Consider the following 144,179-nt stretch of genomic DNA (forward strand, 5'->3'; position numbering starts at 1 on the left):
AAACTCAAAATGATTAAAGATCTAAATATAAGGCCAGAAACTATAAAACTCCTAGAGGAAAACATAGGCAAAACACTCTCCGACATAAACCACAACAAGATCCTCTATGACCCACCTCACAGAATATTGGAAATAAAAGCAAAAATAAACAAATGGGACCTAATTAAAATTAAAAACTTCTGTACAACAAAGGAAACTATAAGCAAGGTGAAAAGACAGCCTTCAGAATGGGAGAAAAATAATAGCAAACGAAGCAACGGACAATTAATCTCAAAAATATACAAGCAACTCCTGCAGTTCAATTCCAGAAAAATGAACGACCCAGTCAAAAAGTGGGCCAAAGAACTAAACAGACATTTCTCCAAAGAAGACATACAACAAACACGTGAAAAGATGCTCAACATCACTCATTATCAGAGAAATGCAAATCAAAACCATAATGAGGTACCATTTCACGCCAGTCAGAATGGCTGCTATCCAAAAGTCTACAAGCCACAAATGCTGGAGAGGGTGTGGAGAAAAGAGAACTCTATTAACTGTTGGTGGGAATGCAAACTAGTACAGCCACTATGGAGAACAGTGTGGAGATTCCTCAAAAAACTGGAAATAGAACTGCCATATGACCCAGCAATCCCACTGCTGGGCATACACACCGAGGAAACCAGAATTGAAATAAACATGTGTACCCCAATGTTCATCGCAGTACTGTTTATAATAGCCAGGACATGGAAGCAGCCTAGATGCCCATCAGCAGACGAATGGATAAGGAAGCTGTGGTACATATACACAATGGAATATTACTCAGCCATTAAAAAGAATACATTCAAATCAGTTCTATTGAGATGGATGAAATTGGAGCCCATTATACAGAGTGAAGTAAGCTAGAAAGAAAAACACCAATACAGTATACTAATGTATATATATGGAATTTAGAAAGTTGTTAAAGATAACCCTGTATGGGAGACAGCAAAAGAGACACAGATGTATTGAACAGTCTTTTGGACTCTATGGGAGAGGGCGAGGATGGGATGATATGGAAGAATGGCACTGAAGCATGTAAATTATCATATGTGAAATGAATCATCAGTCCAGGTTCGATGCATGATACAGGGTGCTCGGGGCTTGTGCACTGGGATGACCCAGAGGGATGGGATGGGGAGTGAGATGGGAGGGGGGTTCTGGAAGGGAAACACATGTACACCCATGGCATATTCATGTCAATGTATGGCAAAACCAATACAATATTTTAAAGTAAAAAAAAGTCTAGTAGTTCGTATATTTGCTTTTTACCACCATTTTTAATATTTTCTTAGATATTTAGTTAATTCCCAAGTTTGCATAAAAGTTATTGGTTTCTTATTTTCTAATGTATTGTCTTACAATTTTTCTAATGTATTGTCTTACAATTTAGATTGCACACAAGTATGGATGATGTGGAAGTTATTTATTGAATGTCTTCTATCTTTAGTCTAAGATGCATATTTTTTTTTTTTTCAAATTGCACTTTTTCTCTCAAAAATGTTGCAGCTAGGGTTTAGTTATAAAAAAAAAACATTAATGTATGCACTGTTGATTTTTGGCAGAATTCAATAGTGGGAAAGTGTTGTCTTCTTTTTCCTGTAACCTGTTTTTTTCTCCATCTTCTAGCCATCATGGATGAGAAATGGAAGGAGAAAAAGTATATATTTCTTCCTAGGGAGATTAACATGGAGTGGCAAGCCTCATGTCTCCCATCTTATTGGCCAGAACTTAGCAAAGTTATTTTAACAAGTTTTCCAGGAAAAAGCTGTGTAGAGATTGTCACATACCAAATAGATCCTAGGGTTGGTATTATTACAGGTTTCAACAGATATTTGAGAACTATTAGCAGATGCATTAGCAGCAGAGTTTTCCACATAATCCTGTAATACAAGAAACACGCATATTAGAACACATTCCAGTAGTGGTTCTGTTCATTTTTTCTGTGAACCTTAGTTTTCAGCCCAGAATTGACAGTGGTGCAAAGTGTAGGTTCTAGTGTTTTGTGGAATGGCCATAGTTAACACCAGATCAGGTCTGCTTTTTGGCTAGGGCATGCTTCCAGGTTGCTTTGCCTCAAGTCTTCTTTCCCAGCTCTCTCTGTGAAAACACACAATGTTGCTTTATATATAAATAAATTTATTTTCTAATTGGAGGAAAATTGCTTTACAGTTTTGTGTTTCTGCCGTCCAACAACACGAATCAGCCACAATCATACATATATCCCTTTCCTTTTATTTTTTATTTTTTTATTTTAAATTAGTTTATTTATCTATTTTTTAACTTTACAATATTGTATTTGTTTTGCCATACATTGACATGAATCCACCATGGGTGTACATGGGTGTTCCCCTTCCAGAACTCCCCTTCCACCTCCCTCCATATCCCATCCCTCCGGGTCATCCCAGTCCCACCCCTCACTCCATCCCACTCCTCTAGGTTATCACAGAGAACCACCCTGGGCTCCCTGAATTATATAGCAACTTCCCTCCAGCTATGTATTAATAAGTTACACATAACAGTGTATATGCATCACTACTACCTTTTCCATTCATCCCACCCTCTTCTTCCACTCGCCCCATCCTCACATTCCCCCACTGTGTCCACAGAACCCTTTTCTATATCTGCTCTCCATTTCTCTCCTGCAAATAGATTCATCAGGACCATTTTTCTATTAACATATTCCATATATATGTATTAATATATGATATTTGTTTTTCTCTTTCTGACTTACTTCACTTTATGTAACAGGCTCTAGGTTCATCCATCTCATTACAACTGATTCAAATTTGTTCTTTTTTATGACTGAGTAATATTCCATTGCATGTATATATCATATCTTCTTTATCCATTCATATGTTGATGGACATCTAGGTTGCTTACTTGTTCTGGCTATTGTAAATAGTGCTGCAATGAACCTTGGGGTACATCTGTCTTTTGGAACTGTGGTTTTCTCAGGGTATATGCTGGTATTGGAATTGTTGGATCATATGGTAGATTTATTCGTTTTTTTAAAAGATATCTATGCACCATTCTCCATGATAACTGTATCAGTTTATACCCCCACCAACAGTGCAGGAAAGTCCCCTTTCCTCCACATCCTCTCCAGCATTTATTCTTGGTAGATTTTTTGATGATGGCTATTCTGACTGGTGTGAGGTAATACCAAATAATAGTTTTGTTTGCCTTTCTTTAATAATTAGTGATGTTGAGCATTCTTTCACATGTTTATTGACCATCTGTATGTCTTCTTTGGAGAACTTTCTGCTTATGTCTTATGATCATTTTTTGATTGGGCTGTTTGTTTTTATGATATTGAGCTAAATGAGTTGTTTATATACTTAGAGACTAATTTTTCTCATTGCTTCATTTGCAATTATTTTCTCCCATTCTAAGAGTTGCCTTTTTAATCTTGTTTGTTGTTTCCATTTGATTCCTGGGTTGGGAAGATTCCCTGGAGAAGGAAATGGCTAACCACTCTAGTATTCTGGCCTGGAGAATTCCATGGACTGTATTGTCCATGGGTTCACATAGAATGGGCTTCCCTGGTGGCTCCTGAAATGCGGGAGACCTGGTTTTGCCCCTTGGTCAGTAGGATCCCCTGGAGAAGGAAATGGCAACCCACTCCAGTATTCTTGCCTGTAAAATCCCATTGACAGAGGAGCCTGGTGGGCTACAGTCCATGGAGTTGCAAAGAGTTGAATGTGACTGAGTGACTAACACACACATTGTTTCCTTTGCTGTGTACAAAGCTTTTAAGTTTAATTAGGTCGCATTCATTTATTTTTATTTCCATTACTCTAGGAGGTGGGTCAAAGAGGATCTTGTGATGATTTATGTCAAAGAGTGTACTACTGCCTGTGTTTCCTCTAAGAGCTTTATAGTTTCTGGCTTTACATCTAAGCCTTTAATCCATTTTGAATTTTATTTTTGTGTTTGGTGTTAGGAAATGTTCTAGTTTCATTCTTTTACATATAGCTGTCCAGTTTTCCTGGCACCACTTAATGAAGAGGCTGTCTTTTCTCCATTGTATATTCTTACCTCCTTTTTCAAAGGTATGTGGGTTTATCTCAGGGATTTCTGTCTTATTCCACTGGTCTATATTTCTGTTTTTGTGCCAATAGCATACTGTCTTGCTGACTATAGCTTCAGATGGCATGATACTATACATAGAAAACCCTAAATATGCCACCAGAAAATTACGAGAGCTAATCAATGAATATAGTAGTGTTGCAGAATATAAAAGTTATACACAGAAATCCCTTGCATTCCTATACACTAATAATGAAAAATCAGAAAGGGAAATTAAGGAAACAATCCCATTCTCCATTGCAACAAAAAGAATAAAATACCTTAGGATATATTTACCTAAAGAGACAAAAGACTTCTATGTAGAAAACTATAGGACAATGATGAAAGAAATCAAAGATGACACAAACAGATAGATATGCCATGTTCTTGGACTGGAAGAATCAATATTGTAAAAATAACTACTATCCTATATAATCTACAGATCCAAAGCAATCTCTATCCAAGTACCAATGGTATTTTTCACAGAAGTAGAACAAAAAATTCACAATTTGTATGGGAACAATAAAGATCCTGAATAGCCAAAGCAATCTTAAGAAAGAAAAATGGAGCTGGAGAAATCAACCTTCCTGACTTCAAGCTACACAATGTCCTTTTAATGAACTTACTGTCTGCTTGGGGTTTCCTAGTGGTGAAGAATTCAGTGGTAAAGAATTCTCAGTGGTAAAGAATCCACCTGCAATGCAGCAGATGCACATTCAATCCTTGGGTCAGGAAGATGCTCTGAAAAAGGAAATGACAACCATTCCAGTATTCTTGACAGGGAAATTCCATGGACAGAGGAGGCTGGTGGGCTATATTCCATAGGGTTGTAAAGATTTGGACACAATTGAGCAACCTAGTGTGTGCGCGCGCGCGCACACACACACACACACACACACACACACACACACTCTGTCTGCTTAAAGCAGCTGCATCCAGCCCATCTTGTGACTAGGAATTCTGTCACAACAGTTTTGCAGACAGATGGCAAGAAATCTAGTAACAGAAGCCAGAGGAATACATGTTTTTTTTTTTTTCCTAAGAAAAATTAGGAACTAGGGATAGATATCCATGTGAACTAACGTGAGCTAATAGTTTTAAAAACATAGAATGTAAGACTCCAACTTTAGAAAGATCAATTGGAGGAGTTTTTGGACTCTCCTATAACAATTTGCAGGTACACGCCACACATCTTCCTTTATGCTAAGTGGTTTAGATGATCAGTGTCCAATTTCCAAGTTTCTTGCAGAAAAACCTGTATTTCCCACTTGCAACAAGTCTGAGAAAAATAGTCTTTGTCAGATGGCTCTCATTGTTGGCTTTTCTCCAAGTAATAAGCTCAATGATTTATGTTTCTTCCATTTTACATCTAGATTAACATAACATCATTAATTTCCATTTATTTAGAGCAGGATAGAGAGAGTAGGAAAGATCATGATCAATATCACTTTTCCCTACAGTCCTTTGACTAGAACTCAGTCACAAGAACTCATATGGGTGGAAGAAAGGCTAAGAAATATATCTATATTCAAAGAAAAATATAAGTCATTTTATGGACATACATCACTCTCTCTGCCACATTGTGAAATGATTGAAATTAAGTGGGTTCAGGTTCTCTGAGAAAGGCAAATAAATAATATCTTACAAAGCACTTAAATATGATTACTACGAATGAACATGTTTAGAAATGGAATGTATTCACAAAATTCAGGAAAGAAGATATTTGTTAAGGTTATTCTTTGCTTTTTTAAGCATAAATAACCTTTGTTTTTCATTTAAAAAATACTAAATACTGGAAAAGCAGTATTCTTTCCCCAGCACATATGAAAATAATGTGGCCCCAAAACTGGTCAATTAGGATTTATAGAAAATAAAAAGCTGGAAATAGAATTTGTTCTCCTTGGACACTACACAGAGAAGCTGGACATGAGAGAATGGCATATGAAAGATAAAGAAGAAAACTGCATGCAAACTGCAAAGAAAAACCCAATAAGACATTCTGAAAAATCTATAATAGTTTTTTTAAGTCTATTCATACATTCTTAATATGATAAAAAAAAGCAGAAAATTTAACAAATGTGTCCCATACTGAAAATTTTTTTTAATTTTATTGAAATATAATTTATATACAAGTTTGTGTTAGTTTCAGGTGTACAACAAAGGTTCAGATAAATATATATTATGTATATATATTCTTTTTTACATTCTCTTCTATTAAAGGTTATTACAAGACATTGAGTATATTTCCCTGTGTTATATCCTTGTTGGTTATATATTCTACATATAGCAGTGTACATATTTTAATCCCAAATCCTAATTTATTCCTCCCCTCACTTCTCCTTGGCAATAACAAGTATATTTTCTATGTCTGTGAGTCTAAGAAATATAAAAAGACCACAATGATCAAAGATAAAAGAAATTAGAACTAAAGAGACATTGAAGATAACTTTAGTTTTGTTGGAGAATCACTTTGGTAAAAATGAATCAATACAGCAGACAAGCAAATTGCTAGTATGGATAATTGGTTTAAAATATTCACTCAGAATGAATAGTTGACAAGAAAAAGATAAAATTGCATAGAATAAAAGAGAAGTATGAGGCATACAGAGTGAGGTTTACTTTACATCTCTAAAATAAATATTTAAAATAAATTAAATATGCTTTGTCTGCTTAATATATAAACATGTTAAAATGTTAAACATATAAAACCTGACCTTAAACCTATAAATCCGATGCATATTAAATAATTTTCATTCAGCCTTTATTTCTCAAAATATTTTTGTGTTTATCAATATTAATTTGGATAGAGAGGGAGAAATAAACATCAACCATACATTAATACAGTGAATGATGAGAATTATAGTGCTATCATTTAGAAAAGCGGAAAAGCATGTTGTTGATTATTTTGTGGTCTAGGTCTATTTTAGGGAAAATAGACTTCAATTAGAGATTTTATTGCTTACAGTTTATAAATTAAAAAACAAAACTACGTTCAATATAGTTTAAGGAATAAAATATGTCAGATATCAAAATCTGGCTTAAAGTCTTTCCAATCACCTTTATTCATTGCAGATTTTAAAAGTAAATTTCTCAGACCTCTTTCTCACTGAGGTACTGACCTTTCACCCAGAATCACCTAATCAGGTGTACGGAGAAGACTTGAAAATTAAGAGTAAATATGAAGACATAGAGATGCAATTTGGCTTTGCAGACTATTTTTTTAGTATTCTAGAATTCATTCTCTGCATAGCTGTTGCTCAGAAGCAGGTTGAAGCACCATCAATGTTTCCATGAAAAAACTTCATGATATCATTTTCCTGCCTTTCCCAGAGGAAGGACATTAGTTTTCATAATACCCAAGGGGTTCTGTGAACTCTCTTACACACTTATATTCATCCTTTTCTGCTTAACTTAGCTGGACTGGTTCCTCTTACCTGTTTCTATAATTATTGACTTATATAGGATAAAAGTTTTAAGAAAGTATATCTTAATGTATATCTATTGAGATAATACTATCTTTTAAAGAGCAGCTGCAACTTTTACTTTCAATGTAGTTCAATTCTTCAATGTTATCTTCTGTATTTGTGCTACGTGCTTTTAAAGAAATCCTTGCCTCTCCCAAAGTTGTGAATATATTCTTGCATGTGTTATTCTAGCAAAATTCTGTAGCATTTAATTTGGGCCTATAGCACACCTCAATTTGACATTTTTCCTCTATGGTGTGAGACTAGGGTTAAGTTTCTTCTTTTTTCAGTGTAGATAATAAGCTGTTTCAGTTTTATTTTATTTATTTTCCCATGAAAATGCTTAGTGCTCTCAACAAAAACCATTTGGCTTGTTCAACCCATTAAGAGCCTGGAAGTCACCACCCAAACCATACAAAAAAAGAAAAAAACAAAGCTGACACACTGAAAAATAAACAATTTTTAGATCCATTAGAGGATTGAGATCACAGTGAAAATTGTGGCACTGAAAAGCTTACGAAACACGAGCAGGTATAGAAAATTTCAGCTTATCAGGAGCAGAAGCATAGACTCAAACAATTATAACTAGAGCCAGTATCCAAACGAACATTTTAAACTGTAACTGATGAAATGCTGGAGGCTAAGTGTAGACTAACTTGAGAGGTAAATACTCTACGGGACTCAGTCTCAGGAGAGCAGCATATTGTAATGAGCCCTACCAGATTCTTCTGGTGAAGATAGCAGAAAAATGCTATCTTATGCAGAATGAGGGGGAAAGAAGCCATGCTTCTTTGTAGTTTTATTGAGAAATAATTGACATGTGTATGGATGCCAAGTTGCTTCAGTTATGTCTGATTCCTTGTGACCTACGGATGGTGGCTCAACAGGCTCCTCCGTCCATAGGGATTCTCCAGACAAGAATACCAGAGTAGATTGTCATGTCCTCCTCCAGGGGATCTTCCCAGCCCAGGGATCAAACCCATGTCTCTAATGTCTCCTGAATTGATAGGGAGGTTCTTTACCACTAGCACCACCTGGGAAGCCACTGACATACACCACTGTATGTAAGATTAAAGCATAGAGCATAGTGGTTTTATTTACATATATTGTGAAATGATTACCCCAATATTTTCACCGAACATTCATCTTCTTATACAGATACCTTAAAAAGAAAACGGAAAAAAAATCTTGCAACAATAATTCTTAGAATTTACTCTTAACAATTTTCTGATATATCATGCAGCAGTATCAGCAAAAATCATCATGTTGTATATGACATCCCTAGTACCTATCTTGTAACGGGAAATTTGTACCTTTTGACCACATTACGTAGCTTCCCTCTTCTCTCCCCTTCCCCTGGTAACCACAAACTTGATCTCTCCTTTTTCTATGAGATTCTGTTTGCTTTCTTTAAGATTCCCTATATGTAAGTGAAGTTATTCAATACTTGTCTTTTTCTGTCTGATTTTTTTCACTTAGCATAATGCCTTCCAGGTCCATCCATGTTGTCTCAAATGATTTCTCTCATTTTTGACTGAATGATATTACAGTGTTTCTGTATCATAGCTTCCCTTTCCTTTTGTCCATTGGTGGACACTTGGGTTGTTTTCATCTTCACGACTGTAAATAAGGCTTCTAAAAACATCACGGTACAGATATTGTTTTGAGTTCAGTTCAGTTCAGTTCAGTCGCTCAGTCGTGCTCGACTCTCTGCGACCCCATGAATTGCAGCACGCCAGGCCTCTCTGTCCATCACCAACTCCCGGAGTCTACCCAAACCCATGTTCATCGAGTCAGTGATGCCATCCAACCATCTCATCCTCTGTCGGCCCCTTCTCCTCCCGCCCCCAATCCTACCCAGCATTAGGGTCTTCTCCAATGAGTCAACCCTTCGCATGAGGTGGCCAAAGTATTGGAGTTTCAGCTTCAACATCAGACCTTCCAATGAACACCCAGGATTGATCTCTTTTAGGATGGATTGATTGGATCTCCTTGCAGTCCAAGGGACTCTCAAGAGTCTTCTCCAACACCACAGTTCAAAAGCATCAATTCTGCGGCGCTCAGCTTTCTTCACCTTCCAACTCTCACATCCATACATGACCACTGGAAAAACCATAGCCTTGACTAGATGGACTTTTGTTGGCAAAGTAATGTCTCTGCTTTTAAACATGCTATCTAGGTTGGCCATAACCTTCCTTCCAAGGAGTAAGCGTCTTTTAATTTCATGGCTACAGTCACCATCAGCAGTGATTTTGGAGCCCAAAAAAGTAAAGTCTGACACTGTTTCCACTGTTTCCCCATCTATTTCCCATGGAGTGATGGGACCAGATGCCATGATCTTAGTTTTCTGAACGTTGAGCTTTAAGCCAACTTTTTCACTCTCCTCCTTCACCTTCATCAAGAGGCTCTTTAGTTCTTCTTCACTTTCTGCCATAAGGGTGGTGTCATCCGCATATCTGAGGTTATTGATATTTCTCCCAGCAATCTTGATTCCAGCTTGTGTTTCTTCCAGCCCAGCATTTCTCATGATGTACTCTGCATAGAAGTTAAATAAGCAAGGTGACAATATACAGCCTTGACGTACTCCTTTTCCTATTTGGAACCAGTCTGTTGTTCCATGTCCAGTTCTAACTGTTGCTTCCTGACCTGCATACAGATTTCTCAAGAGACAAGTCAGATGGTCTGTTATTCCCATCTCTTTCAGAATTTTCCACAGTTTATTGTGATCCACACAGTCAAACGCTGTGGCATAGTCAATAAAGCAGAAATAGATGTTTTTCTGGAACTCTCTTGCTTTTTCGATGATCCAGCGGATATTGGCAATTTGATCTCTGGTTCCTCTGCCTTTTGTAAAACCTGCTTGAACATCTGGAAGTTCACGGTTCAGGTATTGCTGAAGCCTGGCTTGGAGAATTTTAGAGTTAGTGGTTTCATTACTTTGGATATATTCCCAGAAGTAAAATTGCTGGATGGCATGGTGGTTCTATTTTTAATTTTTAGAGGATCCTCCATACTGTTTTCCATAGTGGCTGTACCAGTTTACAAACTCACCAGCAGTTCACAGGTTTTTCTTTTCTCCACATCCACACCCGCATTTGTTATCTTTTTGATGCCTTTTTGATTATAATCATTCTAACAGGTGTGGAAGATAACTCGTTTGCATTTCCTTTAAGACTCATGATGTTGAGCATATTTTCATGTACCTGTTGGTCTTTTCTATACTTTCTTTTGGGGAAAGTTTATTCAGGTTCTTTGCTCATTTTTAATTAGGTTATTTCTTATTTATTGAGTTGTAACTTATTTATTTTTCGTATCAATCCTTTACCAGGTAAATGATTTGCAAATATTCTTTTTGTATCAGGATAATGCTCACATTGTAAAATGAGTTTGGAAGTGTTATCTTCAGTTTTTTGGAAGAATTTGAGAAATATTGATGCTAATTCTTCTTTAAATGTTTGGCAATCATTTTGTAGGTTTCCTTTTCATTTTATTGATGATTTCTTTTACTCTGTAGAAGCTTTTTAATTTGAGGTAGTCCATCTGTTCATTTTGTTTCTTTTCCTTTCATTGTCATAGCAAAAAATCATTACAAGACCTGTGTCAAGAAGTTTTATTCATATGTTTCTTCGAGGAGTATTTTTTGTGATTTTGGGTCTTACGTTTAAATACATTTTGAGTTAATTTTTATGAGTAATGTAAGATATGATTCCAGTTTCTTTTACATGTGAATAACCAATTATCCAAGCATAATTTATTAGAGAGATGTCTATTCTACATCATGTATTCTTGGGTGTCTTGTCAAATATCAGTTGACCATATATGCTCAGGCTTATTTCTATACTTTTGATTCATCCCATTGGTCTATTTGTCTGTTTTTATGCCAATACTATACCTTTTTTTTTTTTCTATTTACAGCTTTATAGTGTAACTTGAACTAGGAAGTGTGATGCTTCCTGTTTTATTCTTTTTTCTCAGGATTTTTATTTATTTATTTATTTTGGTTATTTGGGCATATTTAGTTTCTAGATAAATTTTAGTTTTTTCTACTTATGTAAGAATCTCATGGGAATCTTGATGGAGATTGCATTGAATTTATAGATGATTATTTGGGCAACACTGACATTTTAACATTAGTTCTTCTAATACATGAGTGTAAAACTCCTTTCCATTTATTCAATTTATTTCATCAGTGTCTCATGGTTTTCAGAGTTAAGAACTTTTACCTCTTTAGTTCAACTGATCCTAAACAATTATTGTTTTTGATGTTATTATAAATGGAATAAACAACTTCATTTCTTTTCTAAAACATTCATTTTTCAGGTATAGAAATGTTACTGATTATTGTGTTAATTTTAATCTTGCAAGTTTACCAAATTTTCATTGACTGGATCCAATGATTTTTTGGTGACCTTTAAGATTCTCTTTCTATAAAATCATGTTACCTACAGAGACAATTTTACTTTTCTCGTCCCAATTTTCATACGTGCCTGCATATGTTTGTTTATTTGTTTAGGTTACCTGATTGCTCTAGCCAGGACTTCTGGTATTATGTTAAGCAAGAGTGGTGAGAACAGAAATTCTTGTCTTATTCCTGATATTAGAAGAAAAACTTTCAACTTTTCATGACTGATGATAATGTTAGCTGTGGACTTGTCATATACAAGCTTTATTATGCTGAGATATGTTTCTTCTATACCTAATTTGTTCAGAGGTTTTATCATGAATGGATGTTGAATTCTTTTGAATGCTTTTTTTTTTTTTGCATTTTTGAGATGATCCTATGATTTTCTTTCATTTTATTAATTTGATATATAACACTGATTTATTTATATATGTTGGACCATTCCTGGATTTTTGCTTTCTGACATTCCAAAGATAAATCCCAATTGATAAAGGTAAATTTTTTAGTGAGTTGATGAATTCAGTTTACTAGTATTTTGAGAAAATGTTCATCTATATTCATCAGGGATACCATCCTGTAATTTTCTTTTCTAGTAGTATCCTTTTCCGATTTTTGTATCTGTGTAATGCTCACATTGTAAAATGAGTTTGGAAGTGTTTTGTTCTCTTCAATTTTTTGGAAGAGTTTGAGAAATATTAATGTTAATTCTTCCTTAAATGTTTGATAAAATTTACCAGTGAATTCATCAGGTCTTAGGCTTTTCTTCATTGTAGACAACATTTTTTTCTTATGATGAGAGATTTTAAACTTTTTACTAGAGTTATGAGTGATTTATGTGCCACTATTGCCATATCCTCAGAATCTAACTGTTACTATATATTTACCATTACCAGTGAGATTTACACTGCCTTGTTATCTTTTTATAATGTTAATTAGTAAAATTCTGCTTCCACTCAAACAATACTCTTTAGTGTTTCTTGTAAGGCAGATCTGGTGGTAATGAGCTCCTTCAGTCTTTGTTTACTTGGGAGAAGCCAAAGACAACAAGAGAGACAGAAACCACGACACTGGAGGACATTTTAGCCTCTAACACCATAGTTGAAGCTCATAGTAAATGTGGCCTGTCAAGTCACACTAAAGGTCTGTCTGAGTTCTTTTTATCTGATACATCAGGTTCAACATTCAAACAGAACTATCAGAAGACAACCTACAAAGGCAAACAACACTGCTTAGTGAATCAAAGAGAATAATAAAGCTAAAGTCAGATATTTCAGAGGCTTTTTTATTTTCAAATAAAATTTTTTAAATAACATGAATAATATGTTAAGAGGTCAAATGGTAAAAGTGGAAGCCATGCAAGAACACATGACTAAAGTAAGCAGAGCGATGCAAAGTCAAAAAACTCAAAAACTCAAAAAAAGAATATAAAGGAAATGCTAGAAATGAAAAACACTAACAGAAATAAATAATACCTTTGATGGCTCATCAGTAGACTAGTCGTGGAGAGGAAAGAATTCATGAACTTGAGGATATACCAGTAGAAACTTTCAAAATTTAAATGCAAAGAGAAAAAAAGAATCAAAATTTTGAATAAAATATTTAAGAACTATGGGGAAATCACAAAAAGTGTAATGTATGTCATGAGAATACAAGAAGACATGAAAGAGAGAAATGGATAGAAGTATTTGAAGTAATAAAGGCTAAAATTCTTCCAAAATTAATAACAGACAACTCATTCAGGAAGCTCAGAGAAAACAAGCAAGATAAATATCATCAGATTCAGAACTGAATCAACAGATTAGGTTCAAACTGCTTAAAATCCAAAGACAAAAAGAAAAACTTATACAATGCTAGAGGGGAAAACAAAAACAAAAAATCTTACATACAGAAGAAGAATAAGAATTACATTGGATTTCTATTCAATGAAATGCTACTCTTGTGTATGGCATACACATCTTATTTATCCAATCAGCTAGCTGTTAATGTACATTTAGGCTGTATCCATATCTTGACAACTGTAAATAGTGCTGTTGTGAATGTTGGATTGTATATATTTTGAATTAGCATTTTCCTTTGAATTGTTAGATCATATGGTAGTTCTATATTTAGCTTTGGGGAGCATCCTTATTATTTTCCACACTGGCTTCACCAACTTACATTTCCACCAACTATGTACATGTGTTCCCTTTTGCCCACATTCTTGACAACATTTGTTATTTGTGCTCTTTTGGATGATAACCATTCTGACAGGTGTGAGGAAATATCTTATGGTTAAGACTTGAATTTCACTGATTGTGAGTAATGTTGAGCATTTCTTCATGTGTCTTTTGACCGTCTTCATTTTCTCACTTGAAAAACATCTGTTCAATTATTCTGTTCATTTTTTGGTAGAGTTGTATTTTTTTGGATGTTGAGTTGTAGAAGTTATTTATGGGGAAATTACAATTATGTGGTATTGTTGTTGTTTAGTAACTCAGTCATGTCTGACTCTGTGACCCCATGAACTGCAGCACACCATATATATGGTATATTAATCCCTTATTGGGACTGATGATACTCATATCATTTGCAAATGTTTTCTCCAATTCAGTAGGTTGTGCTTTTGTTTTGTCAATAGTTTACTTTGCTGTGCAAACTCTTTTCAGTTAAATTAGGTCCCATTTACTTTCGCTTTCATGTCCTTTCCTTTAGAAGATGGATCAAAAAAAAAATATTGTGGCAATATACTTGAACGAGGGTTCTGCTACTTTTTTTGTGTTCTGATAATTTTATGATATCTGTTCTTTATTTAGGTATTTAATCCATTATGACCTTATTTTTATATATAGTGTTAGAGAATATTCTATTTCTTTAATTTTTAGTGAAGTGTAGTTGATCTACAATGTTGTGTTAATTTTGCTTTACAGAAAAGTGATTCAGATATACACACACACACACACACACACACATTATTTTAATATTCTTTTCATTATGATTTATCTCAGGATACTGAATATAGTTTCATGTGCTATACAGTAGAATCTTGTTTATATATAATAGTTTGGATCTGCTAACCCCAAACTTCAAGTCCATCCCTCCCCCACCCTCTCTTCTTGGCAACCACAACTTTGTTCTCCATGTCTGTGAGTTTGTTTCTGTTTAATAGATAGGTTCATTTGTATCATATTTTAGATTCCAAATATAAGTGATATCATTTGGTGTTTGTATTTCTCTTTCTGACTTACTTCACTTAGTATAATAATCTCTAGATCCATGCATGTTGCTGCAAATGGCATTATTTCATTCCTTTTTATGGCTGAGTAATATTCCATTGTAAATATGTACCACATCTTTATCCACTCATCTGTTGATGGACATTTAGGTTGTTTCTATATTTTGACTATTGTGAATATAGTGCTGCTATGAATATAGGGGTACATGTATTTTGAAGATTGTAATTTTGTCTAAATATATGGCCAGAAGTGGGATTTCCAGATCACATAGCAATTCTATATTTAATTTTTGAGAAATCTGTACCAACTTACATTCCCACCCATGGTGTCTGAGATTTACTTTGCTCCACACCCTCTCCAGAATTTGTTATTCCTAGAATTTTTAATGAGGGTCATTCTGACAGGTGTGAGGTGGCACTTCGCTGTAGTTTTGATTTTCATTTCTCTAATAATTAGTGATGCTAAACATCTTTTCATGTGCATATTGGTCATCTGTATGTCTTCTTTGGAGAAATGTCTAGGTTTTCTGTTCATTTTTTGTTTGGGTTGTTTTTGTTGCTGTTAAGTTGTATGAGCTGACTTCATATTTTGAAATTAAGTTCTTGTCAATCTCATTATTTATAAATATTTTCTCCCAGTTTGTAGGTTGTCTTTTTGTTTTGTTTATGGTTTCTTTTGCTGTGCAAATAAATGCTTGTAAGTAGGTCCCATTCATTTGTTTTTGCTTTTATTTCTATTGCATTGGAAGGCTGCCATAAGAAAACAGTGGTTTGATTTATGTCAATGAATGTTTTGCCTATTATCTCTTCTAGGAGTTTTATGGTGCTGTGTCTTATGTTTAAGTCTTTAAGGCATTTTGAGTTTATTTTTGCCTATGATGTGAGCACATGCTTTAATTTCACTGATTTCCATGCAGCTGTCCAACTTTCTCAGCAAGACTTGCTGAAGAGGTTGTCTGTTTCCCATTTTGTAGTCTTGCCTCCTCTGTCAAAGATTAATTGATCATAAGTGTCTGGGGTTATTTCTGTTCTCTCTATCATGTTGCACTGATCTGTTTATGTCAGTACCATACAGTTTAATTGCCCTGGTTTTACAGTGCAGTCTGAATATACATTCAATATTCTCCATGGCTTATTTATTCTCCATTTGCCCTTTATTCTTAAATCTCAAGACTTCTATCTTGATGTTATTGCACTTTTGTGTCATTAGCTCTATTCTGACCAAAAATGTCATGTCTTACAAAAGAAAAAGAAATTATGTCTTCTCATTTCAGTATGCTACTCATTCTGCAAAGTCAAAAAGAAGGAGAAAATAATTTTTAACTAATAGAGAAAATAAAGCAAAAATATAAATAAAAATTACCAACTCAGATTCAAATTATGAATAAGGCAAGAAATAATTTTGTAGATAAATTGTAGTTTTTTTAAAGTCTATACACACATACTGATATATTTTTAATATCTATACTAATCAAAACGTTTTGAAAAATGGATTTTTTAAACTTTCATAAATAACAGAAAATTTTTGTTGAAAGTATCTGCAATAGATATATATGACAACAATAATTGATTACTTTAGCAACAATTTATAGCTACCAGGATTTTGAACATACAAGATGGGCTATATCACACAAAATGTGGGAAAAGGGGAATATTAACATACTGCTAGTGGAAATATAAATTATTATAGTATTTAGTATAAGTTCTAAGTAAGTAATCAGTAATTTCTATCTTGGAAAATATTTCATAGTACATAAAAATCACAAGTATATAAGTGTGGCTGATACTATTTATTTTGTCCAGATTCCTTCTACACTATTTCTAACATGCAAAGGTTTGCCTCCTTTGATACTTGGGATAAAGTTAATATTTTAAGGTCTGTAAGCTCCTGCAATGCAGGAGACACAGATTCATTCCCTGGGTTGGGAAGATATCCTGGAGAAGAGAATAGCTATTCACTCCAGTGTTCTTGGGGCTTCCCTGGTGGCTCAGAAGGTAAAGAATCTGCCTGCAAAGCAGATGCCACTGAGCAACTAAGACTTTCACTTTCAAGTTGGATGAATTTGTGCAGGCTTTTATTTGCACCTGAAGCATTCAGAGAGGAGAACATTAAAAAAGACACCAATTTTGCTCATATTAATTTTGGAAAAAATCAGCATAGTTCTGATATCAAAAGTTTTAAGGAAAGTTTCCTGATTTAAGGTTCTACATGGCAGCAGTGGCAGTAGCTTACTGGATAGCATATTCTTTTTTTCATTTGTTTTTTTCACGTGGTGTTCTTCCTGGAGACTTGGATTAGTGATATTTTAATGCTCTCACTGATTCTGGAAGATTATATTAATAAATGTTTATTATATATATGTTTATATGTATATCTTCAAATACACACATATTCCATTCATTAAATCCCTTTATATGTATTAAGAGTGATATATGTTATCTGTAATTAAGAATATTTATTAATATAGAAATTAAGATAATAAACATTTAAGGGATAGGGATTTGTATTGGTTTCCAATCAGTTAGTTTTGCTGGAAATGAGGATCCAGTTTCAGTAAAGAGACTTGATAAATGCTGGCATTCAGTGATCAATCAGTGGCATACTTATACAGTCAAATGTGATCATCTAGAATAATGTGTGTATTGAAGCAAAGCTTTGAAAGACTGAGAGACTGAAAACAGTAGACTAGCATGAGGTTCAGTTCACTTAACTCATTTGTGTCTGACTCTTAGCAACCCCATAGCCTGCAGCATGCCTGGCTTCCGTGTCCATCACCAACTCCCGGAGTTGCTCAAACTCGTGCCCATCAAGTCAGTGATGCCAACCAAACATCTCATCCTCTGTCATCACTTTCTCCTCCTGCTTTCAATTTTTCCCAGCACCAGGATCTTTTCCAATGAGTCAGTTCTTTGAATCAGGTGGCCAAAGTACTGGAGCTTCAGCTTAAGTATCAGTTCTTCCAGTGAATATTCAGGACTGATTTCCTTATTAACTAGTTTGATCTCTTTACTGTCCAAGTGACCCTCAAGAATCTTCTGTAACACCATAGTTCAAAAGCATCAATTCTCTGGCACTCAGCTTTCTTTATGGTCCAACTGTCACATCTATAAATGACTACTGGAAAAGCCATAGCTTTGACTAGACAGACCTCTGTTGGCAAAGTAATTTTCTGCTTTTTGCTGACTAGGTTGGTCATAACTTTTCTTCCAAGGAGCAAGTGAGTTTTAATTCCATGTCTGCAGTCACCATCTGCAGTGATTTTGGAGCCCAAGAAAATAAAGTCTATCACTGTTTCTATTGTTTCCCCAACTATTTGTCATGAAGTGATAGAACCAGATGCCATTATCCTCATTTTTTGAAAGTTGAATTTTAAGTCAGCTTTTTCACTCTTCTTTTAACTTTCATAAAGAGGCTCTTTAATGTAAATTGGTATAACCAATATGGAAGACAGTATGGAGATTCCTTTAAAGAGCTAGGAATAAAACCACTGCATGACCCAGCAATCCCACTACTAGGCATATACCCTGAGGAAACCAAAATTGAAAAAGACACATGTACCCAAATGTTTATTGCAGCACTATTTACAATAGCCACAATATGGAACAACCTAGATGTCTGTTGACAGATGAATGAATAAAGAAGTTGTGGTACATATGCATAATGGAATATTACTCAGACATAAAAAGAACACATTTGTGTCACTTCTAATGAAGTGGATGAACCTCCAGCTTATTATACAGAGTGAAATGTCAGAGAAATCTAGAAAGATAATCTAGAAAAAGAGTTTTGTAGTAAAGAACCCACCTGCCAATGCAGGAGACACAGGTTTGATCCTTGGTTGGGGAAGAAACCCTGGAGGAGGAAATGGCAACCCACTCCAGTACTCTTGCCTGGAAAATCCCATGGATGGAGGAGCCTGGTAGGCTACCGTCCATGGGGTTGCAAAGAATTGGACATGACTGAGCGTCTTCACTTAACTTCTCTCTACACCATTGGAGAGAAGTTCTGTGAGATTAACAGTTATAAGATTTTAAATAGTTTTAGATTGTTTATCTCTGCTTATCTGCTTTTCTCTTAATAGTGGTCTCGACCACAGCACCCCCATGCAAAAAAAAAAAAAAGTAAATATAAAATAAACACCTCATGTGACAAGCTAACTAGAGCATGTAAACCATGATTACAAAAGTCAGCTGGTTTTACAAAAGTCAGTACTGGCACAAAGATAGAAATATAGATCAATGGAACAAAATAGAAAGCCCAGAGATAAACCCACGCACATATGGACACCTTATCTTCGACAAAGGAGGCAAGAATATACAATGGAGAAAAGACAATCTCTTTAACAAGTGGTGCTGGGAAAACTGGCCAACCACTTGTAAAAGAATGAAACTAGAACACTTCCTAACACCATACACAAAAATAAACTCAAAATGGATTAAAGATCTAAACGTAAGACCAGAAACTATAAAACTCCTAGAGGAAAACATAGGCAAAACACTCTCCGACATAAATCACAGCAGGATCCTCCATGACCCACCTCCCAGAATATTGGAAATAAAAGCAAAAATAAACAAATGGGAACTAATTAAAATTAAAAGCTTTTGCACAACAAAGGAAACTATAAGCAAGGTGAAAAGACAGCCTTCAGAATGGGAGAAAATAATAGCAAACGAAGCAACAGACAAACAATTAATCTCAAAAATATACAAGCAACTTCTGCAGCTGAATTCCAGAAAAATAAACGACCCGATCAAAAAAATGGGCCAAAGAACTAAACAGACATTTCTCCAAAGAAGAAACAGATGGCTAACAAACACATGAAAAGATGCTCAACATCACTCATTATTAGAGAAATGCAAATCAAAACCACAATGAGGTATCATTTCACACCAGTCAGAATGGCTGCTATCCAAAAGTCTACAAGCAATAAATGCTGGAGAGGGTGTGGAGAAAAGGGAACCCTCTTACACTGTTGGTGGGAATGCAAACTAGTATAGCCACTATGGAGAACAGTGTGGAGATTCCTTAAAAAACTGGGAATAGAACTGCCATATGACCCAGCAATCCCACTGCTGGGCATACACACCGAGGAAACCAGAATTGAAAGAGACGCGTGTACCCCAATGTTCATCGCAGCACTGTTTACAATAGCCAGGACATGGAAGCAACCTAGATGTCCATCAGCAGACGAATGGATAAGGAAGCTGTGGTACATATACACAATGGAATATTACTCAGCCATTAAAAAAAATACATTTGAATCGGTTCTACTGAGATGGATGAAACTGGAGCCCATTATACAGAGTGAAGTAAGCCAGAAAGAAAAACAACAATACAGTATACTAATGCATATATATGGAATTTGAAAGATGGTAACGCTAACCCTATATGTGAGACAGAATAAGAGACACAGATGCATAGAACAATTTTATGGACTCTGAGGGAGAAGGTGAGGGTGGGACGTTCTGGGAGAATAGCATTGAAACATGTATATTATCATATGTGAAACAGAACACCATTCCATGTTCGATGCATGAGACAAGGGCTCAGAGCCGGGGCAATGGGATGACCCAGAGGGATGGGATGGGGAGGGAGGTGGGTGGGGGGTCCAGGAAGGGGAACTCATGTAAACCCATGGCTGATTCATGTCAATGTATGGCAGAAACTATTACAATATTTTTAAGTAATTAGCCCCCAACTAAAATAAATAAATTTATTAAATAAAAAAAAAAACTTGCACACAAAAAAAAGTCAGCTGGAAGCTCAAAGGTAAAAACAAGTGAAATCCACTAATAAAATAATCTCTTATATACAGGATGACCACTGTACATGTGGGACATTGGCACATAGTACAAATAAGTACCCTTACTATGGGAAAAGGAAGAAGGATATCTTCTGAGTCAAGTATTTCAACCCTCTGAGTGCAGTGGACTGATGCTAATTCCACAGAAACATAAGGGAGAAACTTTAAACAAAAAACAATTAAACATTATGCTGTAAAATTTTCAAGGCTAATCAGAATTCACTTGTACTGTTACATTTTTATCCACCTTTAGGCATAATTACCATTGGCTCTTATTAAATTCATTTATTTAAAAGTCCATATATTCATGCATTTTATAAATTCATACTTTAACTGATTTAATTTTTTTCTCCATCACTAAATAAACTCAAAAGTTAAAAAAATTGCAAAGTAAATTTCTATAAACAAAATAGGCAAAGGTACATGAGGAAATATTTTAACAATAAATATATCTTACACTGTAAATGATTATATTTTTAGTTCAAGTGAATATTGCAGGAAAGCTTGCCTTTGTATCTATTTAAAAATCAATTTGTGTTTTTTAATGATAATATATTAAATATTGGTACTATATATTTCAAACACTATGCAAAACTATCTTAGGAAATAGGTTATATGCCATGTCTTATAAAATAATGCGGATGTTACTTGGAATCAAAAGTACTACTAAGAAAGAGACATATTGAAATGGAAATTAAAAAATGATGTTCTACTTTAATTTGGGTTCGTTTTACTTTTTAATATTTATTTTATATCGGAATATAGTTGATTTACAATGTGGTGTTAGTTTCTGGTATACAACAAAGTGATTGAGTTTTATATACATGTATATATATTTGTATATATGTATGTATATATATATATTGAGTATAGTTCCTTGTGCTGTACAGTAGGTACTTGTTGGTTATCTATTTTAAATATAATAGTGTGTACATGTCAATCACAAACTCCCAATCCATCCCTAAACTCCCACCTTTCCCCTTTGGTAACTGGAAGTTTGTATTTTGAGCCTGTGAATCTGTTTCTGTTTTGTAAATAAGTACAATTGCATCAACTCTTTTAGATTACACTCATAAGCAATATTGTATGATATTTGTCTTTCTCTGTCTGACTTATTTTGCTTAGTATAAAAATCTCCAGGTCCATCCATGTAGCTGCAATGACATTGTTTTTTTTTTATGCCTGAGTAATCCTCTATTATATATGTGTATCTTCTTTATTCGTTCATCTGTTAATGAGCATTTAGCTTGCTTCTGTTTCTTGACTAAACAGTGCTGCAATGAATATTAAGGTTCATGTATTATTTTGAACCATGTTTTTCTCTAGATATATGCTGAAGAATGAGTTTCCTGGGTCACATGGTAACTCTATTTTTTAGTTTTTTAAGGAAACTCCATACTGTTCTCCACAGTGGATGTACCAGTTTGCATTCCCACCTACAGCTAGAGGGTTCCCTTTTCCCTGTCCAGCATTTATTGTTTGTAGATATTTTGATGATAGTCATTCTGACCCTGTGAAGTGATAGTCTCATTGTAGTTTTGATTTACTTTCTTTAATAATTAGTGATGTTGAGCATCTTTTCACATGTCTCCTGGCATTTGCATGTATTCTTCGGAGAAAAGTCTCTGTAGGTTTTCTGCCATGTTTTGATTGGTTTGCTTTTTTTTTTTGATATTGACCTGCATGAGTTACTTGTATTTGAAGATTAATTCCTTGCTGGTTACATTGTTTGCAAAATTTTCTCTATTTGTGGGTTGTGTTTTCCTTTTGTTTATGGTTTCCTTTATTGTGCAAAATCTTTTGAATTTAACTAGATACCACTTGTTTTTGTTTTTATTTCCATTGCTCTCTAGGAGACAGATCAAAAAAGGGATTATTTGATATATGTCAAATTTCATGTTTTATATCAAAGCTTCCTTTGTTTTCCTCGAAGTTTTATGATATTCCATCTTAAATTTAGATCTTTAATCCATTTTGAGTTTATGTGTATTGTGTTAAAGAAGGTTATACTTTCATTGCTTTACATGTAGCTGTCCCATTTTCCCAGTAACATTTACTAGAGTGACTGTCTTTTTCTCCATTGTATAGTCTTGCCTCCTTTGTCATAGATTAATTAACCATATGTGCATGGCTTTATTTCTGGGCTTTCTATCCTGTTTCGTTGATCTTTATTTCCCTTTTTTGTGCCAGTATCATACTGTTTTGATGACTGTAGTATAGTCTGAAGTCAGGGAGCCTGATGTCTCACCTGTTTTCCTTTCCTAAGGTTGCTTTGGTTACTTGGAGTCTTTCGTGTCTCTACAGAAATTTTACAATTTATCATACTACTTCTATGAAAGAAGCCATTGATAATTTGGTAAAGATTACATTAAATCTCTAGATTGTGTTAGGTAGTATAGTCACTTTTAGAGTATTGATTTTTACAGTCCAAAAACATAGCATATCTTTTTATCGTTTTTTATATTTTATGTGGAAAAAATATCTTCTAGGATATAAATAAGTTAAAAAAGTTGCACACTTTGGGAATTGCCTTAATATTTTCACTGCATCTTCAAACATACCAAGCTGTTAGAAACTGTAGTGCAGAAACATACTATTGCTCTCAATATTTTTCAAAGTTTATCTTGGGTAGGATAGTACTCTAATATATACAAAATTTTACTAATTAGTATGAAATTAATTTGACAAATGACAAATATGACATTTATCATGATAAAAATCTTTTATCTAGATGCATTTTTATATCTTTATTAATTTAAATAGTATTCCCCCAACATTATTCATGTTCATGAAAGTGAAATTTGCTCAGTTGTGTCTGACTTTTTGCAACCCCATGGACTATTCAGTCCATGGAATTCTCCAGTCCAGAACACTAGAATGGGTAGCCTTTCCCTTCTCCAGGGGATCCTCCCAACCCAGGGATCGAACCCAGATGTGCCATATTGCAGGCAGATTCTTTACCAGCTGAGTCACAAGAGAAGCCCAAGGATACTGGAGTGGGTAGTCTATCCCTTCTGCAACAGATAGTCCCTTACCAGGAATCAAAGCGGGGTCTCCTGCATTGCAGGTGAATTCTTTACCAAATGATCTATCAGGGAAGCCTTAATCATGTTTGCAAGCATCTCTAATTCTTAGTAATAAAAACATAATACATTTATGCAATTTACCTTGTTAACTTATTTAATGTTTCTCATGTTTAATATAATTGGGTTATTTCTTATTTCTTAAAAAATTTTTGAATTGCTTATTTCTTTACTTTGGTTTTTTGATAGTTTTATCTTGCTAACGAAGTTCCAATATATTTGAATTTTCTAATACTAAAATAATTAACTTTATGAATTAATGCTTGCTATATTTTTCAATTCTTAATAATTTTATTCTTCAATTCTTAAAATTTTATTCCAATTTTCAGTTCAGTTCAGTCACGCAGTCGTGTCCGACTCTCTGCGACCCCATGGACTGCAGCATGTAGGCTTCACTGTCCATCACCAACTCCTGGAGCTTGCTAAACTCATGTCCAGTGAGTCAGTGATGCCACCCTACCATCTCATCCTCTGCTGTCCCCTTCTCCTCCTGCATCAGGGTCTTTCCAGTGAGTCAGTTCTTCCCATCAGGTGGCCAAAGTATTGGAGTTTCACATTCAGCATCAGTCCTTCCAATGAATATTCAGGACTGATTTCCTTTAGGATGGACTGGTTGGATTTCCTTGCAGTCCAAGGGACTCTCAAGAGTCTTCTCCAACACCACAGTTCAAAAGCTCAGCTTTCTTTATGATCCAACTAGTTCTCACATCCATATATGACTAGTGGGAAAACCATAGCTTTGACTAGACAAACCTTTGTCAGCATTAAACGTCTCTGCTTCTTAATAAGCTGTCTAGATTGGTCATAACTTTCCTTCCAAGGAGTAAGCATCTTTTAATTTCATGGCTGCAGTCACCATCTGCAGTGATTTTGGAGCCCAGAAATATAAAGTCTGCCACTGTTTCCACTGTTTCCGCATCTATCTGCCATGAAGTGATGGGACTGGATGCCATGATTTTAGTTTTCTGAAAGCTGAGCTTTAAGCCAACTTTTTCACTCTCTTATTTCAATTTCATCAAGAGGCTCTTTAGTTCTTCTTCACTTTCTGCCATAAGTGTCGTATCTTCTGCATATCGGAGGTTATTGATATTTCTCCCAGCAATCTTGATTCCAGCTTGTGCTTCCTCCAGCCTAGCGTTTCTCATGATGTACTCTGCATATAAGTTAAATAAACAGGGTGACAATATATAGCCTTGACGTACTCCTTTTCCTAGTTGGAACCAGTCTGTTGTTACATGTCCAGTTCTAGCTGTTGCTTCCTGACCTTCATACAGGTTTCTCAGGAGGCAGGTCAGGTGGTCTGGTGTTCCCATCTCTTTCAGAATTTTCCACAGTTTATTGTGATCCACACAGTCAAAGGCTTTGGCATAGTTAATAAAGGAGAAGTAGATTTTTTTTGGAACTCTCTTGCTTCTTTGATGATCCAACAGATGTTGGCAATTTGGTCTCTGGTTCCTCTGCCTTTTCTAAAACCAGCTTGAACATCTGTACCTTCACGTTCACATATTGCTGAAGCCTGGCTTGGAGAATCTTAAGCTTTACTTTACTAGCGTGTGAGATGAGTGCAATTGTGCGGTAGTTTGAGCATTGCCTTTCTTTGGGACTGGAATGAAAACTGAACGTTTCATGGCCTGTGGCCACTGCTGAGTTTTCCGAAATTGCTGGTATATTGAGTGCAGCACTTTCACCGCATTGTCTTTCAGGATTTGAAATAGCTCAACTGGAATTCCATCACCTCCACTAGCTTTGTTCATAGTGATGGTTCCTAAGGCCCACTTGACTTCACATTCCAGGAGGTTTGGCTCTAGGTGAGTGATCACACCATCGTGATTATCTAGGTCGTGAAGATCTTTTTTGTACAGATCTTCTGTGTATTCTTGCCAACTCTTCTTAATATCGTCTGCTTCTGTTAGGTCCATACCATTTCTGTCCTTTATTGAGCCCATCTTTGCATGAAATATTCCCTTGGTATCTCTAATTTTCTTGAAGATATCTCTAGTCTTTCCCATTCTATTGTTTTCTTCAATTTCTTTGAGTTGATCACTGAGGAAGGCTTTCATATCTCTCCTTGCTATTCTTTGGAACTCTGCATTCAAATGGGCATATCTTTCCTTTTCTCCTTTGCTTTTTGCTTCCCTTCTTTTCACAGCTATTTGTAAGGCCTCCTCAGAAAGCCATTTTGCTTTTTTTGCATTTCTTTTTCCTGGGGATGGTCTTGATTCCTATCTCCTGTACAATGTCATGAACCTCTCTCCATAGTTCATCAGGCACTCTGTCTATCAGATCAGTCCTTTAAATCTATTTCTGACTTTTGCTGTATAGTGATAAGAGATTTGATTTAGGTCATACCTGAATGCTCTAGTGGTTTTCTCAACTTTCTTTAATTTCAGTCTGAATTTGGCAATAAGGAGTTCAAGGTCTGAGCCACAGTCAGCTCCTGGTCTTGTTTTTGCTGAATGTATAGAGCTTCTCCATCTTTGGCTGCATAGAATAAAATCAATCTGATTTCAGTGTCGACCATCTGGTGATGTCCATGTGTAGAGTCTTCTACTGTATTGTTGGAAGAGAGTGTTTGCTATGACCAGTGTGTTCTCTTGGCAGAACTCCATTAGCCTTTGCCCTGCTTCTTTCTGTACTCCAAGGCCAAATTTGCCTGTTACTCCAGGTGTTTCTCGACTTCCTACTTTTGCATTCCCGTCCCCTATAATGAAAAGGACATGTTTGTGGGGTGTTCATTCTAGAATGTCTTGTACGTCTTCATAGAACTGTTAAACTTCAGCTTCTTCAGCATTACTGGTTGGGGTATAGACTTGGATTACCATGATATTAAATGGTTTGCCTTAGAAATGAACAGAGATCATTCTTTCGTTTTTGAGATTGCATGCAAGTACTGCATTTTGGACTCTTTTGTTGACCATGATGGCTACTCCATTTCTTCTAAAGGATTCTTGCCCACAGTAGTAGATATAATGGTCATCTGAGTTAAATTCACCCATTCCAGTCCATCTTAGTTTGCTGATTCCTAGAATGTCGACGTTCACTCTTCTCATCTCCTGTTTGACCACTTTCAATTTGCCTTGATTCATGGACCTAACATTCCAGGTTCCTATGCAATATTGCTCTTTACAGCATCTAACCTTGCTCCTATTACCATTCCCATTCACAACTGGGTGTTGTTTTTGCTTTGGCTCCATCCCTTCATTCTGTCTGGATTTATTTCTCCACTGATCTCCAGTAGCATATTGGGCACCTAGCTACCTGGGGAGTTCAACCTTTATTGTCCTATCTTTTTGCCTTTTCATACTGTTCATGGGGTTCTCAAGGCAAGAATACTGAATGGTTTGCCATTCCCTTCTCGAGTGGACCACATTTTGTCAGACCTCTCCACCATGATCTGTCCATCTTGGGTGGCCCCACATGGCATGGCTTAATTTCAATGAGTTAAACAAGGCTGTGATCCATGTAATCAGATTGGCTAGTTGTCTGTGATTGTGGTTTCAGTCTATCTGCCATCTGATGCACTCTCTCAGTGCCTACAGTCTTACTTGGGTTTCTCTTTGGACTTTAGCTCCTCTTGGCTGCACTTCTGCGCCGTCTGACAGCCAAAAGACCCAACCACTCCATGCTAAAGGAGTTCAGTCCTGGGTGTTCATTGGTAGGACTGATGTTGAAGCTGAAACTCCAATACTCTGGCCACCTCATGCAAAGAACTGACTCATTTGAAAAGACCCTGATGCTGGGAAGGATTGAGGGCAGGAGGAGAAGGGGACGATAGATAAATGGTTGGATGGCATCATCGACTCAATGGACATGGGTTTGGGTGAACTCTGGGAGTTGGTGATGGACAGGGAGGCTTGGCGTGCTGCGGTTCACGGGGTCGCAAAGAGTCAGACACGACTGAGTGACTGAACTGAACTTCCTTATGCCCACCTGGCTTCGCATTCCAGAATGTTTAGCTCTAGTTGAGTGATCACTCCATCGTGGTTATCTGATTCATGTAGATCTTTTTTGTATAGTTCTTCTGTGTTTTCTTGCCACCTCTTCTTTATATCTTTTGCTTTTGTTCAGTCCATATCTTTTCTGTCCTTTATTGTGCAAATCTTTGCATGAAATATTTCCTTGGTATCTCTAATTTTCTTGAAGAGATCTCTAGTGTTTCCCATTCTATTGCTTTCCTCTATTTTTTTGCATTGATCACTTAGGAAGGCTTTCTTATCTCTCCTTATTCTTTGGAACTCTGCATTCAAATGTCTATATCTTTGCTTTTCTCCTTTGCTTTTAGCTTCCAATTTTATTGATATATAATTGACATATAGCATTGTATTAGTTTATGATATACAGATACTGATTTTTATATGTATATATTGCAAATGATTACTCCAATAATTTTGGTTAACATGTAACACCTCACATAGTTAAACATTTTTTGTGTCATATAAATTTTAAATTTTACTCTTTTAGAATTTCAGATGTAAAATACAACTTTATTAACTGTGGTCATCTACTGTGTATTATATTGCTAGAATTAATTTTCCTCTTGCTGTAAGTTAGTACCTTTTGTGTACCTTGTTCTATTTCCCCTGCCCCTAGGTCCCTCCTCTGGCAATCACCAATCTGTTTTCTGTTTATTTGAATTTGCTCATTTGCTTGTACTTTTCTTATTTGTTTTCTTCAGTTCAGTTCAGTAACTCAGTCATGTCTGACTCTGTGACCCCATGGACTGCAGCATGCCAGGCTTCCCTATCCATCACCAACTCCCAGAGCTTGCTCAAACTCATGTCCATTGAGTGAATGATGCCATCCATCCATCTCATCCTCTGTCGTCCCCTTCTCCTCCTGCCTTCAATCTTTCCCAGCATCAGGGTCTGTTTTCTTAGATTTCACGTATAAGTGTGATCACACAGTATTTGCTATTTTTTGTTTGTTTGTTTCACTTATTCACTTAACATCATGCCCTCATGTCCATTCATATTTGTTTCAGAAAGGAAGAACTCCTTAAAAAATTTTCAAATGGGGTTGATTTACAATGGTGCATTAGTTTCTACTGTACCACAAGGGGAATCAGTTATCATGTACATATATTATATATCATGTACATATAATAATATACATTATATGTACATATACAGTATATCATGTACATATATACTTTTTTTTTTAGATCTTTTTCCCATATAGGTCATTACATAGTATTGAGAAGATTTCCCTATGCTATCCAGAAGGTCCTTATTAGTTATCTAGCTTATATATATATATATATATGTTTATATATATATATATATATATATATAGTAGTGTATATACATCAATTTCAATCTCCCAATTTATCCCTCTCCCCTTTCCCCCCATGGAAATCATAAGTTTGTTTTCTACATCTGTGACTCTATTTCTGTTTTGCAAATACATTTATTGTACTCTACTTCCATTTTATAAATAAGTTTACTGTTCAGTTTAGTTCAGTCGCTCAGTCATGACCAACTCTTTGCCACCCTATGGACTGCAGCACGCCAGGCCTCCTTGTTCATCACCAGTTCCTGGGATCTAACTCAAAGAAACTATGAGCCATGCTGTGTAGGGCCACCCAAGATGAATGGGTCATGGTGGAGAGTTTCTGACAGAACGTGGTCCACTGGAGAAGGGAATGGCAAACCACTTCAGTATTTTTGACTTGAGAAGCTCTTGAACAGTCTGGAAAGTTTACTGTACCATTTTGTAAATTCCACATGTAAGTAAGGTCATATGATATTTGTCTTTCTGTGTCTGAAGTAAGCTTCACTCAGTGTGACAATCTCTAGGTCTATCCATGTTGCTGCAAATGACATTATTTTTTCATTTTTATGACTAATATCCCATTGCTTATATGTACCCCATCTTCTTTATCCATTTCTCTTTTGATGAAATAGAATTTCCTTTTTAAATTGGCACAATATTCCATTGTGTGTGCATGTGTATGTGTATACACATGTATGTCTCTCTGTATGTATATACATATGTATATGTATATTGCTGTATATGCAATCTATATGCATATTGCTGTAAGTACCACAGTGTTAGAGAAGACTCTTGAGAGTCCCTTGGACTGCAAGGAGATCAAATCAGTCAATCCTAAAGAAATCAGTCCTGAATATTCATTGGAAGGACCGAAGGCTGAAGGTGAAGCTCCAATATTTTGGCCACCTGATGAGAAGAACTGACTCATTGGAAAAGATCCTGATGCTGGGAAAGACTGAAGGCAGGAGGAGAAGGGGATGACAGTGGATGAGATGGTTGGATAACATCACCGACTTGGTGGATATAAGTTTGAGCAAGCTCTGGGTGTTGGTGATGGACAGAGAAGCCTGGTGTGCTGCAGTCCATGGGGTTGCAGAGTCAGACACAACTGAGTAACTGAAGTGAACTGAACTGTATGCATTTTATTTACAAATTATAGTGGATGTTAATGACTGAGTGATTGAACTGAACTGATATATGCATGAGTGCGTGCTAAGTCACTTTGGTGGAGTCTTACACTTTGTGATCCTATGGACTGTAGCCCACCAGGCTCCTCTGTCCATGGGATTCTCCAGGCAAGAATACTGGCATGGGTTGCCATGCCATCTTCCAGGGGATCTTCCTGACTGAGGAATTGAACCTGTGTCTCCTGCATTGCAGGCAGATTCTTTACAACTGAGCTGCCAGTGAATATATATATATATATATATATATATATATATATATATATATATATATATATATCTCCAATGACACTTGTTTCTATGTGTTGGGTATTGTAAGTAATGTTACAATAAACATGGGGGGGTGGAGATATCTCTTTGAGAATGTGATTTCTTTCCTTCAGACATACACCCATAAAAAGAATTTCTAGATCATATGGTATTTCTATTTTTAATTTTTTAATTTACTGAAGCACCTCCACACTGTTTTCTACAGTTGCTACATCAATTTGCATTCCCACTAAGTTCAAAAAGGTCTCAGCCTGTTCATCACATTTGTTATATCTTGTTTTGGATAATACTAATTCTAACAGGTATGAGACAATATCCATTGTGGTTTTTATGTGCTTTACCCTGATTATTAGTGATGTGAGCACATCTTCATGTACCAGTCTTCCATCTGTATGTCCTCTTTGAAAAAATGTTTTTTTAATTCCTCTGCCCATTGATACTTAGACTTTTTGCTATTTTTTGCTACTAAGCTATATGTATTTTTTTGTATATATTGGATATTAACCCCTATGGGATATGGGTTTGCAAATATTTTCTCACCTTACATAGGTTTCCTTTTCATTTTGTAGATGATTTCCTTTGCTATGCAGAAGCATTTTAGTTTGATGTAGCCCTACATATTTCTTTTGATTTTGTTGCCTTTGCTTCTGATGTGAAATTTTAAAAAGTTATTGCTAAGACTGGTGTCAAGGGACACCTAGATTTTCTTCTAGTTTAGATTTTCTTCTAGTTTTACACTTGCAAATTTTATGTTCAGGTCTTTAATCTATGTTCTATTGATTTCTGTTATTAGGGATGTTGCTGTCTAATTTCTCTAAACCATTAATTGATAGATTTATTCTTTCCCTATTATATATTTTGGGTTATTTTGCTGTGAATTATAATAACCATATATGTGTGGGTTTATCCCTGGGCTTTTTATTCTGATCCACTGTTAAGGAGGTAGCTTCACTTGTAGCTCAGTCAGTAAAGAATCTGCCTGCAATGCAGGAGACCTAGTTTCAATTTCTAGGTTGGGAAGATCCCCTGGAGAAGAAAATGACAATCCACTCCAGTATTCTTGCTGGGGGAGTCCCTGGGATATAGGAGCCTGGCAGGCCACAGTCCATGGGGTTGCAAGAGTCGGACATGACTTTGCCACTAAACCAACACCACCACCATTGTTAGGAAATTAAATAGTCTTGTTTAGACTTCAGAGGCAAAGCAGAGTAGGTCTCTGGCCTTGCTTCTAACCTCCCTGGACTCTGCCCTGACTGTGAGTGACTGCTAGCTGTGAATGCAAGACTTGCAACACCATAGTAAAGATAAGGGATGAATCTTGAGATTGTTGAGTCCCTAGAGAAGGGCTGGACAACCAAGCCCTGGGCTTAGCAACATTCCAAGTTTTACACATTAACATGAAATCAGAGCTGCTGTTTGTTACAGGTTAATGATGATATAAGTTTGCATCCTGGGATTATAAGCAGGAACCCAAACTAGGATCTTTGACATCTCACCCATGGAGCAGACACCTTGCTTGGGACCTTTCCCCAGTTGGGACTCGAGATGTGATGTGTCACAGGACTTCCCAGCACTATTTGATTCTGGATGTTGGTCAAAACCCAATTTTGTGATGTATGCTCTGCTGTTTCTATTTTTCTTTTCTTTTAATGTTAGTATATTGAAAGTAAGCTAGATAATTCTCTAATAAATATTTTTAGTATTTCTTTGTATTTAATGAGTGGCTTATTTTGTTAGCAAATCCTTTGAACCTGAGATGAAAGTGAAAGCTTTCAACAAAACATCTGTTTATCTATGTGTCTGTCTTTATGCCAGTGCCATATTCTTTTGATGACTAGACTTATATTTTGAAATTAGAAAGCAGGATGCCTCCAACTTTGTTGATCTACTGAGGATTACTTTGGGTATTTGGAATCTTTTGGAGTTCCATGTCACAACTGCCAGTACTATGTTGACTAAGAGTGGCAAGAGTGGTCCCCCTTGGTTAGTTCCTGATCTTAGATAAAAAGCTTTCAACCTTTCACCATTAAATATGGTGTTGCTTGTGGACTTGTTTTACATGCCCTTTATTTTGCCAAGGTAGTTTGTCTGTATACCCGGTTTGAGAACTTTTATGAATGGGTGTTGAATTTTATCAGAAGCTTTTTCTGCATCTTTGAGATGATAGTGTGATTTTTAACTTTTGTTAGTGTGATTTATCATAATGATTAATTTTCAGATGTTGAGCCATTCTAACATCTCTGAAATAAATCCCACTTGATTGTGGTGTATAATCTTTTTAATACATTGTTGTATTTGGTTTGCTAATATTTTGTTGACGATTTTTATATCCATTTATTCAGTGGTATTGGTCTGCAGTTTTTCTTATCAAGGTAATACTGGGCTTCTAAAATAGCTTGGAAATATATCTTCTTCATCCAAATTTTAATAATTTCTGAAGAATTGGCATTAATTATTCACATGTTTCATCAGTTCAGTTCAGTCGCTCAGTCATGTCCGACTCTCTGCGACCCCATGAATTGCAGCACGCCAGGCCGCTCTGTCCATCACCAACTCCCGGAGTCCACCCAAGCCCATGTCCATCGAGTCGGTGGTGCCATCCAACCATCTCATCCTCTGTCGTCCCCTTCTCCTTCCGCCCCCAATCCTACCCAGCATTAGGATCTTTTCCAATAAGTCAACTCTTCGCATGAGGTGTCCAAAGTATTGGAGTTTCAGCTTCAACATCAGACCCTCCAATGAACACCCAGGATTGATTTCTTTTAGGATGAATTGATTGGATCTCCTTGCAGTCCAAGGGACTCTCAAGAGTCTTCTCCAACACCACAGTTCAAAGCATCAATTCTTCGGCGCTCAGCTTTCTTCACCATCCAAATCTCACATCCATACATGACCACTGGAAAAACCATAGCCTTGACTAGACGGACTTTTGTTGGCAAAGTAATGTCTCTGCTTTTAAATATGCTATCGAGGTTGGCCATAACCTTCCTTAAAAGGAGTAAGCATCTTTTAATTTCATGGCTGCAATCACCATATGCAGTGACTCTGGAGCCCACAAAAATAAAGTCTGACACTGTTTCCACTGTTTCCCCATCTATTTCCCATGAAGTGATGGGACCAGATGCCATGATCTTAGTTTTCTGAACGTTGAGCTTTAAGCCAACTTTTTCACCCTCCTCTATCACCTTTATCAAGAGGCTCTTTAGTTCTTCTTCACTTTCTGCCGTAAGGGTGGTGTCATCCGCATATCTGAGGTTATTGATATTTCTCCTGGCCATCTTGATTCCAGCTTGTGTTTCTTCCAGCCCAGCGTTTCTCATGATGTACTCTGCATATAAGTTAAATAAACAGGGTGACAATATACAGCCTTCAAGTACTCCTTTTCCTATTTGGAACCAGTCTGTTGTTCCATGTCCAGTTCTAACTGTTGCTTCCTGACCTGCATACAGGTTTCTCAAGAGACAGGTCACATGGTCTGTTATTCCCATCTCTTTCAGAATTTTCCACAGTTTATTGTGATCCACACAGTCAAATGCTTTGGCATAGTCAATAAAGCAGAAATAGATGTTTTTCTGGAACTCGCTTGCTTTTTCGATGATGCAGTGGATATTGGCAATTTGAACTCTGATTCCTCTGCCTTTTCAAAAACCAACTTTAACATCTGGAAGTTCACGGTTCACGTATTACTGAAGCCTGGCTTGGAGAATTTTGAGCATTACTTTACTAGCATGTGAGATGAGTGCTATTGTGCGGTAGTTTGAGCATTCTTTGGCATTGCCTTTCTTTGGGATTGGAATGAAGACTGACCTCTTCCAGTCTTGTGGCCACTGCTGAGTTCTCCAAATTTGCTGGCATATTGAGTGCAGCACTTTCACAGCAACACCTTTGAGGATTTGAAATAGCTCAACTGGAATTCCATCACCTCCACTACCTTTTTTCGTAGTGATGCTTTCTAAGGCCCCCTTGACTTCACATTCTAGGATGTCTGGATCTAGGTGAGTGATCACACCATCGTGATTATCCGGGTCATGAACATCTTTTTTGTACCGTTGTTCTGTGTATTCTTGCCACCTCTTCTTAATATCTTCTGCTTCTGTTAGGTCCATACCGTTTCTGTCCTTTATCGAGCCCATCTTTGCATGAAATGTTCCTTTGGTATCTCTAATTTTCTTGAAGAGAGCTCTAGTCTTTCCCATTCTGTTGTTTTCCTCTATTTCTTTGCACTGATGGCTGAGGAAGGCTTTCTTATCTCTCCTTGCTATTCTTTGGAACTCTGCATTCAGATGGGAACATCTTTCCTTTTCTCCTTTGCTTTTCACTTCTCTTCTCTTCCCAGCTATCTGTAAGGCCTCCTCAGACAGCCATTTTGCTTTTTTGCATTTCTTTTCCATGGGGATTTTCTTGATCCTTGTCTCCTGTACAATGTCACGAACCTCTGTCCATAGTTCATCAGGCACTCTGTCTATCAGGTCTAGTCCCTTAAATCTATTTGTCACCTCCACTGTATACTCATAAGGGATTTGATCTAGGTCATATCTGAATGGTCTAGTGGTTTTCCCTACTTTCTTCAATTTCAGTCTGAATTTGGCAATAAGCATTTCATGATCTGAGCCACAGTCTGCTCCTGGTCTTGTTTTTGCTGACTGTATAGAGCTTCTCCATCTTTGGCTGCAAAGAATATAATCAATCTGATTTTGGTGTTGACCATCTGGTGATGTCCACGTGTAGAGTCTTCTCTTGTGTTGTTGGAATAGGGTGTTTGTTATTACCAGTGCATTCTTGTGGCAAACTCTATTAGCTTTTGCCCTGCTTCATTCTATACTCCAAAGCCAAACTTGCCTGTTACGCCAGGTGTTTCTTGACTTCCTACTTTTGCATTCCAGTCCCCTATAATGAAAAGGACATCTTTTTTGGGTGTTCGTTCTAGAAGGTCTTGTAGGTCTTCATAGAATCGTTCAACTTCAGCTTCTTCAGCATTACTGGTCGGGGCATAGACTTGGATTACCGTGATATTGAATGGTTTGCCTTGGAAACGAACAGAGATCATTCTACCATTTTTGAGATTGCATCCAAGTACTGCATTTTGGACTCTTTTGTTGACCATGATGGCTACTCCATTTCTTCTAAGGGATTCTTCCCCACAGTAGTAGATATAACGGTCATCTGAGTTAAATTCACCCATTCCTAAAACACATCAATTAAACCATCTGGTCAAGTTTTTGTTTGTTTGTTTGTTTGTTTTGGAGGATTTTGATTATTAATCTCATTTGTAGCAATTGGTTTAAATTTTTATTTTTTTAAAAAACAGCATCAGTAGGTAGTACGGTTTAAGTGTTTCTTCAAGTCTATTAGTTTTTTGGCCAATATTTGCTCATGATAGTCTCTGATGATCCTTTATATTATGTTGTTTCATTTGTGATGTCTCCCTTTCTTTTCTGATTTTATTTGAATTCTTTATCTTTATTTCCTGGTAAGTCTAGCTAAAAGTTTCTCTACTTTATCTTTTAAAATATCTACTTCTTACTTTCTCTGATTTTTTTCTATTGTATGTTTAGTCTCCATTTATTTATTTCTCTGTTACATTTTATATTTCCTCCCTCCTATTAACTTTGGCCTTAGTTTCTTCTACTAACTTTGACCTATACTTTCTTGAGGTATAAAGTTGGCTTGTTTGAGATCTTTAAAGTGAAAGTGAAAATGAGGTCACTCAGTCATGTTCGACTCTGCAGCCCCGTGGACTGTAGACTACCAGGCTTCTCAGTCCATGAGATTTTCCAGGCAAGAGTATCAGAGTGGGTTGCCATTTCCTTCTCCAGGGGATCTTCCTGACCCAGGGATCGAACCCGGGTCTCCTGCATTGTAGGAAGATGCTTTACCCTCTGAGCCACCATTTGAACCTGCTTACTTCTTTCTTAATGTAGGCTTTTATGACTATGATGTCCCTCTCTAAAATGTTTCTGCTACACACAGCAAATTTTGATGTGTTATATTGATATTTATTTGTCTCAGTATATTTTTGTAAAATTTCTCTTTTGACTTCTTTTTTGATCCAATGTCTGTTTATTCTCCACATTTTATTGGATTTTCCAGTTTTCTTTTTATAATTGATTTCTAGTTTTATACATTTATGGTAAGAACACGTGCTTAATCTGATTTCAATCTTCTTTCATTTATCAAGACTTATTTTGTGGTCCAATCTGTGATCTGGAGAATATCCAGGTGTTAGTGAGAAGAATGTGTATTCTCCAGATGTTGGATGGCATTTTCTGTACACATCTGTTAAGTATTTCAGGTATAATGTATTCTTTAAGTCCAATGTTTCTTTACTGATATTTCTATCTGGATGTCTTTCCATTGCTGAAAGTGATTTATTCAGGTGAGGTATTATTGTATTGCTATTGGAAAAGAGGGAGGTATTAAATTTTGTTTTTTAAAAAATGTTTTTTCAAGTCTTTTCCTGAAGTAGTACTGTCTTCATTATTCTTCTGACTTTATGCTAGTGATTAATGGTAGTTTCAGGATGGACACTTGACAACGACATGGTTGGTCTTTTCAGCATAGCGTCGGGCTTCTGGACCTGACATGGAGAGAAAATGAAGTAGATCTGCTTTCTAGACCTTCCTAGATTTACCTGATGTGTCCATTCACTTGGCTGGTCATATTTGTACCCCTTAAAATAAAACAATAATAGTAAGTATAGCACTTTTCTGAGTTCTGTCATTGTACTGAAGTATCAAACCTGAGGACAGATGCAACTTCTGAATTTATATTCAGTTCCTGAGAAGTGCCTATGGCCTGGAGACCCCCAAAATTGTGGTTTTCATCTATAGTAAGGATGGTCTTACTGAAAACCATACCCTTAAACCTTGGATTGTGTACTAAATCTGGGTGGTTAGCATAAGAATTCTTTGAGAAAATTAAATAAAAGTATAGATAAGTATAGATATTTTACATATGTTAAATAATCCCTAATATTTTCTTGATATTATCAGTGATGCAATTTTAAAATCCCATGTTCTTTTTTATTTATTGGTAATACTGATAAATTCACTGTGATATGTAAAATAATCCAACGTTCCAAATTTGACTTTTACTGACTTATTTTGTAACTCAATATATGGTCTTTTGGGGTAAAAAGTGTATATAAAAATGTTTGTTCTTAGTTATAACATTCCCCTTTTTGCAATAGCATAGTAATTTAAAAAAATTTTAATTAATCATTTCTATTCCATTTAATGCAACATTTAGATTATTTTTTTAACAAGGCCTTATCTAAATGCTTAGACTTTAGTGATATTGTTTCGTACATTCAAATTATTGCTAGCTTTTCCCACTTGTATTTCAAGAATATACATTTATTTTTAAAGTTTTATTATAAATTCAGATAGTTTATACATATCCACTGATATTTATATGCATGCTATATCAATATGCTACATGTATATTGATATAAATATATACCATATTTACTTAATTATAAATAGTAAATATTCATTGTACTCTTTAGTTTTTCTTTTATCACTTCTTTCCATAAGCAAAGCTTAGAAAAGTATGAATAGGTTTTGAAATTCATTATTCTACTTGATTTCTACTTTGAGATTTATGTTCTGCTTGAATTTTTTCATTGAATTCTTTTCTTATTTTCTTTAGGTGAGGTAAATAGATATTTTGTTTTCTGAAATTTTTTAATATCTGAAATGTATCTTTCTTAAAAATGTTATGTGAGTGAATGATATCTTGGATAAGCAAAGAGTTTGGGGCTGTGGTCTTTGCTCTCAGAGGCTTGCAGAGGCTATTCCCCACTGTTTCAGCACCTACTGAGGAGACAAGGACACTGACAGAATAACTTTTCATCATTTGTGAGTCATATGTTCTCACTCTGTCTGGAAATTTTATAGAATTATTTAAGCTAAAGAAATTTTATGATGCTAAGACTCATATTAATAGCCTTCCTATCATTTCTGCCTGTAATTCAATAGTGAAATTCATTCAATCTGAGGGATAAAGTTTTCTATATCTCTTTTAATTTTACTTGAAATATTAGTTTATGTACAGACTAGACAGAAAAATTTAACTTGCAATTATTAACACAGAGTGCAACTTTGTCAGATCGCATCATTTCGTCAGGTTTGCTCCAAATATTATTTTGTTGTCATTTTAAGCAAAAATAACTCACATGTAAGAAAGATTTTTTGTATCTCTCCACAACCTATTCACTTTCTTCATTCTCCAGCGGTAAAACCTATAATGAATTTAGAAATTCTTAAATAATAGAGAGATTTAAAAAAAAAAGTTTTTCTTGTAACAAAATTTTAAGTAAATGATATCTACTTTTGCAAATTTTTTTAACATAATTTTTCAGTTTTACCACTCTTGATGAATAAAGTATCTGTTTATAGATTTGAACTACTATACTATTTCCAGATGGCTCAGTGGTAAAGAACCCACCTTCCATTTCAGGAGACACGAGTTCAATCCCTGGGTTGGGAAGATCCCCCAGAGGAGAAATGACAACCCACTCCAGTATTCTTGCTTGGAGAATCCCATGCACAGAGGTGCCTGCCAGGCTACAGTACATGAGGTCACAAAGAGCTGGACACAACTGAGCATGCATGCATATATACACATAATTATTCTATTTTTATATAAATTTTGTCATGTTTTGAAATTTAGATAAGTATATATGTATGTTTATATACATTCATATTAAATTCATATTATATTCATATTAAATTATGCATATATCTTTGGTATTTATTTTCATTTTAATGATCATTTTAGATGTCTCAAATATGGCTATAATAATCCCATTCGAAATATATTTATATTCTTGATATATATGCACATACCTTTCTAGAATATTTCCTTATGAGAGAATTGCTAAATCTTGAACAATATGTCACAGAAAGTTCAAAATGTGTTCTGAAGGGCTTGTATTTATGTATTTTATTACAAATATCTTATTATATCAGCTCTATATATTTTCATGTTTCATATAATCAAATAACAGGCATGTGTTTCAGCATTGTTATTTGAGATATATATTCAGTATTAAAATAAGTAAAGGATGAATAAGGAATAATTTATGGTAAGTTTATTATCTGGAATCCATATATGTGCATGATATTAGTTCAGTTCAGTTCAGTTCAGTCGCTCAGTAGTGTCCGACTCTTTGCGATCCCATAAACTGCAGCATGCCAGGCCTCCCTGTCCATCACCAACTCCCAGAGTTTATCCAAACTCATGTCTATCGAGTCGGTGATGCCATCCAACCATCTCATCCTCTGTCGTCCCCTTCTCCTCCTGCCCCCAGTCCTTCCCAGCATTAGGGTCTTTTCCAATGAGTCAACCCTTCACATGAGGTGGCCAAAGTATTGGAGTTTCAGCTTCAACATCAGTCCTTCCAATGAACACCCAGGACTGATCTCCTTTAGGATGGATTGATTGGATCTCCCTACAGTCCAAGGAATTCCCAAGAGTCTTCTCCAACACCACAGTTCAAAGCATCAATTCTTCGGCACTCACCTTTCTTCACAGTCCAACTCTCACATCCATACGTGACCACTGGAAAAACCATAGCCTTGACTAGACGGACTTTTCTTGGCAAAGTAATGTCTCTGCTTTTAAATATGCTATCTAGGTTGGCCGTAACCTTACTTCCAAGGAGTAAGCGTCTTTTAATTTCATGGCTGCAATCACCATATGCAGTGATTTTGGAGCCCAAAAAAATAAAGTCTGACACTGTTTCCACTGTTTCCCCATCTATTTCCCATGAAGTGATGGGACCAGATGCCATGATCTTAGTTTTCTGAATGTTGAGCTTTAAGCCAACTTTTTCACCCTCCTCTTTCACTTTCATCAAGAGGCTCTTTAGTTCTTCTTCACTTTCTGTGACAAGAGTGGTGTCATCCGCATATCTGAGGTTATTGATATTTCTGCTGACAATCTTGATTCCAGCTTGTGTTTCTTCCAGCCCAGCTTTTCTCATGATTTCTGCATAGAAGTTAAATAAGCAGGGTGACAATATACAGCCTTGACGTACTCCTTTTCCTATTTGGAACCAGCCTGTTGTTCCATGTCCAGTTCTAACTGTTGCTTCTTGACTTGCACACAGGTTTCTCAAGAGACAGGTCAGATGGTCTGGTATTCCCACCTCGTTCAGAATTTTCCACAGTTTATTGTGATCCACACAGTCAAACGCTTTGGCATAGTCAATAAAGCAGAAATAGATGTTTTTCTGGAACTCGCTTGCTTTTTCGATGATCCAGCGGATATTGGCAATTTGATCTCTGATTCCTCTGCCTTTTCTAAAACTAGCTTGAACATCTGGAAGTTCACGGTTCACATATTGCTGAAGTCTGGCTTGGAGAATTTTGAGCATTACTTTACTAACATATGAGATGAGTGCAATTGTGCGGTAGTTTGAACATTCTTTGGCATTGCCTTTCTTTGGGATTGGAATGAAAACTGACCTCTTCCAGTCCTGTGGCCACTGCTGAGTTTTCCATATTTGCTGATATTAGTTAGATTACTCTATTTCAAAGCACCATTTATTTAATATGTATTGTTGTCCAATGACTATCATGTGCCAAGTTGGTACCAGGAACACTGAGCCTTTTGGTCGTGAATTAGAGTGACAGTGGCTCTGTCCCTGGGAGACTCCATAGGTTCTAGAGACCTGTGTACATCTGGAACATAGTCAATGGCACTGACACCAATATTAAAATAGCTGATGCAACTTGACAATGTCACAGATATTTCTGTGCCAGAAACTAGACCAAGGAACATATGCTCCTAAAATCTTACATTAGAATGAAACTTCTGTTAAGATAGTGAAAGGAGGCATTCTGCTGAGCCCAGAGGCAGTCCTGTTGCTCTTGTAAAAATCAACAGCAAAAATATAAATTAACTAATAATCAAAGTAAGACTGCTACAATGAGATTTTCAACAAGTTCTATATATTCTTGAAACATATTTGGTTGTGTGTCTGTATTGGATTTTGAATATGTCTGTTAGATCTGTGTGTGTTCAGTCATGTCTGACTTTTTGCAACCCCATGGACTGTAGCCCACCAGGCTCCACTGTCTATTGGATTTTACAGGCAAGAATATTGGCGTAGGTTGGTATTCCCTTCTCCAGAGAATCTTCCTCACCCAGGGATTGAGCCTACATCTCTTGCATCTCCTGCATTGGCAAGCAGATTCTGTACCACTAGTGCCACCATAAGGCCTATTAATTGCAACCCTTTCTAATGCTTTGCTGGTCATGATCTCTCTCAACTGCCAAAACAGTGAATTACTGAATAGTTTTCTTATAGTGACTGTGGATATATAAAAATTGACTTATTTTTCTCTCTATATTTGAGAGTATGTGTGTGTGTGTGTGTGTGTATATATATATATATATATGAGTATATAATTATATCCATCTATCAAAAAGTTGATTATTATGTCCTCCTGATTTTTAAAAAAAGATTATGATTATGTAGTATCTCTGAATCATCATTCATTATTTTTAATCTTAAGATCTCTTTTTATGATATGAATTTATTGTGCCTATTTTCTTTATGTTTATACCTACCCAGAATTGAATAGATATTTTCTCAAAAGGAGATGATGATGGTCAACAGAAATGATGCTCAACATCGGTAATAATCAAGGATATTAAAATCAAAACCACAGTAAGATATTACCTGACACTTGTCAGAATGGTTATCATCAAAAAGAATACAAATAACAAATGTTGGGGAGGGTGGGGAGAAAGTATATGAGAAGAAACGCTCATATAATTTTGGTGGGACTGCAGATTGGTGAAGTCACTGTGGAAAACAATATGGAGATTTCTCCAAAAAATTAAAAATAGAACTACCATGTGGTCCACTAATTAAACTCCTGGGTGTATATCCAAAAGAAACAAAAACACTAATTTGGAATGACACACACACCCCAATGTCCATTGTTTACAATTGCCAAGATGTGAAAGCAACCTATGTGTCCATCAGCAGTCAAATGGACAAAAAAGTTGTGATATTCACACACACACACACACACAGAAATACTACTTAGCCATAAAAAAGGGATGAAAAATTTTCCATTTTCAATAACAAGGATGGACTTGAAGTTCATTATGCTAAGTGAAATAATCCAAAGACAAATACTGTATGATATCACTTATACGTGTAATCCAAAAAAGTTCAAGAAACCCATGAATAAAACAAAAGAAGCAGACTCACAGATATAGCAAACAAGCTAGTTGTTACTACTGGGGAGTTGGAAGGGGTAGTATAGAGGTAGGGGGCAAAAAGAGGCTATTATGGAGTTATGAAATTGTGTGTGTAAAACTTTTGAAAATTGTAACACTACAGAATTTTAAAATGTTTTATTCCACTGAAAAAAGAGAAATATTTCTACTTCCAGAAAATATCAAACAGAAAAACGAAAGAACTGACAATCATTTAAGGTGACTTATATTTATCCTTTTAAAGCATAAGATTAGCTCTAAAGCCTATGTCAGAAAAGAAAGAGTTTATTTACCATGCTGCTATGTAAAATATTGTAAAGGGAAAGTTATACTAAATAATTACAGAAACATTTTATGTAGAGTTACGTTAAAATAGCAAAGCAGTTATTTTCAAAAGGGACCCTACTAATCATTATTGTAGAAAGCATACCTCCACTAAGTAAGAGATTCATGAGAAGATAAGTTTTAACTCAGCCGAGTGGAAATTTTATGACCCAATGAATAATTTCAGATCGTCCATTCCAATCAATTAAAATATAATTATGCACTGATGAATGCATGCATTCTGATGCATTTGCTTAATTTAAAAATGAAATTCCATAAAGATCATGGGCTAGATAAAATATCATTGTTGTCATGGAAAGAACTGACATATATACCATTTAACAGAACCTAACAACAACAAAAATATACAAGATTCTAAATCTGACAGAAGCATAAAACCTCTCTAGCTGTTCAGGAACTCCTTACAGATCCATCCCTACTCCTCTCTCCATCTGGATGGAAGTGCATTTTGAGAGAGTATTTAACCAAGTGGAATCTCATCAGGAAGTACTTCAAAGAAGTGCTTTTTAATGTTCAAATATAAATGTACTTTGATAATCTTCCTTTTATCCAACCCACTACAAAAATGCTTTTCTAATACTGCCTTCCCCCAAAGCCCAAACTGGTTAATCATAGGATCTCTTTGAAAAACCTTTGATCCTACCAGGTGATTAAAGGCAAATTTGAAAAGAATACACAAGACATTGATGCAAGTTTAACCTTGGCAAAATTGTAAAATTTTGAACTAAGTAAGTATTGTCTTCAAATACTGCCTCATCTAATTGACACACAGGTCTTTAAGATAAACTATACACAAATTCTTACTTCACTGGATCCTTATTGGGTTACCTGGAGCTAGTCCCTTTTGTGAACTTCAATTTACTTATGTATAAAGTTGGAAAACAATCTGATGCCACATAACATTTAGTTGGAATCACCTAATACTGCATATTGATTTTTCCTTTATAAAAAATATGCTATACAGATTGAAATAAAGGTGGAGGAGTCATAGGATGCAGAATTCACCTCTTCCCACAAATACATCAAAAATACCTCTACTGTTGTAACCACACGTTCTGGGAAACAAGCTCACTCAGAAGGACGATGCAGATAGTGAAGTGCAGTTTATTACACTGGCGGGCCCAAGGCAGAGTCTCCTCTTAGCCAAGGACCCCGAACAGCATTTGTGAAAATATTTTATACCCCATGTGTACATGTTTGAACCCACCACCCCAAATTCCTTGAGACTTACATAAACAAAGGAAAGGTAAATACAATCACAAGAACCCCATCATTCATGTGTTATGTGTTCAAACAGTCAATAATCAATAAGCCAGAGGTTACATTCCAAACAGTTAACAATCAATAAGCCCGAGGTTACATTTCGAACAGTTAATAATCAATAAGCCCGAGGTTACATTCCGATAGATACAGAAAAATTTATGACCTGTCCGGAGGTAGGGGGATCAGTGTATGTTTTCTCTTAGGCGATGAGTAACCTAGATATAATCTTCAAGATTCCCCTGTCCAGAGGGGGTCTTATCCCTCTATTGTCATTTCCATAGGCACTAAGCACAGAGTTCAGAGTCCATTGGAGAGGTGGCTGAGCATGATCAGCATGAACAGGCCTAAGATGGAGTCCAGGCCCTATGAATTCCTTCTTCACTACTAATGGAACAATTCTCACAGATCACCTACTGAGCACTAGCTGAATACCTCCTCAAGACCTTACAACGCCTGAAAGGACAAAGTTCTCCACGTATCTAGGCAGGATGAAAAGAACAAAAAAGAGGAAAGATGCACCCTATGAGGGCCAGTGGGGATATCAGGACAGAAGCTCCAGAGTCTCAGAGGAGAGCATAGCCAGCTAGTGGCATGCAAAACAGAGAGAAAGCTACACAGATGGCCCATGTCCCCACCCTGCACAACCCAGCCTGAGAGTGTGCCTGCTGGTATGAGCAGGGGCTGGTCCTAGAACTCAGAGTTTTGAGGACAGACCCAGGAGAGAACTGCCATTGGCTGTGTGGAGACAGCCTGAGGGGTGGAAGTGTGGAGAGCAGCAACCAGAGTGTTCCCAGAAGAAACCCGGGACACAAAAACCTAAGTGTTATTGTGAAGTGACCCGTAAAGGGTGGGGTAGGACATCCACTGCAACCTCTGCCCCACCTGCAGGCTCCTGCCTCCACAGGCTCCAGGAGAGGCTCTGGCACAAGTAGAGCACTTTGCTTACTCCAGATGTTACCTCAGCAACCAGGGAGCAGATTCCAATTGTTTGCTAATACACAAGTTGGGGCTGAAATCACATCTGAGCCCCAGAGGCCATCCCACTCAGAGCTGAAATCCTTCCCCAGAGCTGTGTAAACTGCATGTTTACAGCACCACTGATGTAAATTCAGCACCTGGGGAACATGTGAATGGACAATTGGTGCTTCCAAGGCTGGGACAAGTCTGACCTGAATAGCTGTGGGCTTTGTGGGTGCACACATACGAGGGCTGGACTGGGCCACGGTCTGAGCTGCCTCCAGAACTTCACTACAGTCCTGGGGTCTGACATCAGTGAGGCTCCACAGATGGCCTTGTGAAACCAAAGCCTAAGTGAGAGGGAACAAGCCAGTTGCCAGCTTACACCCGTCAGAATGGCCAACGTTAAAAGCTATATAAATAGCAAATGCTGGAATGGGTGTGGAGAAAAGGGAAACCTCCTACACTGTTGGTGGGAATGTGAATTGGTATATAACCACTACAGAACTTCCTCAGAAAACTAAAAAGAGTTTCCATATGATCCAGCAATCTCATTCCTCGGCATATATCCAGACAAAGCTATAATTCAAAAAGACATATGTATGTATCCCTATGTTCATACCAGCTCATACCAAAGACACGGGAACAAGCTAAATTTATCAATATGAATGGATGAATGGATAAAGATTCTATATACAAAATGAAATATTACTCAGTCACTAAAAAGAATGAAATAATGCCACTTACAGCAACATGGATGGACTTAGAAATTAATTATTACACTAAGAAAAATATGTCAGAAAATGACAAATACCATATTATATCACTTATATGTGGAATCTGAAGTAAGACACAAGTCAGTGTGTGTGTGTGTGTGTGTGTGTGTGTGTGTGTGTATGTAACTGAGTCACTTTGCTGTACAGAAGAAATTAACACATAGTAAATCAACTATACTTCAATAACATTTAAAAAAAATAAATAGAATATGCTGTAAGTTCATGTATTAAATGTAATACCATGGCACTTTTTCACTGAAGCAACTATTGCTTCCTTTAAGTATTTTCTGCTTCGTTCTGTTTTATATTCTGTGAATAACCAGCCCAGCTTGGAAAATGTGTAGGCTAAGCTGACTTTAAAGTTTTTCACTTTATTTTAAATAGACCTACTGTTCATAAGAAGGACCAGGTAGGTGACATATTATAGGTAAAAATGATCGAACTTAGAGTTCAGTGTGTAATAACTAAGGCATTACTTTTATTATTAACATTTTAATGGATTTCCCTGATGGTTTAGCTGTTAAAGCATCCACCTGCAATACAGGAGACTGTCTGCAATGCAGGAGACCTGGGTTCCATCCCTAGGTCAGGAAGATCCCCTGGAGAAGGAAAAGGCGACACACTCCCATAGTCTCGCCTGGGAAATCTCACGGACAGAGAAGCCCGGTGGGCTACAGTCCATGGGGTCACAAGAGTCAGACATGGCTTAGTGACTAAGCCTTTCAGACATACAACATAATGATTTGATATTTCTACAAGTTATTCTATGTATAAAGTTATAAAATATTGGCAATATTCCCTGTGTCTTGCTTTTTATTTATTAGACAGTCTCAGTTTTGTTTCATTATCATTAATATACTTTATTGTAGGTGTTTGCCTAACCCTACATGTTATAGTGATATTTGTAGCAATATTGTTTGACTTTAAAAAAACATGTTTTTTAATATGAATAAATATGACAAATGCAAAAATGTTAAACATTGAACTATTTTTTTACATGAAAAATATGAATATATGGTATAGTTGAGCCAAAGGGAATAATCAGATGGAGCAGGGTAAAACTGAGTATGTCAGAAAAAATATAATCTCAAAGTTTACAAGACGTAAAGGAGCAGCCTATCAGTTAAGTTTCCTTTATTTCAGGAAATGAAACAACTAGATAATTTAAAGGGAAAATATTTACTGAAGGAGTAGTTTATAGAACTGAAATCCTTAACACTTTGGGCAAAGCTAATCCAGGAACCCAGGCATTAGACACTTGTCAAAGTCTTCTGGGTGCAACTTCAGAAATGACTTAGCTATATTCATTCTGTTATGTATGATAAATTTAAGTCTAGTTAGCAAGAATTCATTTCCTGTAAATATTAAAAGTATTTGATAGAAAACTTAATTATACATTAGTGAATCACAAGTATACATTTATGCATATTACTTTATCAACCATTTTGATCTCCTAAATATAGAACATTGTGGGTTTTTTTTATTTTTAACATTAAATTGGTTTTAGATTGAAATCTAGGTTTAAGTCTATTATTGTTTAAAATAATACATTTAAATATAATTGAATGTTAAGGCAAAACTCTAAAATTTCTAAAATTAGATAAAATATAATGCATCTTGGAACTATAATTTAAAGTCTTCATGCTCCTTATTTTCAGATGGTCCACTCAAATTTTATTTAAGCTTTTTCTGGAGATAGTTCATTTTATAGTGTACTTTGAAATGAGGTAGAGAACTTGATATATATCTCTAGGTTGTGAATCATTTTTATGGAGAAAATAGTTTATTTAGTATATTTTAGTAGAGGATTTTAGAAAAAAAATTGGCAATGGCTGCTTTGGGGGGAAGCTGTTTTCTTTGAGAAAGCAATGAAAAGGCCCCAGGCAAGTGTTTTAATTAACAACAATTCCATCTATCATGTGAGTTCCCCCAAACTCAATTATCCACTTGAATAGTTCCAAACTTCCAGAATAAACCTCTGAACAACACAGTGGAATTATCAAAAGTGAAAAAAGTAGATTCATGCCTTACACTCTTAAACATGGTCATTTATTTTGTTACCACAGCCTTTGTGCAAACAAATGCGTTTTTTCTTTTACACAGGAATATGATATTATGACTATAAACCAGAAATATATTTTGTTATATAGATTATTAACCTTGCATTTGTCTGGATGTTTTTAATCTTTGAATAAATCTTATTTAGGGTAATTCTTAAGAACTATTTGTTAGACAAGAATGAAATTAATCATGTTACTATGATTTTCAAATGCTGATTTTATCAATTTTGCCATAATATATTGAGTATAGTGATAATAAATTACTCATAAAATAATAATTTATATTTGTTAAGAGAATCTTAGATGTTAGAGCTTCATTTTGGTCCTATTTCTAATATCTTTGAAATGGACACTTTACTTAAATCAGCTAATTTGGTTTCCTCACTTTACAAAAGGTGATTGAAATGGTTGAATGGTGTTAGGTTCATAGAAGGCTTAGTACATGTTCTCAAATATAGGAAATTTATGAATTTGCAAATATATTGGTAAACTACAAATAATAAAATAATTTCTAACTATCTGGATATGCAAAATTGATTAAAGGCATTGTTTTTCATTTTATCAACATGAAAGTATTTTTTTTTAAGTCCTTGATCATGGAACACACATTTTTGTTTTACATATTAGAGTTGAGTGCAAAGAGCTTTTTTCACTTTATATTCACTTAAATGTTTGAATGGCAAAATATAATATAAATATTCTATAAATAAATTTTGTAATTCTGAACATAAGATGGAGAGTGATGAACCCCCATCTTTGATAAGTTTGGGTTCTCACATTGTGGATTATTTTATATGAATGTTATTATGTAAAACAACACAAATCTATTCTAAGTTCATAAGATAGCCAAATATGAAAGAGAGTTTATTGTTGTTTGGTATCCTTAGAAACTTTAAAGACAAATGTTTGTTCTTACTTACTCCAGAAAATTGAGGAGAGAACAGGAAGAATGTATTTATTTGGTTTATTTCAGTTATTAGTCCTTCATTTATGCCCCCCTTTCTCTTTTCTTCTCTCTCTTCCCACCTGCCAACTTTTATTAACATAATAGAATATTTCAGGAGTAATTCATCCTTTATAAGTTTCCCCTGTCCAAAATTCAGGGTCAGTTAAAAGAAAAACAACAACAAAAAGTAACCCAACAGCAGATATACAAAAATTAAAATGCAACCCAATCAGAAAGCACGATATTAAAAACAGATGCTGCATAAAATTTAGAATTACAGACCTTTGAATTCTGAAAGTTGAACAATTGCAGAGACAAAGTAACAATTTTCTATTATAAGTGGGTCATTCCTAACCAATCAATAATTGAACAAATGGTGAAATATTAACTAGCAGCAGACATCAACCAGCAATACTACATAGGAAAAGATAGGTAGACAGCAGAGTACCAGGATATCAAAGAGAAAAAAAGAAAGAACCAACACCAGTGTCCAAATCTGTCACATGGTTCCATCAAATATCTAGAGAGAAGGGGACAGATTGGGATGCAATTTATAAATTATTTGTATTATGTTATGATTAAGAGTGGAAATGCTTATTGCCACCTCAACATGCATCCACTATGTTTTTGGAAATAGTATGTCAAATGGCTTCCAAATAACTGTTCACTTTCTCATTATCTGTACAATTGGGTTAATTGGCTTCATCCCAGAGTTCAGAAATAATCAACCCAACTCAGGGTAGTCAAAGTAAAGAATCGCATCCTTCTGGTGATGAGGATAGATAGGGAATCTTATTTCCAAGGAAAGGGAATATTTTTATTTGTTTAGAAGGAGACACATAGACACCTTCTGTGTTTTCTGCTGGGTACCAACAATATCGGGTTGATGTGAAACTATGAAACTTGGAGAGAAAGCAGTAGAAAACAGATCCTAGAGATGGAAAGAAAGCCAAGCCACAGAGTATTGTTTAAGGCTTGGAAGTAAACTATACTTAATACAAGACCTCCACTAACTTTTAATTTAATTAAGTCAATATATTCCCTTATACTTCAAAAAGCTTGTCTATTCAAATCCCAAATGTCCTAAATGGCACATAAATACGCCATTGTAAACACACATCCGCATGTGAAGAATGCACACGCGCGCACACACACACACAGAAGAAATCTGAGGATATTTTTCAATTGTAACAATTTTTTATTTATCCATAAACATTAAATTGATAATCTAATGTAAATTATTAAATTTAAAAAATTGTAAAAGCTATCAATTAAAAAAAACACAGCTTATAGAAATCTGTTGCATTTCTTTTCACTGACAAGGAAATGTCAGAAAGAGAACAAAAATCCCATTTAAAGTCATGTAAAAACAATACCTAGAAATAAACCTGACCAAAGAGGTGAAAGACTGAGAGCTATATACTGAAAACTGTAAACACTGATAAAGAAAATTGAAGATGATTCAGAGAAATGTAAAGATATCCCATGCTGTTGGACTGGAAGACTGAATATTGTTAAAATGGCTACACTACCCAAAGAAATCTACAGATTTAATGTGACCTGTATCAAATTACCCATGAAATTTTTAATAGAATTAGAAAAAATAAGCTTTATCTAGAACAATAAAAGACCCAGAATTGCCAAGGAAATCTGGAGGAAAAAGAACAAAGCTGGAGGCAAAATCCTCCCAGACTTCAGACAGTATTACAAAGCTACAGTAATCAAGACAGTATGGTATTGACACAAAAACATATATATATATAGATCAATGAAACAGAATACAGAGCATAGAAATAAATTCACACATACATACAATTAGTTAATCTTTGACAAAAGAGATTGGAGAAAAGACAGTCTCTTTAGCAAGTGGTGTTGGGAAAACTGGACAACCACATGAGAACTGATGAAGTTAGAACATACCTTCACACCATTTACAGAAATAAACTCAAAATGCCTTAAAGATTTAAATATAAGACAAGACACCATAAAACACCTATAAGAGTACATAGGCAAAACACTCTGACATAAATTAGAGCACTTTTTCTCAAGTCAGACTCCCAAGACAAAAGAAATGAAAGCAAAAATTAACATATGGGATCTAATCAAACTTAGAAGTCTTTGTATAGCAAGGGTGGGATGATTTGAGAGAATAGCATTGAAACGTGTACTTTATCATATGTGAAACAGATCATCAGTCCAGGTTCGATGCATGAGACAGGGTGCTCAGGGCAGGTGCACTGAGATGACCCTGAGGGATGGGATGGGGAGGGAGGTGGGAGGGAGGTTCAGGATGGGGAACACATGTACACCCATGGCTGATTCATGTGAATGTATGGCAGAAACCACCACAATATTGTAAAGTAATTAACTCCCAATTAAAATAAATTAATTTAAAAAAAGGAAACTATAAACAAACAAAGACAACTTATGGATTCAGAGAAAATATTTGCAAACAATGTGACTGACATTGGCTTGATTTCCAAAATATGCAAACAGCTCATACAGCTCAATATCAACACCCACACACACACACACACACACACACACACACACATAAGAAAAATAGAAAATTTAAGTAGACATTTCTCAAAAAAAAAAAAAAAGACACATGGCTAGCAGGCACATGAAAAGATGCTCCACATCACTAATTATTAGAGAAACACAAATCAAAGCTCAAATGAGGTGACACCTCATATTGGTCAGAATGTCCATTATCAAAAATTTACAAATAAATTCTGGACAGGCAATGGAGAAAAGGGAACTCTCCTAAACTGCTGGTGGGAATGTAAATTGGTATAGCCACTATGAAAACCAGTAAGAAAAGTTCCTTAAAAAACTAAAAATAAGAGTTATCATATGACCCAGCAATCCCACTCCTAGACATACAACCAGAAAAGACAACAACTCCAATTTGAAAAGATATATGCACTGCAATGTTCAAAGCAACATCTATGATAGCCAAGACATGGAAGCAACCTAAAAGTATATTGACAGATGAATGCAAAAAGATGTGGGATGTGTGTATAACAGAATATTACTCAGCCATAAAAATAAAAGTATTGCCATTTGCAGCAACATGGATAGTGTTAGAGATTATCATACTAAGTAAATCAGGCAAAGACAAATATTAGATGTAGAATCTAAAAAGCTGATACAAATGAACTTATGCACCAAACAGAAACAGACTCACACATACATGAAAGGATAGGTAGACAGCAAAGTACCAGGATATCAAAGAAGAGGAAAAAGAAAGGACAGGTATCGGATTCCAAAAACCTGTCAAATAGTTTCATCAAATATCTGGAGAGAAGGAGTCTCCCAAAGGGGAAGAAGGGAGGGATAAATTAGGACTTTGCGATCACTGATGCACACTACTATATATTAACAAGCACCTACTGTATAGCACAGGGAACTAATTATATTCAATATCTTGTAACAAACTATAATGGACAAGAATCTGAAAAAGTATATATATAACTTGTAACTGAATCATTTGACAGTACACCCGAAACTAATACATTATAAATTAATTGTACTTCAATTAAATAAAAAGTACAGTTCTCACGTAAAGCATGAGTTTCTTAAAGATCTCATATACCTATAAATACCCATGAAATATAAAAAATATTCTAAGAAATTTTATAATAATTCTGATCATTGCACACTACATTTCTGTAGCAATGTGTTGTGTTCATTATACCACTTGCTCAAGACACCATTTGTTTAGACTTAGATTTTCACCTTTGGTCTTTATAACTAGATCTAATTAAGTGATATAATCAGTTGTCCTACAGTTTTCATATGCTGGTGCAATGTTAATGGTCATAGTATCAGTTTATGTGAAACAGGTTAACTAAGTGAATATGAAATTTTGCCATTAAATTTAGCAGCAGGCATAAAAATTTCTCTATTGCAAAATGTAATATAAATGTATTGCTAATCCTTTTAAGTTCATTTTGTCTATCAAATACAACTTGACACAATGATCATGAAAGATACGTCATACCTGCACTATAACTGTGGGGGGAAAAATGAGTTATCTTGTTTTCTATTGATTGCTCTTTCATGAGTATCTCCTCAATCCTTCACTGTACTCTGTATGAAGCTGCTGCTGGAGATTACCATGTAAAAAAGTAGGGCAGTTAGGCTGTTTAACTTCATTTCAAAATTTATCTCATTAAAAGGGGTATTTTAAAATAGTTACCTTTATTTTTTAAAAACATAAAATATTACTTCCAACAAATTTAATAGGAACAATTTTACCAAACGTAATCTCATGTTTTATGCCACAATAAGATGCTATTATCATAAACTCTTGTAAAGCTATAGATATTTAGAAAATTATGTCCATATGGCAAGATGGTGGTGATTCATGGCACATAATATCACTCATTTTGCATGACTAAGCAGCTAGCCAAATGTGCAAATATAATTAGCCACACACCTCATCTGTGAAAGGGTATCTATAAAATGAATCCAGTTCATGGAGAATATAAGGTTCATTAACTCTTTGGGGCCATTAGAGTACCATTTAAAACGCATTTGTTCTCTCTGACATAATTTTCCGAATCATACTCTAGTGTCTGGCCTTGGATATTCATTTACTTGCAGACACCAGGAGAGAGACAAAAAAAAAAAAAAAAAACTAAAAAGAAAAGAAAAAGAGGAAGAGAGGGAAGGAGGGAGGAAAGTAGGGAAAAAGGAAGGAAGGGAGATATTTTAACATATGTAAGTCTCCGAACAATAAAAGTTTCTGTCTATTTCCAGTTTTCTCTAATAAATTTTTATTACTTTTTGTTTAGAAACAGCTACACATTGTTTGTAAATATGCTGATAAATAACCAAAATGTTTATGGACAGCTTTCTGAATTACCATAATAAAGATGAAAGAGTGTGTCTCTGACATACAGATTTTAGATTAATAATAAGCATAGTTTCCCAAATGTCTATTTATCTATCTCTTTGTCTGTCTATATCCATCCATCCCGGCTTTCCAAGTGGCACTAGTGGTAAAGAACCCTCCTGCCAATGCAGGTAGGCATAAGAGACATGGGTTCGATCCCTGGTGGGGAAGATTCCGTGGAGGAGGGTACAGCAACCCACTCCAATATTCTTGTCTGAAGAATCTCATGTACAGAGGAGCATGTTGAGCTATAGCCCATAGGGTTGCCCAGAGTTGGACACACCTGAAGCAGCTTAGCACACATCCATCCATCCGTCTGTCCATCATTATCTATTTACAAAAGAAATAAAACCAGCTCACTGGGATATTTGGGGTTTTTTAAATTAACTAAGACTCAGACTATAGCATATGCTCTATTTTGATATATTCTTTTTGCCGGACACCTCTGCATTCTTAACTGTTTAAAAGTTGAGTAAGGTCACTTAAAAATATTGTTTTCACTTGTCATTGATTCTGATTTTACTAAACATAGTAAGTGAAGTATAGCCAGGTCAAAAAATTTTTTAAAAATGTAAATTATATTTTAAAAATATTTTGTGTATTTTTCATATAGACAAATAAAAATTCAATTATTTTGATTTACTTATAAAATGGAAATCTTAATGTATATATCATGTATTTATCTGGAAAAGGAAATGGCAATCCACTCTAGCGTTCTTGCCTGGAGAATCCCATGGACAGAGGAGCCTGGTGGGCTACAGTCCATGAGGTTGCAAGAGTTGGATACAACTTAGTGACTAAACAACCACCACCATGTATTTATATATTTTTAAACTTTCTGAGTTTTTATTTCCATGATAATAAATCTGATATTTCAGCTAAAGTTATCACCATGCAGAAGACGTAGGACAGAGTGTTTAACATGTACTCTCTAAATATTGTATGGATTAATGTCTAGGCAGTAGAAATGAGACAGATACATCGTTAATTCACATTATTTATTTTAAAACTACTGAACTATTTTTAAATTAATTCTAAAATCTCCTTACATAATTTCCATTTTCATATAACTGTTTGAACCTATATAAAACAAATCTACCTTTGAATAACATATTTTGGAAAGAGTAATACCATCTTACTTTTTGATGATATAGATACATGTGGAATAAATGATGGTATACTGAATATTTAGTTATTTTAACAATGTTCCTGGAGGATATTTTGCCTCCTTTTTCTTTTTTTAATTTGAGATATAATTGACATAAAAATTGTGCAAGTTTCAGTTCATTTCAATTTAGTCGCTCATTCATGTCCAACTTTTTGTGATCCCATGGACTGCTGCAGCTTTCCAGGCTTCCCTGTCCATCAACAACAACCAGAGCTCGCTCAAACTCATGTCCATTGAATTGGTGATGCCATCCAACCATCTCATCCTCTGTTGTCCCCTTCTCCTCCCGCCTTCAATTTTTCCCAGCATCAGGGTCTTTTCTAAGGAGTCAGTTCTTCACATCAGGTAGCCAAAATATTGGAGTTTCAGCTTCAGCATCAGTCCTTCCAATGAATATTCAGAACTGATTTCCTTTAGGATTGACTGGTTTGGTCTCCTTGCTGTCCAACGGACTCTCAAGAGTCTTTTCTAACTCCACAGTTAAAAATACATCAATTCTTTGGCACTCAGCTTTCTATATGGTCCAACTTTCATATCCATACATGACTACTGGAAAAACCATAGCTTTGACTAGATGGACATTTGTTGGCAAAGTAATGTCTCTGCTTTTTAATATACTGTCTAGTTTGGTCATAGCTTTTCTTCTGAGGAGGAGGCAACTTTTAATTTCATGGCTGCAGTCAGCATCTGCTTGATTTTGGAGGTCAAGAAAATAAAGTCTGTCACTGTTTCCATTGTTTCCCCATCTATTTGCCATGAAGTGATGGGACCAGATGCCATGATCTTCGTTTTCTGAGTGTTGAGCTTCTAGCCAGCTTTTCGCTCTCCCTTTTCACTTTCATCAAGAGCCTCTAGATCTTCACTCTCTGGCATAAGGGTGGGCTCATCTGAGTATCTAAGGTTATTGATATTTCTCCCTGAGATCTTCATTCTATTTTGTGCTTCATTCAACCCAGCATTTTGCATGATGTACTTTGCATATAAGTTAAATAAGCAGCATGACAATATACAGCCTTGATGTACTCCTTTCCCAATTTGGAACCAGTCCATTGTTCCATGTCCAGTTCTTACTGTTGCTTCTTGACCTGCATACAGATTTCTCAGGAGGCAAGTAAGGTTGTCTGGTATTCTCACCTTTTTAAGAATTTTAAACAGTTTGTTGTGATCCACTCAGTCAAAGGCTTTAACACAGTCTTGGTGTTAGTACAATTTTAAGGTGTACATTTATTTATTTGGTATGTTTATATACTGCAATATGATTCACATCATAGCATTAGGTAACCCCTCTACTAATTTCATATAATTATTTATTTTTCATGGGGAGATTATTAATATCTTGTCTCTTAGAAATTGTGAAATATATAATATGGTATTGTTGACTATATGTACTGCACTGTACCTTAGATATCCAGAATTTACTCATCTTCTAATTGCAAGTTTTTTTGTTTTTTTCCCACCCCCTCCTCCTCAGCCCCTGATAATCACTATTCTACTTTGTTTCCATGATTTGGCTTTTTAGATTCTACATTAATGTTGTAACCAATGATGGATTTATTTTTCTCACATGGCTATATAATACTGAATATAAAATATCCTTTTTTGTCCATTCATTGATGAACACTTAGTTTTTTTTTCTACATCGTGGCTATTGTGAATAATAGCAATAAACATGGGAGTGCAGATATCTTTTCAATACCTTATTTTAATTTCCTTTGGATATATACCCAGAAGTGGGAATGATGGATCTTATGATAGTTCTATTTTTTTAAGAAACCTCCATAATGTTTCCCATAATGCCTACACAATTTTGCAGTCCCACCAAGAGGGAACAAGGTTACCTTTCTCTACATCTTTGTCAATACTGTCATCTCTGGTCCTCTTGATAACAGTTATTCTAACATATGTACAGTGGTATGTTATCATGGTTTTGATTTGTGTTTTAAATATGGCTAGAGATGTTGAGCAACTTTCATGTACCTGTGGCAATCTACATATGTTCTTTGGGAAAGTATCTACTCAGGTTCTCTGCACATTTTATACTCTGTTTTGTTTTGTGTTTTGTTTTTTGTTTTTTGCTATTGAGTTGTAAATGTTCTCTATATATTTCATATATTAATTCCTTATCAGACATATGGTTCAAAAATTTCCATCACTTCATGGTTGCTTTTTTATTGTATTGTTTCTTTTTATTGAAGTATACTTGACTTACAAGATTATATTACTTTCAGCAAGTAATAGAGATTTGATATTTTTATAGATTATAATCCATTTAAATGTATTAAAATAATGGTTATATTTCCTTGTGATGTACAATGTATCTTTGTTGTTCATTTGTATTACATATAATAGTTTGTCTCTTGGTCCCATAGCCCTATCTCACCTCTTCCTGCTTCTCTTTATTCACTGGTAACCACTTGTTTGTTCTCTATGTCTATGATCTGTTTCTGTTTTGTTATATATATTCATTTATTTTTTAGACTCAGCATATGTGATAATAGAGTATTTTTGTTTATTCGTATGACATGTTGTGAATCATAATACTCTCTATGGCCATCTACACTTCTTCCTTTTTTTTTTTTCTCGGCCATGCCACATGACTTGTGGGATCTTAGTTCCCCAACCGGAAAACAAACCTAGGCCTGTAGCAGTGAAAGTGCAGAGTCCTAACCAGTGGACCACCAGGGTATTCCCCACATTGTTGCAAATAATAGGATTTCATGTTTTTATGGCTGAGTAACATCCCATACATATACACACACATACACACACATGTGTGTGCATATTCAGTCGTGTCCAACTCTTTACGATCTCATGGACTCTACCTGCCAAGCTCCTCTATCCATGGAATTTCCCAGGCAAGAACACTGGAATAGGTTGCCATTTCCTATTCCAGAGGATCTTCCCGACCAAGGATCGAACTTGCATCTCCTGCATTGGCAGGCAGATGCATTACCACTCTGAGCCACCTAGAACCTATATGTGAATATGTATATTTCACATCTTCTTTTTACTTCCTTACATTCTTTTGAAAGCCACTAAGTTTGATTTCATACCTTGGCTTTTGTAGAAGATTTTGCTAAGAACTTGGGGTGCATTTATCTTTTTAAATTAGTGTTTTCATTTTCTCCACATATATAACCTAGCAATAGAATTACTTTTAGTTTTTAGATTAACCTCATACAGTTTTCCATAGTGGTTATAGCAATGTACATTCCCACGAAAAGGGTAGACGGGCTCCCTTTTCCCACATGATCACCAGCATTTGTTATTAGCAAACTTTAAGGATAGTCATTTTGATTTACATTTCTCTGATGATTAGCAGTGTTGAGCATTTTTTCATGTGCTTGTTTGCCATATGTGTATCTTCTTTAGGAAAATTACTATTTAGGTCTTTTGTGATTTTTTAAAAAATTGAGTTCATTGTGGTTTTGGTACTGAGTTGTATGAGCTATTTATAAGCTTTGAATATTGATCCCTTATTGATGATATTATTTGTAAACATTTTCTCCCATTTTGTAGGTTGCTTTTTTGTTTTGCCCATGGTTTTCTTTGCTGTGCAAAAAGTTTTACTTTAAGTCCTATTTGTTTATTTTTACTTTTATTTCTCTTGGTTTAGGAGACAGATCCAAAAATTAGAGCTACAATTTTTATTTAAGAATGTTCTATCTATATTCTTTTAGGAGGTTTCTGGTTTCAGGATTTACATTTAAATCTTTAATCCACTTTGAGTTTATTTTTCTCTATGCTATAAGGAAATGTTCTAATCTCATTATTTTATTTGTAGCTGTAAATTTTTCACAGAACTGCTTATTGATGAGACTGTCTCTGTTTCATCAAATACTCTTGCCTTCACTGTAAATTAATTGACCATAGTTTGGAGGGGTATTTTCAGGCTATTCTTTTACATTGATTTATATATCTGTTTTTGTCCCAGTACCATACTATAGGACACTCCACCTCAAAACAAGGGAATACCCTTTTTTAAAAAATATTAGTGAAACATTCTCCAGGATATATCTAGGAGGAGATCATATGAGGCCATAAAGAAGTTGAGAAATTTAAGACAATAGAAATTATGTCAAGTATTTCACAACTGCAATGGTATGAAACTAGAAATAATTACAGGTAAAAAATGGGAAAAGTACAAACATGAGATTAGACAATATGCTACTAAGGAAACACTGGGTCAATGAAGAAATCAAACAGGAAATCAGAAAATAACTCAAAACAAATGAAGATAGAAACACAATTTTACAGAATTTAAAAGATACAGTAAGAGCAGTTCTGAGAGCAAGTTTATGGTGATACAAGGCTACCTCAAAAAACAATTACAATCTCAAGTAAAGAATCTAATCTTCATTTTAAGGGGCTAGATAAAGAACTAAAAAGCCCAAAGTTACCAGAAGACATAAAAAGATTGATGTGAAGATAAATAAAAGAGCTCCCCCCCAAAAAAAAACTAAAGAAATCAATGAAACCAATAATTTATTCTTTGAAAAGATAAAATTAATTAACCTTCAATAGGACTAAAAAAGAATAAAAGAGAAGAATGGACTAAATAAAATAATGAAATAGAAATAAACAATATCTCAGAGATATAAAAAGAGAATAAGTGAATATTATGAACAATTAGATGCCAACAAGTTGAACAACCTAGAAGAAATGGACAATATTTAGGAAGAGATAGATTATCTGAATAGAGCAAACACTAGTACGGTAATCGAACTGGTAATGAAAAATACTCCCAGCAAACAAAAGTTCATAGGGGATGGCTTCACAGGGGAATTTTACCAAATATTTTAAAAGCTAATACATATGCTTTCCTAAAATCTGCAAAGAATTGAAGAACACGGAACATTACCAAATTCATTCTATGAGGCCACCATTACCTTGATACCAAAATCAAACAAACAACACTACAAAAAAAGCAAATTACAGTCAATATCTCTGTGAACATAGATGCAAAAATTCTCAAAAAAATATTAGCAAACTGAACCCAATAACATATAAAAAAGATCATACATCACAACCAAAATGAACTTATCCCAAGGTCAACATGTGCAAAGCAGTGTGATACACCACATCAAAAAAAAAATGACAAAACTATATGATCATCTCAATAGACACAGAAATGCATTTAATAAAATGATAAGAATCCTCAAAGCTGATATGGAAGGATCATAATACATAATAAAAGCCATTTATGACAAACACACAACTGACATCATACTCAAAGGTGAAAAGCTGAAAGCTTTTGGTCTAAAAGCAGGCAGAAGACAAGGAGGCCCACTCTTACCACTTTTATATAGTTTTGGAAGCCCTAGATGTAGAATCGGACAAGAAAAAGACATAACAGGTATCCAAATTGGAAGGGAAGAAGTAAAACTGTAGCTATATGCAGATGACATAAGGCTAAACTATCCACCAAATTAATCTATTAGAACTAAAAAATGAATTAAGTAAATTTTCAAGGTACAAGATTAATATTCATTAGTCTGTCACTTTTATATATATTCATAATGATCTATCACCATGAAAAGCAAAAAATATTCTATTTATAATCACATGAAAAGGAATAAAATACATAGAAATAGACATAACCAGGGAAGGGAAGACATATTCTGAAAACTCTAAAATAATGATGAGGGAGTTTGAAAATGATACAAAGAAATGATAAGATATTGTGTGTTTTAGGATTAGAAGAATTAATATTTTTTTAAATTTCCATACCACTCAATTTACAGGCATGATGCAATCCCTAGGAAAATACCTATGAGTTGTTTTTTTTTTTCACACAAGTAGAATAATCCTAAAATTTATACAGAATCACAAAAGAATCTGAATTTCCAAAGCAATCTTGAGAAAAAAAAAAAAAAAGCAAAGTTGGAGGTATCACGGTCCCTGACTTCAGATTAAAGCTCTAGCAATCAAAAGAGCATGATACTGATTCTTTGCTGTCCAAAACATTTTTAGATTGATATATTTCCACTTGTTGATTTTTGCTTTTGTTGTTTGTGCTTTTGGTGACATATCCAAAAAATCATTGTTGAAACTGCACTTTTTCCTCATAATCTCTTCTAGCATTTTTGATTACATTTCTAGAACTTTTATGATTACATTTATTGTGTAAGTCTTTAATCCATTTTAAAGTTAACTTTGATGAGTTGTGTGAGACAGAAGTCCAATTAAATTTTTCTCCTTATGGATATACACAGTTTTACAAACATCATTTATTGAAGAGACTATTCTTTTCTAGTTGAGTATTATTTACTGCTTTGTCAAGTACAGGTTGACCGTATATTATCTGGGTGTATTTCTCTGCTCTCTATTCTGTTCAATGGGCGTATGTGTCTATTTTCATGCTAGTAACATGCTGTTTTGATGACTACAGATGTTTTGAATATTATAGTAATATAGTTTGGAGTCAGAAAGTGTGATTCCTCCAGGTTTGTTCTTTATCAAAATGTCTCAGGCTCTTCAGGATCACTTCTGGCCCAATACAAATTATAGGATTGTTTTCTTTATTTCTGTGAAAATTATCATTGAACTGAAATTATACATGATTTTGACTAGTAGGGTATTTTAATATTATTTCATATGATTCATGTTTGTAGGATATTTTACCATTTGTTTGTTTCTCTGTCAATTTCTTTAACCAAAGTCTTGAAGTATCCATTGTACAAATCTTTTATTTCTTGGTTAAATTTATTCCTAAGCATTTTATTGTTTTTGATACTATTGTGAATGAGATTGTTCTACTTTTCAGATCTTTCATTATTAGTTTATAAAAACACAACTCTTGTATATTAATTTCCTATCCTGCAACTTTACTGAATGTGTTAGTTTTAACAGCTTTTTGGTGGAGGCTTTAGGGTCATCTATATATAATATTATGCCATCTACAAGTAAGACAGCAATAACTGCTCCATATTCTAACAATGCTGTCATAAAAATTTAACTTCTTCTGTCTCTTTTTTTTTTAATACATCCAATTTTCTCCAACTAATACTTACCTTGTATTAAATTTTCTATTTAAGAACATGTCCATGTTAATACACCACTAAATCACTCATTTTCACATATTCATTGAAGCTTTGTGGGATGGTATCTTTCAGTAGTGCAAATAATTGAAAACTGTAATGGATTATGTAATACAACCCATAAAAAGAAAGTGAATGTGTCTGGCCCCTTTTTATTAGAAAAGAAAATGAAGAAACTGTGCATATGACATCAATAAAGTTTTGTAGACTTTTGTATATATAATAAGGAAAGAAAGATCCAGCAATAAAAATAATTAGGACCATATCAAAAGTTCTACCAAAAAGAACTAATTTAGTTTTGAGTGAAACAAAATGATGACCTTATTTCACTCTGTTAAATTTTTCTTTAATATAGATTGATTTGTAAAACTAAATGATTATTTTTGAACTAATGAACACAGAGATAGGTAATGATAAGAAATCATAAAAAATAATTTATAAGAGTTTGAATTTTTTTACATGTGGGATAATAGAGAACACAAAATTGAAAATTTATGTTTGATAAACTCAGAATTTTAGTCTATAGAAAATTTAGACTGTGTCTAAGTTTCATTCTCCTCTCTCATGTCACTCAAAATTAAAATTTCTCCGAGATATTAAATAGTCTTCATTTTAATCCCAATTTGATACATCATATTCTACATTTTAAAGTATTACATAAAAAGATATGTGAACTCCTTAATGCAAAATTCAGACTTAAATTGAACAAAGTAGAGAAAAACCACTAGACCATTCAGGTATACCCTAAATAAAACCCCTTATGATTATATAGTAGCAGTGACAAATAGATTGAAGGAATTAGATCTGATACATAGATAGCCCAAAGAACTATGGATGGAGGTTCCCAACATTGTACAGGAGGCTGTGATCAAAACCATCCAAAAGAAAAAGAAATGGAAAAAGGCAAAATGGCTGTCTGAGGAGGTCTTATAAATAGCTGAGAAAAGGAGAAGAGAAAGGCAAAGGAGGAAAGGAAGGATATAACCATGTGAATGCTGAGTTCCAAAGATTAGCAAAGAAAGATAAGAAAGGCTTCCTTTCTTATCTCAGTGCAAAGAAATGGAGGAAAACAATAGAATTCAAAAGACTGGAGATCTCTTCAAGAAAATTAGAGTTACCAAGGGAACATTTCATACAAAGATGAGCACAATAAAGGACAGAGATAATATGGAAATAACAGAAGCAGATTTTAAGAAGAGGTGGCAAGAATACATAAAAGAACTACACAAAATGATATTAATTAACCAGATAACCATGATGGAGTGATCACTCATCTAGAGCCAAACATCCTGGAATGTGAAGTCACTGGGTCTTAGGAATCATCACTACAAACAAAGCTCATGGAGGTGATGGAAATAGAGCTGAGCTATTTCAAATCCTAAAATATGATGCTGCAAAAGTGCTGCACTCAATATGTCAGCAAATTTGGGAAACTCAGCAGTGGCTACAGGACTGGAAAAGTCAATTTTTATTCCAATTCCAAAGAAAGGCATTGACAAAAAAATGTTTGAACTACTGCACAATTGCACTCATCTCAGTTCAGTTCAGTTCAGTCACTCAGTCGTGTTCGACTCTTTGTGACCCCATAGACTGCAGCACACCAGGCTTCCATCATCAGTGATAGAGAGAGGACTCTTAAGGCTGCAAGAGAAAAACAGAGTCAGTTACAAGGGAACCTCCATGAGGCTATCAGCTGATTTCTTTATGGAAGCTTTGAATAAATCTGGATACTCCCTCTGGTCTACAAATGGAGAAAATTAAAAAAAATTCCTGAATTTAAAAAATAAAATAAAAATTAAATTAATTTAAAACATTTAAAAATTAAAAAAATTAAAATTAAAAATTTTAATTAAAAATTTTAAAAAAATTAAAAATTAAAAGAAAGTAAAAACAAACCTACAATCTAGAATATGCTATTTAAAAAAAACTATCATTTGAAATAGAAGAAGAGATAAAGAATTTTTCAGACAAGCAAAAACTAAAAGAATACAGCAAACTAAACTTATCCTAAAATAAACACTGAAAGGTCTTCTCTAAATGGAAAAGAAGCAAGAATCTATAGTAAAGGAAAAATCACAACAGGAAAGTTAAATGTATGCAAGGACTGAAGATCACTTAAATAAGACAGTACATAGATTAAAAAGCAATCCTATAAAAGTGATTATTGCTACTATGAACAGAAAAAAGGATAAATATGACTATAAAATAAAACATCAAAATCACAAAATGTGGGAGAATGGAGTAAGAAAATGTAAATCTTTTAGAATGTTTCTGAGTTTATATGACAAGTCTAATGCAAGTCAATATAGTTAGAGGTAACATAATTGAAAATCAGGATATCCACAAATCAAAAACATAGAGAGGACTCACAAAAATGTAAAAGAAAGGAAATCAAGCATAAAACAAAAGAAAACCATGGAAACACAAAAGGGAAAACATAAGGAAGAATAAAGTCTCAATAGAGAACTACAAAATTAACTGGAAAACAAAGTTTAAAATGGCAATAAACACATACTTATCAAGACTTGCTTTAAATGTCAATAAGCTATCTGCTCCAATCAAAAGACCTAGGGTCACAGAATGTTGGATAGTAAACCAAGTACCTAAAATATGCTGCCTACAAGAATCCATTTTAGGGTGAAAGACATATATATTAAACTGAGGGGATAGAAAGAGACATTTCATGCAAATGGAAATGACAAAAAAGTCAGAGTCAGCATTACTCATATCAGATAACATAGACTTTAATGCAAAGGTCATAAAGAAAGACACTATAAAGTGATGAAAGAATCAACACAGTAAGAGAATATCATACTTCCTAACATATATGCACCAAATATATGAATATCTAAATAGATAAAACAAATAGTAGCATACATACAGGGAAAAACTGATAGGAATACAATAATAGTGGGAGACTTTACCATTTCAGAAATGTCAATGGACAGTTCTTCCAGACAGAATTCAATAAGCTAAAAGATTTGAATGACACAATAGAATAGTTAGGTTAAATTGATAACTACAGGAAATTATATATAAAAACACAGAATAACATTCTTATCAAGTGCAAATGCAACATTCTCTAGGATAGATCATAAACCTGGACACAGAACAAGCCTCAATGAATTTAAGAGGATAGAAATTATTTCAAGTATTTTTTCTGACCACAATGGCATGAAACCAGACATCAACCACAGAAAGAGAAAAAAGAAAGAAAAAAAAAAGTGATTACGTGGAGACTAACCAACAGGATACCAAAAAACCAATGAATCAACATGAAATCAAAGAGGAAGTTAAAAAGAATACCTTGAGACAAATGACAATGAAAACACAATCACAAAAAAATCTATGGAATGCAGAAAAAGCAATTCTAAGACAGAAATTTATAGCAATGCAAGCGTTTCTCAAAAAAACAAGAAAAATCCCAAATAAGCAACCTAATCTACCACCTAAAAGGATTAGAGAAAGAACAGACAAAACTTAAAGTCAGAAGAAGGAAATAAATAATAAAGCTCAAAGATAAATAAAATAGAGATTAAAAAATGAAAATGTAACATAAGGAATGTGAGAAAATATTTGCAAACCCTGAGACAAACAAGGGGTTATTTTTCAAAATATATAAACTGCTAATACAACACACACACACACAAAAACTCTATCAAAAGATTGGCAGAAGACCTAAAGAGACATTTCTCTGAAGAACACATACAGATGAGCAATAGGCACATGAAAAAATGTTGAACATCACTAATTTATTAGAGAAATGCCAATCAAAATTATAATGAGGTATCACCTCACACCAGTCAGAATGGTCATCATCACATCTAAAAATAATAATTGCTGGAGAAAGCGTCATCTAAACCATGACCAAGCCAAGACTTGAATCCGGGAGTTTCTTTTCCCAGGGCCCACGACCTTTCCTCTGCCATCAACAGTGAAACGTTGATGGTGCTTTCAGGGAAGCAGTGACCCTCTTAATTTAGATTTTTCCTCCCTGGCCCCACAGTCATACATGTCAGTAGGTCACAGGCCAAATGCCAGTCCAAAAAAGGCAGGCATCCTTGGGATGGCTGTTTTATCTTACATCCTAGGGCAAAACTACAGGTCGTAGTAGCGCTAAATCTTTGGGGAAAACTGAGTTTAGGACCACTGCTTGATAAAATAAGACTTTGCTCAAGTTTTTTACTCTGAATTTATTTGCCGTTTGATGGATTTAACATTCTAGTCTCAGGATGAGACTTGCGGAGAGCTGGGCTGCTGCTCAAAGCACTTTTAATGCCCTGCGCTCCCAGGGCCTCGCTGGAGCCCTGCCAGGCTTCCAATAGGTGTGTTACGCGTCCTCCACAAAGCCTCTTCCTGTGATTGGTTTCTTAGGCCAAGTTCTTGGCCTTAAAACATTTCTGGGCCCACTGGGGATTTCCTCATCAATTAGAATGTAGGAAAACAAACTTGCCACATTAAAGAACCAATGCCAAATCTCCCCAACGTTTGGAAGGCCCTATACTTAGGCTGAGAGATGGGACAGTCTAGTGTTTATTCAGTTTGTACTGAGTGGGATGAAGAAGAAATGGCTCCTGCACTCAAATAGCTGGCAAGTCAACATCATCAAGAACAGGAACATCAGTGGCTTGGCTGAGCTCCCATCCTTTGTTTCCGAGCTTCGGGCTGCTCTCTGGGAGGTCTTGCCCTTCACTTTGGGTTGTGACATTGGACACAAAACAGCCTGAGTCATGTGTGGCAGTCTTGTCCCCTCCTTGATTGTCCAGGCCCATCCTTCAGGGCTTTTGCTGCAAACAGCCATATATACCATAAACCAAAGATGACCTGTTGTCAAACTGTGGGGCCTGAAAGAGCAGGAGACTGGCTAGTATTGAGGCCTGAGGGTGTGGAGAGCCCTCCCTTGACCTGGAGGAATTGCTCCTGACTTGGCTAAGGTTCTCACGTCTAGATGCGCCTCAGCCCGTGAAGATCACAAAGCTGTGGAGATGCAGAGTAAAACCAGTGGGCTCCAGTGTGGTCCAACCCCAGATTGTACCATCCAGCCCTGTGGGGGTAATGTCTGCTTTCTGGTGCTACCTTGCCAAGTTCTCAAGCCACCCATAGTGTGTCAGCATTTACCTTCTCTTCTGTTTTTATCTATCCTCTACTCCAAAGTCAGCCTTTTTGGCTCCAGTCAGGGACAAGGGACTCTACATCTGTTGTCCTTGAAGAGACTAAACCCAGTGCCACAGCCAGCATCCATCACTTCCAGGTCATCTATAAACATACAAAAGGAGGTGCCCCCGCGAGGCTTATTACAGCAATAAGCAATTCTAACACAACTAAAGTTGTCCACATTTTATCCCAGTGTGTGTCTGTCTATGCCATTGTGCCCAAGAAATTGTTAGTAGCCACACCCCCTTCATTCTCAGGGGTTGATGACAAACCAGTCACCTTGGCTACAACCCACATTTCCTGCTTCAGAAAGCCACCAAGTAATTAGGCTGTTTCTGGCATGCCTCCAGGGACGGTGGGCCCTGACAGTGCTGCCCACTGCCTGCTGTCTGCTCCCAGGATGATGCTGGAGGTCTCTGGGCATCTCAGCACTCCTCGTACCCATGGCAAGCTGACAAATTCTGGTGGCATTGCTTCCTTTTAACACACAAAAAAAATACGTGAGCATATATAATATGAGGGGGAGGGGTGATGAACAATGAGTTAGCTGTAGCATGTATAAACTATATACTTCACCATTAGCCTTTTTCTTTTCTTTCTTTTTTTTTAATAAAAAAGAGTGCTTGAAAAAAAATAATTGCTAGAGAAAACATGAAGAAAAGGGAACCTTTGTACATTGCTGGAGGGAATGCATTTTGGTGCAGCTACTCTGGACACCATTATGGAAGTATCCTTAAAAAATTAAAAATAGTTACTGTATAATTCAGAAATCTCACTCTGGGAATATATCTGGGAAAGACAAAACCTAATTTGAAAAGGTACCTGTGCCCCAATATTTTTAGCAGCATTATTTATGATAGCCAAGATATGAAAGCAGCCTGAGTTTATCAACAGATAAGAAGATGTGTGTATATATATACACACACACATGTATATACATAATGGAATATTAATCAGTTAAAGAAAAAGAATCAAATAATGCCATTTGCAACAGCATGGATGCACCTAAAGATTATCATACTAAGACAGTCAGACAGATAAAGAAAATTTTATATATCAGTTATATGTAAAAAATAAGATACAAATGAATTTATTTGCAAAATACAAAAATAAAACTCATGGACATAGAAAACAAACTTATGGGTACCAAAGGGGATATGGGAGGAAGGATAAATTAGAAATATGGAATTAACAGATACACACTACCAAATATAAAATAAGCAATAAGGATTTACTGCCGAGAACAAGGAAGTATATTCATTATCTTATAATAATCTATAATGGAAAAGAATCAAATACAAGAGTATTTGCATATATGAAGTACATATAACCAATTTGTTGTACACCTGAATCTAGCACAATATTGTAAATCAACTGTAGCTAATTTAAAAAAATGGATCAATGTAAGAGCTTAAGCTAAAAATTAGAAGGAACCCAAGGCATAAAATATAGTGAACATAATTTAAACAAAGGTTTCTTAGACACCTAAATCTCAAGCTGGAAAAGGTCAGTTTTCATTCCAATCCCTAAGAAAGGCAATGCCAAAGAATGCTCAAACTACCACACAATTGCACTCATCTCACACGCTAGCAAAGTAATGCTCAAAATTCTCCAAGCCAGGCTTCAGCAATATGTGAACTGTGAACTTCCAGATGTTCAAGCTGGTTTTAGAAAAGGCAGAGGAACCAGAGATCAAATTGCCAACATCTGCTGGATCATCAAAAAAAGCAAGTTGTTTCCAGAAAAAACATCTATTTCTGCTTTATTGACTATGCCAAAGCGTTTGACTGTGTGGATCCCAATAAACTGTGGAAAATTCTGAAAGAGATGGGAATACCAGACCACCTGACTTGCCTCTTGAGAAATCTGTTTTTCATGTCAGGAAGCAACAGTTAGAACTGGACATGGAACAACAGACTGGTTCCAAATAGGAAAAGGAGTACGTCAAAGCTGTATATTGTCACCCTGCTTATTTTTTTTTTTTAATAAATTTATTTATTTTAGTTGGGGACTAATTACTTTACAATATTGTAGAGTTTTTGCCATCCAAATAGGAAAAGGAGTACGTCAATGCTGTATATTGTCACCCTGCTTATTTAACTTCTATGCAGAGTACGTCATGAGAAATGCTGGGCTGGAAGAAGCCCATGCTGGAATCAAGATTGCCGTGAGAAATATCAATAACCTCAGATATGCAGATGACACCACCCTTAGAGCAGAAAGTGAAGAAGAACTTAAGGGCCTCTTGATGAAAGTGAAAGAGGAGAGTGAAAAAGTTAGCTTAAAGCTCAACATTCAGAAAACCATGATCATGGCATCCAGTCCCATCATTTCATGGCAAATAGATGCGCAAACAGTGGAAACAGTGCTGACTTTATTTTGGGGGGCTCCAAAATCACTGTAGATGGTGATTGCAGCCATGAAATTAAAAGACACTTGCTCCTTGGAAGAAAAGTTATGATCAACCTAGAGAGCATATTAAAAAGCAGAGACATTACTTTGCCAACAAAGGTCCATCTAGTCAAGGCTATGGTTTTTCCAGTAGTCATGTATGGATGTGAGAGTTGGACTGTAAAGAAAGCGGAGTGCTGAAGAATTGATGCTTTTGAACTGTGGTGTTTGAGGAGACTCTTCAGAGTCCCTTGGACTGCAAGGAGATCCAACCAGTCCATTCTAAAGGAGATCAGTCCTGAATATTCATTGGAAGGACTGATGCTGAAGCTGAAACTCCAATACTTTGGCCACTGCTGCGAAGAGCTGACTCATTTGAAAAGACCCTGATTGTGGGAAAGATTGAGGGCAGGAGAAGGGGAGGACAGAGGATGAGATGGTTGGATGGCATCACCAACTCAACGGACATGAGTTTGGGTAACTCCAGGAGTTGGTGATGGACAGGGAGGCCTGGCATGCTGCAGTCCATGGGGTCGCAAAGAGTCGGACATGACTGAGTGACTGAACTCAACTGAACTGAAATCTCAAGCTATCAAAAATATTAAATTGGAATTCAAAATAATTGTCATTGGAGGTTATTTGTGAAATTTTGTCTTTAAGCATTATGTCATGAATTCCAGTGCATTACCATGTCCAAGCGTAACAAAAAATGACTAAACTCAGATATCTAAAAATCTCCATAGCATTTCTGGTCCACCTATAACCCAACTATATATCTATACATTGTATGAAAAACCCTTTGCTTGCAGTCTTCTAAAACTTCATTTTGCCAGTGCAGTCACTGAGTCTGTTGAGCTTAAGTTCCAGTTTTTCTTTTACTTTGCCAGGAGATGCTTTGTATTCAGCAATGACCTAAGCCTTAGTAGTGAGTTGTAGATCTTGTAGAATTTAGTATCGTGAGCATCGTATTCCTAACAAAATAGGTGTTTATATGATGTCTTTAGTCTTTTGTCATTGTGAAATATAATTAGGCAAAAATGTTTGTATAAAATAATTAGACTTTTTTGTTTTAAGGTGTAAAAGGTGGTAAGTAACTTGACTTTGTTATTAGCATAAGGTAATCAGGCCCAAGTTTTGTATTTAATAAACTGATTTTTGGTTATAAGATGCAATATTTGGTAAATAGCTAGACTTTGGTTTTTATTTAAGGTCATTAGACTTTATTTGGGAAACATAAATCTAGTAAATATTTGACATTAATTTGCTTTTATTTTGCCATATAATTTGCTCTCACTTAACTATATATCACTGGTTATCAAATTTTACTATAAAAGGCTACATGATTAATATTTTAGTCTTTTTGGCTACTACACTATCTAGTGCACATTCCTCTCTGGTAATTTTTCTTAATACAAACATGTATAAATGATAAAAATTACCTTAGCTCTTGAGACATATGACTCATTAGGCTCATTGGCCATAGTTCAATGATTACTGTATGTATTAGCACATTTTTCATGTATTTTTCTTTTATATTTCATTGTCTAATTTCAGCTGAATTTAGGAGACAATGTTCCAGAGGAAAGAAGGGGGTATAGGCCAAAGAAGTCTCCAATCCAAATGGTTTCTGAGAGATAAATTCTTAGAAGTCTTGCTAGGCTGACAACAAGTTTGAAAACTACAATTAGCTAAATTATGCCTTATAACCCACAATGCTTTTAGAAGCACACTTCACATAGCATAAATTTGAAAATAAAAATAATCTTCATTAAAAGTAAATTACCACTTGTAGAAGCCAACTTTTAGCAAAGATCACTGGAACTACATTCATCTATATATCATACACATTTTAATATCATCAATTTGGCCATAGTTTTCTCTTTACTGATTTGTTTACATATTTTTCACTTCTTCAATCTTGTTCATGTCACCAGTAATAATAACTTGTCAAAGGCTAGGATTTTATATATAAAATCATCAAATTAAATATAAAACCAGCTCTCAATACTGTAAAAAGTGATATAAAACTATCATATACATTAATCTTGCCAATAGTACATTTTTGTAAACAGTGAATACATTAAGGAAAATTCTTCCACCAGAATTATCAAGATGTAAGAAAGTATCTGCCACAAAAACACCCGAAGAAAATATTCTTACAGCTCCAGCAAAATTGTTTCCAATTTTTGTGTGACTGTTAGATTCTTCTTTTGTAGGTATAAATTAGGCTTTTGATGTCAATCAAAGAGCAAAGCAAATTGTTTTGTGGGACTATTGGTTAGATGATTCTAGGAATATAGCTTCCTCAAATCCTCAGGGAAATATGTGCTCTTATGAAATTCCAAAGGGATAAAACTCTTTATAGTGAATAAATAGTTACAAGTAGAACAGATCACCAAAGATGTTCATTCTATAGGACTTGGAGAATTTGAGATACTCATCAAATATTTGTCACTCACTTTGGCTGATATATTAAGTAGTAATATTCAAACTCCAGGTGCACAATGATTCAACCAAGTATCCTTATTTCAAGTATAGTTTAAAAATAGGGTTATAATGGATGGGGAGGGGCAGTGGTTGTATATGAAATATCTAAAATATTTTATAATAGTTCAAGAAACACTGGGCCATGTCTACTGTTAGAGAAAATATATGCCACATGCATTATTTGCTATAATTTTAATCTTTTTCATAGTTATTTATTATTTGCATACCTGTTGTTTTTGTCAATACATGATATGAGTTTGAAATTGAAAATCATGTGTAATGGTATTTACTATAACTTCTTATCCAGATAGTGTATATTCACTCAGTAGTTTATATATGAGATAGAGTTTTACATGAGTTAATTTTGAAACTACTTTATCTAATGTTTGAGAAGAAGATGGTAACCCACTCCAGTATTCTTGCCTGGAGAATACTATGGACAGAAGAGCCTGAATGTTAGGAAAGGTTTGTGTGTATTGTTACCTATTTGCACATATAAGCCTGGCTTTAGTATTTGAAACTATAGACTATAAATAATTTTAAGTTTTTGCTGTTCTTTTTAATAGACGGTTTTGTTTTTCTATTTTAAATATAACACTATATAAAAAAATTCTAAGTCTAAATTTAAAACTGAAGTATTATGGTAATGATGACCCTATATGTGAGACAGCAAAAGAGCCACAAATGTAAAGAACAGACTTTTGGACTCTGTGGGAGAAGGCGAGGGTGGGATGATTTGAGAGAATAGCATTGAAACATGTATATTACCATATGCGAAATAGATAGCCAGTCCATGTTTGATGCATGAGACAGGACGCTCAGGGCCAGTGCACTGGGATGACCCTGAGGGATGGGATGGGGAGGGAGGTAGGAGGGGATCTAAGAGATAGGAGGGAGGTAGGATGGGGGACACATGTACACCCATGGCTGACTCATGTCAATGTATGGCAAAAACCACTACAATATTGTAAAGTAATTAGCCTCCAATTAAAATAAAAAATTAATTAAAAATAACTAAAGTATAATACATATGATCTTAGAATTTTTTGATATCACTTGAAGGTTTAAATTTATAACAGATATCATTATAAATTTATATAGACTTTGGAATTTTATTTTATCCATTTCATAATTATTTAGAACACTAAGTTTTTAGATTCTATATACTATGTTTTCATTGTTATGCTGAATGGCATTGTAATTTTTAGTGTTTAAAGATCATAATTAGATTATGTTAAATGATTGTAAATGGGAATTCATGCTTAAAGAATATTCCATTAAGTTTTTCACTGTAGAGTAAGTAAATGTATATGAGGCATGATACAGTTTTTCCTTTATAGGTTTTCATTTCAAGTAGAATTAATGGCATCCTAATATCAAGGAACTGAAGAGACTCTTGATGAGGGTGAAAGAGGTGAGTGAAAAAGTTGGCTTAAAGCTCAACAATAAAATATGTAAGATCATGGCATCTGGTCCCATCATGGCAAACAGGGAAAAAGTGGAAACAGTAACAGATTTTATTTTCTTGGACTCAAAATCACTGCAGATGGTGACTGTTGCCATGAAATTAAAAGACGCTTGCTCCTTGGAAGGAAAGCTATGACAAAGCTAGGCAGCATATTAAAAAGCGGAGACATCCCTTTGCTGACAAAGGTCTGTAGAGTCTAAGCTATGGTTTATCCAGTAGTCATGAATGGATGTGAGAGTTGGATCGTAAAGAAGGCTGAGCATCAAAGAATTAAAGCTTTTGAATAGTGGTGCTGGAGAAGACACTTGTTGAGTCCCTTGGACTGCAAGGAGGTCAAATCAGTGAATCCTAAATGAAATCAGTCCTGAATATTCATTGGAAGGACTGATGCTGAAGCTGAAGTCCAATACTTTGGCCACCTGATGCGAAGAGCTGGCTCATTGGAAAAACTCTGATGCTGGGAAAGATTGAGGGAAAAGGAGAAGAGGGTGACAGAGGATGAGATGGTTAGATGGCATCACTGACTAAATGGAAACAAATTTGAGCAAACTCCAGGAGATAGTGGAGGACAAAGGAGCCTGGCATGTGGCAGTCCATGGGATCATGAAGAAACAGATATGACTTAGCGACTGAACATCAACAATACCAAAGATCTTAAACTCACTCATATATATGCATGTAATTAAAGAAATAAATAACTTTATCAAAAAAAAGAAAGAAAGAAATAACTTTCTAAAGAATCATACTAGAAATGTTCATTGATATTTTCTGAAATATGCCTAATTTAATATCTTATAGGATTCTGCCTTTAAAAGTGGTTATGGGCAGAATGGTGATATGAGGGGCTCAATAGACCTCTCCACTAAAACAATAATTTACTTGATAATATTACATAACAAAAACACCAAATATTTTAAGCCTGTGGAAACTTCCTAAGGGGAAACAGTATATGGAGAACTGTTTATTCAAGAAAATCTATGAACCCTCAGTAAGGTTCTTGAGAGTTTGTAACATTTGAGCCATTGAACTGTTTCCCAACTTGATTCTTCCCACCTCAGTATGATGGAAGCTTTATTTTGGGTAGATATATTCATTAAGATGAAGTTCCCACTTACCCCAACACCCAATATAGGTCTATATTTGTATCCCTGGAGGAGTAGGATATTAGTATTCTTATCCCCTTGTTAGCTCTTGACTTTTAGAAGCTGAAATTCAGGCAGCTGTGGAAGAAAGGACAAAGCCTCCCTTTTATAAGACAAGTAGATACAGAAAATCTAATTAAACTTATACTAGTTAAAAATGCTGAATTAGTAATTTAAATATATAAAAAATCTCAGGTCCAGATGTAGTGAATTCTACAACTTAAAACATGATTAATGCCAATCTTTCACAAATCCTTCCAAAATACAGAATAAGGCCAAGCACTCCCCAATGCATTCTATGAGATCCATATTACCTCAGTACCAAAATCAGAAAAATGCGCACAAGAAGAGAAGTCTATTGACCAAAAACTCTCATGAATATGAGCACATTGACATCTTCAACAACATACTAGCAAATATAATCCATCAATATGTAGCAAAAAGTATACATCATGACAAAATGAGGTTTATACCAAGTATGCAAAGTTGTGTAAAAATCTGGAAAATAATTCATTTAATATGCTGTATTAACAGTATAGATCACAGGAAGCCCATGAGTGGTTATACATCTATAGATGTAGAAATAGCTTTTGATAAAATCTGAAAAGCTTTCATCAAAAGAAAAGAAATGGTCAAAACACTAGAAATATAGAAACATCATCAACAATTTAAAAGGCATCTAAGAAAATCTCTATCTAATATTAAAGGTGAAAGAATGTTTCTCTCTTAAGATTAGGAACAATCAATGGATGTCTACTCTCCACTTTCATTCAGCATTCACTGGAGGATCTATCCACAGCAATTAGACATAAAAAAATGAAACACTCAGAATAGAGAAGAAGAAAAAAATCTCTATTCACATAAGACATGATATTCTATACAGCAAATCCTAAGGAAAACACTAAAAAACTATCAGGACTTAGTTTAGAAGCTTGCAGAGTACTTTAGCAAATTTGTAGGATAAAAGTAAATAAAATCAATTGTGTTCATATAAACTAGCAATAAACACTTCATCAATGAAAAGTAAACAGTAACTTGCAAAGTATTACAAAGAATGAAGAATGAAATACTAGGAGAAAAATTAATAGATGGACTGCAAAATTTCTAATAACTATAAAACAATTGCTAAAAGAAAGCTAAGGAGATTCATTTCTCGGAAAAACAAGAAAGAAATGAATCAGAAGGCAATACATAGACCATGATTTTACTCTCCAAACTGATCTACATATTCAGCTCAGTCTTTACAACCTCAATTGGCTTTTATTTTTTTCAGAAATGCTCTTTATCAAGTGACTAGAAATTAAATTAAAAAAAAGAAACAATGAGGAATTAAGTCCTGATTACAAAACTGATTATGTAGCCACATAATTAAGATAGGGTAGTCCTGATGTAAGGATAGATCACTGGGGAAAAAAAAATGATAGTCCATAAATAGCAAGTATGTCTAAGGTCAATTAATTCTTAATAAGCGTGCTAAGACAATTCAATTGAGTAAACAAAAGTTGACCTCCCCCCCCAAAAAAAATGGTTGTGGTACAAGACCTCTACCTCAAATCATACATTAGAATTAAATCAAAATGAATTTGTAAGACCTAAAACTATTTACAAGAGGTAAAACTATAAAACTCCTAGAATAAAATCTAGGGTACATCTTTGTCACCTTGCATTTTGGGTTAGGTGATGTCTCCTTAGATATGACACCAATAGGGCAAGTAATAAAGAAAATAAAATACATAAACTGGGCTACACATTTAAAATTTTATGCTGCAAATTATGTCAATAGCATGAAAATGCATCCCAAGAATGGTAGAAAAAAAATGTGTGCAATTTGTATATCCAATAAGAGATTTATGTCTAGAATATATAAGGAACATTTACAACTCAATAAGACAAAGAGACATCACTTTGTCGACAAAGGTCTGTTTAGTATGGTTTTTCCAGTATTTACGTACAGATGTGAGGAGTTAGACCATAAAGAAGGCTGAGCGCCAAAGAATTGATGCTTTCTAACTGTGGTACTGGAGACGACTCTTGAGAGTCACTTGGACAGCAAGAAGATCAAACCAGTCAATCTTAAAGGAAATCAACCCTGAATATTCATTGGTAGGACTAATGCTGAAGCTGAAACTCCAATACTTTGGCCACCTGATGTGAAGAACCAACTCATTGGAAAAGACCCTGATGCTGGGAAAGATTGAAGACAGGAGAAGGGGACAACAGAAGATGAGATGGTCAGGTCGTATCACTCCCTCAATGGACATGAGTTTGAGCAAACTTTGGGAGATGACGAAAGACAGGGAGGTGTGGTCCACTGCAGCCCATGAGGTCACAAAGAGTCAAACATGACTTAGTAACTGAAACAACAGACAAAGACAAATTTTAAAATACAAAGTTGTCAAAATATATGAAGTTCATTTCTCCAAATAAGAAATATGTTGGGTGAAAAATGAAAATATACTCAACATCATTAGTGATTAGGAAAATAAAAATTAAAAAAAAGAGAGATACCATTCCACCCTCACTAGGATGTCTATAATCTAAAAGCCAGATAATAATATATATTGACTAGTATGTGGAGTGTTTGTCATCCTCATATATTACTAGAGGTAATGTATAATCGTGTGGTTATATGTAAAACAATTTGGCAGTTTTTTAAATAATTAAAAATAGATTTACTACATGACTCAGCAATTTAAAACCTAAACATAAAACTAAGGAAAATGAAGACAAATACTGAAATAAATTAACAAATGTTTGTAAAAGCATTACTTACATTATGACAAATGGAAACTCCAACTGTCTATCAAATGATGAATGGATAAATTTGGCATATCCATACAATGAAGCTTTATTAAGCATGGATAAACCTTGCAAACATTATGAAGGAAATTAGCCACAAAAGACACATTATAAATGACTCCATGTATACAAATTGTCTAAAATGGTGAATCTATAGAGACAGATGCAGATTAGTGGTTGACTAAGATGATGGACATAATAACGATGGGGAGAAAGATGGAAATTACTATTAATGGGTAGTGAGTTCCTTTCAGGAATGATATAATGTTCCAATACTAGATCACATTGATAGCTGTACAGGACTATGAATTAATTAAAAATCACTGCATGTAAATTTTTTAATGGATGGAGTATATGGTATGCAACTTTCATGTATGTATGTGTTTGCACTCATGCATGCTCAGTCACTTCAGTCTTGTCCGACTCTTTGAGACCCTATGGACCATAGTCTGCTGGTGGTGCTAGTGGTAAAGAACCCACCTGCCAATGTAGAAGGCACAGGTTCAATCCCTGGAATAGGAAGATCCCCTGGAGAAGGGAATAGCAACCCATTACAGCAGTCTTGCCTAGAAAATCCCATGGACAGAGGAGCTTGGCTGGCTACAGTCCAAAGGATCACAGAGAGTCAGATATGACTGAGCAACTGAGCACAATCTATATGAATTTGAATGAAAGAAATTGATTTTGTAGCATTTATTTCTTCACCTGGCAATTACAAAGCTTATACCAGATTATTTCCAACATCCATATGTCTTCTAATTTTTATATATATATATTTATTTTTGCTTCTTACAGTTAATCTTTACATATTTTCAATGCTTAGTAAGGGCTTCTCTGGTGGCACAGTGTTAAAGAATCTGCCTGCAATGTAGGACATGTGGGTTCCATCCCTGGGTCGAGAGGATTCCATGGAGAAGGAAATGGCAACCCACTCCAGTATTCTTGCCTGGTAAATCACATGGACAGTGGAGTCTTGTGGGCTACAGTCCATGGGTTGCAAAGAGTCAGACATGAGTGAGAGACTAAGTGTGTGCAATGCTTGGTAAAACCACACATAAACTTTATTATCATTAACAATGATAATCTATAATTTTACAGTCCAATATGCTTTTTAAGTAATTTTGAGTATAGGTTGAAAGCTTGCTAAATTCCTGTTTTCTTATTTAGTTAACTAAGGTTACAATTTGATCTAATTCATATAACTAATGAGCAATTTTTTATTTAAAGGACAATTCCCAGCTTTCTGAAAAATCTCATACACTTTAATAGTACTAAATCTTTTTATTTTTTATAAAATATTAAACAGCAGACTAATTTCATATTAAACATAACTATTGCTTCAATTTGAAACTCATTTCAATAGGTCTTTAGGTTTCTCTTTTCAATTCAATGACTGTTAGTATCCATATACAAGAAGCTCTTCCATTTTAAATGTCTTTGATAGAGTATTTCATAAACCTCATAGGTGAATGCAATGTCAGATTCCAGGACAGTTACTGACAATATCTATGACCTTTCCCAATTATCAATATTTTTGATACTTAAATTTGATTGCAGCATTCCAACAAGAACTGATTCAAACTAACAACATGATCTATGTGTCAAATATTTATATCTACATTTATATACCTATCCTATAAAATTATTATCCTATAAAAATTACCTATCCTATAAAAAATAATTTGGTTGAGGGGGGGTGGCTTTGGCTCAATGGTAAAGAATCTGCCTGCTAATGCAGGAGACATGGGTTCCATCCTTCTGTCAGGAAGTTCCCCTGAAGAAGGAAATGACAATCCACTTCATTATTCTTGCCTGAGAAATCCCATGAATTTTGAGGAACTTGATATACTTCAGTCCATGGGTTGGCAAAAGAGATGACATGACTTAGCAACTAAACAACAACAACAATATATATATTTAAAATTTTTGTGCTGGGTAGTATGATACTCCATTCAGAATACCTCTAAGGATTTCTGCTTTCTTTCTTTTATTTATGGTATTAGAAACCAAAATCTGGGCACTAGGTATAATAATGATTATTGGGGTGTCATTGCATTTAGGCTCTTTCAGTGGATTGAAATATATATAAATATATATATATATATGTATATATATATTTGTGAACATTATCCTTTATATGTACTAACATATACAATATCTAAAAATATTTCTATAGGAATGGTTTGCAGCTATGTTTAGCTAACCATGTGTTCCTACTATTGTTTCCAATCTTGTTCCATTACCACATGGATCATTTTAGCCTCCCCTAAGAGATGGGAATACCAGACCATCTGACCTGTCTCTTGAGAAACCTGTATGCAGATCAGGAAGCAACAGTTAGAACTGGACATGGAACAACAGAGTGGTTTCAAATAGGAAAAGGAGTACGTCAAGGCTGTATATTGTCACCCTGCTTATTTAACTTATATGCAGAGTACATCATGAGAAATGCTGGGCTGGAAGAAACACAAGCTGGAATCAAGATTGCCGGGAGAAATATCAACAACCTCAGAAATGCAGATGACACCACCCTTATGGCAGAAAGTGAGGAAGAACTAAAGAGCCTCTTGATGAAGGTGAAAGAGGAGAGTGAAAAAGTTGGCTTAAAGCTCAACGTTCAGAAAACTAAGATCATGGCATCTGTTCCCATCACTTCATGGGAAATAGATGAGGAAACAGTGGAAACAGTGTCAGACTTTATTTTTTTGGGCTCCAGAATCACTGCTGATGGTGAGTGCAGCCATGAAATTAAAAGACGCTTACTCCTTGGAAGGAAGGTTATGGCCAACCTAGATGGCATATTTAAAAGCAGAGACACTACTTTGCCAACAAAAGTCCGTCTAGTCAAGGCTATGGTTTTTCCAGTGGTCATGTATGGATGTGAGAGTTGGACTGTGAAGAAAGCTGAGCGCCGAAGAATTGATGCTTTTGAACTGTGGTGTTGGAGAAGACTCTTGAGAGTCCCTTGGACTGCAAGGAGATCCAATCAATCCATCCTAAAAAAGATCAATCCTGGGTGTTCATTGGAAGGTCTGATGTTGAAGCTGAAACTCCAATACTTTGGCCACCTCATGTGAAGGGTTGACTAACTGGAAAAGACCTAATGCTGGGTAGGACTGGGGGCGGGAGGAGAAGGGGACGACAGAGGATGAGATGGTTGGATGGCATCACTGACTCGATGGACATGGGTTTGGGTAGACTCCGGGAGTTTGTGATGGACAGAGAGGCCTGGCGTGCTGCAATTCATGGGGTCGCAAAGAGTCGGACACAACTGAGCGACTGAACTGAACTGAACTAGGGCTTATATGCAATCTTCTGCTTCAGGGATGAGACCTAGTCCCTATCATCCATCATACATTTACCTAATTCTAGAATATGTGTACTCTATAGTGGTTTCAGAATTGTTAGTCTGTATCCCTGTGGAAAAAATTTATCAACTAGAATATAATGCTTTATAATTCCTTTTCCCTTTGCTTTTTACAGGTTTCACTTATTTCCACAGTCAGATAGTTCAGCATCTTTCTCCTCCTTGCCTTCTGTGAGATTGTTTCATATATTTATAAACATGTTTAGATTGTTTTATCATTCTCTGCTCAATCTTGAACTTCCTTAACTTCCTAAATGATCTTTGGGGTGTGAGTATTTGCATAAATTAAGGCATACTTCTTTGTGCTGTAAATCCTATGGGTTTTGATGAATGTTTAATTTCTTGTACTCACCATAATGGTATCATACAAAACAGTTTTACCTCCATAAAAATATTCTCTATGATCCACTTAAGATTCACCTACCCAATCCTTCACATCTGCTCCCTGTAATCCCTGAAAACTACTGAATTTTTACCCACTTTGTAGACTTGTTTGCTTCCATTTTTTAATCATCTCTCATGCAGTAGAGAAAGTAAGTATTCTCTAATTTTTTGACACTTACTGGTAAATGTATCAGTAAGCCCTGAAAAGTTAATTTCATGGGTAATATAATACAACACATGATAATTGTATTTCTAATAATTTTAACAATTTATACCAACAACACAGTCCTTTATAAACAATATTCAAGCAAACACAAAAATAAAATATTCTCAGCAATGTCATATTTATTTTAAAAATTGAAGAAATATTTAAAATTGGGTTTTAAATACATACTTCAGGCTCAGAAGTCTTTATCTGAATCCTTCTAAATATGTGATTATCAGCAAGCTTTTTATCAAATCTTCAGAATACAATAAGAGGAAGTCATTTACAACTAACTTTAGGAAGTCAGTATCAAAATTGATATCAAAATTAAAAAAGGCATTTACAAGAATGGAAATTGACTGTATATTTCCTGAAAATTTAAGTCATTTAGGATTTATCCCTGTTATGCAGGAATAAATTTCCTTCAAAATATCAAACCAACTAATTCATGAAATTAACAACAAAAACAAAATGATATAATCATTGTATCAGAGGAATAGGGGCATGACAAAATTCAATGAGTATTCATGAAAATTAAAAAAAAACTTAAAAAGCAAATGTTTGACACTAACTTCCTTAATTTGATGAATAATGGGAAGTAATGATAAACCTAATAATTATGATAAGATGTTGAAGGTGTCTCATGAGATGGGGAATGAGACCAAGATTCCTCTTATGATTAACTATATTTAGCACTGCTTAGAATTCTTAGTTAATGAAAAGAGACAAGAAACATTAAGATAAAATAATTGGAGTGGAGAAAGTAGAATAATTATTATTTGCAGCCAAAATAATTAGTATATAAAAAATCTCCAACACTTGTTCAATATTAATAAATGAATTTAGGTAGGAGTCAAGGACAAAATGGCTGAATGAAAAAATGTCACCTCATTGTTTTGGTAAACAACTACTTACAAAAAAAAAAAATTCCTAGAACTGACCAAAAAAGATAATCTACATTCAAAGACAAAGAAGAAGCCACAGTGAGATGGTAGTAGGGACGCAGTCATGAGAAAATGAAATTCCATATCTGCTATGTAGGCAACCCACAGCTGGACAATAATTATATCACAGAAGTTCTACCACAGGAGTGCAAATTATGAGTCCCACATCAGTCTGCCCAGCCTGAGGGTCTGGCAATGGGAGGGAAAGCTCCCAGAGAATCTGGCTTTGAAAGCCAATGGGATTTGGTTGCATGAATTCTACAGATCTGGAGGAAAAAGAAAAAGAATGGAGGCACAGATTAAAAAGAGGCAAGAAATGTTTAACAAAGACATAGAGCTAAAGAACAAATAATAACTGAAATGAAAAATAAACTAGAAGGAATGAATAGCAGAATAAGTGAGCAGAAGAAAAGAGAAGTGACCTGGAAGACAGAATGGGAGAAATCTCTGCCATGGAAAAGAATAAAGAAAGATGAATGAAAACATCTAAAAGGCATTTGGGACACAACACACTAACATGCATATTATAGGGGTCTCAGAAGGAGAAAAGAGAGAAAGCATCTGAGAAATGACTGCTATAAACTTCCCTAAATTAGGAAAGGAAAAAGTCACCTATGTCCAGGAAGCACAGGGATTCTTAAGCAGGATAAATTATGGAGGAACATGCTGAGACACACAGTAATCAAACTGACAAAAGAAATAAAATATATTAAAATCAGCAAGAGAAAAGCAAAGAATGATATACAAGGGAGCACCCATAGGGGTATCAGCTGATTTCTTAGCAGAAACTCTGCAGGGCAGAAGGAAGTGGCACAATATATTTAAAGTGATGAAAGAGAAGAATACTACCTTGAATACTACCTTGAATACTCTACCAAACAAGTCTCTTGTTCATATTCAAAGGAGAAATCAAAAACTTTCTAAATAAGCAAAAGTTAAGAGAATTCAGCAGCACCAGGCCAGTCTGGAACAAATATTAAGGAATTTCTCTGGGTGGAAAAGAAAAGGCCACAAGTATAAATTATGAATGGAAAAGCTCTCTGGCAAAGGTAAACCTACATTAAAGATAGGTTTAAACCTACATAAACCCAACAATCATAAGAAGAGAAGTATACAAATGCAAGATATTGGAAATGCATGTGAAATAATAAGACCAGTAACTTTAAAAAACTCTTGTTTATACATAGACTGCTATATATAAACCTCATGGTAACTGCAAACCAACAATCTACAATAGATACACACATAAAAAAGAAAAAGGAATCCAAACACCACTCTACAGTTAATCACCAAATCATAAGAATACAAAATAGGAAAGGAAGAAAAAAGACCTGCAAAAACAAAACCAGAACAGTAAGCAAATGGCAATAAGAACACAAATATTGATAATTACCTCAAATGTAAATGTATTGAATGTTCCAACCAAAATACATTGATTCACTGAAAGAATACAAAAACAGAACCCATATACAAATTGTCTACAAGAAATCCACTTCAAATCTAGGGACATGTACAGACTTAAAGTCAAGGGATGGAAAAAGATATTCCATGCAATTGAAAATCAAAAAAAAAATTTGCAGGATACTCATATCAGACAAAATAGACTATAAAATATAGATTATTACAAGAAACAAAGAAGAACACTATATAATGATTAAGGGGTCAGTTCAAGAAGAAAATATAATAATTATAAATATATATGCACCCATCATAGGAGCATGTCAACATGTAAGGCAATACTAACAGGTGTAAAAGGAAAAATCCACAGTAATGCAATAATAGTGAGAACTTTAACATCCCACGTTCATCAATGGAGGGTCATCCAGACAGAAAATCAATATGCAAACACAGGCCTTAAATTACACACTAGATCATATGAACTTAATCGATATTTATAGAGCATTTCATCTAAAAGCAGTAGAATATGTATTCGTCTGAAGTGCACATGGAATATTCTTCAAGGTAGATCACATGCTGGGCCACAAACTGAGCCTCAGTAAATCTAGGAAAATTGAAGTCATATCAAACATCTTTTCTGAACATAATACTATGTGGGTAAAAGACAACTATAAGAAAAAAATGTATAAAGACAAAACACTTGGAGATTAAGCAATAGTCTTCTAAACAACCGATGGATATCTGAAGAAATAAAAGAGGACATTAAAAAAAAATACCTAGAGAGAAATGAAAATGAAAACACCATGAACCCAATCCTATGGAACGCAGCAGAAACATTTCTAAGAGAAAAGTGTATAGCAAGAAATTCTTACCTCAGGAAACAAGTAAATCTCAAACAGCCTAACCTTACATCTAAAGCAATTAGAGAAATAGAAATGAAACCTAATGATAGTAGAAGGAATGAAATCACAAAAATTATAGTGGAAATAAATGAAATAGAGACAAAGAAATTATAAAAAATGATAAATGAAACTAAAAACAGGTTCTTTGAAAACATAAACAAAATTGATAAGCCTGTAGACAGACACGACATGAAAAACAGGGAGAGGGCTCAAAAAAATAAAGTTACAAATGAACCGGGGGGATTACAATGGACACCATAGAAATACAAATGACAAGAGACTACCACAAGCACTGTATTTAGATAAAATGGACAACGTAGGGAAAAATGGATAAATTCTTAGAAATATGTTATAAGACTTGACTATAAAGAAATAGAAAATATGAACAGACCATTCACAAGTACTGAAATTGAAACTGTGATTTTAAAACCCCCAACAGAGACTTACCTGGCAGTCCAGTGGTTCAGACTCCATGCTCCCAATGCCAGAGGCATGGGTTTGATACCCAGTCAGCAAACTAAGATCCTACATGCCACATTGTGCAGCCAAAAAAACAAAAGAAAACAAGTCAAAACTCCCAACAAAGAAAAATCCATGACCAGAAGTCTTCACAGATGAACTGTATCAAACATTTAGAGAAAACTTAAAACTTGTCATTTTAAAACTATTCCAAAAAACTGCAGAGAAAACAATAATCCCAAATTCATTCTATGAGACCATCAGCACTGTGATAGCAAAATAAGACAAAGATATCACAGAAAAGAAAATTATAGGACAATGTCAATGATGAATATACATCAGTTCAGTTCAGCTCAGTCGCTCAGTCGTGTCCGACTTTTTGCGACCCCATGAACCGCAGCACTCCAGGCCTCCCTGTCCATCATCAACTCCTGGAGTCTACCCAAACCCATGTCCATTGAGTCGGTGATGCCATCTAGCCATCTCATCCTCTGTTGTCCCCTTGTCCTCCTGCCCTCAATCTTTCCTAGCATCAGGGTCTTTTCATACACACACACAAATAAAACCTCAATAAAATACTAGGAAAACCAAATCCAACAATACATTAAAAGGGTGATACACCATGATCAAGTGGGATTTATCCCAGGGATGCAAGAGTTTTTCAATATCTACAAGTCAATCAGTGTGATACACCACAAAAGCAATTTGAATAAAAACCATGTCATAATATCAACAGAAGCAGAAAAAAACTTTTGACAAAATTCAACACCTATTAAAAAACAAAAAACAAACAAAAAAGAAAACTCCAGAAGTGGGCATAGAAGGAGCATACCTCAGCATAATAAAGGCCATATATGACAAAGCCATAGCAAACATCGTTCTCAGTGGTGAAAAACTGAAAATATTTCCTCTAAGATAAGCAACAAAACAAGGGTGTCCACTCTTGCCTTTATAATTCAGCAAGTTTTGGAAGTCCTACCCATGGCAATCAGAAAAGAAAAAAAATAAAATGAACCCAAATTGGAAAAGAAGCAAAATGTCACTGTTTGAAGATGATATGATACTTTACGCAGGAAATCTTAAAGTTGCTTAAAGAGCTCATTAATGAATTTGGCAAAGTTGCAAGATATAAAATTAATTTACAGAAATCTGTTGCATTTCTATACACTACCTACAAAGGTCAGAAAGAGAAATTAAGCAAACAATCCCATTTATCATTGCATTAAATATAATAAAATACCTAGGAACAAACCTACCTAGGAATAAATCTACCTAAGAAAGCAAAAGGCCTATCCTCTGACAAATAAAAGATGCTGATAAAAGAAATTGATGATGACCCAAACAGATGGAGAGATATACCATGTTCTTGGATTGGAAGAATCTGTACGATGAAAATGACTATACTGCCTTAGACAATCTACATATTCAACATAATCACCATCAAATTACCAATGGCATTTCTCATACAACTAGAACAAAAATGTTAAATTTGCATAGAGACACAAGAGACCCTGAATAGCCAAAGCAAAACTGAGAAAGAAAAATGAAGCTGGATGAAACAGGCTCCCTGACTTCAGACAAAACTCAAATATGTAGTCATCAAAACAGGAGGGCACTGGCACAAAAACAGAAATACAGATCAATGGAACAGAATAGTAGGCGTAGAAATAAACCCATGCACCCAAAGTCAATTAATCAATGATAAAGGAGCCAAAAATACATAATGGAGAAAAAATATTCTATTCATGAAATGATGCTAGGGAAACTGGATAGCTACATTTAAAAGAATGAAAGTAGAGCATTCTTTAACACCATACACAAAAATAAACTCAAAATGGATTACAGACATCAATATAAGACCTGATACTCTAAAACTCAGAGGAAATCTTGGGCAGAACACTCTTATGTAAATTACAAAAGTATATTTTTGGATCCACCTTCTAGAGGAATGAACACAAAAGCAAGAATAAGCAAATGAGATCTAGTCAAACTCAAAAGTTTTTCAACAGATTTCATAAATAAAAACAAAAAGGCAACCCACAGGATGGATGAAAATATTTGCAAACAAAGTAACAAATAAGGGGTTAATCTCCAAAATCTACAAACAATGCATGCAGCTCAATTAAAAAAAATAAAAAAATGAGCAGAAGACCTACAGAGATATTTCTCCAAAGAAGACATACAGATTTCCATGAGACACATGAAAAAATTCTAGCATCACTAATTATTAAAGAAATGAAAATCACAACTGCAGTGACATATCACCTCACACCAGTCAAAATGGCCATCATCAGAAAGTCTACAAACAATAAATGCTGGTGGAGTTGTAAGAAAAGGAACACTTCTACATTGTTAGTGGAAATGTTAATTGGTACAGCCACTATGAAGAACTGTATGGAGGTTCCTTAAAGAACTAAAAATATAGCTACCACATGATCTAGCAATCCCACTCCTGGGCATGTATCTGGAGAAAACCTTAGTTTGACATGATACATGTACCCCAATGTTCATTGCAGTACTGTTTACAATAGCTAAGATATGAAAGTAACATAAATATCCATTGACAGATGAATGCATAAAGAAGGTGTGATACATATACAGAATGGAATGATACTCAACCTTAAAGTATAATGAAATAATTCCCTTTGTAGCAACATGGACGGACCTGGAGATTATTATACTAAGTCAAGTAAGTCAGACAAAGATAAATATCATATGATGTTTTATAATGTATAAACATATACATTGTTTATATGTAGAATCTAAAACAGCAGTGATACAAAATAACGTATTCACAAGACAGAGACAGACTCACAGACTTAGAAAACAAACTATGGTACCAAAGGGGAAAGGTAGGGTGGAAAGAGGGATAAATTGTGAGTGTGGAATTGACAAGTACACATTACTATGTTTAACATAGATAGCAAACAAGGACTATTCTATATCACAGGAAAATCTTCAGCATATTCTTTAATAAGCTAAATGGGAAAATAATTTGAAAAAGAACGGACATATGTATAACTGAATCACTTTGCTGTAAACCTAGAACTAGCACAACCCTGTTAATCAACTATACCCCAGTGCAAAATAAAACTTAAAAGAGTTATTTTAGTAAGGTCACTGGATACAACATCAATTATCAAAATCAGCCATGATTGTACAAAAGAACAGCTAGAAAATCAATTTAAATGAATTTCATTTATCAATGTAATATCAAAACCCAGCAAATGCATAGGAATATAGTAAAACTGTACAAACAATTTTAAAAACTGCAGAAAATTATTTTAATTTATTAAAGAAGTTCTAAATAAATGAATGTTCAGTTGAATATTCAATATTTTAAAGAAAATAATTTCCTCAAAGCCAACAACATAATTCCAAACAAAATTACACAAGAATTTTCTGTGGTTGGTTGGTAAGTGTATATATCAATGAGAAAAATTATTGGGGGCTTCCCAGGTGGTGCCAGCAGTAAAGAACCTGCCTGGCAATGCAGGAGACATAAGAGATGTGGGTTCGATCCCTGGGTCGGGAAGATCCCCTGGAGAAGGGAATGGCAACCCACTCCAGTATTCTTGCCTGCAAAATCCCATGGACAGAGGCTGACAGTCCATAAGGTCTCAAAGAGTCGGACAGGACTGAAGCGACTTAGCATGCACAGAAATGAAAAGAGTAAGAAAATGAAAGGGATTCTTGAGAAAGTTAAAAATATCCAGATGATATACATTATCTAAGTATATACACATACTAAGTATATATATGTATAAGTATCAGTTCAGTTCAGTATATACATATACTAAGATTATTAGAACATCATAGTAATTTTACTGTGATATCGACACAAGTATAAACATACAAACCAGGAGAACAAGATCCAGAGTTCAAAAGTAGACTCACAGATGATTTGATTTATAAAACAACTGGATAACATTTTGGGAAAATATGATCTTTTGAATAAATTAGAATAGCTATTTTTATGCACATAAAAATATAGGTCCTGACTTCCTAACTCACTTCATATTCAAAAATTTATTTCAAATAGTACATATGAGAGCAAAATACTGATGATTTCAGAAGTACTCATATGAAATTTTTTACAAACTTGGGTAGGCATTAAAAAAAAAAGACACATAAAAGGAAACTGTTTATAAATTGTTCAGTCACTGAGTTGTGTCTGATATAAAATTAGTTTGATTATCAAGACATCTTTGTGTTAGTGAAACTGTAATCCACAGAGTTTAAGCAGATGTTTGGAATTATAATACCTCACCTGGAAAACTAATACTGAATATATACAGAACACTTATCAATTGACAGACCACTCAAAGGAAAATGCCTTCAAAAATGAGGCTATCTAAAATGCATGTGTATGTATGTATATACACATTTCTTTTTCTATTTTACGAGTTGTTAGGAAAATGTAAAATGAAATTTGATTACACTCATTCAAAGATCTAAGAGAAAAAAAAACAACAACTGACAATCAAATAGTGATGAGGCTATTCAACATACAGACCATGTTGCCACTGCTGTAGTGCATCCAAACAGGCAATACACTCTTGGGAAATTTTTTTGCAGTATTAAATGAAGCTCAATACACTTGTGAGATATTTACAGTATACTTGTGAGAGTTGGAAATCAACCCTGAATATTCATTGGAAGGACTAATACTGAGGCTGAAGCTCCAATACTTTGCCCATCTGATGTGAAGAGCTGACACATTGGGAAAGACCCTGATGCTGGGAAAGATTGAAGACAAAAGGAGAAGGGAGCAGCAGAGGATAAAATGGTTAGATAGTATCACCGACTCAATGGGCATAAATTTTAGCAAACTCCAGTAGATCATGAAGGAAAGGAAAGCCTGGCATGCTGCAGTCCATGGGGTCACAAAGAGCTGGACACGACTTAGTGACTGAACAACAATATACTTATATTCTATGGCTCAGCAATTACTCTTATATATCTATTTCTGAGATATATGTTCACTGATTGTAGGTATGTTTCTAACAGAAATGTGTGTACAGTTGATCTTTAAACTACATAGGGTTTGAACTGCACAGGCCCACTTACATATGGACTTTCTTCCAATAAGTGTATTCAAAAACTGTGCAGAGATTTGCAACAATTTGAAAACTTGCAGATGATCTGCATAGCTTAGAAATATTTAAAAATTAGGAAAAATTAGTTATGTTATGAAAGCATAAGACATATGGAAACACTATTCAATCCTTACATAGGTATAAGGTGAGTGATATTAAATATAAATTAATGTGTTAATTTTTGTATTGTTTTATACATTTGTTTTTAAATAATTAGCATATAATATGTTTCTGTCTCTTAATTGAAATAAACTATATGCCAACTTATAATCACAGCTAACTATTTTTTTAAATGTAACAATGTTTCCAATACTGTATTATAAATATGAATGTAATACTATATGTCAGAAGCATTTTATAATGATCCATTCATTAGTGTGGAGGCTAGGCTATCATGAAGTAATTTTATCAATTACACTGGGATACCATAAAGCACTCATATTTTCACTTCTTTGTTATCAATGCATGAATTGTTATACCTGTAAGTTATACACAAATTTCTTTTTCACATTATCTTTTCACTTTTGATGTCTAATGTTAGTAACATGCAAAACATTTATAGTATTTTGTATCATATAAAGTAACATTAATGTAGGTACCAACAGACAATTCACCTTGTAAACAATGTAGATTTATGCTATTGGTAAAAACAGTAATATGCATAAATGTATTTTCCCTTTCTTATAAGTTTCTTGATAATTTATTTTCTATAGCTGACTTTATTGTAAGAATACAGTGCATATGCATATATTAATAGAACATACAAAATATTTGTACATCGACTGTGTATGTTATTGCTAAGGCTGCCAGTCAACAGTAGGCAATTAGTAGCTAAGTTTCAGGAGAGTCAAAGGTTACATGTAATTTTCAACTGCATGTAGGGGTCAGTGCTCTTAACTCCTGCATTATTCAAGGGTCAAGTGCTTATTTTTACCACGCACTGTGTTTAAAAACATTCACAGTAGCACTGGTCATAATAACCTAAAAGAGCAAAAACACAAATTCTCACCAACAGTAGAAGAAATAAACTTGCATATGTGTAGCATTGTACACTATAAATAGTTGAAAACCAACAAGCTATAACTATATATAACAATGTGGATAGATATAACACATAATGAATCAAATAATTCAAACACAAAAGTATTCAAAATTATTACTTCATTTATGAAAACTTCAAAAACAGAGACAACTGATGTTTTATAATAGAATTTAGGGTTGTATATGTATGTCATGTATGGATGTGAGAGTTGACTGTGAAGAAAGCTGAGCACCGAAGAATTGATGCTTTTGAACTGTGGTGGTGGAGAAGACTCTTGAGAGTCCCTTGGACTGCAAGGAGATCCAACCAGTCCATCCTAAAGGAGATCAGTCCTGGGTGTTCATTGGAAGCACTGATGTTGAAACTGAAACTCCAATACTTTGGCCACCTCATGTGAAGAGTTGACTCATTGGAAAATATCCTGATGCTGGGAAGGATTGGGGGCAGGAGGAGATGGGGACGACAGAGGATGAGATGGCTGGATGGCATCACCAACTCGATGGATGTGCGTTTGGGTAAACTCCGGGAGTTGGCGATGAACAGGGAAGCCTGGTGTGCTGCGGTTCATGGTGTCGCAAAGAGGCGGACACAACTGGGTGACTGAACTGAACTGAACTGAGGGTTGTATATTACTTTAGTGTACTTGCTTTAGGGAGTGCTGACAATAAACAGGAAGAAGGATGCTATTAAGATATTTGTGGGATATTATTCATTTATCTGTGAATTAATTAAATATGTGTTAATTTTGTGAAAATTCATTAAACTGTACACTTATATTTTATTTATGTTTCTCAGTACATGTTATATTTCAATAAAAATGGTTTCTTAAATATACAATTTAAATTATTCTTCAGTGACTAATATGATCTAAGAAATCAAAATATAAAGTGGAATTTCAGTAGCCAGAACACAAATTGATGATATTTTGGGGGCTGATACTTTAAATTGGCAATTCAGAAAGACATGAGATGAAATCTTTAAAGCTAATAATAATGGCCTAATTACTCTTTCCTTTGACAATCATTTTAGAAGTAAAATTATATACACTCTATTGCTAACTAAATAGACATCAATTCTCTATAACTTCTTAAAAGGACAAACATGGAGAATGCTTTATGGGAATGATTAGGAGTATATTTTCTGTTTTAAAGTAAGCTGAGGCCAGATAGATTTAATTGATATCTAGCAGACATTCCATTCAAAAGCAGCAGAATAAATTTTCTTCTCAAGTGCATATGAAACATTCTCCAGGATAGATCACATCTTTTGCCATATACCAAGCCTCAGTAACTTTAAGAAAACTGAAATCATATCAAGCTTCTTTTCTGACCACAACATTATGAGATTAGAAATCAATTATAGGAAAAACAAAATCTGTAAAAACACAAACACATGGAGGCTAACCAGTATGCTACTAAACAATGGACACTGAAGAAATCAAAGTGAAAGCGTTAGCTGCTCAGCTGTGTCTGACTCTTTGTGACCCCACAGACTGTAGCCCTCCAGTTTTCTCTGTCCATGGAATTCTCCAGGAAGCATACAAGAGGAAATTTTAAAAATACTTGCAGAGAGACATAAGATAGCATAGGAATAGGAGGAATTAGAGTTCATTTCTCTCCACAAATGTATCAAGAAAACATCTACGAATGGAACAATTCTCACAGCACACCAACTGAACACTAGCAGAAGATCTCAGACACCAGAAAGGAAAAGAAAGATCCCCATTTAATTGAATAGGATGAAAGATAGAAGAAGGGAAAAATGGAGAAAGCAGGATAGGACCCGAGCCAGGGATTGGGGAGGGGAGCTGAAGAAGAGGGTAGGTTCTCACATCTAGAGAAGCCCCCTCACTAACTAGATCAGTTGGGACAAAAGGAAAGCGTCTGGGGCTCTAAGAGTCATGTGCAATGGCCAGTATGTGGCAGGCAGGACAGAATGATACCTACACAGATGATCTGTGACACAGCCCTGTGTGTCCCAGCCTGGGATGTGTGTCCATCAATGTGCACAGGGCCTGGGTGCTTAAACGTGCAGATTGTAGAGTAAAATGTGGGAGGACTACTTCTGGGTAGAAGGAGACAGCATAAACGGGCAAGAATGAGGATATTCACAACCAGAAATGCTCGTGGAGGAAACTGGGACTGCCAAAAGCAAGATGCCAGTATTGAGTGATGCTTATGAAGTGGAGCCCCATCACAAGCTTTCTCCCCACGAGCTGACGTCTGCTGCCCCCTAGGTGCTAGGCAAGGTCCCCATTGGGACTGAACTTTTTGTGCCTGCCACTGGGTGCTAAAGAGGCCCCTCTTCAGGGCTGAATCTCTTGTGACTGTGGCCACTGACTTGCCCACACATCTTGCCACCAAGATGCCAGATCTCTGGCTTCACCTACTCCCCCACAAACCTGGCACCATTGGGGCCCCCATGACCATAGTAGCCATGCCACCTTTGCACCCTATTCTCACTAGGGCAGACAGACCCAAATGCTCCAGGGCAACCTTGGGAGAAAGACCTTTGTGGGTGGCCCACATGAGGAGGTGGGGCTAAAACAACAACTGAGCCCTAGGGTTCATGCAAGTAAGAAAGAAAACCTGAAGTCTCCACTCACAGCTGCACAAACCACAAATTGACAACCCTGCAACCAGCTTGGGAAAAACTCAGTGCCTACGAAACATCTGAATGGGCAAGTACTCCCACAGCCAGGATGGACCTAGCTTTTGCTACTGTAGAATTTGATGGCCCATACCCATGGGGGTTTGGCCAGGCAAAAGTCTGAGCTGCCTTCATTGCACCTACAACAGGTCCTGATCCATGATTACTGCGTTACTGGGATCTGACTTTAGTGGATTTACTCTGGTTCCTTGGTGAAAGCAACATCTGAGAGACATCTGGGTAAACTACTGGCATAGCAAGTGCCAACATCAGCATAACCTGAGACCTCGCACAATAGGTGAAAGGTGACAAAACAGAGTACACCCACAGGTGAACAGCTCCAGAGAATGAATACTAAGTTTCTCTCCCACTGGGAGTGCTCCAACTCCACCCACCTCACACCACAGATCAGAATCACAGCTAAGACACAGATCTGCAGGCCTCTACTCCAACAACCAGGGAGCAGACTCTGACCTTGACAAGGTAGTGATAACCACAGTACCAAAGGGAGGCCCCACTCAATATCTAGGGCAGGCTTTGATCAACACAACACCAACCAAAGTCCCTGTCAAGGGGATAATGACACAAGCCTCTGGACAAAACACACACCAGGGGGGCAGACCCCAGAAGCAAGAGAAACTATTATTCTGCAGCCTGCTGAAAAGAGGCCACAAACACAATGTTTCACCAAATGAGATGACAAAGAAACATGTTGCAGATAAAGGAATAAGATAAAAATTACATAAAGGAGGCTGAGCGCTGAAGAACTGATGCTTTCAAATTGTGGTGTTGGAGAAGATTCTTGAGAGTCCCTTGGGCTGCAAGGAGATTCAACCAGTCAATCCTAAAGGAAATCAACCCAGAATATTCATTGGAAGGACATATGCTGAAGCTCCAATACTTTGGCCTCCTGATGTGAAGAGTTAACTCATTGGAGAAGACCCTGATGGAGAAGGGGGCAACAGAGGATGAGATGGTTGGATGGCATCATTGACTCAATGGACATGGCTTTAAGCAAACTCCAAGAGACAGTGAAGGACAGGGAAGCCTGGCATGCTGCAGTCCATGGGGTCTCAAAGAGTTGGACATGACTGAGAAACTGAACGATGACAAAAGCACCTACAAGAAAAATTACTGAAGAGGAGAAAAGCAATCTATCTGAAAGAATTCAGAGTAATGATAGTAAAGATGATCCAAGATCTCAGAAGCAGAATGGAGGCACAGATAGAGAAGATACAAGAAAACTTTAGGACACACTTAGAAGAACCAGGGAACAAACACACACAGATGAAAAAAATCGATAACTGAAATAAAGAAAAAAAAAATATGCCAGAAGGAATCAGTAGCAGAATAACTAGGCAGAAGAATGGATAGATGACCTGGAAACAGAACAGTGGAAATCTGCTGAGGAACAGCATTTAAAAAAAAAAAAAAAAGTAATAAAATGAAATGTGAACGGTCTCAGAGATGTTTTGGTCAACATTCAATGATACACTATTTGAATTATAGGCATCTTAGAAGAAGAAGAAAAAGAGAAAGAGCCTGAAAAAAATGTTTGAAGAGATTGCAATCAAAAAATTCCCTAACATGGGAAAAGAAGTATTTACCCAAGTCCAGAAAGTGTAGTAATTCTCATACAGCATAAAACCAAGGAAGAACACACTGAGATATATATTAATCAAACTAACAAAAATTAAATGCAAATAAAAATATTAAAAGCATCAAGGGAAAAGTAACAAATAGCATACAAAGTTATGCTTAAGGTTATCAGCTGATTTTTCAGCAAAAACTCTGTAGGCTAGAAAGGAGTGCCTTGACATATATAAAGCAATGCAAGGGAGAAACTACAACCAAGAATAGTCTACCCCGCAAGGCTCTCATTCATATTTGATGGAGAAATCAAAAGCTTTACAGACAAACGAAAACTAAGAGAATTCAGTACCGCCAAACCAGCATTACAATAATTGCTAAAGGAACTTCTCTAGGCAAAAAACACAGGAGAAGAGAACAGAACAGTAAGGGAAGAAAAATAGATACTTACAAAAACAAACCCAAAACAATTAAGAAAATGGCAATAGGAATATACATACTGATAATTACCTTAAATATAAATAGATTCATTGCACCAACCAAAAGACACAGATTGGCTGAATGGATGCCAAACAAAACCTACATATATGTGGTCTACAAGAGAACCACTTCAGATCTAGGGCTAAGTGCAGACTGAAACTGAGGGGATGGTAAATGATATTCCATGTAAATGGAAATCAAATGATAGCTGAAGTTGCATACTCATATCAGGCAAAATAGATTTTAAAATAAAGAATGTTACAAGAGACAAGGAAGGACACTACATAATGATCAAGGGATCAATCCAAGAAGAATATATTACATTTGCAACTATTTATGCAGCCATTATAGAGACATGTCAATACATAAGTCAAATGTTAACAGCCATAAAAGGGGAAATCAACAGTAACACAGTAATACTGAAGGATTTAACATCCCCCTTGAACCATTGGACTGATCATCTGGATAGAGGATTAATAAGGAAATACAACCCTTAAATATTGTACCAAAAAGAATTAATTGATATTTACAGGACATTCCATATGAAAGAAACAGAATACACTTTATTCTCAAGTACACATGGAATGTTCTTCAGGACAGACTACATCTTGGGTCACAAATCAAGCCTCGGTAAATATAAAAAAAAACTGAAATCATATCAAGCATCTTTTCTGAACATAACTGATTAGAAATCAATTACTGGAAAAAAAAAGTAAAAACACACACACACACACACACACAAAATCTAAACAATATGCTACAAAATAACCAATGGATCACTGAAGAAATCAAAAAGTGAAAAAAAAAACAACCCCCAAAACTTAGAAACTAATGATAACCAAAACACAGTGATCTAAAACCTATGCCACTGCTGCTGCTAAGTTGCTTCAGTCGTGTCTGACTCTTTGCAACCCTATGGATCATAGCCTGTCCAGCTCCTCTTTCCATGGGATTCTCCAGGCAAGAATACTGGAGTGGGTTGCCATGCCCTCCTCCAAGGGATCTTCCTGAACCAGGATTTGAACCCACATGTCTTATGTCCCCTGCACTGGCAGGCAGGTTCTTTACTACTGGCACCATCTGGGAAGTCCCAAATCTGATGGAATGCAGCAAAAGCAGCCCTATGAGGGAAGTTTAAAGCAATACAATCTCACCTCAAGAAACAAGAAAATCTCCAACAACCTAACCTTACACCTAAATCAACTAGAAAAAGAGGAAAAAATGAAACCTGAAGTTAGTAGAAGGAAATAAATCCTAAAGATCAGAGCAGAAATAAATGAAATACAAATGAAAACAAAACAATTGCACAGATCTGTGAAATTAAAACTGGTTGTTTGAGAAGATAAACAAAATTGATAAACCTTTGGCCAGATTCATCAATAAAAACAGGGATAGGACTTGAATCATTAAAATCAGAAATAAAAAATAAGTGACACAGCAAAAATGTAAAGGATCATAAGAGATTACTACAAGCAACTATAAGCCAATAAAATCAGTAATCTGGAAGAAATGGACAAATTCTTAGAAAGGTACAACCTTCTAAGACTGAACTGCAAAGAAATAGAAAAAAAAAATGAATAGAGCAATTACAAGTATCGACATTGGAAGTGTGATTAAAAATCTTCCAAGTGGAAACTTCTAGTTCAAGATGGCGCAGTAGAAGGATGTGTGCTCATCTCCTCCTGAAAGAGCACCAAAATCACAGCTAGCTGCTGAACAACCACTGAGAGGAAGATGTTAAAACCCACAAAAAACAAACCCCATGTCCAAAGACAAAGAAGAAGCCACAGTAAGACAGAAGGAGGGGTAAATCACAATAAAATCAAATTTCATACCCGCCAGGTAGGTGACCCACAAACTGGAGAACAATAATACCAAAGAAGTTCTCCCACTGTTGTCAAGATTCTGAACATCACATTAGGCTTTCCAGCCTGGGGATTCCACAAAAGGACTGGTAACCCCCAGGGAATCTGACCTTGAAGGCCAGCAGGATTTGATTATAGTACTTCCACAAACTGTGGGGAAGACTTCAGTCTTTAAGGGCACAAACAAAACCTTGTGTGCACCAAGACCCAGAGGAAAGGAGCAGTGACTCCGCAGGAGACTGAACCAAAACTACCTGCTAATGTTGAAGGTCCTCCTGTGGCGATGTGGGACAGCAGGGGTTCACCACAGGGATGGGGCACTGACAGAAGCAGTTCTGGAAGGGCCCCTTGGCATAAGCCCTCTTAGAGATCACCCCTAATGATACCATAGAACCTAGACCCCAGGTTTGGGTTGCCTCAGGCCAAAAAACTAACAGGGAGGGAGCACAACCCTACTGGTCAGCAGATAATTGGATTAAAACTGTACTAGCAAGGCCCTGTCCATTAGACCAAGACCCAATTTTACCCATCCCCAGTCCCTCCCGTCAGGAAACTTACTCAAGTGTCCTAGCCTCTTCCATCAGAGGGCAGACAGAAGAAGCAAGAAAAACCACAGTCCCACAGCGAGAACAAAAAACATATTACAGAAAGTTAATCAGGATGAAAAAGCAGGAAGTTATGTCCCAGATGAAAGGATGAGATAAAACCTCAGAGAAGCAACTGAACAAAGTAGAGTTAGGCAACCTTCCAGAAAAAGAATTCAGAATAATGACAATGAGGATGATCTAAAATCTCAGGAAAACAATGGAGAAGATGCAAGAAATGTTTACGAAAGGCCTACAAACAAACAAACAGAGATGAATAATACACTAGAAAAAATCAATAGCAGAATAACTGGGGCAGAAGAAAGGATAAATGACCTGGAGGACAAAATGGTGGAGATCACTGACACAGAATGGAATATAGGAAAAAAAAATTGAGAAGAAATGATGACAGCCTATGAGAGCTCTGAGACAGCATTAAACACACTAACATTCACATTATAGGGGTCCCAGAAGGAGGAGAGAGAGGACCTGAGAAAATATTTGAAGAGATAATAACTCAAAACTTCCCTGACATGGGAAAGGAAATAGTCAACCAAGTCTAGGAAAACAGAGAGTACCAGGCAGTATAAACCCAAGGTGGAACAGGCCGAGACACATAGTAATCAAACTGACAAAAATTAAACACAAGGATAAAATATTAAAAGTAACAAGAGAAAAATGACAACATACAAGGGAACTCCCATCAGGTTATCAGCTGATTTCTTAACAGAAACTCTACAAGCCAGAAGGGAATGGCATGATATATTTAAAGTGATGAAAGGGAAAAACCTCCATCCAAAAATGCTCTTCCCAGCAAGACTCTGCTTCAGATTTTATGGAGAAATCAAAAGCTTTCCAGACAAGCAAAAGTTAAGAGAATTCAGAAGCACCAAATCAGCTTTACAACAAATGCTAAAGGAACTTCCTAGGCAGGAACACAAGACAAGGAAAAGTTTATAGAAAATACACTCAAACAATTCAGAATGTGTTAATAGGATCACACATATCAATAATTACCTTAAATGTAAGTGGATTAAATGCACCAACCAAAGGACACAGACTGGCTAGGTGGATGAAAACATGTGCATGTATGCACTTCCACTTATATCACTCTGCTTGACCATCCAAATTGTATGTAATTATTATATACTGTTAGGTTAAACATGCTCCCACAGTGGCTTGCAATTGTAATTACCTTTTATTTTTTGTCTGGCTCTTGACTGTGAAAACTGATAAAGATCCTTTACTATTGTGAAAAAAAAAATCTTCCAACAAACAAAAATCCAAGACCAAATGGGTTCACGGGTGAATTCTATTAACAATTTAAAGAAGAGGTAACACCTATCTTTCTCAAACAATTCCAAAACATTGCAGAAGAAAGAACACTCCCAAACTCATGCTACAAGTCTACCATCACCCTGATACCAAAGTCGAACCAAGATATCACAAAACAAAGAAAATTACAGGCCAATATCACTGATGAACATAAATGCAAAAATTCTGAACAAAATACTAACAAACAGAATCTAACACCACAGTAAAAGGATCATACACCATGATCAAGTGGGATTGATTCCAAGATGCAAGGATTTTTCAATTATGCAAATCAATGAATGTGATACACCATATTAACAATTTCAAGAATAAAAACCATATGATCATTTCAATAGATGCAGAAAAATTTTTGACAATATTCAATACCATTTGTGAAAATAAATCTTCAGAAGGTGGCCACAAAGGGAACTTACCTCAACATAATAAAGGCCATATATGAAAAAGCCACAGCAAACATCATTCTCAATGTTGACAAACTGAAAACATATCCTCTAAATTTTTCAGGAGAAAAAAAATCCAAGTATGTCCACTCTTAGCACTATTATTCAACAGAGTTTTGGAAGTCTTAGACAAGGCAATAAGAGAAGAAAAAGAAATAAAAAGAATCCAAATCAGAAAAGAAGAACTAAAACTGTCACTGTTTGCAGATGATGTGACACTATACATAGAAAATACTAAAGAGGCCGCTAGAAAACTTCTAGAGCTTATCAATGGATTTGGTAAAGTTGCATGAGACAAAATTAATTGACAGAGCTCTCTTGCAATCCTATATATTAGCAACACAAGATCAGAAAGAGAAATTGAGGAAACAATCCCATTTACCATTGCAACAAAAAGAATAAAATACCTAGGAATAAATCTAATGAGGCAAAATACTAGTACTCAGTAAACTGTAAGACACTGTTGAAAGAAATCAAACTGTACACAAATGGAGAGATATACCATGTTTTGGATTGGAAGAATCAATATTGTGAAAATGACTATTCTATCCAAAGCAATCTACAGAGTCAATGCTTTTTCCAAATGACCAATGACATTTTTCACAGAATTAGATCCAAACATTTTTATAATTTGTATAGAGACACAAAAGACTCTAAGTAGTCAAAGCAAACCTGAGAAAGAAAAATGGAGCTGGAGGAATCACATTGCCTGACTACAAATCTACAGTCATCAAAACATTATGGTACTGGCACAAAAACATAAATATAGATAAATGGAAAAGGATAGAAAGCTCAGAGATAAACCCACATACCAATGATCACCTAATCTGTGAGAGTGGAAGCAAGAACATAAAATGGAGGCAAGACTGTCTCTTCAATAAGTGGTTTTGGGGAGACTGGACAGCTACATGTAAAAGAATAAAATTACAACACACTCCCTAACACCATACACAAAAATAAATGCAAAATGGTTTAAACACCGAAATGTAAGGCAAAACACCATAAGTTCATAGAGGAAAATATAGGCAGAACACATTCTGCCGTAAATCATGTCATGTCAAGATCATTTTTGATGCATCTCCTAGGGTAATGAATATTAGAATAAAAACAAATGGGACCAAATTAAACTTAAAAGATTTTGCACAGCAAAGAAAGTTTATAACATAATGAAAAGACAACCCTTATAAGGAAGGAAGGAAGGAAAGAAAGAAAGAGAGAAGTCATTCAGTCTTGTGCGACTCTTTGCAACCCCATGGACTGTAGCCTACCAGTCTCCTCCATCCATGGGCTTTTCCAGGCAAGAATACTGGAGTGGGTTGCCATTTATATTTGCGAACAAAGCAATCAAAAATGGATTAATCTCTGAAATATATAAACAACTCATTCAGCTCAATATTAAAAAAAAAAAAACTGAACAAAAAAATGGGTGGAAGATCTAAATCGACATTTCTCCAAAGAAGACATAAGATGGTCCAATAGAACAGGAAAAGTTGCTCAACATCATTATTAGTGAAATGCAAATCGAAACGACACTGGTTGGAATGGCCATCATCAAAAAATCTGCAAATAATAAATGTTGTAGAAGATGCAGATAAAAGGGAACCCTCCTACACTGTTGGTGGGAATGTAAACTGGTACACCCACTATGGAGAAGAGTATGGAGGTTCCTTAAAAAGCTAAAAATAACACTGCCATATGATGCAAGATGATAAAGAAGGCTGACTGCCGAAGAATCAACGCTTTTGAACTGTGGTGCTGAAGACTCTTGAGAGTCCCTTGGACTGCAAGGAGATCCAACCAGTCAATCCTAAAGAAATCAAACCTGGAATATTCATTTGAAAGACTGATGCTGATGGTGATGCTCCAACAATTTGGCCACCTGATGTGAAGAGATGACTCATTAGAAAAGACCCTAATGCTGCGAAAGATTGAAGGCAGAAGGAAAAGGGAATGACAGTCACTGACTCAGTGGACATGAGTTTGAGCAAGCTCCAGGAGATGGCGAAGAACAGGGAAGCTTGGTGTGCTGCAGTCCATGATGGCGAAGAACAGGGAAGCTTGGTGTGCTGCAGTCCATGGGGTCACAAGGAGTTGGGCACAACTGAGCAACTGAACGAGAATATGATCCAGAAATGTCACTTCTGCACATTTATCTGGAGAAAACAATAATTCAAAAACATACATGCACTCCAGTGTTCAATGCAGAACAATTTACTATAGGCAGGACATGTAAGCAACCTAAATGTCCATTGACAGAGAAATGGATTAAGAAGAAATATGTGGTGCATATATTCAATTGAATATTACTCAGCCTTATAAAAGAATGAAATAATGCCATTTGCAGCAACATAGATGTGCATAAAGATTGTGATACTGAGTGAAGTAAATCAGACAGAGAAAGTCAAATATCATGTGATATTGCTTGTATGTGGAATCTAAAAGGTTACAAATGAATTTATCTATGAAACAGATACAGAGTTACAGATGTAGGAAAAAAAAAACCTTATGGTTACTAAGGGGTAAGTGGGGGGAAATTGGAAGGTTTGAATTGAAAAACACACTACCATATTCAAAATAGATAACTAATAAGAAACTGCTGTATAATACAGGAAACTCTACTCAATAGTCTGTAATGGCTTATATTGGAAAAGTGTCTAAAAATGAGTGGATTTTATATACATATACATATATATATATGGTTTTATATATATATATATATATGGTTATATATATATATGTTTTGCTATACAGGAGAAACTAACACAACACTGTAAATCAACTATACTTCAATAAAAATTAATGTAAAATTAAATTAAATTAAATTTCCTTTGATCCTTAGTTTCTAGCACATATTAAGTTTTGAAAGAAGCATATATAGATATATAATATTTGAGGTCATTAATACATATCTAATACATAATATTAGACCCTGCATCTCCTGCATATTACTAATTTATAATTCCTTTTAGTTATTGCATAATCCTTTGAAAAAATTCAACATTATTAAGAGGTTTATTAATTTTTCAATATTTTATATGTACTATCTTTATAAAGCTATTTTAATTTTGTTTAGAATTTTATTTTAACATTAAGTTTTAAAATAATACAGAAATTCAGCATAAGGGAGAAAACATAAAATCTAATATATAAATGAAGTCATTAGTATAATTACTCATTCTCTATTCTATCATTATAAGTTATAATCTTTCAATTTACATGAAGCTCTTCTGAATATCTCTCAAACTGTAAAATCAATTTGAAATTCATCCTTTTTTGTAGTACCTGATTTTGGTGCCTTGTAAATTGATAATCTCTTACCAGTTTCAGACCAGCATTAATTGGTATCAATTCATTTCTTCTTCTAATCTAAAATTTGACATTTGATCCCCTAAGAGGGTCAGATGAGTTTCCTTTTCAACATTTGAAATTATCCCTTCTTTGATCTTTTGAAGAAAGACTAACAATAGTCTTTAATGTTATATCACTTTGATCTTGGTATAATAATATCTGATGTGAAACTCTGTTTCTAAGATACACTGAGTATGATTTGGAGGTTCTAATCCATAATTTATACTGCACTTCATTTAAACTTGGCAGTAAACAACTATGAAATTGTGGAAATAAGTTTGTTTTTTAGTACTCCAATGAATGCCCTGCTATCATTGAAAATGATGCCTGTAAGTACAACTTTACATTATTCCAAGTCTAAACTTATAACAACTTTTAGTCTTTTTTTCAAAATTGTATTTGACATTTTAAGCAGTGAGTCCATCATTAGCTCTGTCCAAAAGAAACAGAGAAATATTTTCAAGTGTTATAGTGGAATACATAAAACTACTGAAGCTGGATGATATTAACCATTATGCTTGTTCTATGTGGAAACCTCTCACTGCAAAGTGTTCCTGTCTCAGAATCCTCGCATTTCCTTGAGTTATACTGAATAGAAAATGGGGTGCCAAAGCACAGAAAGCATAATAATTTAATTTATGTCTCTCAGAAATATTATTCTCAAAATTGGAGGGGGGGAAGGCAGGAGTAAGATGAGAAAAGAGAAATTACTAGAGACCTATGCTTCCCAGGAGGCTCAGATGGTCAAGTATCTGCCTGCAATTCAGGAGACCCAAGTTTGATCGCTGTGTCAGGAAGATCCCCTGGAGAAGGAAATGGCAACCTACTCCAGTACTCCTGCCTGGAAAATTCCATGGATGGAGGAGCCTGGTAGGCTACAGCCCATGGGGTTGCAAAGAGTCGGACACGACTGAGCAATTTCACTTCACTATGCATGTTTAAAGATATCTCTATACTTGAAATGAGATAATATCTTAATTCAAGATGTCAGCGCATCCCTGGTGACTCAGATGGTAAAGAGTCTGCCTGCAGTGTGGGAGACCCAGATTCGATCCCTGGGTCAGGAATATCCCCTGGAGAAGGAAATGGAAACACATTCCAGTATTCTTTCCTGGAAAATCCCATAGACAGAGGAGCCTGGCAGGCTACAGTCCATGGGGACGCAAAGAGTCAGACGGGACTGAACGATTTCATTTCACTTGAATCAGAGTATATTCAACCAGAAAACGAAGTCCTCATTCTATCAGCAAATGGATTTAATCCATATTGTGGTGGCTCACCTTCTCACTCCACAGTTCAACATCCATTTATAGCTATAACTTCTTTTTTATTCCAGTTTTAATGAGATATAACTGACACATAACCTTGAGTAAGTTTAAACTGTACCATGTAATGATTGGATATACATATCTGTTGTGAAACAATTACCACAGTAAAGTTAATTAATATTCGCATCACTTTACAGAGTTTCTTGTTTGTGTGTGTGGTGGGAATACTTAATGTCTACTCTCTTAGCAATTTTAAAGTATACAATATAGTATTCTAACTATATTCACTATGCTGTAAACTAAATCCCCAGAAGTTATTCAACTTTTAAGTTTGTACCCTTTGATCTTCCAGATGTAAAAGTTGAATTTAGAAAAGGCAGAGGAACCAGAGATCAAATTGCCAACATCTGTCGTAACATAGAAATAGCAAGGGAATTCCAGAAAAACATCTACTTCTTCTTCATTGACTATGCTAAAGCCTTTGACTGTGTAGATCACAACAAACTGTGGAAAATTCTTAAAGAGATGGGAATCCTAGACTACCTTTCCTGCCTCCTGCAAAACCTGTATGCAGGTCAAGAAGCAATAGTTAGAACAAGACACGAAAAAATGGACTGGTTCCAAATTGGGAAAGGAGTACATCAAGGCTGTATATTGTCACCCTGCTTATTTAACTTATATGCAGAGTACGTTATGTCAGGCTGGATGAAGCACAAGTTGGAATCAAGATTATGCAGAGAAATATCAAAAACCTCAGATTTACAGATGACACCACCCTAACGGCAGAAAGCAAAGAGAAATTAAAGAGCCTCTTGATAAAGATGAAAGAGGAGAGTGAAAAAGCTAGCTTAAAACTCAACATTCAAAAAGCTAAGATCATAACATCCAGTCCCATCACTTCATGGAAAATAGATGGAGAAACAATGGAAACGGTGAGAGACTTTATTTTCATGGGCACCAAAATCACTGTGGATGGTGACTGCAGCCACGAAATTCAAAGACACTTGCTCATTGGAACAAAAGCAATAGAAAACTTAGGTACCATATTAAAAAACAGAGACACTGCTTTGCCTACAAAGGTCTGTATTGTCAAAGCTGTGGTTTTCCCAGTAGTCATGTATGAATGTGAGAGCTGGACAATAAAAAAGGCTGGGTGCCAAAGAATCAATGGCTTCAAACGGTTGTGCTGGAGAAGACTCTTGAGAGTCCCTTGAACAGCAAGATCAAACCAGTTAATACTAAAGGAAATCAACCCTGAATATTCATTGGAAGGGCTGATGCTGAAGCTGAATCTTCAATACTTTGGCCACCTGATAGTAAGAACTGATTCATTGGAAAATACTCTGATGCTGGGAAAGATTGAAGATAGCGAAGCACAGGGAAGCCTGGCATAGTGCAGTCCATGGGGTTGCAAAGAGTCGGACACGACTGAGAGACTGAACAATAACAACCCTTTGATCAGCATCTTCCCATCTCCTACCACCTCCTGGCCCCTGGTAACTACCAACTTACTCTGTTTCTATGACTTTGGCTTTTTCAGTTTCAACGCTTAAGTGAGATCAAATAGTAGTTATCTTTCTCTAACAACTCACTTAGCATAAGTCCTCATGGATTCATCTACGTTGTCGCAAACAGCAAGGTCTCCTTTTTTTATGTCTAAATAGTGTACTATTGTACATATATACCACATCTTCTTTATCCATTTATCTCTTGACAGATATGTAGGCTATATCCATGTCTTGTAAAACCATTCCTTCTAACAAAATAACAAAATGGAAAACACCTTTGGGAAAACGTATGATGAAAGTTTAATTTTAATGGCTGTAGTCCTCACATGAAACTAATATATATAGGGACAGATTGGGAATAACTAAGTAGAAGAGTATTAAGAACTAAACTATTTTATATAACATTCATATAACATGTGTATTTCATGAAAAACCCAGAACCAAGTTGAAACATTTGATAAATTGCTACCAAAAATAACTTGGAAAACAGGTATGTGATTATCTTGAACCTTTGAGAAGAAAGGTCAGTAAAGAAGTTTTTGTTGGTAGGTGTTGATTGTTTTTTAATGAGTTTGTCAAAATATTACAAGAAAAAAATGAGTTCAGGAAAACAGTAGCTAGGTCGAAATCATAAATGACAGGGAATGCAGCCTATAAATTCTGGGACTTACATTATCAGAGGAAATCAATCCTTCTTAACCCTAAGCAGTAAAATATAGCACTTAAAGAGGCTAATTAAAATCAGCCTTGTGGCAAATATGTTAAGGTTATATCTAGTATCCTCATTGATAAAACCTCTGATTAATATTTTTCAGAATATCAGAACACTTTAGAATGAAGTAAGTCAGAAAGAGAAAAGCAAATACCATATATTAATGCGTATATTAATGTGGAATGTAGAAAAATCATATATATGGTCTTATTTGCAGGGCAGGAACAGAAACACAAACACAGAAAACAAATATGTGAATACCAAATGGGGGAAGAAGGGGTGGAGTGATTTGGGAGATTGGAAATTATATATATATATATATATATATATATATATAGTATGTGTGCATGTGTGCAAAGTCACTTCAGCCACGTCCAGCTCTTTGCTACTTCACAGACCATAGCCTGCCAGGCTCCTCTGTTCATGGGATTCTCCAAGCAAGAATATTGGAGTGGGTTGCCAGGCCCTCTTCCAGATGATCTATCTGTACCAGGAATCAAACCCCAGTGTATTAAATTTCCTACATTGACAGGCAGGTTCTTCTTACTACTAGCACCACCTGAGAAGCCCCATATATATTATACTATGTATTATTTAATGAGATGCTACTGTACAGCTCAGGAAACTCTATTCAATACTATATGGTGACCTAAATGGGAAGGAAATAAAAAAAGAAAAAGAAGAGATACATTTATTGCTGAATCTGAATTGTATTGTTTCAGGGGAAAGATGAAGCTCATGCACATTAAAAAAGTGGATAAATAATACATGTTTCAATTAGATCAAATACCTCAAAGAAGAGAATAAATGTAGCCCTCTTACTGAAGCCTGACATATAAATACAGGTAAATTAAGGGAGACATGGGGAAAAAGAAAATAAATATAGCAAGCGTGAAGATTGTGTGCCAAAATGAACATAGGTATGACTTCCCAGGTGGCTCAAGTGGTAAAGAAACTGCCTGCCAGTGCGGGAGATGGGGGAGATGTGGGTTCAATCCTTGGGTCAGGAAGATTTCCTGGAGGAAGAAATGCAACCCACTCCATTATTATTGCCTGGAAATTCCCAGGGGCAGAGGAACCTCGGGGGCTACAGTCACTGGAATCACAAAGATGGAGCATACACATGGATGCGCACGTGCATGCACGCACACACAGCTACTAGACTATGGAGATGACAGGAGGCAAATAATTGAGAACAGTATCTCAGAAGTAGCACTGTAAAATTATATAATGTGTTACATTACCAAAATACCCATAATTCTGGACCAAAACAGATTGTGATTATCTGAGCATTAAATCTGTTTTGGGAGCTTGTATTGCTTCTGGTAGGAAATTGACTGAAAATGATGTTCAACAAGGACATATTCAGAGACACTTACTTCAGAAGTGGCCACAATATAATGTAATGCTATCACGCCTCCCACTAGGCACGTGGAGATCGGGGTGCTGGAAATCATAGATAAAAATGGACAAGGGATTCACGTTTTGATCATCTTTTCTTCCACCTGTTTGTGAAGGGGGCATTTCTGATCTAGGGTTATGGGAATGACCTAATATGATACAGGACACAGGGTAGTTGAGATCAACAGCATTTTATTAGTTACACATATTCACACCCAAGGCAGGAGGACACCATGCATGCAGGGTCATAAGGAGTTTGTAGTTCAGGACAGAGTGAGTGAACAGGGGCTGTGCAAGTGGTTTTTGCAGTAACAAGAGAAAAAATTGATTCCTGGTTCCCACAGGAGTTTGTGCATGCCTGTTTTGATTTTGCAAGCTGGTAGCGAAGTGAAACTTGCTATGCAGAAATAGGTAGCCACTGTACCTGGAGTGTTATTTGATTAGAGGATCTCATTCATAGAAGTAGACTTGGGGAGGGGAACTAGTACTTAGGCTGTTTGCGGCCCTCCAACCTCTAGATGTCATGGAAGCATATAATACTGAATTAATTTCAGACTTTGCACCACACTAATTGTGTTGTTGGAGAAGATTCTTGAGAGTCCCTTGGACTGCAAGGAGATCCAACCAGTCCATCCTAAAGGAGATCAGTCCTGGTTGTTCATTGGAAGGACTGGTGTTGAAGATGAAATTCTAATACTTTGGCCACCTCATGCAAAGAGTTGACTCATTGGAAAAGACCCTGATGCTGGGAAGGATTGGGGGCAGGAGGAGAAGGGGATGACAGAGGATGAGATGGTTGGATGGTATCACTGGCTCAAAGAACTTGAGTATGAGTAAACTCAGGGAGATAGTGAAGGACAGGGAAGCCATCATGCTGCAGTTCATGGGGTTGCAAAGAGTCAGATGCAACTGAGCAACAACAACATATATTGAAAACAGTACAAAGGTTCTTTAAAGAGCTAAAAATAGAATTACCATATGACTCAACAATACCACTCCTCTGCACATATCACTCAATTAAAATTTAGTTACTCAATTCAAAAAAGATACATACACCCCAATGTTCATAGCAGCACTGTTTACAGTATCCAGGATATTGAAGCAACATAAATATCCATCAACAGAGGAATGGATAAAGAAGACATGGTACATATAGTCAATGGAATATTACTCAGCCATAAAAAGTAGCCAGATTGAGTTATTTGTAGAGGTGTGGATGGACCTAGAGAATGTTATACACAGTGAAGTCAGAAAGAGAAAAACAAATACCCTATATTAACGCATATACATATGAATCTTGAAAAAAATGGTATAGATGATTCTGTTTGCAACTTGAAATAGAAACACATAAAGAAAATTGTATGGATACCAATACGGAAGGGGTGGTGGTGCGAGGAATTGGGATATTGGGATTGATACATATACAATATTGTTCAGTTAAGTTCAGTCGCTCAGTCATGTCTGACTCTTTGTGACCCCATGGATTTCAGCATGCCTGGCTTCTCTGTACATTATCAACTCTTGGAGCCAACTCAAACACATGTCCATCCTGTCAGTGATGCCATCCAACCACATCATCCTCTGTCATCCCCTTCTCCTCCTGCCCTCAGTCTTTCCCAGCATCAGGGTCTTTTCCAATGAATGGGTTCTTTGCATCAGGTGGCCAAAGTATTGGAGTTTCAGCTTCAGCATCAGTCCTTCCAATGAATATTCAGGATGGATTTCCTTTAGGATGGACTGGTTAGATCTCCTTGAAGTCCAAGGGACTCTCAAGAGTCTTCTCCAACACAACAGTTCAAAAGCATCAATTCTTCGGTGCTCAGCTTTTTTTATAGTCCAATTCTCACGTACATACGTGACTACTGGAAAAACCATAGCTTTGACGAGATGAATCTTTGTTGGCAAAGTAAAGTCTCTGCTTTTTAATATGCTCTCTAGGTTGGTCATAGCTTTTCTTCCAAAGAGTAAGCATCTTTTAATTTCATGGCTGCAATCACCACCTGCAGTGATTTTGGAGTCCCCAAAAATAAAGTCTGTCACTGTTTCCATTGTTTCCCCATCTATATGCCATGAAGTGATGGAACTGGATATCATGAACTTGGTTTTCTGAAGGTTGTTTTAAGCCAACTTTTTCACTCTCCTCTTTCACGTTCATCAAGAGGCTCTAGTTCTTCTTCGCTTTCTGCCGTAAGTGTGGTGCTATCTGCATATCTGAGGTTATTGGTATTTCTCCAAGCAATCTTAATTTCAGCCTATTCTTCATCCAGTCTGGCATTTCGCATGATGTAGTATGCATATAAGTTAAATAAGCAGAGTGACAATATACAGTCTTGAAGTACTCCTTTCCGAATTTGGAACCAGTCTGTTGTTCCACGTCCAGTTCTAACTGTTGCTTCCTGACCTGCATCCATATTTCTTAATAGGCAGGTCAGGTGGTCTGGTATTCCAGTCTCTTGAATAATTATCCAGTTTATTGTGATTCACAGAGTCAAAGACTTTGGCGTAGTCCATAAAGCAAAAGTAGATGTTTTTCTGGAACTCTCTTGCTTTTTCGATGATCTAACAGATTTTGGCAATTCGATTTCTGGTTCCTCTGCCTTTTCTAAATCCAGCTTGAACATCTGGAAGTTCTCATTTCACCTACTGTTGAAGCCTAGTTTGAAGAATTTTGAGCATTACTTTGCTACTGTGTGAAATAAGTGCAATTGTGTGGTAATTTGAACATTCTTTGGCATTGCCTTTCTTTGGGATTGGAATGAAAACTGACCTTTTCCAGTCCCGTGACCACTGCTGAGTTCTCCAGATTTGCTGGCATATTGAGTGCAGCACTTTCACATCATCTTTTAGGATTTGAAATAGCTCAACTGGAATTCCATCACCTCCACTAGGTTTGTTTGTAGTAATGCTTTCTAAGGCCCACTTGACTTCTCATTCCAGGATGTCTGGCTCTAAGTGAATGATCATACCATTGTGGTTATCTGGGTCATGAAGCTCTTTTTTGTATAGTTCTTCTGTGTACTCTTTCCACCTCTTCTTAATATCTTCTGCTTTGTTAGGTCGATACCGTTTCTGTCCTTTATTGTTCCCATCTTTGTATGAAATGTTCCTTTGGTATCTCTAATTTTCTTGAAGAGATTTCTAGTCTTTCCCATTCTATTGTTTTCCTCTATTTCTTTGCATTGATCGCCAAGGAAGGCTTTCTTTTCTCTCCTTGCTATTCTTTGGAACTCTGCATTCCAATGGGTATATCTCTGCTATATATAAAATAGATAACTAATGAGAACCTGCTATCTAGTACAGGGAACTGTACTAACCGTATTGTGGTGATCAGAATGGGAAGAAGTCAAAAAGGGAGGGTATATATTTGTATGGCTGATTCATTTTGGTGTACGGTAGAATTAATAGAACATAGTAAAGCAACTATATTTGAATAAAATTAATTTAAAAAAGAATGGAGTTGGAATTTTAAACTCAAATGATATTCAAAAAATAGCATCAAAACTAAATATGAGATCTTAATCCATAAAAGTCTTAGAAGAAAGTGTAGGGATAAATTTTGACCTTAGATTTTACAAATTCATAGATACATCAATAAAAGCAGGAGCGAGAAAATACAGACATTAGGGACTTTATCAAAATTGATACTTTTCTGCTTCAAAGGGCATCATTCAGAAAGTGAAAATAGCACCCACAGATATGAGGGAGTTATTTGCAAATTATATCTGATAAGATATTTGTTTTATTAATATTTAAGAACACAACTCAGTAATAAACAGATAACTAAACCATTTCCTAAAACTGGGCAAATGACTTTAAAGGACATTTCTCCAAGGAACATATAATATGGGCAACAAGATGCTCAACATCATTAGTCATTGGGGAAATTCAAATTAAAACCACAATGAGATACTACTTCAATCTCACTAAAAGTTACTGGAATGAAAAAGTCAGGAAATGCCATACATTACTGAGGATATGGAGAAATCAGAACTCTCATACATTCCTGGTGGGACTGTAAAATGGTATAGTCACTTTGTAAGTCTACAAGTTCCTTAAAACAAGGAACTTTAGACCTTAAAACAAGGAGTCCAGCTTCTGCTAACATTCATTTCTGTCAAAACAACCTTATCTGTCAATAATACTCCTCAGGTATGGATCTGCCTCACTTCCAACTTATAAATGTGATACCTAATTTACATTCAGAACTCTAGCTTTAGAGGTGTCTGAAAAATGCAATATTTAGCTTTCCAACCTTAGAGATACAAGCCAAATGAAAGGTTATGAGTGTCAGTCAACACATCCATCAAACTCCATCACTCTGGCTACTCAAATTCCATTCATAGCTTTCTATGCATAGTAAGTGTCCATTTGTACCAGAAGACAGAGATAAAGAGGGTAACCAGTATACCATCAGTCAGGGTATCTATCTCAAAGTGACATCCACTCTCTGCTTATTTAGTCACGATTCTGCCCTGGTTTTTTGTAAATAGAAATCCAATTTCTATTATCAAAGAAGCTAATTATCAAAAAGTACTATTTATAAGTATTAAGGAAAAAGAAGAGCAAAGCATATATCCACAATAAAAGAAAGAAGAAAACATCTATAGTCATTAGGGAAAAGTAACTGCAGATCCACATTAAGGAATGTCATAATGAAATGTAGGGAGAGATCTAATAGATGTGTATTTGAAGGGAAGAGAATATATTTAGTCACTAAAGCCTGCTTATCAGTTTACAGGGCTATGGTCAATATTTATAATGCTTTTATCTCCCAGATATTTCATGCTGTGTTTTTCTTTCATCAGCATCTCAACACTTGACATTTTATTACTCAGTTCTTTGTGCCATTAGTGTTTATATTTTTACTATTATCACAGGTTATGAAGGAGTTGACTAATAAATGGAGGAGCCTATGTTTTCAAAACAGTCTCTTCTTTATCTCCCTCTTTTTGACAATCAGGATTAATCATATCACCCAGGATGATAAATACCTTGTTTTGTTGATTCAAGGGTGATGAAATCCAAAGTGGCACAGTGACTATATGAAAACGGTGTTTTTGTTTTCTGGGTGAATTTTACCTTTAAACCAGAAGAGCACAAATTTCTGCTGATGGAAAATAAAAATTTTGTTAGCTGATCATAAGGAAAGACCATTTACAAATCCTTGAAAACCAGAACAATACGTTACAGCTGGGGCAGAAATGGTATCAAATATTGCCAAGGGAAGGTTTATTCATACCCAACAAATTTGCTTATTTAAGCCACATTTTGTGGGACAGTGTACTTACAGCTTATAGTGATGCCTTTACTAAATCTTCAAAAGGCCATTTCAACTTTACATGAAAAGTTTTTCTGAGAAAACTATGATAAGTCAAATTCCCTAGACATGAGTCACTTCATGGATATCAATTTTACTCTGTTGCTATTATAAAGTGAGTTGTTGATTCAAAAACTTTATTCAAATTGGTTATTGTACCAGATACGTAATAGTGAATTAGACATTCAGTAAACCCACAAATGTTAGTGCTTATATAAACACTGGGATCAAAGAAGATTTCCATATCCAACAGAGCATTTATTCAAGTGACAAGAAAGAGTTGTTTATTTATAAAAGAGGGGAATCAGACATAATGAAACTTTCACTGGGTGAGTTCCCCATCCTCCAGAGAAATGGTGTAACAACAGGTAATAACAGTGATGTGTGAACCTGTGAGACTGTTTCCCATTAATGACAGTCATCTGTTTAGATGCAGTGAGAGGAAACACATGCTGTTTGATGCAGGATGATCATCTCAGCTGCCTTGTGGATTACTGATCTGATTTTGTAGTCATCATTGAAATAAGCTGATGTTTACCAGGACTGGTAAATTTGTCCCTCTTGATTATCGAACATTTCTTCTGCAGTAAATTACTCTTTTGTGAGTATTCACACAAGAAACAAATGTGTTATCTCATTTGATCCTGATTCTAAAAGTTCTTTGCATAATAATCTCAAGATCCTTTTATGAGGAACTCACAAACTGTTATTTTTAATTGCCCTTACCTTCTTTCCATATGGTCAGTCATTGTCCATAAATCATTGCATATTTGTACCTCTGGCACTCCCTTCCTTAGGAAAAAAAAAAAGTATAGTTCAGGATGTACTGGACAAAGTTTGTCCAATTGAGAGCTTAATCTCCACCAGCCTTCAGGTCCATGCTTCAGTGTGCAGGTGAAACAGAATAGCTTTTCGTTTCTAGCAGCATCCAGGCAGTGAGCCAAAACCAACTGTAACTCAGGCTTATATGTGATTTCCTGAGTTGATTGCCCATTATGATCTCTCTATGGTTCCACAGATGTGTACAAAATATTAGTGTCTTTAGGACACAGAGGGCTTTCATCATAGCTCAGTTGGTAAAGAATCTGCCTGCAATGCAGGAGACCTGGTTTGATTCCTGGGTCAGGAAGATCCCCTGGAAAAGGGATAGGCTACCCACTCCAATATTCTTGGGCTTCCCTTGTGGCTCAGCTGGTAAAGAATCTACCTGAAATGTGGGAGACCTGGGTTTGATCCCTGGGTTGGGAAGATCCCCTGGAGAAGGGAAAGGTTACCCACTCCAGTATTCTAGTCTGGAGAATTTCATGGATAGGCCATGGGGTCGCAAAGAGTCAGACATGACTGAGCGACTTTCATTCACTTTTAGAACACAGAGTTAGGTTTCTCATTCATACACTTTTACATGTTAAACGGGTCTTTATCACGAGTATATGAGTCTGAGAGTATTTCTCATGAGAAGAATATGCTTAATAAGAACAGAAAAAAGTATGATGTTATTGCAGGTGTTGGCAACATGGCAAAGGCAAAAGAGACACGCCTGAGAATTAGTTTGTGTTCCATAAACGAGAGTTCTGTTAGGTGCTTCTCTGACTGGAGATGTCTGTAGACTCCAGCTAGAATCCTGATCCAACAGAGAAACATCAGTCCTCTTCTGATGATCTGCTGGCTCAGCAACAGCATCTGCACAACAGCATGAACAATGCCAGGATGGCAGCTACATTATCACTTATCCTGTATTATGTAGTTCATGGGTGACAGCCAAATGTTCAGTCAAATATCCTTTATGAACTCCAAAATGGAAAATGATCCAGTAAACATTTATTAGGTTATTTTCTTTTGGCTAAGGAAATCAGGTGTTGTAATAGATAAATCCAAAACTCTCAGTGAGAAAACACCAGAATTAGAAAAGAAGAAACAAAAATAATCACGGGTTATACATAAAAGTATCATACATAAAAGTATCCAGAACTAAATTAATAATAATTATTTCATCATTGCCAGGACTAGCATTATTAATAGGATGGCTGGATATATATTTTATTTTAATTCAGAAGTAATGCATAATAATTACTTCCTGATTCTAAAATTTGTATGGAAATGTAATGATCCAACCATAGTCAAAATGCTACTGAAAAATAACAAAGAATGTATGATATTACTGCGGGTATTGACAATGTGGCAAATGAAACAGAGGGGCAAACCTGAGATTAGACCTACGCATACACAGAAGATTGATATGGACATTGCAGCCTAGTAGACAGTGGAGGAAGGACAGGATTTTTAATAATTGGTGCTAGAAAATCTGGTTATTTATATATAAGAAAAAGACATGAATTTGGATCTCTATATCACACACTTTTAGAGAATCAATACGAGGTAGACTGAAATCCTGAATGTGAAAATCAACCATGTAAAACCTTTGAAAGCTAATATAAGAGATTATCTTTATGACCTTGAGAAAGAGGATGATTTCCAAGACAAAACATGGAAGAAATAACCCAAGGGAGATATTGGCATATGGTATATACATTAAAATTAGAAACCCTTAAAAGTATGAAAAAAGTAAGCTGAAGAATGATAGCTACACAGACATATAAAGAACTTTACATATTACATAAGATTAAAAAGGCGAATGGATATATACAAACTTTACAAAAGATGAATTCCAAACGGCTAATAAATGCATGAAGATGAAATCTCTAATAACTAGACAAAAGCAAATAAAAGCCACACTATGTGTCTTCTGTACCATGATTGGTTGGCTAACATGAAATTCTGACACTATCAGTGCTGGTGAGGATGGAGATCTACAAGAATTTTCATACACTGTTGGAAGTCATGAAAATCAGACAAACATACTTAAGAACTCATTGACAATTTCTCTAAAGTTTACTATATGTATATTCTACAATTTAGCAATTCTACTTCCAGCTGTAGACCCTAGAGAAAGGAGTGCACATATAATTCAGAAAGCATGCATAAGAATATTCATAGCATCAACATTTACAAATGCCAAAAATTGGATACTACCCAAATGTTTATCAACATTTGAATAAATGAATAAATTGTGGTATAATCACAACAGAATACACAGAACAATAAAAAGGTGATGAACCACAGCTCTAGGCCATTGGGAAGAGTCACAGATACATAAAAAATTGTGAAAAAAGAATAAAGAAAATAAACAATAAAAACATATACAAGGCAGAATAAAATGTCTGTTGGCAGATAAATACACATCTTCTGAAATCCCAAAGAATTTTTTTCCTTCATCACTTCACACATCAGGGTATTGAACGTAAAGGACTGTGTCTTTATAATCTGAGAAAGATAGGTTTTAAGCTGACTGTTATCCACACTGAAATGTAATGAGGTTTATTCTGCTATAACTAACCTTTACAGCAATGATGTTTTGTCAAGCCAAGAGTATAGTAAATTTTATTAAGCTTATAAGGAAAAGTAGGAGAAAAGGAAGCTATGCTGTCATGCCACAGTGAGAGGATACCTCCTATTACTATTTTTGCTAAGGAGGCAATAATTGAAAACAAATGCTTTCACCATTTCATTTTCATATTTTTTCCTCCTCAGGGCTGGGGCAATGGGATGACCCAGAGGGATGGGATGGGGAGGGAGGTGGGTGGGGGGTCCAGGAAGGGGAACACATGTAAACCCATGGCTGATTCATGTCAATGTATGGCAAAAACTATTACAATATTGTAAAGTAATTAGCCCCCAACTAAAATAAATAAATTTATTAAAAAAAAAAAAGAAGAGATGCATTTAAAAAAAAAAATTTCTAGTGGCTTATACTCATAGATATTTCTGAGCTAAACAAACTACTAAATGAATAATGCTTTGTGTTGTTATTACAAATGCTAATATAAAGTCCTCCCTCAGCCCAATTTCAGGAAATAAAGTTGAACAAAGCTTCTGCTGAAGAGACAGAAGTGATGTTATTAACTCATAAACCCACTTTTTATGTCCATGGTGAATGAACAAAAGTTTTAGAACACTGATGAAATGGCAACAAACCATTTTGCTCTCAAGGAACACCTGAAAACATATTGCAGAAAGGTTTCCTAACACTGAGGTGGGCAGAATATCTGAGAAAGCGCCTTTCTTATGACTCAGCATCACAGGTCAAGAGATGAAGATAGCTTTAGGAATCCCCTACCCTCATCAGCAAGTTAGTAAGAGTAACATGAATGGTCATGTAACCATGGAAAGAGGACCAATCAAATCCTAAAGAGAGACCTACCAAGGCTCAGGAGCACAGAACCACCATGGGTTATGGTAGCTGAGGAAATGAATGAAACACTGCAGTACACCAACACTTACCCTCAGCGTTTGTTAAATCCACAGGAATTTGAAGCTATTGGTTTTAAAGGCAGCCATGACAATAAACTTCTAGCCAATTAAAGCCCTAACAAGATTCACCCAGTACTCACTCTCAAGAATAACAGAAGAGACATGACCATCTCCAGGCGTAACTAATATTTCTTAAAGTGTCTTGCACATCATGAACCAGTAGGGAAATATGTATTAAAACTAATAATTCATAAAATTATTCTAATGCAATTCTACTTCTAATAAATGGCCACTAGCACAGCAAATATTAAAAGATTGATATTAATAATAACAACAATGATGTAAAACAACTTTATCAGACATAGCTAGAGAAGTATAAATTGAGACAATCAGTTTGGAAAGGTATCTGAAAGTATTTACCAAAACTGAATTAGGGCTTAGCAAGTATATACTCCCAAAGAATATTGTGTACATATTTACACCAAAAGACGTATGAAAATGTTCATGGCAGTAATATTCATAAAAATGCAAACTGAAAAAAAAACAAGCACATCTCTCTGCAGTAGATAGGTAAATGTAAATATATAAATGTATTATCATCATATACTCCAACATGTTGGAAAAGGAAATGGCAACCCACTCCAGTATTCTTGGCTGGAGAACTCCATGGACTGAGGAACCTCGCAGACTATAGTCCATGGGGTCACAAAGAGTCGGACACTATTGTGTGACTAGGCAACTCCAACAAGTTAATGAATTATAGCCATGTGCATCAAGAATGAGTTTCACAGACATTACAGGAAGAAACCAACTAAAAAAAAAATACAGAGTTAAGACTTCACTCATGTCAATGTCAATCATGATAAAAATTAGTTCTCAGTGGGAAATCAAGTCAATGCTTTCTCCTGGCTGGATATTATTGTCTGTGATGAGACAGTACAGTTTCTGGGTTGCAGTTAGTAGTCTGTAACTTGTTTTCTGTTTTACTTACGTAGTTTTTTTTCTTCAAATTTTTGCCAATTCATCCAAGTATTATTATGAACTATGTATATGTTTATAAATCAGAAAGGTACTTAATTCATCAAAAAAGCCAATCCTTCTCCCTTGAAAGAAAGCAAAATAAATAAAGACATTTTGGAAATAAGCAAGTATGGGAAGATAGGCTTCAAGGCTCGGGCAATGCGAACCATGTGCCCTGGCAACAGGTGTGTGTAATCATTGACATCATTTATAAGCATGCTTATCATGATGATGGAAGACTGAATTTTAACTAGCTCACTATTGTTAAATCTTTATAAGCAATGAACTCAAGACAGACTTCTCATGTACCATTCCTTAATGTACCATCATTTTGAATAAACAGCCAGAAGGAATCTCAATTTCAAGATCACTCAAAATATTATTCTAAGAATAGAATTAATAATATACATTGAAAAGTTTTTTGCTGTTTAAAAGAGAAACTCAAAGTCTGTGATAATCATGAAAATAAACTTTTTTGAAATGCATAAGTCAAAATACTTAATGGAAAATCACATTAATCAGCCAACATTTCTTGAAGGCTTACCTTGTTTCAGGCTCTCTTCCAGGTGCTTTGAAGACATTGATCAATAAAAGGTAAAATTCTCTTTGCTTATGCAGCTTTTATTTCAGTGAACAGTGACAAAAGCAAACCAATTCAGCAACAATTGTACTTAGACACTTTCAAAAGTTGATATGAGCTAGACAAAAACAAAAATATAGAAGACCCAAATTATGCAATTAACAGCCTCAGACTCTGCATTAAATTGCATACAAAACTAGAGATGTATTATTTTATAGTAAGTAGTATACATAAAATGTTTACAAGAGTCAGTATTATACTGTGGAAGCCACAATTATCAACCTACTATAGAAAAGAACATTTCACACATACAACATTCTTTTTATTTCACAGCAATAAATTACATGCATGTAGAAATCAAGGATGAAGTGTAGGGAAATAAATCACTGTGTCTGAAAACAAGATTAACGTTTTGACTAAAGATAAAATCTTGGTATCCCACTCTACTCTTTGGAAGATAAACCATAGGCAACAGTCCCCAACTTTTTGGCACCAGGGATGGGTTTCTTGGAAGATATTTTTCCAGGTAGGGTTTGGGGGAGGAATGGTTTGAGATGATACAAGCATGTGACATTTATTGTGCACTTTATCTCTAATCTAATGTTGCCTCTGATATGAAAGGAGGTACTGGTCTGTGGCCCCAAGGTTGGGGAACCGTGACATAGCGGGTGGCTGTGGGTGGATCCAGGGAAGGTCTTAACCTTTATCACCTGGAGAGATGTTTGCACCAGGCTACTCTTCTGTCTGCCCTCCTGAGACTGCTGTGCTGCACGCTGGGAAGACCCCAGAAGCTTCTGGGCATGTCTCTCACTGGCTTCCCCGTCCTTGCTTCAATCAGCCCTTGCTGATGTCCTGCAACCAGAAAGATCCTTTGCACCTGGAGCATCTCTCAAAGGTCTTCCCTCCACCTTCTGCAGGTGATGAAGGTCTGTGGTGAACAGTGTGTGAGCGCTGTATGGAGCTGTCACTTGGCCTCCCCACAGACTATAGCCATCAGGTCAGCACAGTGAAAGGTTTGTTAAAATAGTGTCTAGTTTGCCCACATCTCTCAGAATAGCAGATTTTTTTTGAACCCACCACTTTGCCAGTATTGAGAGCAACTGAGCAGAAACTAACACAATACTTTAAAGCAATCTATGTTGTTCTTGTTCTAATCGCAAAGTCACGACCAACTCTTTGCAACCCCATGGACTTTAGCCCTACTAGGCTCCTCTGTCCAAGGGATTTTCCAGGCAAGAATGCTGGAGTGGTAGCCATTCCCTTCTCCAGAGAATCTTCCCAACCAGGCATTGAACCGTGTCTCCTGCATTGGCAAGTGGATTCTTTACCACTGAGCCACCCGGGAAGCCCAAAACAACTATATCTCAATTTAAAAAAAAGCAACTGAGGATATTTTCCCTTTGAAATGGCTACTTACGTTCTAGACATTTATTTACATTTCTTTGCATCCTTAACTCTCTGATGGATTTTTAAAAACACTATGATTTTATGGCTCATTTTGCTCTTTCTCATATTTTTTTAGGAGGAAAAACAGTCTACTAATACTCTTTAATACCCTGAACACAAGCATTCTATTTTGATTTTAATCTAAAGACTGCTAACGTCACAACTACGTGAATGCATACTAATAACTGTATTGCAAATGGAGAGTATTATCTAAATTATGAAATCAGTCACACTTTAATTGTTTCAGCTTGGAGGTATTTTCACACCTGGGTTCCACATAGAGATTTCATCCAGTTATTTCCTCCCCACTATTCTATTTACTCAGCCATTGCATTCATCCAAACACAAATTCCATTTGGCGTCCATCTTCACATGAACTTCCCTCCATTATGGTGATGGTTATACTCTTGACTCAACAAAGCAGCCTATGGCCTCCTGTTGATCCTTCCCCCATGTCCTCATCTGTTTTATGTAAACTCATTGTTATTTACATTTCAACTCACTGTAGAATATATTCTGCTTCTTGCCTGTTAAACTACCTTGGACATATCTGTTCCTACTAAGTAAACATGTTCTTTTCAGTTTTTGAAGTCAAGATTGCTTACTCTGCTATTTTCTATGAGAAATGTTGCTGACAGTCCTGCATCATCATTTTTCTTGCTCATAATTACTTCTTTCCCACACATAATACTTTCATTTTTGGAAAAATAGTTCCTTAGAGCTGATGCCTTCCAGGTAAGTACATCTTCATATTCTTCTGGTCCCAGTTCATGCTTCCCAGCTATGTTACTGCTGTGATATGAATAGCTTGAGTAAATCTGTGGACCTTTTACAGAAGGTTCACATACTGGCTCCCTGATTTCTCTAACCCTGTAACTGTCACCTCCACCCTGTTAATCCCATTCCATAATAATAACCTGCATCTTTTCATAATATAGAACAGCCCTTTGTTGTTCAACCACTCAGTCATGTCCTACTCATTGTGACCCCCATGGACTGCAACACTCTAGGCTTCCCTCTCCTTCACCATCTCCCAGAGCTTGCTGAAACTCATGTCCATAAGTCAGTGATGCCATCTAACCATCTCATCCTCTGTCATCCCCTTCAATCTTTCCCTCCTGTTTTCAATATTTCCCAGCATCAGGATATTTTGTAATGGGTCAGCTCTTCTCATCAGGTGGCCAAAGTATTGGAGCTTCAGCTTCAGCAGAGTCTTCTCCAACACCACAGTTAAAAAGTATTAATTCTTTGGTGCTCTGCCTTCTTTATGGCTCAACTCTCACATCCATATATGACTACTGGAAAAACCATAGCTTTAATTATATGGACCTTTGTCGGCAGTCTCTGCTTCTTAATATGCTGCCTAGGTTGGTCATAACTTTTCTTCCAAGAAGCAAGTGTCTTTTAATTTCATGGCTGCAGTCACCATCTGCAGTGATTTTGGAGCCCAAGAAAATAAAGTCTGTCACTGTTTCCATTGTTTCCCTATCTATTTGCCATGAAGTGATAGGACCAGATGAATAGCTCTACCTCTGTGCTAATTACACATTGTGGTTTCTATATAAAGGTTGTTTCAGTTCTCATTAATTCCCATATTTATGTACTCTCAGGAATATATTATCTTTCATTCTGTCCTTATTCATTCTCAATTATTTCTTTTTAAAAAATATTTATTTATTTAGCTGTACTGGGTCTCAGTTGTGGCATGTGGAATCTAGTTCCCTGACCAGGATTTGAACTCAGGTTCCCCAAATAAGGAGGGTGGAGTCTTAGCCCCTTGAACACCAGAAATCCCGTAATTACTTATTTTTGATGTTAATTCTATTTACTTATGTCTTAGGGAGGCCATAGACTAAAACTTTAATCTCTCACAACTTCTATTCAACACTTCTACATTCTTTACTTTCAATTACTTTGTATTGTCTCTTAGGTAAAAATCACTTGAATTAGGCATATCTTCATATTTCAATCACCTTCAAAAACTGATACTAAATGTCTCCCTAAAGCCTTTGATTTTGTGTATCCCAACAAACTATGGAATATTCTTAAAGAGATGAGAGTATGAGACCACATTACCTGCCGCCTGAGAAAACTGTATGCAGGTCAAGAAACAACAGTTAGAACTGGACATGAAACAATGGGCTGGATCAAAATTCAGAAAGGATTACCAAAAGGCTGTATACTGTCACTTTGCTTATTTAACTTGTGTGCAGAGTACATCATATGAAATTTTGGGCTGGATGAAGTACAAGCTGGAATAAAGATTTCCAGGAGAAATATGAACAACTTCAGTTGTGCAGATGATACCACTTTAATGGCAGAAAGTGAAGAAGAGCCAAAGAGCCTCTTGATAAAGGTGAAAAGGGAGAGTGAAAAATATGGCTTAAAGGGAGAGTGAAAAATATGGCTTAAAATTCAGCATTCAAAAAACGAAGATCATGGCATCTGGTCCTATCACTTCATGACAAATATATGGGAGAAAAGTGGAAACAGTGTCAGATTTCATTTTCTTGGGCCCCAAAATCAATGAGGATGTTGATTGCAGCCCCCAAATTAAAAGACACTTGCTTTTTGGAAGAAAATCTATGAACTGTAAAAGCAAAGTATTAAAAAGCAGAAACATTACTTTTCTGACAAAGTTCCGTATAGTCAAAGCTGTGGTTTTTCCAGTAGTTATGCATGGATGTGAGAGTTGGATCATAAAGAAGGCTGAGAAGCAAAGAAATGATGCTTTCAAACTGTGGTTCTAGAGAAGACTCTTGAGAGTCCTGTGGAGAGCAAAGAGATCAAACCAGTCATCCTAAAGGAATTCAACCCTCAATATTCCAGAAGGAATATTCTGGAATAAAGCACCAGAAGAACTGATGCTGACGTTGAAGCTCCTGTATTTTGTCCACCTGGTGTGAAGAGCCAACACATTGGAAATGACCCTGATGCTGGGGAAAAAAAGAGAAGGGGGTGAGGATGAGATAGTTGGAGGACATCACAGACTCAATGGACATGAGTTTGAATAAACTCAGGGAAATAGTGAAAGACAGGGTAGCCTGGCATGCTGCAGTTCATGGGGTTGCAAAGAGTCAGACACGACTTAGTGACTGAACAACAGCAATATTTCCTCTTATGTAAAGCTTTCATTTGAATTAGGCATATCTTCATATTTCAATCAATGGCAACTCCATCCAGTATTCTTGCCTAGGATATTCCATGGACAGAAAATTCCTGGCAGGCTACAATCCACATGGTCACAAAGAGTTGGACACAGCTAAGTGACAGAGCACAAAACAATGAGAATTTATTATCTTAAATTTTTGTGGGTTAGGAATCCAAGGCCAGCTTAGTTGGGACTTCTGGCTAAGGGAGTTGACAAAGGTGCAAAATGTATCAACTGGGACTGGAGTCATCTTAGGGCTCAATTAGAGATGACTTGGCTTACAAAATTGCTCAGGCAGTTGTTGATAGGATTCACTTCATCTGGTTTATTGGCCTGTGGGCTCCTATTCCTTCTGGGCTATTGGATGGAGGCAGGAAAGACTATTCTTTGCCAGGTTAACCTCATGAGGGACAGTGGTATCACAACACCCAGGAAGGGTTCATGGGAGACAGCTCTAACGCCACCTGCTGCAATCAATTTGTGCATATCTGTAACATTATTGAGAGTAAAGAAAGCAAAAAGCATATCAGTTACAATCACTCAAAGCACTTTGTTTTTTATGGAACAAAAAGACAATATTTGTCCAAGCAATTTTCTTAAATCAGTAATAAACAGACATGTCAAACAACCAAAAATTATAATTTAAGTTTCAAAATATAAATTATAATTTAAGCTTCATCACTATGATAAAAGCTAGTGGAGATGATGGAATTCCAGTTGAGCTATTTCAAATTCTAAAAGATGATGCTGTGAAAGTGCTGCACTCAATATGCCAGCAAATTTGGAAAACTCAGCAGTGGCCACAGGACTGGAAAATCAGCTTTCATTTCAATCCCAAAGAAAGGTAATGCCAAAGAATGCTCAAACTACCTCACAATTGCACTCATCTCATACGCTAGTAAAGTAATGCTTAAAATTCTCCAAACCAGGCTTCAGCAATATGTGAACCATGAACTTCCAGATGTTCAAGCTGGTTTTAGAAAAGGCAGAGGAACCAGAGATCAAATTGGCAACATCCACTGGATCATTGAAAAAGCAAGAGAGTTCCACATCTACTTCTGCTTTATTGACTATGCCAAAGCCTTTGACAGTGTGGATCACAACAAACTGTGGAAAATTATTCAAAAGATGGGAATACCAGACCACCTGACCTGCCTCCTGAGAAATCTGACTGCAGGTCAAGAAACAACAGCTAAACCTGGACATGGAACAACAGACTGGTTTGAAATAGGGAAAGGAGTATGTCAAGGCTGTATATTGTCACCCTGCTTATTTAACTTATATGTAGAGTACATCATGCAAAATGCTGGGCTGGTTGAAGCACAAGCTGGAATCTAGATTTCCAGGAGAAATATCAGTAACCTTAGATATGTAGATGACACCATCCTTATGGCAGAAAGCAAAGAACTAAAGAGCCTCTTGATGAAAGTGAAAGAACTCAGTGAAAACATTGGCTTAAAACTCAGCATTCAGAAAACTAAGATCATGGCATCTGGTCCCATCACGTCATAGGAAATAGATGGGGAAACAATGGAAACAGTAAGAGGCTGTATTTCTTCAGGCTCCAAAATCACTGCAGATGGTGACTGAAGCCATGAAATTAAAAGACATGTGTTCTTTGAAAAGAAAGCTATGACAAACCCAGACAGCATACTAAAAAGCAAAGACATTACTTTGCCAACAAAGGTCTGTCTTGTGAAAGCTATGATTTTTCCAGGAGTCATGTATGGATGTGAGAGTTGGACTATAAAGCAAGTTGAGCACTGAAGAACTGAAGAATTGATGCTTTTGAACTGTGGTGTTGGAGAAGACTCTTGAGAGTCCCATGGACTGCAAGCAGCTCAAACCAGTCAATCCTAAAATAAATCAATTCTGAACATTCTTTGGAAGGACTGATGCTGAAGCTGAAACTCCAAATCTTTGGCCACCTGAGGTGAAGACTGACTCATTGAAAAAGACCCTAATGCTGGGAAAGATTGAAGGCAGAAGGAAGGGATGACAGAGGATGAGATGGTTGGATGGCATCACCGACTCAATGGACATGAGTTTGAGCAGGCTCTGGGAGTTGTTGAAGGACGGGGAAGCCTGATGTGCTTCAGTCCATGGGGTGGCAAAAAGTCAGACACGACTGAGCTACTGAACTGAAGCTTCAAAAAATTCCTCCCAGATGATGCCTGGGAATCTCATTAAAACATGCATTATAAACACAGTCTGTGCTTTTACTTTTTGAGTTGTTTTTTATTGCTGTTGACTATGGCAACATTGTATCCAAGAATCTGAGTCATTTTTTAAAGTACATTCCTCAATTCTCTTTAATCCAAGTGCATTACCAATCCTTGCATTCCTTATTGCATCTTATATTTTTATTGACGGTCAATAAACATTCATTGTAAAAAACACTGCCAAGAATTTACTTGTGTTTCAGGCTTTCAGAGTCAGTGGAATATGGAACTACTAATTTTAGAATTCACAGATTAATTGAAGAGACAAAAAGTATGTGATTGAAAAAGAGATGCAAATTATCAGAAACAACATAAAAGTAGTTAATATTTAATATCTTTAATAATGCAAAGTAGAACTTAGTCTTGAGATAAAGTTGAACAGGATTCAAGAAAAATAGTAGGGTAAGATAGACAGCTGATATTACTTAACATTTTTTTTATTTTTAATTGAAATATAGTTAATTTACAGTGCTATGTTAGTTTCAGATGTATAGCAAAATGCTTCAGTTATATGTATAACTGAATATACATATATATATTCTTTTTCAGATTTTTCTTTTACAGATTATTATAAGATATTGAATATATTATAGTTCCCTGTACAATAGAGTAGCTCTATTTTATATATACTAGTGTGAATATGTTAATCCCAAACTTCTAATTTCTCTCTCCCACCCTCCCCTACATATTTATTTACTTTTATCAAATAAATAAAGATAACTGCCTGACAGGATTTAATTCAATGTTCAATTAAAATAATTCAACTTGCTGCTTTGAATACCTAGACAGAGCCAGAAATATTCAGTAAGAAATGACAAGCAAATAAATACACATATACATGCATACATACTTTCAAACATAGATACATATACAGACACATGCAATGAATGAATAAATGAATAAATGCATGATTAGTAAAATTAGAGAATTAATGAAAACTTGAAATATTCTCTCCAACTTTGGCATTTAATAAGCCAAATTTTTGAGATGGTTGGATGATATCATCATCCCAATGGACATGAGTATGAGCAAACTCTGGGAGATAGCAAAGGACAGGGAAGCCTGGCGTGCTGCAGTCCATGGGGTTGCAAAGCATCAGACACAACTGAGTGGCTAAACAACCCCCCAAAAGGCTTGGACTTCAAGAAGATCAAACTAGTCAATCCTGATGGAAATCAGCCCTGAATATTCATTGGAAGGACTGAGATGCTGAAGTTGAAACTCTAATACTCTGGGCCACCTGATGCAAAGAGCCGACTCATTGGAAAAGACACTGATGCTAGGAAAGATGAAGACAGGAGGAGAAGAGAGTCACAGAGCGTGTGATGGTTGGATAGCATCACTGACTTGATGAATACGAGTTTGAACAAACACTGGAAGAGAGTGGAGGACAAGGGAGCCTGGTGTGCTGCAGTCCATGGGGTTGCAAATAGTCAGATATGACTTGGAGACTGAAAAACAAAAAACTCTCTGAGTTTGGCAACTCATGGACAAACACTATTTTTTCTTTGCTCATTTCAAATTTTTCCTAATCTTTGCAATGGATATGAGTCCCTTTGATTTAAAGAAAATTAATATTTTAAATGAAACAAAAATCAGTAATAAATAAGATAAAATGAGGGGCTTCCCAGATAGCTCAAATAGTAAAGAATATGCCTGCAATGCAGGAGACCCAGGTTGGATCCCTGGGTCAGGAAGACCCCCTGGAGAAGGGCATGGCTACCCACTCCAGCATTCTTGCCTGGAGAATTCCATGGACAGAGGAGCCTGGCAGGCTACAGTCCATAGGGTCACAAAGAGTCAGACATGACCGAGCAGCTAACACACACACACACAAGATAAATGAAGGGAGACAACAATATCTCTTCATGAACTGCTTGGGAGTTTCCCAGGCAGTATACTGTGCTCTTGCTGTAAGCTGAGAAATGCCTTGTATAATGTTTGTTGTTGTTGTTTGTGCTGGGTCTTCCTTGCTGCCCGCAGCTTTTCTCTAGTTGTGGCAAGCGGAAAGGGGGTTACTCTTTCTGTGCGGTGTGCAGGCTTCTCATTGAGGTGACTTCTCTTGCTGAGGATCTTGGGCTTTAGGGATGTGGACTTAATTTGCTCCAAGGCATATGGGATCTTCCCAGACCAGGGATCGAACCCATGTCTCCTGCATTGTCAGGGAGAGTCTTAACTACTGCTTATCAGTGAAGTCCTTTACAACGTATTTTATCACTCAGGCCTTTTCTTTCATATATGTGTTTTTTTTTTACATAGTCGTATATTGCATTCCATTGCATGCATGTGATTTAGCTTAATTTTAAACCATCTTCACTTCTATAGGTGAAGGTCTATGGCAAAGGCAAAGTTCTTATCACAGATAACTTGAACCCTGTGAAAAAGTTTAACATATTCTGTATATTTCTTATATTTTCAAATTGTTAGCTGTTCCCACCAACTCATATCAGCTGGAAAGAGCAAGGTTTAATTGTGATTCACTATCTTCTGATTTCTAACAGGCTTTGCTTACCACAAAAGGATTGCCTTTTATGTATTCAGAATGCATACACAGTGCTACTGTGTCTCTTGAGATGCTAACTTCATCAAGGAGGAGTTGATGCTTTTGTCTCTGTTTTAGGACAAAAACTCCTCTCTGCTCCCTTTAGTCCTGTATTTTCCCTTGTTTTTGCAAATGTTGTATCTTTTCTTTTTTTTCAGAAAATTCACATACCACAACATTAATTTCATGCTTAAATCTATTATTGAGAGATATTTTATAAAACAAATAGTAGATTATATTTCAGAATAACTGTGCCTGCATCCTGGTTCTATCATTCTAGTGACATAACTTTAGCTGGGTGCTTGAAAACCATTTTTTTAATGGTGGCCAAGTTAAGATGGTCCAAGAATCTGATCATATTGAAGAACTGAGGCAGATCAAATTTTAATCAGCCATGTCAAAACCATCTAATCTTTCACAACCAAATAAACAGCCATTGTAATCACTGAGAGCAAAAATATCAATGAGTTAATTAAATATTAATATTTAACAGGAAACAAATAACTCCATGTAATAATAATATTGCATTAAGAACAAATTTCTATTTATTCAAATTGTGATAATTCAACGCATTTGCTAAGTAAGTACATATTAGCAGATATGTGACTTTTAAAATATTGAATAATTCCTTTGTTATGGACCACTTTTATAATTCTAGAACAGAACTTCTATGAATTACTATTAATGCATGTCAGCTAACTTTGGTAGCTTTAATAAGCAACAAGCCTTTAATGTTATATACAAATTAGAATCCGTGAAGTTTACATAATTCCTCCCATGAAAAACAAATAAAAAGAGGCCTTGCATTTTTGAATTAGCTAAGCATAGAGCTTCCATGGAGAAGGAAATGGCAAGCCACTCCAGTGTTCTTGCCTGGAGAATCCCAGGGACGGGGGAGCCTGGTGGGCTGCCGTCTATGGGATCGTATAGAGTTGGACACAACTGAAGGGACTTAGCAGCAGAGCTTCCATTAGTCTTTGTATGTGCTAAAGAGCATCTGTTGGCAAATGTGGATTTAAAAAGTTATTAAATTTATGTTTATAAGCTAAAATGCTTTATATGCAATAAGTGCATCATCCATGAGATTGTAGTTAGTTTCCTTTACTAGAGTTTGGAAAAATAAATCATTTAGTCTTCTATCATATTTCTTCAAAGTGCATTCCATGGAATACCATTTTTTTTTCTTTAATCCAAACAGGAAGGAAAAAAATATTACCTACTTTATTTAATCTGGGGAGACAGTGGGTTTAAAATAATTACAACATATTTTAAAATATACCTTCCAAGTCTGCAATAAAATTATGAAATATATCAAATATATTTGCTGAATTTTTTGTTTATATGATGCTCTTTGAAAGACTATTGTAAATCCAGGGTAGCACTGTCCAACAGATATTTCTACAGTGAAGGAAATGTTCCATATGTGTGCTGTCCAAAACCCAAAATGTAGAAAACTTATCACTAGTGGCTTTTAAATACTTGAAATGTGATTAGCATGATGGCATTTATTCTCAGTTGCTAAGTTGTATCTGACTTTTTTTGTGACCCCACAGACTGTAGCCTGCCAGGCTCCTCTGTCCATGAAATTTTCCAGGCAAGAATACTGGAGTGGGTTGCCATTTCCCTCTCCAGGGGTTCTTCCTTACCCAGGGATTGAATCTGTGTCTCCTGCTTGGTAGGAGGATTCTTTATAACCTGTGTTACCTGGGAAGCCCCAAGTGTCATGGAAGAACTGAATTTTAATGTTATTTCATTTTAAACAAATTTTAAATAGCCACTTGCAGTTAATGGCTGATTTATTGGACAACTCGGTTCTAGATTCTCAAAACCCACCCAAGTTATGCTGCTCTGTCACAACAGTTATGACTATTATGGTTGGTATGTACCTCTAGGGCACATCAACCAGGAAGGTGATGATTATAAATATTCCTAAGGAACCGTGACTGGAGAACAACACTGTTGAGTGTACTAATGGTGAAACCAGGAGGAGTGTCTGCAAAGAGAAAAGTCCAAGGGGTCAGCAACAAAAATTGGATGAGGCCGAGGGCGGCTACAAATTCTGAAGGGCATAATTCATTGCAGCTGCCTCATTAGTGCCCTTCATTCCCTAATCCTCCCTCATGTCACAAGAAAGGGAGAACAGGAAAGAACAAGCTAAAATGGATATGTTCATGTGGCAGAACTGCTTCTGAGACAAGGCTAGAACTGTACAGGAACAGAATTACAATGTATTTCATTCTAGTGCCACATTATTTGTGATGATATATAAAAACTTGTATATGATTATGAGGATTGGCTTACCTTGCCATTTTATCATTTGCAGTGATCCATATTCAAGCCTAAATGACAGTATAAAGGCTTCAACAATGCAAGTTTTAGCATTTTAAAACCAGCATCAAAGTATTACCCGGTCATAAAAATGAATTAACCCGGTCATAAAAATGAATTAATGTCATCTGCAGCAACATGGATCGACCTAGAGATTATCCTACTAAGTGAAGTAGGTCAGAAAGAGAATGACAGATACCACTTATATTTGGAATCTAAAATATGACACAAATGAATTTATTTACAAAACAAAAATAGACCCACGCACATAGGAAACAAATGTATGATTACCAAAGGGAAAAAGTGGGGGGAGGGTAAATTAGGAGTTTGAGATTAAGAGAAATATACTACTATATATAAAATAAACAATGAGGATGTATCATATAAATTAGGGAATTATATTGAATGTCTTGTAATAAACTATAATGAAACAGCATCTGAAAAAGAATATAAATATATAGCTATACCTGAATCACTGTGCTGTATATCTGAAATTATCACATCGTTTAAAATCACCTATGCTTCAACTTAAAAAAAAAAAGAATCAAAGTAATACTGATGATAGTGCAGACCTGCTGGATAAGACACAGGTTGGCTTGCAGTCACATACTCTGGAAATTGCTCTGAACTGACTGAGCAAGAGACGATATTGAACAAAACAAGGGAAAGAAAGCCTCAGGAAAAGGACATTAAGTTATATGACCACAATATTTTACACATTTAAAGCACTTCCAGCTTTTAAAAAATTGCCAGGGATTATCTCATTTGATCTGCTTAAAAACCCTCACAGTTATGCATGGAAATATAGCCCTGATGATGATGATGATAGTGATAATGAGGATTATGATAATAATGAGGATGATGATAATGATAGTGGTGATCTCATGAAAATTATTCTCTGAGTAGCTTCATGTCCATAATTGTTTTCCTGAGGTTTCATACTTGAAGTTAATAGAGTTGGGTTAAATTTGGCTCATGTTTTCTTTTCTGAAGGTCTTACAGTGTTGAGTAGGGTAAAAATTCTGCTGTTGAGAAGACTCGTGGCATTCTGATATTTTTGATTATATATGACTTGGAATTTTTGATACATAAAGTGTATTTTCTTCTCATCTTTAAAGTCAATATAAGTAAGTGTAAGTCCAAGGCACACAATCTTCAATCTTTCAATATATTTTTTCAAATATAATTTTTGGGGGGGATAGCAGAACTATGGCTAGATAGCAGGTATTAGAGTTTTCAGTAAAGTGTCTGCTTCTTTCCTTGTGTGTGTGTGTGTGTGTGTGTGTGTGTATCTGCACACCATATATTTAAGGCATTATTTGCCTATCTAGTAAAGGGGTCAGCAAACTTACCTGAAAGCCAAATTCAGAACTGAGTCTGGCCTGAGAATTGAGAATATTTCATTTTTTATCTTTTTTTTAAGTTGTGAAGACAAAGAAGAACATTTAAGAGGCCTCTGTGACCCTTAAAATCTAGAGTATTAACTTTACAAAAACTCTATTTAAAAAGTATAAAAACTTTTTTCAGTCTATAATCTAGTACATTCAACATTTCCCTACATACTATTTTCCTTTTCTGTTTTTCCCATCCTATTTTTCCTAATTGGTGTTTATTCATTCCTGTTATCCTTGTGAAGATGAGATTCCATTCTATTTTTCACAAAATTTTCTAAATTTTATTATATCTTGTTTCAAATCCTACTTACTCTAGTCACATTATTGAATTTTTTGTACCCATTGTTCTTTATTAATTTATTTGTTCTAGTGAAGTTTAGTTGATGTACAATGACACAATTGTACACATTATATATATTATGTATTATACATACAATATTTTTCAGAGTATTTTCCCTTATAGGTTATTGTAAAATATTGAATATAGTTCCCTGTGCTATACAGTAGGTTTTTGTTTATCTATTTCATGTATAATAATATGTATTTGTTAATCCAAAACTCCTAATTTATCCCTCTCCCTGAACTGTTCCTCTATGCTGTATCAATAAGCTACCTATTTTAAGGTTTCAACTAAAGTATTAGGCTAAATTTTTCAAATATTTTTTGGTAATTTTATTGTTCTTTATACCTTGGGAGAGTGGGAAAGTGTTAGTTGCTTAGTCGTGTCCGACTCTTTGTGACCGCATGGACGGTAGTGCACCAGGCTCCTCTGTCTATGGAATTTCCCAGGCAAGAATACTCAAGTGGGTAGCCATTCCCTTCTCCAGGTGATTTTCCCGACCCAGAGGTCATATTTGGATCTCCTGTGTTGCAGGCAGATTCTTTACTGACTGAGCCACCAGGGAGGCCCGTCTTCATAAATTACTCACTTCATTTTCATCTTTCTATTTCTTGTAATAGCTGTGCTTGTTATTTTAGTGAATCCTCAATTGTATTCTCTCTTAAAAGGATGAGTTTTTCTGGGCTTCCCTTGTGGCTCAGCTGATAAAGAATCCGCCTGCCTTGTGGGAGACCTGCGTTTGATCCCTGGGTTGGGAAGCTCCCCTGGAGAAGGGAAAGGCTACCTACTCCAGTATTCTGGCCTGGAGAATTCTGTGGGCTATATGGGGTCACAAAGAGTTGGACATGACTGAGCAACTTTCACTTTCACTTTTCTGGATAATAGGAGCAGGTTTAGTTTTGTCCAACTGAAACGGACTGTGGTTGTTTTCTCTGAGCCATGGCTGTATCTTTCCACCTTAGATAGATGTCCTATTGTGTTCTCAATTCTTTTCTGTATTACTTTTCTCCACCCATCTCTGCCATCAGATTCTTTTATTTTTCTTAACCTAATGCTATTGACAGCTTAAATGAATTTGTATCGATTGTCTTTTCTTTGGCCTTCCCTGGTGGCTCAGGCAGTAAAGAATCTGTCTGCAATGCAGGAGACACAGGTTTGATCCCTGAGTTGGGAAGATCTCCTGAAGAAGAAAATGGCAACCCACTCCTGTATTCTTGCCTGGGAAATCCCATGGACAGAGGAGCCTGGCTGACTACGGTCCCTGGGGTCCCAAAGAGTCAGATATAACTGAGCAACTAACACACAAGCACACATCTTTTCTTCAGGGTAAGCTGCTGTTTAGAGGGAACATGTATTTGTTAAATTTCTTATTCATCCTCAAGGAACTGAACCATCCCAGTACACACTTTAGTCCTTCTGAGGTTTTATTAAATCACAATTATAACCAAAATAGAACCTCAGAAAATTGCTCCACACTTCCATGATCATGTTCAGATGTTCACTCACATTTTCACTAAGGATGGGATCTATCCTTCTCAGCATTTGTATTTGCTGACAATTTTTGGTCTCTAACGTTAGTATCAGGGAAGCCAGGTGGCTCAGTGGTAAAGAACCAACTCAACAATGCAAGAGACACAACAGACACAGGTTTGATCCCTGTGTTGGGAAGATCCCCTGTAGAAGGAAATGGTAACCCACTTCAGTATTCTTGCTTGGGAAATCCCATGGACAGAGAAGCCTGGCAGTCTACAGTCCATGGGGTTGCAAAAAGTCAGACACAACTGAATGACTAAGCAACAAAACAAATTTAGTATCAGATCCTCCTTTAGCTCTCATAACTCTACTGAGGGTGATTCTGTGCTCACTTTGGTGTGAGTGATGATTGACTTTACAAGCCTGCCTTGCAGTTTTTTATTAAAGATATTTATGTGTTTGCTATCTGGGGTAAGCTGAGTAATTAGTACTCACAAAAAGAGATGTCAACATCCATATCCTGAAGCTTAGTGAATATGCTACCTTCTGTGGCAAAAAAAGCACTTAACACATGAGGTTATATCAAGAAAACAGACATAGAGACTGTCTTGGATTATCTGGGTCATCCCAAGAATCCTTATAAGGAGAAGGCAGTGGGCCCACACAAGTCTTGATTGGAGTGATGCAGCCAAAAGGAATGAAGTCACCAGAAGCTGGGAGGCCAGGAAGTAATTTTTGCCTGGAGCCTCTGGAAAATAGTTTTGAAGACACTGTGACTTTAGCCAAGTGAAACTTATTTTGAACCTCTTCTTTCCAGAATTGTAGAGAATATATCTGTATTGTGCAAGACACCAATCTAAGGTAATTTGTTACAGCAGAAACAGGAAACAAACTATTCTTGGTCTACATCATTTGAAGGCAAGAGTGGCCTGGTAGGTTCACTAAGTAGATATCAATAGGAAATAGATAGGCAGAGAATCTACATCTATTTTAGAAAAAACAAACAAACAAAAAACTTTGGAGAAGGGGACAACAGAGGACAGATGAGATGGTTGGATGGCACCACTGACTCAATGGACATGAGTTTGAGCAAGCTCTGAGAAATGGTAAAGGACTGGGAAGCCTGGCGTGATGCAGTCCATGGGGTTGCAAAAAGTCAGACAAAAAATTTTTACTATTTTTGTTACTATTACTCTCTCTATATTTTGATACTTAACTTTTGTTGATATAGCCTAGATTTTTTTGTTATATATCCTGTATCTTAGTATTTTCTTGCAGGATTCTGCTTCTAGTATTATGAAATTAACTCAGCAGGATAATATTCCTGCTGAGAATAACTGGAAAAAACAGATAACTTATAAAAAAAATCCATTATATGACATAAAAAAAAAAAAAAAAAACCTGAGTGCAAACAGTACTAGAGGAATCAAGATCCAAGATGGAAAGAAACTCCTTTTGACAGAGTTTCATTTTAATGTGTTAGGGACAAGGAGGACTTTGAAGAGACTCTTTCTAAGTGATGATGCTTAAAACTTAATGTTTGGAGGAATTCGACATGGGAGAGTGCACTGTGAGAGCTCCTGTCTATCTGCATGGGTTTCCACAAATGTCAGCCAGAAGTTTGGGCTACTGTTACTGTCTTATCTTACAGGGAAGGGTAAGAGAAGTAGGATGGCAAGTAAAAGGCTTAAACAGGTTTCCTCCAACTGGTCTCTAATCACCATTGCAACCAGTTTCCTGGTATTAGGGTTCAACTCAGCATTCATTCTGTAGAGAGGATTTTTAATTTGTTGTCATCATTAATTCTAGAAGTCTTTTTACTATGTATTTCTTTCCTTGGATTGTTGTTCAGTTGTTCAGTTGTGTCTGACTCTTTGCGACCCCATGGACTGCAGCATACCAGGCTTTCCTGTCTTTTACCATCTCTCGGAGCTTGCTCAAACTCATATCCATTGAGTCAGTGATGCCATTCAACCATCTCATTCTCTGTTGTCCCCTTCTCTTCCTGCCTTCAATCTTTCCCAGCATCAGGGTCTTTTCTAACCAGCCAGCTCTTCACATCAGGTGGCCAATATATTGGAGCTCAACTTCAGCATCAATCCTTCTAATGAATATACAGGATGGATTTCCTTTAGGATTGACTGGTTTGATCTCCTTGCAGTGCAAGGGACTTTCAAGAGTCTCCTCCAAAACCACAGATCAAAAGCATCAGTTCTTTGGGTTCAGCCTTCTTTGTGGTCTAGCTCTCACATCCATACATGACTAGTGGAAAAACCATAGCTTTGACTAGATGGATGTTTGTTGGCAAAGTAATGTCTCTAATTTTTAATACACTGTCTAGGTGTGTCATAGCTTTTCTTTCAAGGAGCAAACATCTTTTCATTTCATGGCTGCAGTAACCATCTGCAGTAATTTGGAGCTCAAAAAATAAAGTCTGTCACTGTTTCCATTGTTTCCCCATCTATTTGCCATGAAGTGATGGGGCTGGATGCCATGATCTTCCTTTTTTTAATGTTGAGTTTTAAGCCAGGTTTTTCACTCCCCTCTTTCACCTTCACCAAGAGGCTCTTTAGTTTCTCTTCACTTTCTGCCAGAAGGGTGGTATTATCTGCATATATGAAGTTATTGATATTTCTCCCGGCAATCTTGATTCCAGGTTGTGCTTCATTCAGCCCAGTGTTTTTAATGATGTACTCTGCATATAAGTTAAATAAGCAGGGTGACAATATACAGCCTTGACATACTCCTTTCCTAATTTGGAAGCAGTCTGTTGTTCCATGTCCGGTCTAACTATTGCTTTTCTTTCTTTGAATAACATATTTTTATTTCATATATTTTGAGTATACATTATATAAATTAAACTATTATAAGAAACTTATCACACACTTAGGACAATACAGATGAGAAATCCCTTTAACATTTGAGATTGTTCAGTAAAAGAGAGAGAGGTCAACATTTTCTACTTTCTTATTATTTTCATGTTTTCAGCAAAATTATTCACTGACTTTATCTTTGCAGGAGAATGCTACTATAGAGCCAACAAGGTGATAAACTCAGGAAATTACTAAAAATAACAGCTTAAGAAATAGAGTCACAGATGTAGAAAATAAACTTATGGTTTGCATGGAGGCGATAAATTGGAAGACTGGGATTGACATTTACACACTGCTATATATAAAATAGACAATTAATAAGAAATAACTATATAGCAGAGGGAAACTCTTCAATACTATGTAATGATCTATTTGGGAAAAGAATCTAAAACAAAGTGGATATATATATGTGCATAACTGATATACTTTGCTGTACAGCAGAAACTAACACAACATTTTAAATCAACTATATTCTAATATTTAAACAAATAATTGTTTATTTCCTTTCATATTGAAAAAATCAGGAAATAAATTATTCTCTTTCTTTAAGCATACATTTATTTTACTTGAATATAGCATATGGTGTGTTAAAATATTAGATTTTATTTTAGCATCAGAGCCTCAGCGATATTTCTCATGTGGTGATGCATTTTAATTCTTATGTGCCAGTTTACAACTACGTCAGCATCTGCTGTGTGCAAACAGTATGATTGGCACCAGGTGAGTGTGTAGCTTTTTATTGTTCTCTAGGGAAATTGGAGGGTGATAAGCAGTTGTATAAAAAAAGGGTATATGACTATTTTAATTTTGAACAAAAAATATTATTAGTAATTCTACTCTACAGAATGTGAATCTAAAACATGCATGCTAGTAATTAAAAACAAATTATGCCAAGAGAAAATTAAATTAGCTAATAATCCAGTGTTTCCTCATGAAAACAATATATACAGAAAATATGTATATTTACAATGCTAATTTTTTGCTATAGAATCAGGTGCCTGCAATATATTTGATTTCCTAAGGCAATAAGACTTGAAGGAATTTCCTAAGGTCATCACATCCATTTTTCTGGCTTAAGGTCTGCAACTACCCAAACAAAGCAATTAATCACACAACCTGATTCTTACCTCACCAAGGGGGAAGACTAGCCTTGGAAATAAATGCTATGAAGCCTCAAAGAACAACTGCATATAGTTGACCCTTTTATCCATGGGACATTGGTTCCAGAACTCCATTGGATTCCAAAATCCGTATCCGTTTAAATCCTTTATGTAACATGGCATAATATTTACATATAATGTATACACACTCCTGTACTTTAAATCATCTCTAGATTACTTGTAATACATAATACAATGTAATTGCTTTGTAAATAGCAGTAAACACGATGCAAATGCCTGGTATATAGTTGCCAGCACATAGGAAATTCAAGTTTTGCCTTTTGACACATGGATTTTTGTTCTGAGTACTTTCGACCTGTGGTTTACTGACTCTGTGGATGTAGAACCTGCAGATATGGTGTGCAGACTGTATATGACAGGGCATTAAAAAGTCATCGGTGTATGTAGTCACAAGTCCTCAGTTGCTGAGCTTGTTCTGACATAATATTTATTCTATAGTTGCTTGTGAATATTTCCTTTAGAGAGTGCCCTACAGCTATAGATACTCTTTACAGCACCATCAGTTCTTGAAATAATAATGACTATAGGAAAACTATTCAGTATGGAAGAAAATTCAAGGGCTAGTGTTGTAAATTATTGTAATAGGTTGTTACACAGTCCCACAACCTCTGGTCATTGGACAGAGAAGTGAAATGGAGATGAGTATAGGGAACAGAAAGGAACAAAACTCTGCATTTGGTGCATCCACCCCCTCTGACTCAACCCCACCACTGCCTTCCTGCCTCAGCTTCTCTCCCATCTCCCTCAAACATAGAATTTCTTTTTAATACTAAAGGAATAAAAAAAATCCAATCTTATATTCTGTTGCAACTGGATCAAATTACACACAGTTTCACATCAAAAGTTAAAGGTTAATGAGTGATAGATTTTTAATAGCATAAAACCTTGGTATTTCTTTCCTTTAAAAATTTGCAGCGTGAACTTGCTGACCCTGCACTTATCCCTTGATAAGAAGAGACTTCAAAGGCATTTCTAGTTTCTGAAATTCAGTCACTCTAGGGTTCAGGTATCACTGAGATTTAATGTCTAAGAAATATGAAGTGGAAATAAAGGAGAACTGGGAAGACTTTCTCTTGCTGATTGCCATAACTTTTTCCCTACCTTGTCAGATAGTGCCTGGGGCAAGCCAAGAGATAAAATAACCCATATTTTATCTTCATCCTACAGATTTAGTGTCCATGACTTGTCCTGCTCTCAGCTGTCTTTTTTCTGGCTTTCTTCAATTTTTCTACATAATTATTTTTTCTACTTTCATTTAAAGGTATTTACATAATGATTTTTAAAGCAATTCTATAAGTGTTTTGACAAAACATACTTTAGGAAGTTAAAATCATTCAAAAACTTTCTAAAGGAAAGTTTTTCACTTGTAACATTATTTTAAAGTATAGAATTCGACCTTTACAAAATACAGTGTAAGCAAAGCTCAATTATAGAAGTTGGTGAAATGATGTTCAAAGAAAGAGTGTAGGAGACAGTTTTGCAGAGGGACCTGTGACTAAAAGAAATTGTCAGGAAGATAAGTGACTGACATTGACCTCTGTCTGGAACAATCCTATTCTCACTTCTGGTAACTGCCATAATGATTTCCCTTATGATTTCTTTCAGAGCTTTAAAGAATACTTTTTCTAGGTGGGGGAAATTAAAGTATAAATAGATGACAGTTAAAGAGAAATCATGTTTGTTTTCTTCTTGGAATTGTGGAAGAAAATTAATTATTTTCACTGATACAAAAGTCTGTTTCATATAGGTCACCTGCGCTACTTTACTGGTAGAGAAAATGACCTCAGAGAGCACACCAATACTGGGAACACAACAATGCTTAGCATTTTTTAAAGAAATAACGATGATTTTTCTCTAGCTCTTTTATTGTCCATTATAGTTTACAAGCATATATACATGTATATGTATGCATATATATATATATATATGAATGCACATCCTCGTTCACAAAAGACAACCATCATGGGCTAAATGACATGGATCACAGAAAACCATTATAAAAATATTTCCTGTTAATAGTTGAGATTTTGATAAAGAGAGACTTATAAATATCTGTATATACATTATTGATGTGCTATGTGCTCAATTGCTCAGTCATCTCCAGCTCTTTGCCACTATAAGGCCTGTAGCCTGCCAGACTGATCTGTCCATGGAATTCTCCAGGCAAGAATACTGGCGTGGGTTGCCATTCCCTACTCCAGGGGATTTTCCTGACCCAGGGATTGAACCCATGTCTCTTGTATCTCCTGCATTGGCAGGCAGGTTCTTTACCACTAGCTTCACCTGTGAAGCTATTGATACTATACATAAAACAGATTACTAATGAGAACCTACTGTATATCACAGAAAACCACTCAGTGCTCTGTGGTGACCTAGATAGGAAGAAAATCCAAAAATGAGAGGATATTTGTAAACATATAGCTGATTCATTTTCTATAGAGAAGAAACTAACACAATGGTGTAAGACAACTATACTCCATAAAATTGGTAAGAATAAAATAATTTAAAATGATTCACTGTAAAAATAACACAAAAATGAATATTGACATTAATATTCTTGTATAAGTTGAAACCAATTTCTAGAACTAGAAAAATCTAAACTTGGAGATGAAAATACATGAGAAAAATACAATGGTGTTTGGGCTGAATTGTGTTTCCTTTAAAAATGTATATGTTGAGGTTATAATTGCTAGTATCTCAGGATGTGTCTTTAAAGAAGTAATTAAATCAGGTCACTGGGCTGGGCCTTAATCCAGTATGACTGGTGTCCACAGAAGGGGAGATTATGACCCAGGCACTCACAGAGAGACTATCATATGAGAGATTCCATAAAGATTACCCTCTGCAAGTCAAATAGAGAAGTTCTCAGAGGAAACCAACCCTGGGTATACCTTGATCTTGAACTTCCAGCTTCCAGAACTGTGACAAATTAGATTTCTATTGTTTAAGGAACTCATTCTGTATATTTTGTTGTGGTAACTCTTGTATGTTAATACATATGGAATATCAGATAAAACAAAAGAAAGACAAAGGCTGGCATTTACTCATGTAAATGAACCACATTTCTTCGTCTGTATTCAAGGACAAATGATACATTTTAAAAAATCACCCAAGTAAAAATGTCTTTAAAATACAATCATTAGACTACACTCAAATTTCCCTTTTCAACTTCTCTTTTATGAATTACACTACCCAGAAAATAATAAAAGTAAATGTTTTTTTCCATTATTAAAGAAAAAAAAAAAATCTTTCGCTTGTCATTTCCCCTGCCATTAGGGCTCAGCTGATGGAATGAACTTGGGGTCTTTTGTAGAGCTCGCAAATTAGCAAAAAAAATGTTTAAAACTTCAGAGGAGTGACTTCCCTTGTAGTCTAGGCGTTAAGACTGTGCACTCCCAACGAAGGGGGCTCAGGTTTGATCTCTGGTCAGAGAAGTAGATCTGACATTCTGCAACTAAAATATCCTGCACACCACAACTAAAGATCCCACAACTCAGACCTGGCATAATCAAACAAATAAACAAAAATAGATACCGGGAAAAAAAAAAAAAAACTTCAGACGAAATAATTTGTACAAAGACTTTGTTGATTGATTTCCCTTTATTTTAACTTTTCTTCTCCTAGATTACTCTTTTCCATATTGCTTAACTCCCTATCTCACTGGTTACAGATCACCCCTTATCAGAGCTTTCACTAGCATCAGTGTCTAAAACCACCTTGTCACGATCTCTCACTCTGCCTTTCTTTTTTCTCTATGCAAAGAATTTCTATGAAGGAAAACGAAGCACCTCCTAACATGTCTACATACACGTTTCTTTGGGGGCTTCCCAGGTGACTCAGTGATAAAGAATCCGCCTGCAATGCAGGAGACCTGGGTTTGATCCCTGTATCAGGAAGATCCCCTGGAAGAGGAAATGACAACATGTCACGGTCTTTGTTGACTGGGACCTGGGGACTGGAGTCAATGAGAAGAAGGGCTCAGGGGACCAAAGTCTTGAGTGAAACAAGGGTGCTTTATTTGCAGAAACGTATGTTTATATATACCTTCATACAAGGCAGCTTTAGACAGTAAAAAAAAAATTGAGCAAAAACAGAGCCAAGCGAATAACAATCTTTAAAGGGCCAGAAAGCATTCCATATCCTGATTAAGAGGGGCATAACTGAATAGATTACCTTTAAGTAAAAGGTCACTGAAGGGAGTCACTGAAGGGAGTCACTGAAAGGAATCCAAGCAGGTGCCCTTTCTCATGATCTCAGTCCTAAGAACTGCTTGCAGCTCGGCTCGTTCCTGTTTTCCAGGAACTGATAAGGAATAGAGAGTCCTTGAGAAATGGCACACAAAAGAAGAGAATAACATATTGGATCCCTTAAAGTTGAACGTCCCCTGACAACAACACATTCCAGTATCCTTGCCTGGGAAATCCCATGGACAGAGGAGCCTGGCTGGCTACAGTCCATGGGTTCACAAAGAGTTGGACAGGACTTTGTAACTGAACAGCAATGTTTCTTGTGCTTTTTTTACACAAATGCACATTTCAGGAGAGAGGGCCTTGTTTTATTCATATCATCTCTTAATAATAGAGATTTATTGAATTCTATTTTTATTTGATGTTATTAATTTGAAAGGGAAAAGCCCTGTGACTTGCAATACTCATTTCTCCCTGGCTATTGGAAAGTCAAGCCCTGTTTGGTCTCTGGTGAAATGAATATGTATATTCCAGGCCCATCCAAAAAAGTGGGCAAGGCCAAAAATCTTTCCATAGGGTTTTGCACTGATCATTGAGGACTCCAGAGTCTGGAAATTTGGTGATTAGAATTTGAATTTGCTTCTATCAAACCCCAGGCCCACCCCTCCTGCCAGGTCTCCACCTGGAAAATGCTGTAGTTCTTGGTTTGTCTTTTGTTCTAATAGAAAGAAAAATCAAAAGCAAGGAAAACATGGTCTCAGAAAAATACGCTAAACAAACTACTTGATTAAAATGACAAAGGAAAACATAATAGAAAGTAAATTTGTTTAAATAGTGTCACAATATAATATAATCTGATTTATATAATATTTAATATAATCTAATGTTTACAGAATTTGATAATCTGACCTCCAAATTAT

This window comes from Giraffa tippelskirchi, chromosome 5 (genome assembly GCF_054371585.1).
Source record: "Giraffa tippelskirchi isolate mGirTip1 chromosome 5, T2T-mGirTip1v1.2.pri, whole genome shotgun sequence".
Lineage (NCBI taxonomy): Eukaryota > Metazoa > Chordata > Mammalia > Artiodactyla > Giraffidae > Giraffa > Giraffa tippelskirchi.